Here is a 121,146-nt window from a genome sequence, read left to right as displayed (position 1 = left end):
ACCCTGCATCTCCCCTAAAGCATCCTCACGGGACCCCCTCCCCCCCCGGCCAAGTTCCTCCTCCGGCCTTTCCCCGGTGAACACCCCTCGTCAGGGCCCAAACTCGTTCACGCAGCCGTGCGAGCCCTCCTCGGCCCTCGGGCCCCACAGCGCGCACCCCTCTGTACCCCATCCGCACACCCGCGGCCCCCGCCTAGCCCCCACGCCCCTCACCCCGTCTGCCAGACTCCTCCCCACACCTCTCCCCCCACCTCCGGGCCCCTCGCATCTACGGCCAGAACCCCTCTGGATCTCCTGCACCGCCAGCACTGCACCCACTCGTCTGCCCGAGACCCCCTACACCCACCCGCACGCTTCTCCCGTCCTCCACTCACCCCTCCGTCTCATCCCACACCCCTCTCCCCGCCCCCCCCCCAGGGCCGGCGGGCAGCGCCGGAGGCGGCAGTGGAGGCCGGTCCCCGGGCCGGGACACACCCACCCGCCCGCCCTCCTTCTTTCCCTCGCTCCCTCCCTCCTTCCCGCCCGCCCTCCCGCCCTCGCTCGGCGCTCGCTCCTTCCCCCTCGGTCGCTCCCGCTTCCCGCGGCGCCCGGCCTCCCGCTCCGCCTCCCCGTGCGCGGCTCTCCCGGGCGCGGCTCCGGGGTTCATGGTGACGAGGCGGCGGCCGCTCCAGCCCAGCGGCGGCGGCGGCGGCGGCGGCGGGAGCTGGGGCGCGGGCCCGGGCCGCCTCTCCCTGAGCGCGGGGCCGGGCGGCGGGCGCGCCCAGGCGGCGGCGGCGGCGGCGGCGGCGGCGAGCGCCCCCCCCGGCCCGCGCCCCCGCGCGCCCCCCGCGCCGCGCCCCCGCGCGCCTGGCTTGCGGGGGGCCGGGCCAGCGGGTGGCCGCCGCGCCGCGCACCCATGGACGGCCCGGCCATCATCACCCAGGTGACCAACCCCAAGGAGGACGAGGGCCGCGCGCGGGGCGCCAGCGAGAAAGGTGAGCGGGGGCGCGGGCGGGCGGCCCCGGGCTGGGGGCGGGCGCACTCCCCGCGCCGCCGCCGGAGTTGGGCGCCGCGCGCCCGCACGGGCCTGGGGGAGGGTTGCGCCGGCGGCGGAGGGTGCGTGGGTGTGGGGGTGCGCCCGCTGGCTGGGCTGTGAGCGGGTGACGGTGACCCTGACGGACTGCGAGTTTGGGTTTGCGCTCCGCCGACGGAGAAGTTGTGAGTGTGTGTGTGTGTGTGTGTGTGTGTGTGTGTGTGTGTGTGTTGCTGGCAGGCTGTGAGTGTGCCCTGGTAGGTTTTGCGTGTGCAAGGGACTGAGAGGTGGTAAGGGGGTGTGGTGTGCACCTACCAGAGAGGTGCTGAGTACGCTGTGCACCTGACAGGTTATGAGTGTGTATATGTGCCTGGTGGATTCTGAGTGTGAACTTACGTGTGTGTGCACGCACCAACTGAGATTGTAAAGGTGTGTGTGCACCTCCCAGAGAGGTTGTGAGTGCAGGTTTTCCTGCCGGGCCATGAGTTTTTGTATGTACCTTATGTAGAGGTTTTGTATGTAGCTAAGAGGTTGTGGAGTAAATATGTGTGTGTCCGCATGAGCGTGAGCCTGCAGTTCTATGTGTGTTCCCTCCTGACGGAGTTTGTATGTGTGCATTGTGTGCCCACACCACCCAGCTGGCAGGTTGAGTAAATTGTGTCCATGGACAGGAAGGTATGTGTTTGGGCACTCATACACATGAAGGCTGTGTGCCTGCGTGTGTCGTAGGTGTGCAGCATTGAGGCTGTGTGTCTGGGTGTTTTAATTGGTGGTGCAAGTGCTGGAGCGAAGAGGGGATGGTCAGTGCCTAAACCATCCCCCTCTTTTTCGACTGTGCTGTCTCAGTGACACCAGCCTGTTGGGACTGCCAGCAAGGTCTGGTTCTCCCTGGGTCCTTTTAGGGTCTGCCTCTAACGGACACTCATAGGGGCCTCACGGTACCGGGTATGTCTCTTTCCTCTGTGCTGCAATGCCTGGTTTGGTTTGACTCCACCGCTGTCTTCTCTTTCCTTCTGGTTGTTCTTCTTTGTGTCTCTGTCCCTCTCTGAGACCTGGGCCCCTTTGTCATATGCCCTGCTTACTGTCCCTCTACTGAGTTGTCCTGAGGTTTTGAAGGACTGAGGAATCTGGCTTGGTCGTTCTGGTGACTAAAGCCCTGCCTCCCTCTCTTCCTGCTATGCACCCCAAAAACATCTGGATTGATATCAGGAGCAGCCTGCCAGGACACCCTCCCCTCACCCAGTCTTGTCTGACCACAGCCAACTTTGGGAAAGAATCAGATTTCTTTCCTTGTGTTAGCATCCTCTCTGTGCCCGTGGGGTGAGGTGTGCAGCCTTTCTGAGGAAGTGGGGATGGGGTGGGAGAAAACAAGCCTCTGTCTCTTTCCAAGCAAGGACCACTGGGCAAGGCCATCAGAAAATGCAAGAAACCGCCAGAGGTACCCTCAGACTGGGGATTTATCAGTGCATTTGCACTTTTGTGGGCCATAAACATTGTGTCTGCAGACTTGTTTTCTTTTATGTAGAATTAGAAATCGAACTCCCCCAGGCATTTTTCTGTGCCTTACAAATTGGCTAAAAAATTATGCAGAGAGGGTGCTTCAGGTGAATCTCTTTTGTCTCCCTCGTGCCCAGGTGGGCAACACATAGGTTCCTGCCATTGAGGGCTGTCAGCTCTTGGGGCCCTGGTGTGCATGCTCTGGGCTGGGTGTGTCCTCTTGGGGAAGGATTAGTGGGAGGCATGAAGGTGGTTTGATATCTGTGCTTCTCACCCACTCTGGATTGAGTGCTTTGTGTGATGCTTTGCCAGAGAGAAAATCCACAGCTCTTATGAGAAGAAGTGTGGCATAAAGCAGGGAAATATTTGTCAGGGCCTCAGCCCTCCTGCTGTCCCCGATCTGAGTCTTAGAGCAGGATCCTCCCCAACTTTCTCTTTTCCTCTAGCTGCGAGGCTTTTTAAAGTAGAGTCAATTGAGCCAAAATCCAACCATGTACAAATACTTAAGGATGGTGCTTGTTCTCTTCAACCTGTTTACTTTGCTTTTCATGACGATCTTTTATTATCTTTAATAGTTTATTTTGTTTGTTTTCTAGTGTCAGGTCGGCTGATTGTTAACTGGTTAGGTGAATACTTGCTGCTATGGGATGGAGTGGCTAGCTAGAGCAGGTTCTTCTTGCTGAAGCATTAAAACAGTGCTCAATTCAGCTTTTCACTTTAAAAAATGGGAAAAAATTGGTCAATTACAATGTGGCAATAAATTTAAAAGATAGACTTTGGAACAGCTTCTTCAGATTCCTAATGCACTAAACAGGTTCAGCAGTGTTTCTAGCTTAAGCACGTTGATCTATTTAGATAGGCACAATATATTTTACATAATTTTAATTTTAGGTAAACACTTAATCATTTTATTTTTATTTACAGGGCCTGGAATGTTATAAGTTTTGGGGATAGGAAAGAAACTATTGTTTTTTTTTTTTAAGATTTTATTTATTTATTTATTTGTCAGAGAGAGAGAGAGAGAGAGAACACAAGTAGGCAGAGTGGCAGGCAGAGGCAGAGAGAGAAGCAGGCTCCCCACTGAGGAAGGACCCGATGTGGGACTCTATCCCAGGACCCCGGGATCATGACCCGAGCTGAAGGCAGTGGCTTAACTGACTGAGCCACCCAGGCGTCCCAGAAACTATTAGTTTTAAAAGTTTATTTTCATCATTTATTCTGTGAAACAGGAATAAAAAATGCTGCTCTTGGATTTGATATTAGGGTTAAGTGAGATGATGTATATTAAGGACTCTGCCTCATGTGCCACTATCCCATAAACCTTTCTTTAGGTGTAGATTTGTAAAACAAACAAACAAACAAACAAAAAACCACAATAGCTAATAAATGTGGGCTATGGTGTTTTGCACAAGTTGAATTACTTCTTGACACATTGCCACGTGGTGGTGCACTGCTTGGAGACGACTGTCAGGATTGTCACTGTCTGGCCTGTCAGGGAAGATTTATTTCTTAGTTGTGTTTGATTTCGTTGATAGTATAAAGATGCAGAGACAGATCTCCCCGTGAGTTCAACTCAGCCTGCTTTGCTATCCAGAAATTTACAAATCAATAAGGAAAAGCTACACAATGCAGTAGAAAAGTAGAGAAGGGAGATATGAACAAGGAAGTCATAGAAGAGGCAATCTGTTCAATAAATATATGAAATGATGCTCATTTTCATGTGAAATAGTTGTTTACAGCTCGGTAAAAGCATTTACATGACAACAAAGTAAATAAAACTTTTGGAAATGGATAGTCTTACAGACTTTTGTTAGAGAATAAAGTAAGCACAGACTTTTTAGAGAGTATTTTAGTACTGAATTCTTTAGGAATCCATTTGGCTGCAAGTAAAAGAAAACCAGGCTCATACTATGGCTTAACCAAGAGGAGTTTATTTTTACATAACAAATAGTCTGGAGGTAAGCTCCTGCTGGTTTTGGTTAGGCTACTCACTGATAGCAGGACTGACATCACGTTGAGGCTTTCCTCAGTGTAACATGGCTGCCACCCCTCCAAACACCACAGCCACCTTCAAGGCAAGAAAAAAGGGACAGTGCCAGTCATGTCGATCCCTTTTACCTGGCTCAGCAAACTTTGGGGGATGTTTACTTAGCTAGAACTCGGCCACAGGGCCGGCCCTAGCTGCAAGCAAAGGGAATTTCTAGCTTTTTCAGCCTTTGTTATGGGAAGCAGGAGATGATTAGAAATGGGTGGGAACAGGTATTGGTTCAGGCAGTCAACAATATTGGCCATACCTTCAAAGCTTCTGTTCTACTTCTGGGTTTTTCTTCTAGAGAACTGTCCTCATAGGTGATCAAAGAAACATGTATAAGCATTTTCACTGATGGGTACATTACTTGCATGGCAAAAAAAAAATCCATTCTGAGTTTTTTTTTTATAGGATGAGAAATTCAAGTTCAGGATTTTTGTTTGTTTTGTTTTGCCTCTGGCTGTCAAATTACTTCAATCACATTTGTGGGAAAGGCTATCCTTCCTCTTTTGAATTTTTTTTGCATCTCTATCAGTTCAGCATAGTTGTGTAGGTCTCCTTCTGGGTTCTTGAGTTTGTTCCTCTGATTGCTGTGTCTGTACCACTGTCTATGCTGTGCAGTCTTGATTACCAGAGCTATGTTATTAAGTCTTGAAATAGGATAGACTGATTCCTCCAATTTTTTGCTTTTTCAAAAATTGGTTTTAGCTGTTCTAGTTCTGTTGTTTTTCTATATGCATTTTACAATTTTGTCCTTATATATATAAGAAGTCTTATTGAGATTTTGATAGGAATTATATTAGACCTATATAAAAATTTGGGGAGAACTGACATCTTTACGATGTTGAGTCTTACAGTCCACGAACACATTATGTTTCTCTATCTATTTAGATATTCTTTGATTCTTTCATCAGGGTTGTGTAGTTTTAAGCATATAAGTCCTGTTGATGTTTTGTTAGATTTACATTTAAATGTTTCTCTCTGGGCGCCTGGGTGGCTCAGTGGGTTAAGCCACTGCCTTCGGCTCAGGTCATGATCTCAGGGTCCTGGGATCGAGTCCCACATCGGGCTCTCTGCTCAGCAAGAAGCCTGCTTCCCTCTCTCTCTCTCTCTGCCTGCCTCTCCGTCTACTTGTGATCTCTCTCTGTCAAATAAATAAATAAAAAATCTTTAAAAAAAATAAATAAATGTTTCTCTCTAAGATTTTATTTATTCATTTAGGAGAGAGAGCAAGCATGGGAGAGCATGAGCCAGGGGGTGGGGTAGCCGGAGAGGGAGAAACAGACTCCCCACTGAGCGGGGAGCCCCATGCAGGACTGGATCCCAGGACCAAGGGGATCATGACCTGAGCCAAAGACAGAAGCTTAGCTGACTGAGCCACCCCAGGCTCTTCTCTCTCTCTTTTAAGTGATTGTTTGTACTTTCAATTTTGGTCCAAGTATTCAATGCTAGTATGTAGAAATATAATTGATTTTTGTATGTTTGTCTTATATACTGTGATCTTGCTGAGTTCGCATATTAGTTATAAGAAGCTTTGTAGATTTCTTGCCTTTTTTACATAGACATATCAGCAAATAAAAACATTTATATTCCTTCATTTCTGATTTGTAAACTTTTTATTTCTTTTTCTTGCTTTATTGTACTCACTAGAACTTCCAAAGTATGTTGAACAGTAGTGGAGAGATTGGACGACCTTGCCTTGTTCTCAGTGGGAAGCCATTCAGTCTTTTACCATTAAGTATAATGTCAGCTGTAGGTTTTTTTGTAGAAAATCTTTATCAGGTTGAGGAAGTTTCCCTGTATTCTTATTTTTCTGAAAGCTTTTATCGCAAATGGGTGTTATTTTGTCTTGTACTTTTTGTGCATCAACTGATATGATTGTGTGAGTTTTTGTCTTTGGTCTGCTAATGTGGTAGATTATATTGATGGAGTTTTGAATATTGAACCAGTCTTCCATCCCTACAATAAACCTCATGGCTTTATGAGGTATATAATTCTTTTTATATATTGATGAATTCTATTGAAGAATTTTTACATCTGTATTCATGAGTGATACTGTTTCTTCTTTTGTATTGTCTTTAACCTGGTTTGGTATCAGCTTCACAAAATAAATTGGGAAGTGTTCTCTCTCTCCTTTTTTTTTTTTTCCCCCTGGAAGAGATTATGCAGAATAGGTGTTAATTCTCCAGTTAAATCATCTGGGTCTGGAGATTTCTTTTGGGGGAGTTTTTAACTACAAATTCAATTTCCTTAATATTTATAGAGCTATTCAAATTATCTCTTTCATATTGGCTAAGTTATGGGTGTTTTTTTTTTCAAGATTTAATCCATTTCATACAATTTGTCAAATTCATGTGTAGAGTAGTTTATACTGTCATTCCCATATTACCTGTTTGTTTGATGCCTGCAGAGTTTGAGGTGATATACTTTGTTTCAGTCTTGATATTGGTAATTTTTGTCATTCTTGCTAGAGGTTTCTCAATTTTCTTGATCTTTCCAATGACCAAGTTAAAGAACTTAATTTTCATTAATTTTCTCTGTTGCTTTTATGCCTTCAACTTTGATGATTTCGATTATTTCCTTTATTATTTCCTTCCTTCTGCTCAATTTGAGTTTATTTTGCTCTTTTTCTCGGTTCTTGGAGGAGAGCTTAGATTATTGATTTGAGACTTTTCTTCTTTTCGAATGTATGCATTTAGTGCTACAAATTTTTCTCTTAACACTACTTTTGCAATGTTCCACAAATTCTGATGTTACATTTTCACTTTCACCCAGTTCAATGTATTTTTTAAAAAATAGACTACTTTTTAGAGAAGTTTCAGGTTCATAGTGAAATTGAGTAGAAATTAGATAGAATTCCCATCTAGTGTTGACCCCACACATGCACAGCCTCCCCCCTCTATCAGTTTCCTGCACCAGAGTGGTGCATTTACTACAGTCTGTGAACCTGCATTGACACATTGTTATCACCCAAGTCCACATTTTGCATTATTTCTCACTCTTGGTGTTTTACATTCTTTGGGTTTTGATAAATGTGCAATGGCATATATCCACCATTAGAGTATCATACAGAATAGTTTCACTGCCCTAAAAATCCTCTGTGTTCTATTTATTCATTCCTCCCTCCCCGCAACCCCTGGCAACCACTGATCTTTTTACTGTTTCCATAGTTTTGCCTTTTCCAGAATGTTACATAGTTGGAATCATACAGTATGTAGCCTTTTCAGATTGGCTTCTTTAACTTGGTAATATGCATTTAAGCTTCCTCCATGTCTTTTCATGGTTCATTTCTTCCTAGTATAAAATAATATACCATTGTATGGATGCCCGTAGTTTTTCCATTTACCTACTAAAGGACATCTCAGTTGCTTCCATGTTTAGCAGTTATGAATAAAGCTGCTGTAAACATCTGGGTGCAGGTTTTCCTGGAAACAAAAGTTTTCAGCTCCTTTGGATAAATAGCAAGGAGCACCATAGTAAGAATATTTTTAGTTTTGTAAGAAACTTGCCAAACTGTCTTGCAAAGTGGCTATACCATCTTTAGTTTTCAGAAGTTCAGTTATGTCTTGGTGTGAATTTCTGTTTTGTTTTGTTTTTAGATTTTTATTTATTTATTTGACAGAGGGAGAGAGATCACAAGTAGGCAGAGGGGCAGGCAATGAGAGAGGGGGAAGCAGAGTAGAGAACCCAAATCCGGGCTTGATCCCAGCACCCTGAGACCATGACCTGAGCTGGAGGCAGAGGCTTAATCCACTGAGCCACCCAGGCACCCCTTGGTGTGGATTTCTTTGGGTTTGTCCTGTTTGGAATTAGCTCAGTTTCTTGAGTTTGTTGTATGTGTCTCTTGCCAAATTTGAGAAGTTTTCAGCCATTATTTTCTGAAATGCTTTCTCAGCATCGTTGTTTCTCTTCTCTGGGACTCTGATGACACAAATATTAAATCGTTTGCTGTAGTCCATGGGTTGGTCAGTACTAACTATTCTTTTTTCTTTTCTATTAATTCAGAGTGGGTAATTTCTACTGTTCTATCTTCAAGTTCATCAATTTGTTCCTAGTTCCCTCCATGCTGCTATGTAGCTCCCATCCACTGAGCTTTTTATTTCAATTTTTATATCTTTTAGTTCTAAATCTTCCATTTAGTTTTTCTTTATATCTTGTATTTCTCTCCTGAGGCTTTCTATTTCTTTGCTGAGCCTTTCTATTTTCCTCATTTGCTTTAAGTGTCACTAATTGCTTTTATCATAGCTGCTTTAAAAATCTTTGTCAGATAAGTATGACATCTCTGTCATCTTGGTGTTGGCATCTATTGATTGTCCCTTTTCATTCAATTTGAGAATTTCTGGTTCTTGGTATAATAAGTGAATTACAGTTGAAACCTGGACGTTTTCATACTGTGTTATGAGACTCTGGATCTTATTTAAACGTCTGTTTTATTTGGTTTTCTCTGAACTGCTGCAGCAGAAAAGGGAGAGCATTGCCTCATTATGCCAGATAGATGTAGAAGCCCAGGGTCTCTACTTGGCCTCTTTTGACATACTGCTGGGCATGGAGGGAGTTTCAGCTCCCACACAGTCTACTGAACTACAGTGGGAGTGGTCTTATTACCACTGGTGATGGGAAAGCCCTGACTCTTCCTTTGCCTCCTCCAAAACCACTACAATGGGAGAGGAGTACTTCATTATTCTAAGTAGGGATGGAAGTTCAGGCTGGCCACATGGTCTCCACAGACACCTCTGGGAGACAGGGAGGCCATTTACCAGTTGTCAGGGATGAAAGTCCCTGCTCCCTATTTGGCCTTCTCTGACACTACCCCAGCCTCCTTACACCTTGATGAGAATGGAATTCTAGGTACCCATCAGATTTTGTTGGCATGGGTGAAATTGGAACTACACGGTATGTGTGTTCGGGGTGGGGGTGTTTGGCTACAGTAGAGTGGTTGTTGTCTGAAAGTTTTCTTTTTTGCTAGACTATCCCTTTTCTGGGCCTTTGGTTATAAAGAATAGTCTTTTTTTTAAATTTTTATTAATTTTATTTTTTATAAACATATAATATATTTTTATCCCCAGGGGTACAGGTCTGTTAATCACCAGGTTTACACACTTCACAGCACTCACCATAGCACATACCCTCCCCAGTGTCCATAATCCCACCCTCCTCCCAACCCCCCTCCCCCCATCAACCCTCAGTTTGTTTTGTGAGATTAAGAGTCACTTATGGTTTGTCTCCCAAAAGAATAGTCTTTTGAGGGAACCCTTGCTTACAGCTCTTGGGGTTCACTTCATGTAGCTTCTGCAGCTAAGTCTGGGCTGTTATAGAGAAAAAGAAACCCCAGAGATCACTGCAATGTCATTTCAAGTCTCAAAGTCCCTAGCTGGTCTATCTTCTTTCCACCTTTCAGAGTCTTCTTATGTTTACTTTATAAACAGTTTCCGGGGTTGTTAGTTATATTTAGTGGAAAGAATAAGAAGAAATATGTCTATGCCATGTACCTGGAAGCAGAAGCCCCCTGATTAGCTTTTACACTGATCCAAATTGGTATTTTAAGGAAGACTGGAGTTGGAAAGCTGTCATTTTAAAGGTTTATTTCAACATTGTGTAATGTAAAAGTCAAAGTGAGTTCGTGCTTTGAGAATCTTGACTGTCCCCTAAAAAGAGACATGATAATGAATTCAGTGTAAAATCAAGGCTAGATCAGTAGGGCTTCAGTGACAACTGTTGTTTAAATAACCTTAAAAAGATGCATTCATAAGCTTTGGTCTTAACACCAGAATTTTAAATCAGAGTTCATAACATCTTGATTTAAATATATTTTTGATCTAATATTCCATTTGATTGGCAAGCATGTTTAAACTCATATCTTCAATTTTATTGCTCAAGCAAGAAAGCATCAGTTTAAGTAAATAGAAATGTTTTCATAGGTTAAACACAAAGGAGCTTATCTCTGGATTTAGCACTTATGACCACCCTCCCCACCCCCAACATGGCTTGCTGGCCAGTAACTGGAAAAGTCTGCTTTCAGTATGGGCTGTTCTGGAAGGAGGTTTTAGGGCTTTAGAAACTGGCATAGACTGCATTTGACTATTGGAGAGTAACCCCATTTGGAATGGCAGGACTGGGTTTTCAGGAGGGACCACAGAACCTCGAGTTTAATTCTGAGGTATGTATGTATTTACTTACCTACCTATCTGTCTTCCAGTTTTATTGAGATATAACTGACATCCAGCGTTCTTTAAGCTCAAGTTATATGGCATGATGACTTACATACATACATATTGTGAAATGATTACTACAGTAAGTTTAGGTTATGGCCTTCTCCTTGTGTAATTGCAAAACAGAAAAACTTCCTTTTTTTTTTCTCATGGTAAGAACTTCTAGGATTTACTCTCTTAGCAACTCGGAAATATACCATACAACAGTGTTAACTGTAGGCATCGTTTTGTACATTATATCTCCAGTGCCTATTTATCTTGTAACTGGGAGTTTATAAGTTTGTACCTTATAATCATCTTAACCCAGTCCTCCTCCCCAATTCCCTGCCTCTGGCAGCCACAAATCTGACCGTTTTTTTCTATGAATTTTTTTTTTTTTTGGATTCCTCATATGAGTGAGATCATATAGTATTTATGTTTGTCTGACTTATTTCACTTAGCATAATGCCCCTAAAGTCCATCCATGTTGTAACAAAGGGCAGGATTTCCTCCTTCTTCAGAGCTGCATACCATTGCATTGTATAGGCATACACTACATCTTTATCCATTCCTCTATCCATGGACACTTAGATTGTTTCCATGTCTTGGCTGTTGTGAATAATGCTGTAATCAACGTGGGCAGAGGTCTCTTTGAGACAGTGATTTTGTTTCCTTTGGATATATACCCAGAAGTGAGAGGTAAATGCCTCTTTCTCTTTTAGTGATGTTGAGGGTTGAGGAAGTGGGATACATGACATTGCCAGTGGGTTCACTGGAACTAACAGAGGTCAGGGAACATTCTGGCCACCAGTGATTCTAGATTTAAATATACATATATATTTTTAATATATATTTTTTTCACTTGCTTTGTCAGTAATGTATGGTGCCAAGGTAGGGAATGTAAGGAGTCTCTTGAGTAATATTAAAGGTATGAGATATACCTTTGATTTTATTTTCCAGATCTTAAATCTTGATTTATCAGATGTTTAAGGTTTAGTATTTTTAATGACCTGCCTTTCTTTTATAAAATCTACTTTCTTTAAATAGTTTTCTTCCCTTTAATCTTTTAACATACATTTTCCTATTTTCAAAAAAGTGAGGATACATTTTGTGCTATATTTAAAATAAAATTAAGCAAATATTTGCCTTTATGGCTCTGAAATGACATCATATAATGGAGCAAAGGCTTAGGAACTTTTTGTAGCACTGGGTTGGGATGTGGACATTTTTGTATTTGGGATCAGGACTGAAAACACTAGTGGCATAGTTCTCTGAAACCGGGACATAATAAACAGTGGTCTTTATGGATGCTAAGGATTATGTAATCACCTAAGTAATAGCTCATTTTGATTCTGAGTAGCTGCTTCAAGTTAAAAGCTGAAAGGTTTCTTTGTAATTGTGATTTGTATTAAGGCTATTTGCCAAAATGTTTTAAAATCCTGGTACTTAAAGCACTTTAAAAACTGAAGAGAAGTGGCTTAACATTTGATGATGGATACTATTCTTATTTTTCATGATTAGTATTTAACCAAAGCTTTAAATGTTTCAGGGTGTCCTGAAGAGCAAACTGCACCACCTTGTCAGCAAGGCTTGAATAAAATGTAGCCTTTTAGTACCAGAGAGAAGTGAGTGTTCCGATAAGAATGTACACTGTACTTGACATTGTATAGAATATCTCTTGCATTCTGATCAAGATTCAGCTTTCATGCTTAGCATATCATTACATTTGTTCTAAGGATTTGGCTCACTTATGTTTAAGTCAGAAACCATTGACCTTAATTCCATAGACTTCAGTCAGAGCCATATTTTCTTTCCTCATTTTGAGGAAACAGCTCAACACATTCATTTTGGTTTGGGTTAGAACAAATACATTTCATAGCAGTCATCAAACAAGTGTGCAATTTGAGTAGCTTATTAACTCTGCTAGGTGTTTAAAGTTATTAGTGAGCATTAATTTTTCTACACTGCAGTATATCCTGTATCACTGCCGTAGGCCTGACTTCTTTTTTAATTTTTTTAAGTTTGCTTTTATATCCAGGTAAATTTGCATACGATAGAAATCACTCTTTTTGGTGTACCAAGGTTACAAATTTCTGTGAGTGTTGACAAAGTCAGGTAGCTGGATAACTACCTCCACAGTTAAGGCAGAGAATACTTACATCGGTCTCAAAATACTGCTGGTACCCCATTATACCTATCCTCCCTCTACACTCAGCCCCCAACAGTGATCTGTTCTCTGCCTTATTGTTTCTTTGCCTTTTCTGGAATGACATATACTAAATGGAATCAATATGTAGCCTTTTGAGTTTGGCCTCTTTCATTTAACCTGATGCTTTTGAAACTCAATCAGATGGTTGCATGTATCTCCTTTTTTTTTTTTGCGTTTTATTACTGGGTAGTATTCGCTTGTATGCCATAGTTTAAAAGTATATGTTGCACTTTATAAAAAAATTTCCAAATTATTTTCCAAAGTGGTGGTACCATTTTGCATTTCCATCAGCAGCGTATGGCAGTGCCAGTTCAGCTCTGCTTCCCTGCTGGTACTTGGCACTGTCAGTTTTTAATTTGAGTTGTTGTAGTAGGTTTCTAGTGGTAGCTTGTCATGGTTTTAATTTGTATTTCCCTAATAACCGGTAGTGCTGAGTTCTTTTTATGTGCTTGTGTGCCAGGTAAATAAATTCTTTGTTAAGTTGTCTATTCGAATTGTTGCCCAGTTTTAGAAAATGGGATTGTTTGGTTTCTTTCTTTCTTTCTTTCTTTCTTTCTTTCTTTCTTTCTTTAAAGATTTATTTATTTGAGAGACGGAGAGTGCATGTGAGGGGCAAAGGGAAAAGGAGTGAGAGAAACCTCAAGCAAACTCCCCTCTGAGTGCTGAGCTTGACACGGGGCTCCATGCAGGGCTCGATCCCAAGACCCTGAGATCATGACCAGAGTCAAAATCAAGAGTTGAACTCTCAACCTGGGCACCCCATGAATTGTTTGATTTCTTTTTATTGAGTTAGAAGGTTCTTTATATATTCTGGATACACATTCTTCATTGAATGTGTTTTACAAGTGTTTTCTCTCAGTTTTTGGTTTGTCTTTTCATTCTCTTAGCAGTATCTTTTATTTTCCAGTTTTTAACTGTAGTGAAATACGTACAACATAAAATTTACCATCTTACCATTTTTAAGTGTACAATTCAGTGGCATTAAGTACATTCACACTGTTGAGCAGCCATCACCACCATCCATCTCCAGAACTCTTTTCATCCTGCAGCACTGAAACTTTGTACCCATTAAACACTAACTTCCCCTTCCCCCCCTCTCCCTAGCTCCTGGCAACCACAATTCTACTTCCTGTCTCTGATTTTAACTCTCCTGGGTACCCCGTGTAAAAGGAATCAGGTAGTATCTGTCTTTCTATGACTGGCTTATTTCACTTACTATAATGTCGTCAAGGCTGATCTGTGTTGTAACATGCCTTACAATTCCCTTCCTTTTTAAGGCTGCGTAGTATTCCATTGTATATACAGTCAGTTGACCCTCGAATGATTTAGAAGTTAAGGGCACTGACCTCCTGATGCAGTTGAAACTCTACACATAACTCTTGACTCCATGAAAACATAAATTGCTAATAGCCTGTTATTGACAGGAAGGCTTTCTGATAGCCTGGACAAACAATTAACATATATTTTGTATGTTATATGTACTATATAATATATTTTTACAGTAAAGTAGGCTAGAGAAAATATTGAGAAAATCATAAGGAAGACAAAGTACACTTACATTACCGTACTGTAAAATTCACATGTAAGTGGACCCATACAGTTCAAACTATGTTCTTCAGGGACAACTGTATTATATATGTGTGCATATATGTTATATATACAGTACACACACACACACATATGTATATTGTACACATTATATAAATTTATGCATATATGGTATCTAAAATATACCACATTTTGCTTAATTATTCATTTGTCGGTGGACACTAGGTTGCTTCCATGTTTTAGTCATTGTGAATGGCTGTATATCCAAAAGTAGAATTGCCACATCATATGGTAATTCTGTGTTTAATTTTTTAGGGCTAGCCATTACTGTATTCACTAGCAGCTACATGATTTTACATTTCCTTCAGGTATATAAGGATTCAGAATTTTTCACATCCTTGCCAATACTTATTATTTTTAGTCTTTTTGATAGCAGCTACCATAATGGGTGTGAGATGTTGATGTCTTCTGAAGAGCAGAAATTGAAGTTTATTTGTTTGCATGTGGATGTTGCGATTGTTTCCACCTCATTTATTGAAAAGACCATCCTTTCTCTGTTGTACTGCCTTTGAACTTTTATTAAAAATCAATTGGCTGCATATATGTGGGTCTATTTCTGGATTCTGAACTCTCCTTAAATTTTAATCACCTCCTTAATGTGAAGTGGTGTTAAGCTTAATATAGTACCAGCCCTCCCTCAGAAGTAAATTTTTGGTCATGATTTAAGCAGAAGAGAAGACCAAGACATTTTACAATCTGGCAGGGAAGATTTACTCTGTATTTTGCAGTGATGGGGGCTCTTAAAGACAAGACCTATGACTTCCTCCAGTCTTTTTTTAGGACTTTTTTTTTAACCCAAACAGATTTTGTACAGTATATCTTTTTTTCAAATTTAGAATTGGGGCTGAGAATTTCTTCTAATCTTGAGTACCCTTCTGGAGAAAGCTAATGCAAAAGTGTGAGATAAAATAAATAAGGACTTGAATTTAAAATATAGCCTCCCATAATTATACTTGAGTATAAAAATAGTGACTATCTTGATGGAGTCTAAGAGAACAAAGGAGTAGAATAGCACTAGGACAGAGAAGTGTGGCGAAGCCCCTGTTCTGCGGAGAGGGCCTGGGCTCTGAAGGGTGTGAGGGATACCTTTCAGGCTGTCTACAGATGCCTGGGGTGGCAGAGGCAGGGAGAAGTGCTTACACTACCTGAAACAAAAGGGCAGAGCCAACTCATTCATTGGGTAGCTTCCTTTCTTTTGTCCCTAGGTAAGTAAACAGGCGAAACTTGTCCAGGAAAGAAATCCTCATCCAGGAGGTGTGACCCAGTTTGTAAAGAGCTCACAGTTGTGTTGGCCACTAACGTTAAGACGTCCCTTAGAAAATGACATAGAGATGAACCAGAGTCTCAGAGATGGGAAAGCTCAGGCAAAGGGCTAATATCCTTTTCTATCTTCCGACCTCCTATCTGGGCTCTTACTCCAGCTCTTCCTCTGTGGGGCTGCTGGAGGTCAATATCTAGAGCACAGCTCTGCTCATGCTACCGCCTGCTTAAATCTGTTTCTCTGTGATTCCCCACTGGCCTCAAGATAAGAACATGTTTCGTAGCCTGTAAGCCCTTCATGGACTGACCCTGGCCCACCTTCACAGTCTCCTGTCCGGGGACTCCTCTTCTACACTGTAATGAACTACTTGCTGAGCCCAAGCAGGCTGTGGTTTTTTGCTCCGTCGTGCATGTACTGATTCACCTTACTGGGCTGCCTTTTCCATTACGTTCCTGATGGAGTCTTAGTCCTCCTCTAAGATCCAGCTCAAGCATCACCTGGTCTTGACAGCTTCTCGTGCTGCCTGAGCAGGATGTGGTAAATAGAGTGTAATGTTCAAAGGCATAGCCTTGGGTTTGAATTCCAGCTCCATCATTATGAGTTGTGTGAACTTTGAAAAATTTCTTAATTTCTCTGAGCCTTGGTTTTATAGTAGCTAACACTTCATACGATTATTGTAAGGATTAAACAGTATAATATATGTGTGTGTGTGTATATATAGGGCATATCAAAGTACATAAGTGTCTGAGAAACATTTCTTCTTGTTATTATTAATATTATTTCTAATTCATTTTTCCGAAACATTTATTGAGCACTCATTATACATTGTTCACCCATCCCAGATGCCTGGGATGCACAGAGAAATGAGACCTGCCCAGGTACTTGAGGTGTTCAAGCATTGTTCTCTGAGAAGAGGGCTTGCAAAGTGCCATGGAAGCTACTATTTATTTTATGCCTGCTGTATGCCAAGTATTTGACATACATATCTCATTTCATCCTCCAGCAACCTTTAGATGTAGGTATTATAGTCCATATTTTATGTCCATGGAAACAGAGTCTCTGAGAGGTTAAGTAACTTGCTTATATGATACAGATGCAGACCTACCAAGTAGGAGAGCCAGGAGTTAAACCTAGTGTGTGTGACTCCGTTGAAAGGAAACTCAGGAAATATCTGGAGAATACCGTACGCTCAAAAGATTTACATATTGAAAGACAGCAACCATATTTTTCCAAGAGATGCTTCTTTTTGCTTCTGCCAGATGTAGCATATTTAACAGGAGAAATTCTAGGGCTCACCCAAGTTGACAGGCCACATTTTCTTACAGTTCATGCTCTGTTATTTATATAACAGATTCTGTTTCCTTGAGTCTTACTTACTGTTAACTCTTCACCTGCTTCATATTTGTTTGTGTATTGTAAACAGTTAGAAATGAGAGAAGTTAAAGTAAAAGCCAATCGTTTTTATCTCTAGGATTCTGGGAGAAGTGATAGGTTTGCCTCTTATTATTTACACACTGTTTCTAGGTGTGTCATTAAATAGAAGTGGAGTTTTGAGATGTTTTTGGAAGGAAAGAGCGCTAAGAAGGCTCTTAAAGATGCTTGAATCCCATTGTACTGGTCAGAGTTCTCAGTGGCAAACCACAGAATCCATGTGAACTGTTTTAGACGGAAAGGAGTTTATCAAAAGGTTTTAGTGACTTATAGGCCATCTGATGTGGCCAAAGAACCAGATTTGGCTGTTTTACAGCCAGAGCAAAATGCTTAAGTGCACCCTAGAGCTCTCCTAGTAGAATACACATCTGCCCCCGCTTGCTGATGATTCAACTTAGCAGCATCACCGAAGCAGTACTTGTTCTCCCTTACAAGGGGCTCATTTTCTAGAAACTACTAGAACCAAAAGAAAGCCAATTCTTCTCCTCCTCCTCCTCCTTCTTCTTCTTTTTTTAAACAAGCTCTGTGCCCAACATGGGTCTTGAACTCTCAACTCTAAGCTCAAGAGTCGCATGCTCTGCCAGCTGAGCCAGCCAGGTGCCCCAGGAAGCCCACAGTGAAATCATATAAGGCAATCAATCAAAAGGAATAAACCAGAGGCACACCTGTTAACATGACTAAAATTTTCAAATGTAACATTGAATGAAAAAGCAAGTTCCATAGTAACAGAGTATGAAGCCATACATAAATTTGAAAACATGCAAAAACAGTTCATAGAGTATGGATATATGCATATATTGTAAAACTGCAGGAACATTCTTAGGATTGATGAACAAATCCATAATAGTGCTTATTTCCCAAGAGGGAGGAAAGGGGATGGAATCAGGGAAGACTATTTAAGTACCTTTAGCTGTATACTGAATGCTTTTTTATGAACTATTTTTTTGAGACGAATACAGCAAGATTTTAAGAGGTCCTAGAGCTGAGTAGTTGGGTAGCTTAATATATAGTCATTTATTATATGTATTCCTTGCACTTCTCTTATGTTTAAATTTTTCACAATTAAAAATGTTAATTCTGGACTTTAGTATTAAGATAAATTTTGAAAATTATTGCCTCCTTTACATAGAGATAAATTCAGAATAAGTGGTAAAGAGGCAGTTATTGAATTTATTTGGTTCTTTTCCTAGTGGAAGAGTGTTCAGGAAGATATCCAAAATCTTGGTCATTGAGTGTTCCAGAGGGGGTTCAAGTGATCTCAGTGCTAACTCAGGCTGTGCCAGATACGCAGGTTGGAGCCAGGTCACACTCCAGTCCTATTATGTTTCTCTCAGGTGCCTTTCAAAGGGTGTTGTGAGTGCTTAGTCTGGATTCAGGTTGGCTTTGTGTAGAGTGCTGGTCACAAAAGTCTATGTTGGTTTAAAACAGTCTGTTTACAAACGTGTAGTCAAATAGCTTGGTTATCATCAAAGGGGTGATTTGCTTGATTTGCCAGTTCTACCCCGTTATCTTGGGAATTTCTTTCGGGAATAAAGGAATTGAAATGTTTAGTCAAGTCCTTTATATTAAGCAAAGTAAAATCATATTGGAAGGAGAACAAAGAAATGTGTGAAATGCAAAAAATCAAAAGGAGTTCTCTTAAAAGAAATCAAATGAAAAAGTGATTGAAGACCTGTGGCATCCCTTGCACAGAGGCCCCCACAAGGCTTTGAACTGATGGGATCAACATTTGGATGGGAGCTCTGGTTCCCTAGTCACCTGGGCCACCTCCAGCACTGGTTTTTCAGTGAAGGGATTTTTAACCTGGTGTCCACAGATCCCCAAGTGGCCCATGAATAGAATTCCAGGAATCTGGCAACTTGGTTAGTGAAAGATATTCTTAATTTTCATTGACCCTTAACTAAAATTTTTCTCAGTTACGAAGATAACTGGAAATAAACCACTGTAGTATTAACAGTGCCTGTAACTTTGTCATGATGTCCAAAAGAGATTGGCCTGTGGTTTTCCTTTCTTTCAACGTCCTTGTGAGGTTTTGGTATCAAGGTTATGCTGACTGCAAAAAACAAATTGGAGAATTTTATTCTCTGGAAGAATTTGTGTAAGGTTAGTGTTATTTCTTCTTTAAATATTGAGTAGTATACATTGGTGAGTCCCTTTCAGGTCCGGAGTTGCTTTGTAGAAAGGTTTTTAAATGTAGATTTAATTTACTTAATAGATATAGGACTATTCAGATATTCTATTTCTTCTCTTATAAGTTTTGGCCAGTTTATTCTTCCTAGAAAGTGCCCATTTCATCTACATTTTTTTAATGTCTATAGAATCTGTAATACTGTCCTCTTTTTCATTCTTGGTATTAGGTAAAATTTTTAAACATAGACAAAACTCGGGGTTCAGAAGGGTTTAGGGAAATGACAACTATTGTTGGGAGTTGAAATTAACAGTCTTTCTGGAAGACTGTTTTGCAGTGTATATCAAACAAAATGTGCATATTTTCTGTCCAGCAACATTTTTGAAAAGGAATTTGCCATGAATAATCTCACAAATGCAAAAATAATCAACATAGTGTTATCTTTAGCAGCAAAAAACAAACAGGCAAATGAAAAACACCTGGAAACAAATCAATAGGGGACAGAGAAGTAATTATGTTGGTTACATTCACTAGAATAACTTTTAAGGTTACCAAACTTAGGACAGGACATTGACATAGAAAAGAATTAGGGGGATACTATTAGTTGTTAAAAGCAAGGCTCAAAAGAGCACGTACAGTGTAGTCTCTTCTATGTTAATACATACTTCTATATGTGAATGTATACAAAGAAAATCATTTGGAAGTATGGTCACCAAATTTCCTTTTTTTTTTTTTTAAGGTTTATTTATTTATTTGAGAGAGAGCACACAAGTACATGAGTGGGTGGAGGGGCAGAAGGAGAGGAAGAGGGAGAGAGAATCTCAGGTAGACTCTCCACTGAGTGCAGATTCCCCACTCGGGGCTCAATCCCATTACCCTGAGATTATGACCTGAGCCAAAATCAAGAGCCGGACATTTAATGGACTGAGCCACCTAGGTGCCCTGGCCACCACATTTCTAATAGCAGTTATCTATGGGTAGTAGAGTGTTGGGTAATAGTTATTTTTCTTTTTGCTCTTCTGTATTGTTTAAAATGTTTGCATGAACATGCATCATTTCTATAAAAATAGCAAAACTTTCTTAAGAGCTTGGCAGTCACAAGATGAGAGGGTGGTTGGGGAGGGGAGTGTCAAAGCATTTTTCTTGCCTGATGGAGAACAGCCAGGAAGGAAGGAAAGCTTGAAGCTTTAAGAAAGAAGGGACAGTCAGTTGAGTAAAATCCCTTAGAAAGACAGGAGGGCCTGGATTCCGACACAGAAGTTAGCCTTAAAGGAGCAGGACGACATTCCTTCCCCAAAGGGAGGAAAAGAGGACTGGAGATAAGAAGAAGGTCAGAGCCAAAGAGAAGGAAGATGAGAATGTTCACAACTCATGGCTGCCGATTTCTTAGTGAAATCGGAGGTAAGACCATTTGCCAAGAGTGGGAAATGAAAGTGGACCTGGGGTCTTGAAGCAGGTGGTTCTCTCATAAAGTTGGCTTTCTGAGAGGGATGTGGATATGTGGGCAGCTGAGCTGACCAGAGGCTTACTGAAACTTTTGAAAGGGCGAAGTGTTTCCTCTAGCAGAATGCACAGCTGGTGTCAGGTTCTAGGGTGGAGCAGCAGGCTTCGCAGAGCTTCAGAGGATGACAAAATTCAGGATACTGATGAGGACAACTTAAATAATTGGCCTTGAAATCCAGGATGCCCGGGAGGAAAGTGAATTAGAGAGAATGCTAAGGACTGGATATTGAGTTGGAATATGGACATCCAAGAAGCCAGAGGATGAGTGTTCGTGGTCAAAGTGGGGTTTCAGACTTTGAAATGTTACAGGAGACACAGGGTTGGCTAGCTGGCCATGGAATATCAGGAATGGTTGTAGAAGTTGGGAAGGTCAGGATTGTGATGCTGGGAGTTTCAATGGTCTTCCTCATAGACAGGAGCACTTTCCAGGGTGGTGATGGGAAGTCTGGAGAACAAGGTCTTCAGGCAGGTACTGAGAGATTGGTCTCAAGGATAGAAAGAAGGCTGACTCCTCAGGGAAGGCTTGATGAAGACAGCTGGGGGAGCCCGGGTCTGGAGTCACTGCAAGAGAGAAAGGAGTTTACTGACTTGCCCTCCTAAAACCCAGAACGCTAGGATCCAGGAAGTCTGTCCTTGAGGCTGATGGGCAAAGCCAGGTTTGCAATGCAGGAGACTGGTAGGAGGAATTGTCCAGAAAAAAAGAAATGCTCCGTTGAAGCCTCTAAGCAAAGGGACAAGGGGGCAGGGACAAAGGGGTGCAGATGAGTGGGCAAACAATATGAGAAAGGGGGTTCTAAAGAGAAACAAGCTGGCGAGAGGAAGGGCTGAGCTGCAGAGGGGTGAAGCTTTGTCTGCTGGGTTCCCAGAGGAAATGCTGAACTGTATGTTTCTTTTTCTTAGCACAGAGCAGTATCAGCTCACTACAGAAAGAACAGAAACTACAGATAAGCAAAAAGCAAAAACAAGTAAACAGAAAACCATAAGAACTACTCACTCTCCCAGGGGTTTGGAGCTTTTCCCGCTGACATGTCCCTCCCCTCCTGTTCCTACTGCCATAGACCAGGTCAAGGCCACATCGTCTCTACAATAAGCCTGTCCTCTGGGTCATAAATCTGTCTTTAGCTGAGCCCCTAGGCCTGCCCCAGCTTCTTTCCCACCCTTCCCATCCTGCATAAATCAACAGCCATTTTCCCCAAATGCCACTTTCCATTGTCGCTTCTCTTGGTAGGTTCCATTGTATATTACATCCCCTCCCTTGACTTTCAAGGGCTTCTCTAACTTGGAACCATCTTATTTCCCTCCACTCATTTCCAAATAGTTCCCTTTTCTTAGACATGCTTTATTTCCCTCCCAGCTCACGTTCCCACATCCTCACATCTGGGATCTGGGTCTCTGTCCCCTCATTGTGATGCCCCTGTTAGGACAACCACCCCATTCCAAAATATCCTCCCCCCCACCCCGTGAAGGCCTGGTGCCCCACTCCAACCCATAATGGCTGATATTTGGCCTCCTAGGTACTTACCTGACCGCCCCTTTTAGGACCTCATCAGTGGCATTTCAGTAAACACTTAGGTGTGTTGAGTATACTGGAGTACACTTAAGTGGAAGCACAGGATTTAGAGCAGGGAGGAACCTACTCCCCTGATCTTACTGATGAGGAGCCTAAGATTCAGAGAGGCCAAGGGATGTCCCATGGTCAACCAGCAAGCTGTTAATAAAGCTGAAACTAGAACCCTAATTCTCAGACCTAAATGCTACATGTTGGATTGAAATTTGCTTTTAAAATAAACTTTCTGTGATACCTGGATGTGAAGCCCCAGAGACTTAAAGCAATGATTATCAATTTTTAAAGCACATTAGTATTACCTGAGGAGGGGTGCCTGAGTGGCTCAGTGGGTTAAGCACCTGCCTTTGGCTCAGGTCATGATCCCAGGGTCCTGGGATCGAGTCCCACATCAGGCTCCCTGCTGAGCCTACTTCTCCCTCTCCCTCTGCTGCTCCCCTTGCTTGTGCTCCCTCTCTCTGTTAAATAAGTAAATAAAACTTAAAAAAAAAATTACCTGGGAGATTTCTAAAATTCTAGATTTCTAAGCCCAATTAGGGGAAACTCTGTCTGATTCAGTCAGGGTGGAGTAGAACCTGAGTTTCCTCATTAAATAAACAAAACAAACAAACAAAGACAGCTCTCCACTTGACCCTGGCACAGGTGATCCTCAGATTACCCTTTGAGAAGTAGAATTTGTGTTTTTCTGTTTTGAGCTCCCTGTTATTGCCCCTGTAGACAATTTTAAGCTTTTCTGAAGCTTCCCATGTTAGGAGAGGTTTGGGTTAACCCACAACCAGATTTTCCATCCAGAATATACCAGCCACAGCTCTGTGCAGTAGCCTGCATACCTCCTCAGGTTCAGAATACCCTGGGCCCCTGCTGCTGCCCTCCCTTGACATGCTTGGCCATTTGGCCCTAGGAGCCAAATTATTTTCCAAAGTACTTTTAGGCATACCTTGGCGGAATACTGAGTGTAGAGGAATTCTTGTTGGAAACAGCCCACTTGCCGAGGTGTTTCTGAGCACCTTCTGAACTGCGGATGTCCAGCCCCTGTGGCCTGCCAACTGTCGGTGCCACAGGACACCTAAGTAAACCAAACCCAGACATGTGCTTCGAGCTCTCCAAATCCTGGCCCGTGCAGCCCTGGGCCAGTATGCCAAGGCGGAAAGGCCGTCTGTGCAGTAATTAGGGCAAGGCTCCAGGCATATTGCCTCCTGGGGTTTGTATCTCAGTTCCACCATTTCCAGCAGCATGACCTTTGACATCCTTTCGCCTCTGTTTTCTCTTCTGGAAAGTGAGAATAAAAATGATAAAAAGCAATCATGTTAGAAAAATAAAAATAATTCTTACCTCAGAGGATGGTTATGAGGATACCACATCAGTGCATGGAAAGCACTAGAAGCTGTGTTTGGCACATAAGTGTTCAGTAAGGGCCTGCAGTTACTATCACTGTTTCATGGAAACTCTGTTGAAATCTTGAGACCCTGAAGGCGCAACTTAGGGCCCAAGACAGTTATCAGTCTGAGTTATCAATTCCCTCTTTGTTGCCTGAGCGCGCATCAGAGAAATGACTAATAAGGTGGGAATAGCTCATCAAAATGCTGCCTCGACCTCTGAAGACAATGAAAATATGCCAGGTATTTCCTAGCAATAAGGTCAAGCCTTGCATAATTTAAGAAATACACAGCACTTCAGCATTTTGGTTCTTGAGAAGTGGCAGTTACATAACAGGCTGTAACCACGCAGATGAGCAGAGCCAAAGGTGGGGGAGAAGGTGCTTTGAAAAGATGTGTGAGTGCTGGAGTGAAGGGTGTGATAGATGACAGACGTGGCTGTGGTTAAGGCTCCGTAAAGTTTGGGTCCAAGAGATCTGTGCATGCCCGTTATGGCACATGTTGGCTTGACAACAGGAAAAACATCTCTCGACATTTACTCTCAGGCTAACACCAATGGGAGGTATGAAATTTTTTCTCATACGAGCCATATTGCCAGTGTTTTCTCACCCCTCGGTAATGTTTTTAGGCTCAAAGTAAGATTGCCTCAGTCTCTAACGTAATACAAAGCTGAATTAATCTCTGAAATGATATGTTTTTCAAACTTTTCTGTAAAAAAAAAAAAAAAAAAAAAAAACTCAGCTGAGAGGTTGCCAAAGCATCACCTTGCTGTAGTCGTCGTGCCAAGTTAAACTTCTCGGTGCTTCAGACGCAGCGGTGCTGTCCTCAGATGCCAAGCACAGGAGCGCCCTAGGAGGGTGCTGAAACGCAAGTTCCCCCGGTTTACTGCTTTCAGGGGGGTAGGAGATGTTAGTCCGTGAGCACCTGCCCAGTGATCTCATGTGCTACCAAAATACTTCTTGGACTGCCCTGTTTGAGTTGTGCGATATTCTCTAAAAGAGGACTGGCCGATTTAAATAGACTGTTTGGTGTTTGTCACAACCTCAGGCTCAAGCTTCTAGAGACTAGAAAACCAGTTTTGGGAACCATCTTTAGGCCAAGCATCATTCTCATCTCACAGGAGGAGCCAGACTCGTTCATTTATTGCCCATACATTCTGGAGATGATGCTCAAACCAGGGACCTTTAGATCCACGGATAGGGAGGATGCCAAAGGGGGCTGCTGTGGGCCAAGCCAGGGTGAATGCCTTGACTCTGCCTCTGCACTTGATAGGCTCCCATCGCCTTAGCAAGAAGCTGCCGTGGAATGAGTCCCTAGAATGGCCGAGGCCCAGGAAATTGTTGTTGTCTTACCTCAGGGTCTTTTAAAATAAATAATTTTTTAATATTTATAAATGAGAGCAAAATTTGAGATGAGTATGTATTTTTTTTATTGTGGCCTGTCCAGGCAGTGCGGGGAAATCAGAATGCTAGCCTGATGGCTGGGTGGCAGGCAGCAGTGAGGAGGCCTTAGCTAGCTGTCACCTTTATTTATTCACGCGATACCTCCTGTGCAAGGCATGGACCACACTGTGCTCTAGAGGAAGAACGATGACTGCACAGACTGAGCACATGTGTATAAGACATTATTTTGAATACCAGTTTGAAGTTTTTCATAATAAAGTTTTTAAAAAGTGAATTAGCATATTTGAGAACAAGAAGGAGATATTCGAAGATAAAAATGTAACTAACTTAGGGTACCTGAGTGGCTCAGTTGGTTAAGCGGCTCCCTTCAGCTCAGTTCATGATCCCATGATCCTGGGATCGAGCCCTGCATCAAGGCTCCCTACTCAGCAGGGAGTCTGCTTCTCCCTTTCCCTCTGTGTATGTTCTCTCTTGCTCCCTCTTGCTTTCACTCTCTGTCAAATAAATAAATAATATCTTTTTTTTTTTTAATGTAACTAACTTAATCACTTGTTAAGTATGACAAAGGACTGGAAAGCAAAATCAGGGTGTTTCCAAAAGGTAAAATGAAAAAATGAACAGAGAAAACCAGGGAAGAATAATATTTGAAAATTTTTATTAGCACATCCAGGAGTTTTAATGTCTGACTAATAAGAATTCCAAGGAGAAGGAACACAGAAATAGAAAGGAGGAAATTATCCAAGAAAAATACAAGAGAAATTTCAGAACTGAAGATCAAGTCAAGACACTCTAGATTAAAACATGCAATGAATGGGGGGGGGGGGGGGGTCCCTGACTGGCTCAGTCAGTGGAGCATGCAACTTTTGATCTCAGGATTATGAGTTTGAGCCCCACTTTCGGTGTAGAGATGACTTAAAAAAATAAAATCTTAAGAAGAAAAGTACAACAAATGAAAAAAATGGCTCACACCCACATGTATTGTGATCAACATTTAAAACTCTAGACTAAACAGTGAATTATAAAAGCTTTTAGAGGGGGAAAACTTGTCATAAACAAATGAATGAAAATCAGAAAGCTAGCAGAGTTTTTAACAACAGTACTGGAAGCTACAAGACAATGGAACAAAGTCAACAAAAACTTTGAGGGAAATTTTCCATTTAGAATTTTATACTCAGCTGTACTTTCAGTTGCCTGTGAAGATAGAACAAAGACATTTTCAATCTGCAAAGACTCAAAACTTTGCTTCCTGTGGATCCTTTTCTAGGAAACAACCAGACTAAATACTTCAGCAAAATGAGGAAATAAATAAAAAAGGCAAAAGAAACAGAATCCAGAAGGTAGGGAACCAACACAAGAAAATGGTACAGAGAAGCCCAGTGTGTATAAAATTGACTCAGCTGTTTTGAAATTCACAGATTATCAGACATATCTGGCCATTTGGAAAATAATATTTTTTGATAATTCAGGCAGGGTGTTCAGAAGAATTTGAATAAAAGTGCATAGAAGATTAAACAAATTAAATAAAAAGGAAAATGTTAACTACAAGGAAAAAATGGTACACAGAAAAAAAAGCAGAGTAAACTTGGCTTTTCAGTGAAGAGTTCTTTCTCATTATAATGTAAAGGAAGGGGAAATGTGGTAGATGGTGTAAAAGAGCTGAAATCTTAATTATTATAACAAAATTAATAGATGAAGGATAAATAGATAAACCAAGAAATGGCAATATTAACATATTATTTGGTTTTTAAAAAAACTAAAAGCATTGAAAGTGTTTGCCTCAGTGTTTGCCTGGTAGTTTTTTAATTCAGTATTTTTCAAAAATTTGATTTAAGGGGCAGCTGAGTGGCTCAGTCGTTAAGCGTCTGCCTTCAGCTCAGGTCATGATCCCAGGGTCCTGGGACTGAGCCCCACATCAGGCTCCCTGCTTGGTGGGAAGCCTGCTTCTTCTTCTCCCACTCCCCTGCATGTGTTTCCTCTCTCTCTGTGTGTCTCTCTGTCAAATAAATAAATAAAATCTTAAAAAAAAATTTTTATTTAAACCATGGGATTTGGGCGCCTGGGTGGCTCAGTGGGTTAAGCCACTGCCTTCGGCTCAGGTCATGATCTCAGGGTCCTGGGATCGAGGCCCGCGTCGGGCTCTCTGCTCAGCAGGGAGCCTGCTTCCCTCTCTCTCTCTCTCTGCCTGCCTCTCCATCTACTTGTGATCTCTCTCTGTCAAATAAATAAATAAAATCTTTAAAAAAAAATTAAAAAAAAAATAAACCATGGGATTTTGTCTGCTCTGATAAAAATGAAAATTATTTAAAAAATAAAATAAAAGGTCCAAAGTTTGTCCATCAGTGGGAAATTCAAGCGTGCATCATTCAATAAGCTTTTGCCGGCACAGGCATCACCTGTGTGGTAGATGACGGCACACAAAGTCTTGATTGGATCTAGGCTCTCTGTCTCCAGGTTCCTTGTCACAGGATATCCTTCTTGTCCCGTGGCAGGTGACTAGGCTGTCTCCTGCTCCAGTCACACCAGGTTTCAGGTGAGGTTATAAGACAGAGCAGGGGTGTGTGCCTCTTAACAGGAAGGGAGGGAGGGAGTGGGGAGGAAGGAAGGAAGGAAGGAAGGAGAAAATCCCCTTCATAGATGAATTTAGAAAACAATTTGGCACTTTGTTATTGAGACAGCTTCAGAGAACTTCTATCCAAAATGCATCCAGCTGGATCTGGCATCAGATGACGATTCTACTTTTTTACCCCATGAAGGCTGTTGGTGTGACTCGGGGTGTCTCAAGGCCAGCCCCAGGGAGTAGAGTTAATCGGTGGGCACACCAGGCTGTCCTGTTTTCACCACTGCCCAGGTTGGAGTTGGGAAGTGGTACTAAGGGTTCCAGGCTTGCCCAACCTGGAGATGGCCAACCTGATCCACCTAGAAAACATAGACTGGACCAGATTTCCCTCCCAGGGGTAACCTCTCCAGTATCACCCCTACTCACTGGAGGTGACTTATCATAAATCTGGGGCCTATCCCGGTCTAGACTAATCCATCAGGACTCCCCGAGTCTCTTAGAATTGGACCACCCAGACCGTGGCCGTATTTAAGCAGCCAGTCAGTTCTCTATACTCTACTCCTGATGACCAACACTCGCTGAAAGAAGTGACTGCACAGGAAAGAGCCTTTCTACTCCTACACACAGGTGTGTGCAGGGCACCAGGCCAGCCGCAAGCTAGGACACAGCTGTTTGTGTACATGGGTCTGCAGTAAAGCCCAGACTCTCCTCTCTCGCAGGCTTGGAGTACAATTTTACAGAGGAAATGGCTGTACCACACTCCTAGCTGGGGAGGACCCCTTGCACTTTCAGTTAGCCAAGGTTTAACCTGTTTATGGAACTGTTCTTTTTCGAAAAGAACACCTTTTATTTTTTAGGTAGTGAGCCATTTTTTTTTAAGATTTTTTATTTATTTATTTGATAGACAGAGATCACAAGTAGGCAGAGAGGCAGGCAGAGAGAGAGGAGGAAGCAGGCTCCCTGCTGAGCAGAGAGCCTGATGCGGGGCTCGATCCCAGGACCCTGGGATCATGACCCAAGCCGAAGGCAGAGGCTTTCACCCACTGAGCCACCCAGGCGCCCCTGTAGTGAGCCATTTTTTTAAATCTTGTTGGTTTATTACGGAAGTAATACGTGCTTCTAACAGATTGAAACAATACAAAAGTATGTTAGAAAAGGATTTCCCCATCCTAATCCCATTCATAGGAAAAAGGTATATATGTATGTATATACAACTTTATATAACATAGACATATATAGACATACATGTATACAGCATACATATACGTGCACCTATCTTTGCAAACAACCACGACTCAACATATATGGTTATTGTTCAACAAAAATGAGATCTAACCTATGCAAAGCACCTTTTTTCTGTTGACATATATTATAGACATCTTTTCATATTATATAGATTTACCTCATTCTCAGAAATATTCTTTATAAGGATGCGCCTTCATTTATCTAAGCCCCTGTTGATGGACATTTGGATTCTTCTAGACTTTTGATATTAATATTCTTGATGCAGTAACATCCTTAATTCTGAAATCAAACAGGCTTAGTTCAGGTTCCAGATAGTCCATACTTTGTGACCTGTAGCAAGTTATTTAAACTCTGTGCCTCAGTTTCCTGATATGTAATAGGGGAATAAAATTGTCCTCAGAGTGTCCCTATGAAAAAAGTTAAGTAAGATAGTATGTAATCTCTTTAGCATATTATACTAATGATAGCTAGTGTTTATTGAGAGCTTCCTATCAGCCTGTCACTGGGTGGGTCAACAAGTACCACAATTTCATGCATTAGCCTTATAACACGTTTTTTTATATCTGCAAAAGAAAGTCCTACATTATTATTATTGAAATGACATTAGCTATTCCTATGCATCTACTCCTCCAGGTAAATTTTTTAAATCAACTTTCCACCTACCTCCCATCAGTATGACAGGTTTTCTTTTTTTTTTTTAATCTAGCTGGAATTTTGAAGGGTGTTTATATTCTTGAAGGTTGCCAGAGTAGGAAGACCCTTGGAGTTGAGTTAAAGAGAACTGGATGATCTCACAGTATCCCTCCAAAGCCTCGTGACCACAGGCAGTTCATGTAAATGCTCTGAACGGCTGCAGCTTCCCTACCTAGTAACCGGGAGGGATGATCCTTATGGGAGTAGAGGGTGAGGATATTGTAAAAAGCCCTGGAAGAGTACCTGACAATGAATATTTTTTAAATGTGCTTGTTTTGGAGACACGTGTTTTCACTTTGTCTTCTGGTCCTCTGTCATCAGCACCATTTTCAGTGGCAACTCTAAGGTGATCTTCAGTGAAAAGCGTTTGTGTAAGAGCGAGAACTGCATGAGCGAGCAGGATGAAGTTGAAGGCCCCCGCTTCCTGTGCAAGGCTAGCTGAACATTTATGATCAGTGAAGATTAGCCAAAGGGGAGGAAAGGGAATTGGGACAAACATAGACTGTTCCGTTGTGCCGGCATGTGCCACCAACCATGGTGTGGACTTCCTGCTGCAGGACACAGCTGACCTTTGGAGACTCACTGTCTGGGTGAGGCTGTCCTTTAGCAGGACAGCACACAGCTGTTGTTTAGATGTCAGAGGCTGGTTAATGACTGTGTTTGGCAGTCAGCTTGGGATGTTAGCAGTTTGGAAAACAGTCTGCTTCTCGGTTTAAGGAAGACGAGTATGAAGGGAATCTTCATGTTGCTAACAGGTTGTTTGGTAATCCTGCCTTGAACAAAAATTAACACTTAGCAGCAGCTTAAAAAAGTATTAAGAGAACTCATAAAAGTCAGAGCAGATGTGCAGGAGAAGGTCACACTTCCGGAGCTCTCTTGGGAACTATTTCTGGAGTAACAAGTCCAACAAACATGTTAATTCAAGTTGAGATTTCTAATGCAAATATTGACTCAATCTCAACCTTTTGCAGTTAATTCTCCAACTTGAATGTGTCCTTTCAGGCTACCTTGGCCTGTTTTCTTTTCTTGTGCCTCATACCTTGCCCACCCTTCATTTTGAACTCTTAGTGAGTTTTTAATAGTTCTGCATTCTGTCTGTAGGTCTGAATAATGTGAAGAGACATAAATTGAACTATTCCTCCCTTTCCCAGTGGCATACTTGTGGGAAAGGAGGGAGGAGAAGAGACTGTTGAGACCAGGAAATCTTGGTGGAGTGTAAATGATTTCCAGACTTAGATCAGATTACGTAGAAATAGCTTCTTACCCACTATTTACCATTTCAGGAAAAACTCAGGACAGGTTGTTTTGTTGATCTTCCCCTGCCCACTTCACATGATTTTTTAAAAAATTACTGTTTATTTTAAAACACGTGTTTTAAAGTTTCTGTGAATTGGTGTGCAAACCGCTGCATAGCTTAAAAACTTGCAGGGTAGAATGGAAAGCTTTAACTGAAAGATATGACCAATATACTATGTATTTACTTCACTTTATTCCTGAAGAATATTTTCACTGGATACAGAATTCTGGGTTGAGTTTTGTTTTTTGTTTGTTTGTTTTACCCCAGATGCTGTTTTACCATCTCCTGGCTTCCTTGGTTTCTGATGAGAAGTCAGTGGTCACTGGATATGATAGTGGTCCCTATCATTTTTGACTTTATGGAATTTATCCTTTTTCTCTGGCTGCTTTCAAGATTTTCCTGTCTTTATCTTTGGTTTTATTTATCTTGCTTAGAGTTCATTGAGCTTCTTAAAATCTGTAAATTTAGGTTTTATACCAAATTTGGAGAATTTTCAACCATTATTTCTTCAAATATTTTTCTGCCCCATTCTTTCTCTCTTTTCCTTCTGAGGCTATGGTTATACCTATGATAGACTGACTTATTCTCTTAGTTCCAGTGTAGTTAACATACGATGTTTTATTAGTTTCAGGTATACAATATAGCAGTTCAGCAATTCTATACAACACTTGGTGCTCATCACAAGTGCACTCCTTCATCCCCATCACCTACTTCACCCATCTCCCCCCCCAACTCCCCTCCGGTAACTCTCAGTTTGTAGTTAAGAGTCTTTTTCTTGGTTTATCTCTCTCTTTCTCTTTCTTTAGCTCATTTGTTTGTTTCTTAAATTCCACATATGAGTGAAATCATATGGTATTTGTCTTTCTCTGACTGAATTATTTCACTTAACATTATATGCTCTTGTTCCATCCATACCATTGCAAAGGGCAAGATTTCGTTCTTTTTTATGGCTGAATAATACTCCATTGTATATGTGTACCACCTCTTCTATATTCATTCATCTATTGATGGACACTCGAGCTGCTTCTAAAATTTGGCTATTGTAAATAATGCTGCTATAAACATAGGGACACATGTATTCCTTTGAATTGGTGTTTTTTTAATTTCTCAGGTAGACACCCAGTAGTATGATTACTGGATTATAGGGTAATTCTATTTTTAACCTCCTGAGGTACTTCCATACTATTTTCTGTGGTGGCTGCACCACTTTACATTCCCATCAGCAATGCAAGAGTTTCCTTTTTCTTCACATCTTTGCCAATAGTTGTTTTCTGTGTTTTTGATTTTAGCCATTCTGACAGGTGTGAAGAACATCTCATTGTAGTTTTGATTTGCATTTTCCTAATGATGAGTGATGTTGAACATCTTTTCATGTTTCTTTTGGCCACTATGATAGACCTTTTGGTATTGTCATACAGGTCTGATGTTCTGTGTTTTTGTTTTTGTTTTTTAATTCATTCTTTTATTTCTCTCTGTTCTTCAGATTGGGTAATTTCCATTGGTCTGTCTTCAAGATCACTGACACTTTCCAGTATCATTTCCATTTGATTAAGTTCACCAGTGATTTTTTTTTTTTTTTGAAAATTTTGTATATAGTTTTTTTTAATTATAGAACTTCCATTTGGTTCTCTTTTATAGTCTATTTCTCTGCCAAGATTTTCTGTATATTTCATATATTCTTTTATGCCACTGAGCATAATTATAATAGCTGCTTTAAAATCCTTATCTGCTAATTGCAACATCTGGGTTATCTTGGGATTGCTGTTGATTGTCTTTTTTCTTGAGAGTGGGCTGCATTTTCCTATTTCTGTGTATGTTTAATAATTTCAGATTGTATTCTAAACATTGTACTACTACATTATGGAGACTCTGGATTCTATTATATTCTTCTGAAGAGGTTTCACAGGGTTGAGGGAGGTTATTTTTTATTTTGGTTTTTGCCTTAGCTAGTGATTACCTTGGTTGAACTAAAATCACAAACCTTGGCCACTGGGCTAAGCATCTCAGTTCTTGGCTCAGTTATTTTATCCTTAGCTAGGTTGCTGAGAATCTGCCCCATGCATGCATGTCTAGGAGATTTGGACAGAGTTTTTACACAGAATTTGAGACTTTCTCTTTCTGGCTCTATTCTTTCTGGGATTCCCTCTTCACTTTCCAGTGGCTGTGGTGGTCCCAAAATCTGTCTCTGAAAGACTGCACGCTTTCTGTTGGAGTTTTAGCCACTCAGCATGGCACTGACCACAGCCTCCGACCAGGCTAAAAGCTATAAAATTGAGAACCCCATCTATGACTTTTCCTTTCTCCCACATCTCAGCCCTCGTGCAGACTCTCCCTATTTTTTGTCTTTCTCCAGTGCTTCAGGCAATTGTTTTTATATTTTGTCTGAGTGTACAGCTTTTTCCAGGAGAATTGGTCCAGTAGGAGCTAACTTGCCCATACCAGAGGTGGAACCAAAAGCACACTTTTTAAAGAACGTTTGAAGTGCAAACTGCCTCTTCCTATAATTAGTTCAGATTAGCAAATTTGAAAAATATATCTATAAGTAGATGAAGACATGGGACTTGAAAACTTCTAGAGGAAACTGTCATTTTTAGGGTCTTAGTAAACTACTGTTAACATAATATGTTAACTACTGTTAACATAACAAATAAGCAACATAGTTCATTGTATACTTCAGCATATTAATGAGATACCAGAAGCTTCTTTGTTAAATCTTTTAGTCAAAGTTTCTTTTTCATACTAGCCAACTGAAAGTTGCCAGGCAGCAACTTACATACCAATTCACAGAATTAAAGGGAAACAAAAAATTACCGAATCAGAGTTGGAGATTTTCCCGCTGTCAGCAACTGATAGATCAGTTACACACACACACACACACACACACACACACACACACATCAGTAAAAGGCATAGATGAAGACATAAGCCAGATTGGTGTTTGTAGAATACTACATTCAGCAATAGGATGCACGTTCTTTTTAGTTGTACATAGCATGTTTACCACATCAGTCAAAATGCTGGACCATAAAATGAGTTTCAGTAAAGTTTAAAAATTTGGAATATGTAAAGAATGTAGTATATCCTCTGACTACATTGGAATTAAATTAGAAATCAATAGCAGAAATATATCTTGAGAAACCCCAAATGTTTAGAAATTCAGGAACACACTTGTAAATAATCTGTGTTTCAAAGAAGAAATCATAAGGGTATTCAAAAATAGTTCTAACTAAATGATAATGAAAATATAACATCAAAATTTATAGGATGCAGCTAAAGTGGTACTTAGAGGAAATTTTAGAGCTTTAAATGTTTGTTTTATAAAACAATTTTTATAAATTTTATAACAATTTTTTAAAAGATTTTATTTATTTTTATTTATTTATTTACTTACCAGAGAGAGAGGAGGGGCAGAGGGAGAAGGAGAAAGAAAATCCAAAGCAGGGGCGCCTGGGTGGCTCAGTGGATTGGGCCGCTGCCTTCGGCTCAGGCCATGATCTCAGGGTCCTGGGATCGAGCCTCGCATCCGGCTCTCCGCTCAGCAGGGAGCCTGGCTCCTCCTCCTCCCTCTCTCTCTCTGCCTGCCTCTCTGCCTACTTGTGATCTCTCTCTGTCAAATAAATAAATAAAATCTTTAAAAAAAAGAAAAGAAAAGAAAAGAAAATCCAAAGCAGTCTCTGCTGAGCGCTGAGCTGGCTAGAGGCTCGATCCCATGACCCTGAGATCATGACCTGAAATCTAGAGTTGGTGGTTTAACCAGGCACCTCAAAAAGAAAAATCGTAAATGCACTGTACAACAGAAATTTCTGTGGCAGTGGAAATGTTCTATATCTGTGTTGTCAAGTCTGATAGCCACTAATCATATGTGGCTTTAATTTTTAATTAATTTAAATTAATTTAAATTTAGATACCCACGTGTGGTCATTGGCTACCATATCAAAAAAGACAGGTCTAAAACTCAATGACTGAAGGTTTCTTTTTAAGAATATCTAAATCTAATATCTAAAATAAGTAGTAAGAAGGACATGAAAAAGATAAGAACAGTGGGGAGGAGCAGCAGCAGCCAGGCCACCCAGCTTCACAGAGGCTCTGCACACACCTGGCCCCACAGGCACAGGCACCAGGCACTCGCCCACTTCCCACCATGATGCCCAAGAGGAAGGTCCACTCCTGCAAGGGGGCAGCAAAAGAGGAGCCCAAGAGATCATTAAGGTTATCAGCTAAACCTGCACCTGCAAAAGTGAAAACGAAGCAAAAAAAGGCAGCAGGAGAGGATAAATCTTTAGACAAAAAGGTGCCTGCAGAGGGGGAAAGGGGAGCAAAGGGAAAAGAGGCTGAAGTACCTAACCAAGAAACGAAAGACTTACCTGCAGAAAACAGAAACTAAAAATGAGGAGAGTCCAGCCCCTGATAAAAGAAGCCATCTGATTAATATCATATACCATGTCTCACTGGTGCCCCCTGTCTCCCTTCTTGTACAATCGAGAGAAATATTTTTATCAACTGTTTCATAAATCCAATTTTTTTAGTAGTTCTAGAAACATTTTTAAGAAAGAGAATCCCACTTCATCCTATTTTTTTTTAAGATTTTATTTATTTCTTTGACACAAGAGAGAAATCACAAGTAGGCGGAGAGGCAGGCAGAGAGAGAGAGGAGGAAGCAGGCTCCCCACTGAGCAGAGAGCCCAATGCGGGGCTCAGTGCCCAGACCCTGGGATCATGCGTTGAGCCGAAGGCAGAGGTTTTAACCCACTGAGTCACCCAGGTGCCCCTCATCCTATTTTTTAAAGGTAAATGCTTTTTTATCAGAGGTGAAATCATTTGTTGGTTGTTCATTTTTTGGTACAACCAAAGAATAGTGAGATATTGAATATGGGAGGCTTTGATTGTCTTGTGTGTCAGCTCAACTTTCCATAGATGGGGTAGTTCTTATATCCTATAATACCAAGCATACTAAATGGCATTTTGGAGTCAGTCGTGAATTTAATATGTCTTGAACATTTTAAATTACTTCTATTTGCATGTTGTTTTTGGTAGAATTGTTTCCTAAAGAAAACCACTCCTTGATCTTGGCTCTCCCTGTCAGAATTCTGTGTACTCTGTAACATCTTGGTCTGGTAGTCCAATTTTTCTAGTAACTTGTTAATGTGCTGTGCAAGATTGAAAATTTGAGAATGTAGTGTATGTGATATTAAATTATAAATTCACATGACTTAACAGATGATAGTGTATTAACATTTAAAGATACTGATACTTGACATACTGTTAAGGAAAATTTGCCTTCAAATTTTAAGCTGGAAGGTCACGGGAATAACTTTTAGAAAAGAATCATAACTACATGATTTTTAAGATTTTCAGTATGTATGTTAAGAATTGTATACAGGGGCGCCTGGGTGGCTCAGTGGGTTAAGCCGCTGCCTTCGGCTCAGGTCATGATCTCAGGGTCCTGGGATCGAGTCCCGCATCAGGCTCTCTGCTCGACGGGGAGCCTGCTTCCCTCTCTCTCTCTCTCTCTCTGCCTGCCTCTCTGTCTACTTGTGATCTCTCTCTGTCAAATAAATAATAAATAAAATCTTTAAAAAAAAAAGAATTGTATACAAATTGTAATATTTCTACTGATCCAATAAAAACTCAGTTATGAAAGATAAAAGATAAGAGCATGTCAGTAAACTGGAAAATAGAAAAAAAGTAGAGAAAAACCATAAATCCAAATGTTTTGTCTTTTAAAAGATCAATAAAATTGATTAGATATATAGATAGCACGCATTACCAAGAACCAGAATGAAAGAGGTATTACCAGTCCTGCAGACATTAAAAAATTAATAAGGGAATCTTAGGAACAACTTTATGCCAAAAAAATTCAACAACTTAGATGAATTCTATAAATTCTTTGAAAAATACAACTCATCAAAACTGACACCTGGGAGCACCTGGGTGGCTCAGTTGATTAAGCGTCTGCTTTTGGCTCAGGTCATGATCCCAGGGTCCTGGGGTTAAGCCCTGCATCAGGCTCTCTGGTTAGCAGGGAGTCTGTTTCTCCCTCTCCCTCTGCCCCTCCCCATGCTTGCACAGTCTCTCTTTCCTTTTTGCAAATGAATAAGCCCATTTAAAAAACAAACAAATTGACACCTGATGAAACAGAAAATCTGAATAGCCCTATGTCTATAAAAAAATTCTAGTTCAATGTCAAATACCTTCCCACAAGCAATTTGGAGCTCTCAGTGTTGGTGGGAATGTAAAATGATATAACCAGTTTGGAAAGCTCTAGCATTTCTTTTCTTTTCTTTCTTTCTTTCTTTCTTTTTTTTTAAGTAGGCTCCATCCATGCCCAGTGTAGAGCCCAACACAGGGCTTGAACTCTGACCCTGAGATCAAGACCTGAGCTGAAATCAAGAGTTAGACACTTAACTGCCACCCAGACACCCCTCTAGCATTTCTTATAAAATTAAATATATCCTTATTTGACTCAGCAATTCTCTCACAGTTATTTACACAAGAGAAATTGAAATATATGTTGACAACACTTATAAAGCCTATGTGTCCCCATTAGTAGGAAAATGAATACAGAAACAGTAGGATACAATGGAATGCTACTTAGCAATATCAAGGAAAAAATTACTAATACATGCAACATGTATGAAACTAAGGAACTGAGTGAAAGAAGCCTTCCACAAAAAGGAGTATTTAGTATTTGATTCCATTTCTATCAAATTCTAGAATAGGCAAAACTAATCTTTGGTGGAGGGAAAAATCAAAACAGTGGTTCCTTACAGCAAAGTAGGGATTTTTTAACTCAGGTGTATATATTTATGTAAACTCAGTGTATATACATTTAAGATTTGGGCACTTCATTGGGTATAAATTTTACCTCAAGAGAAAAATAATGACTGCAGTGCAGTGAATTGAGCCTTTATTGGATCTGCCTTTATAGACAAGAAAAATGTACTATGAACACATTTGTTCTGAGTTTCTTAAGCACTGCTAATAAGCAAAGGACCATGGAATAATTAACTAATTAATTAATATGAATCAAGCATTTTCCCTGTCTTCTGGAAAGTTGCAATCTGATGAAGGGTATAAAACAAATATACCAATAATAGAGTACAGAATATGATACATTCTCGATTAGCAATAGGGACAAGCTGGTGTGGTTGTTCAGGGGAATGAGCATTTTTAGGTTGGAGGAACCATGGTGGCTGCATGAAGGAGGGAATGTATTGAATACCAATGGACAGAAGGCCTCAGCAGGGGAGATGGTATCCCAGGTGCAGAAGGGAGCCTGTGCAGGTGTTGGGAGAGTGTGGAATAAAGGTAGAAAGGTGAGACAAGGGCCCTGAAAACGAGGTTTGGATTTTATTCAATAGATAGGTGGGAGACATTGTGTCTTTGCCCAAGGCCAGGAGACAGATGCTTTAACATAAATGTTACTTAGGAGTACCTAGGAACACTGGAAGCCCAGATGGGATCCCTGACCCCCTCCTCACCGTAAGGCTTTGTTTTAGTCATGTGCTCCCTCGGAGGGGTGCCCAGGCCCCAGCTTCAATTTGAAGAAATGAGATTAGAGGATCTCCATGGCCCTTCCAGTTCGAACAGTCTGTGATCTTGTGGCCGCTTGAAAAAGTTGTTGCTCAAACAGAGTAAATATTTCCTCTTGCAATATTATTGTACTCTGTTAGCCAATTCTTTCTTCATCAAGTCTGGATTGTACTGTTAGATATATTACAAATCCTGTATTCAAGTGTCAGAGCTCTGAGCTGTTGCTGGGTGATAATGCTGCTTTTTACAGAGTTTTAACATTTCAAGCTGTTGAACTTGCACATTCTGAAAAAATCACTGATGTCGTGATGTTAAGCCAGATGAGGGTTATAGGGGAAAACTTAAAACACTTCATGGGAATCTGGGAGTTCTGCATCTGTCACGGATGAGTCTGAATAATCTGAACTTGAAATGAGACTCCTCACAGAATGCTTACAGCATTTTGGTAATTCCTGAGTGCAAGGAAATGGAATCTTAAAACTGTGTGGAACAACACAATTTCTTTGGATGAAAAGAGTATCTTTTACCACATGAGTTTTTATTGATGGTTTTATTATTATATCTGATGTCTTCTGCTCTTTGGTCCCAAAGATCAGAGTCCCCCAAATATATATTGAACCATTGGATGCATGATGAAAAATTAACTTTCCATCTCTAAGTATCCAGGTCCAGTCTGTGTCAAGTGTCAAGTGTGTCAAGTGTGAAGGAAAGATAATGGAGATACTCTTTCCTCCAGACCACTGGGTCCAAGCGTTTCATGTGGGGAAAAAAAGGATAGGCTGAGAAAGTTGTGTGGTGTGGGAACACAAACTCCTCGGGAAGAAAAAGAGAAAGAAAGGTAGGCCAGAGCACTTCCATAATAAATTTGCCATGGCTGTGGTGGTTTGCTGGCTGGCTTATTCCCAGTTCCAAAGACTCAGGCTTGATGCTTACAGAGAATGGAGCTGCAGAGACAATGTATCTCTTAGCATCCATTCACTTTTCATCTTAATAGGGAGAGAAACCAAATCCTGACCTCATCAGAACACCAGACCACCTCTCTCCAGGTGTCTCAGATATCTATGCTCTGTGAACTTGGCAGAGATGGTCTTTTACAGGGAGGGTCTTCTCTCAGGGATCCCCAGCAAGAGGGGTCTCAGATCAGAGCTGCTTCAAAGGAGTAAGGGATGTGCCTCTAGACCCAGGCCCCAATTAAGGGGGGTGATGTTTTTCTTTTGCTGGGAAATGAGGAGTGCCACATCAGAGACTCTCTTCCATTTTAAAAGTATTTCACTGAAATATCTGCTTTCTGGCTGTTAGCAAATAGCATGTTTTGAAGCCAGATATCCTGTCCAAATAGTAACAACAATATTACAACTTCAGTCACTAATTCACTTTCCCCTTTCTTCAGTTTATTTATAACAATTTTTCTTGTGGTTATAAAAGAAACTACAGAAATCATAGAAAACATACAAAATGTAGAGACAAAAAGTCATGCATAATACCACAACTTAAAGGCATTAATTGTTGCTAGCTTTTTTATTACTCTCCTTGCCTTTTGAATTTCTCTTACATATGTGCATGTATAATGTCATAAGGGGATCATGGGAAGTATAGCACATGGATAGCTTAATATGTCAGCTATTTTTCACATGAGAGTTTTTCTCAAATTATAATAACCCTTAGAGAATATCATATTTAATGACTATAGAATATTCAATCTCTTCTGTGGACATAGCATCACTTTTTAAAATAGTACCTCGCAGATACAACATGGGGGGTTTGGGGAGTGGGAAAAGAATAAATGAAACAAGATGGGATCAGGAGGGAGACAAACCATAAGAGACTCTTAATCTCACAAAACAAACTGAGGGTTGCTGGGGGGAGGGGGCTAGAGAGAGGGTGGTGGGGTTATGGACATGGGGGAAGATATGTGCTATGGTGAGTGCTGTGAAGTGTGTAAACCTGGCGATTCACAGACCTGCACTCCTGGGGCTAATGATACATTATATGTTAATAAAAAAAAGTACCTTGCTCTTAGACTTTTAGATTGTTTCCGATGTTCTGTTGTAAAAGCAATAATATCCTTGGTTGCAGGAGATACGCTTCTGTGTCTGGGGAAGGAAGAGAAATGCTTAAGTTTGCCACGGTGCCTGATACCCCTAACTGAGCCTTGTTAGGGCCTTTGTCTGGCTTTCTGTGGATGCTGGGTCCTGACTGAAGGAACAGAATGGGAGTCTTCCAATTCACTGATGATGGCAGGAGCCACTCTGTATGTGAGCTGCCCTTCCCAGGGGACAGGCAGGCTCTGAGAATGGGAGTCCATCTCAGGGGACAACCCCTGTTCCCAGTAGCCCCGGTAGGCCCAAGGACCTAACCCTTCCTCACTCTCTTTTCCTCAGAAAGAATACCTTTTAATGGGTTCCCAATTGGCTGTGGTCATAGATATTAAAACAGAGGAGCTTGAAATGGCTTGGAGCCTACTTGGCCTAATAATAATAATAACAACAACAACAACAGTAGCTAATATTTATTGGGTATCTGCTATGATGTGTCAAGTGCTTTACATACAGCATCTTATTGAATTTGCAGACCCTTTGTTCTGAGAGCAAGAAGTAGTGCTGCCCCCTGGAAAACAAGCAGGATAGGCTCTGAGAATATACAGAGTGTTTGGAGCCAGTCCCGCCATTTACCAGCAGCTCTATGACCTGGCAGATGTATCAGTCTGGAATGCATTTAGCTGCAAAACTCAGAAAACCCAACCAAGAGTGGCTTAAGTAAGTAAGTAGTGGGGCGCCTGGGTGGCTCAGTGGTTAAGCCTCTGCCTTCGGCTCAGGTCATGATCTCAGCGGGATCGAGCCCTGCATCGGGCTCTCTGCTGGGCGGGGAGCCTGCTTTCTCCTCTCTCTCTGCCTACCTCTACCTACTTATGATTTCTCTCTCTGTCAAATAAATAAATAAAATCTTCAGAAAAAAAAGAAAAAGGTAAGTAGTTATTTCTCAGACACAGTGAGAATTCTGAAAGGAGCCAGTCCAGGGCTCACACAGTGTCGTCAGGGACTCAGTCTCTTACCTTCCTACCTGTGCTGTCCCTGGCACGTGGCTTTCCTCCTCATGGCTGCTGCATCTGAAGCAGGAAGAAGAAGTAGGGCAGAAAGCAGGGCCAATCACTCCATCAGGAAGGCAGAAGCTTTTTCCTAAATGCTCGCTTATGTCTGATTGGCTAGAAGTCTGTTATGTGGCCACTTAGGTGTAAGGGGCTCTTTGGGAGAAGTTTCAGCTGCACGCACTGCCGTCCCTAAAGAGGTCAGTGTTCTGTTGGAAAGGGAGGCAGGGGGATGTTTGATGGGTGAGCTGGCATCAGTGGCTGTATCAGCAAGTCATTTAATATCTTGGAAGCTCAGTTGTTCCTGTGGTAATAATTCCTTCCTATTCTAGTCGGGCCTTTTCAACCTCTAGGAGGTGTGTCCAGTTTGTCAGCATATGGGAGCTCCTTGGGACAAGGGGGACCCTCAGGCCTGGGTCCCAGCCACATACACCCCATTCACTCAGGGCCTCTGTACTTCCCAGCAGGCCCCTTAACACCTCATCACTCAGGATGTATCAGGAACTCTAAGTACCCACTGTCAGGCCATCACTTTAGAACTGGGCTTCCAGGGCTCCTTACCCTGGGGATTCTTCCAGGCATGCAAAGCTGGGCTCTTTGCTACATTTTTCTCTTGCTTCTACTGCCATCTCTACCATCTCACCCCAGCTTCTGTCCTTGCTGCCACTGCTGTGCCTCACAGTCAAATCTCCCCCAAAGAGATGATGTCTTGGGTCAAACAGTCATCACTCATGAGGAGCATCACAGGCAGAGTCTTACACCAGGCCACTCCAGTGGTCCCCAGTCACCCTTTAGCCACAGGACACACTGTGGCTTCTTTCCTCGATAGAGACCTGTGGCTGTGGCAGGTGCTAATGGATCCCAGTCCCCCCACAGATATATTATATCAGAGTCTCAGGCACATAGCTCTGAACAACGGTAGGGACCTGGGCACCATGCACCTTGAAATGCACGGTTCTGTTCCAGGAAACTCTGTTCCCCTGAAGTTGAGTAACAGGGAGGCTCAGGCCCAGCTGGGCCTCTCTGGGCCCTGAGAGTCAAATGCCAGAGCCAGGCAAAGATGGCTGGCTTGCTTAAGACCGTGAGACAGGGGCACCTGGGTGGCTCAGTGGGATAAGCCTCTGCCTTCGGCTCGGGTCATGATCTCAGGGTCCTGGGATCGAGCCCCACATGGGGCTCTCTGCTCAGCAGGGAGCCTGCTTCCCCCACCCCACTCTGTGCCTACCTCTCTGCCCACTTGTGATCTCTGTCTGTCGAATAAGTAAAAAAAAAAAAAAAAAAAAAAAAAAATATATATATATATATATATATATATATATATATATATATATATACTTAAAAAAAAAGACTGTAAGACAGGGTAGGTTGGGGGTTGCAGGCGTGATTCCTGTGTACCTGGCCGTTGGAGTGCCATGCACCAACCTGGGCCACAGGCTTACTACGGCAGGGCAGAGAGGAGAATGTGGGTTCTCTGAAGAGAGGGAGGAAAGGTCTTGGGAAAAGGCTATTACTGGTCAGATTGCTGGCATTCCTGAGGAGGACCTTGTTTGAAAAGCAGGCTGCTGTTAGCTGCACCCTCCGTCCCAAGCCACCCAGAGGTGAGAGGCAGTTATGAGAGGCAGTTATCAGGACAAATGAGGGAATGTGTGTGCACATACTTTGAAATGGTGACTCACTCCAGAGGCCTCCTCATTGGTGTTATTACAGCTGCTGCTGCTGCCGCAAAACAGCTTTGAACCCTGAGGTGTGAGGCTGCCTAGAGGTAGGGGCAGGGAGTGGAGGGTGGGGGGACTTGCAGGGCAGCCTGAGACATGAGAGCCTGCGGTCAGTGATGGTCAGTGATCTGGGAAGGGGCCCGCAGGATGGATGAATAAGGCTCTGTCTCCTCTGTAGTGGCTGTAGGGTATTTGTGTGATTTCTGGTAGATAGAGAGCAGATCTGGGCCTGAGGGTCGAATGCCAGGGCCAGGCAAGGATGCCCTTGTTGGTGCAAGGCTGTCCAGGCGAACAGTCAGCAGAGGGTGTGGCACACCTCCACCAGATCCTGTCCCTGTGGGCCATGCAACAGCTTCATAGCAAACTGGGCACAAGCTCGGAGTCTCTTGGGACAGAAATCCCGTTGTCCCTTTTCTCTCGTTCACCCTGCATCCCTCTTGAAGCTGCGGCGGGCCAGGGCACTGCCACTGCTGGGCAGAGTTCCTGCCAAGTCCATACAGTCGTTTCCGGCTGGTGCCAGGTCTGCCAGCCAGCTTCCCACAGCCACTGCCACTGGGCGACTGGTTAGTAGAAGCAGCACACGCATAAGCTGTAACAGTGTCAGCGGAAAGTAATTGGGTGACCCTCCCTCCCTCGCCAGATCCCTACCACACGTTCGCTGGCCCCGGGACTTCTCCTTCAGCCTGTCCAGGGCAAGAGAGCTTTATAGCAAATCTCCTGAGCATGAACAGTTCTGTGGAATAAAGTTGGCTCCGTGGGCTGGCTGCCTGTCAGACGGCCAGCCAAATGGCCCTCTGCTAAAAACTCTAAACTTGATTATGTGACATTTTTGTTTGAATCAGAGAGGAAAGCTGGATTGCTGAGCAGAGCCAAGCTGGTCATGGCTCTTGTTTCAGCTGTTTAGCACTAACTCCCTTTGGGGGAGAGTCCTCACTGGGCCCTTTTTTAGACACCCAGGAGAAGAAAGAGAGGCACACGCTCTCAAGCTTTAGAGGCCACTCCAGCAGGTGGAAAATCCAGGGTACTCGTCTCACCCACACTGAGAAAAAGCTTCGTTTGTGAAGGGCTATGCTGAGGGAGAATTGGCTCACCCTAGTGCTGACCCACTGGAAGAGATGGGATTAGGGGGTGACCATCAGGGGTGAGAGGTCCCCTTCCAGTCCCTGGCCAGAGCAGAGCTCCAGACCCTGAGACAAGGCACAAGGAAGGGCACAGCTCACCCTTGTCTGGGCACTCAGCCTTCAGCAATCTGCTCAGCACCCTTTCCATGGGGAAAACACGTATGGCCATGAGTCCCTTTCGTTCCCACATTCCAGGACACATCTCCCTGCTGTGTCATGGTCCAAATTTCTGCCACTTCCTTCTCCACGTTCTCTGATCTGGGAAAGTGTTTTTTCTGCCCATCCTTGCATCTTGACTACAATAGCACAACAGTCTCCTCACGAGGCTTCCTGCCTCTGGGTCTCATCATCATCGTCATCAGCAGCATCCTGTATATATTTCTAGCATAACTTGCCAGAGCATGGTGCAGTCTAATTATTCCTCTGTTTGGAAGCTCTCATTGCCTCCTCACTGCCTGCAAGAGACAGAAGAAAATGGGAGAACCTTCCTTTGAGATTTGGTTCCCACTTGCCACTCTGAATCTTACTACATTTTGTCCGGCTCCAAACACAGACGCTCAGGAAATACTGAGAGATGTAGTGAATGAATATAAAAATTAGGAAGCCAAATAAGAGTTCTGTGGTGTTCTTAAATTTTCTATAGAGGTATCATGCTAATATATGTGTGAGATTAATCATTGATAATCTTCTCATGGTTTTCTTGAGCTATGTCTCTTATCCAAAGAATTGGGAACCCTTCTTATTTTAAAAAGACGGCGAGGTTTATAGAATATATAAGGAAATTGAAAGTCAAATAACATTTTGATCTTTAATTTTTGAATTTGTAGCTCAGACAATGCTTCCAAAAAGGATCTCAATCATTTGCTCTTTTTTTTAGCCAGTCACTTCTCTAGTCAAATTTTAAAAGGTTTGGAAGACCATGTGATTTTTAAAATATCCTGGAGGACTTTTCCACGCCTGGGCAGCTCATGGGTCAATGCACAGCTATTTTTCTGTGTAAGTAGAGTGGGAGTGTGCTCTGCCAGTTCACTGAAGGTTGGGGGCCTGGTTGTCCGAACTGGGAGGTTGGATGGAAGGACCTTTTTTCCCCTCTTGTGCCACAGCTGGGCTTCACTACAGAACTGCAGGCATGTGCTACCCTGATTGTGTTTGCATGCCTGTACCTGCTGCAAGGTATTTTCTTCTGAGCTGATCCCTTTAAATTGTGGGGAGTCTGACTCCTGTGTCAAAGGTATAGCACACAGGTGTGAACAAAGTAGTCATTTGGAGAGTAGTGCCAATATAGTGTAGACTGAACCATGTAGGAGTTAGGAGTAGCTTTGGAATACACAACTCCAAATAAGATATAGTTTCCAGCTGATTTGAAGACCTATTATTTTTCAAGGTTTGAGCCATGCTTATAGGCACCTTCTGGTCAAATGAGGGTGGAGGAGCATGGACTGGCACCCAGGGATCGAGTTCCCAGCCCAGCTCTGCAATTCATCCGTTGATTTCCCTCGGAGTTGTATAGTACCTTTCAATTTAAAGGGTTGGGTCAGTCTGTTCTTGTGCTGCAAATCCTCTCTCCCCGCTTCTCCACCCTGTCCTGTGCTCTGGAAGCTGATCAGTAGGGACTATATGAATGGGCTTCCTTGCTTCCTGGCCCCTATTGCATTCTTACCCTATAAGGAAATTATCATACAGGACATTAGGGGACAGGGAGTGGCAGAGGAGTAGGGCCGAAGTATTGATTCTCCTGGCTCCTCCTTGTATCTGTCTCCTGGCAGGCAGCCCTTTCCCCAGGGCACTCTGTCCGAAGGTTCCAGTAGCCTCTTCTCCCTCACCCCTTTGGTCCTTAGGATGTAACTGTGGCACTGTTACGGGTCCCAGAACACTGCACTGTGGTTCCCCTAGTCCCTGCCCACCCTTTATAAATGGCCCTTTTATTAAACTCTCCTCAAATTACCCAGTTTGAGAGTGCCATCTGTTTCCTGCCAGAACCCTGATGGATACAGTTCCTAAGATCTTTTCCAGCTCTGAAAAAAGATGCCTGCAAACAGGGGAGGAGCTGGCCCTTTGGGGCTCCCATTTTTCACTCACGCCTCCCTTCATGGTTCACCGGGATCAGGGGAGGGAGGGACTGTTAGAAACATGATCTCTAGAGCACAGAGTCACTAGAATAAGAATCACCCGTGCCTTGGTAGGCATAGGCTGTTAGAACCCTGATTTTCAAAGAATACACGGGCGTGCTCTTCCATTGTGGTCGGTGGACTTTCCCCACCTTTCCCCAAGGGTGGCTCACACCATCTGAGGTAGGACTGTCCCTCCTACCCCTTGCTGCCTCTGTGACTTTGAGCAAGTGACTTCCCCCTCTGAGTCTCAGCACCTTTCCTCCTAACCTGGAGTTGGTAACGCCTTCCCTGGCCTGCACATGATTGTTAAGAGGTACAAAGGAGGAAGTCTGTGGGAAACCGCTTTGATGAACATCAAGTTCAGGACCTAAAGAGGATTGTAGTCATAAACAGCTTTTATTGTGGTAGGGGTCACAGGCAGGGTACAGAGCCCAGTGGGACATTACCCCTGCTTCCGTCCTAGCCAGAAACCCGCCTTCATTCACTGTGTCCTGCTATGTGCACTTGCTGAGACATACGTGGCTCCCAGAGTGTCAATTTCAGGATCAAAGTGTGACCTCAGAGATACCAGATTACAGAATCATGTCATTAGACAGCAAGAGCAGCTTTCTGACATTCCTGGAATTCAGATCCCGGCCTTGGCAGTCTTAGGTGACCACTTATGGCCCTTCCAAAAGCAGCTGCTTCAAAATAGTTCTAAGAGAGGATAAAGGATTTGAATATATTTTATTTATACATTTTTAAATATCAAAGTTATCACAGAGACTTCTTGGCATACAAGAAAAATACCTGCTCATAGACTACATATTTCAAGTCCAATTTTTTTCTTTAAAAAATTATAAAGGGGCTTAAAGAATTATCATATTTGCTTGGTACTGTTGCTATTATGTTAGGCCATATGCATACAGCCCACATGTGTAGACAAGTGGCAGAGCTGGGGGAGGCAGGAGGAGGTAAAGAAATGACAGGCTGTGAGTCCATGGCATTCAGTGCCCTAGTGGATACACAATTCACTCTATTTATTACCCAGCAGCTCAGTACTCTGCACAGAGCAATGTGCGTGAATGGTAAGAGCATAATACTTAATGGGAAAAAAGAAGAATGAGATGCACAAACTAGTATTTCCGTAAGTTAAAAATAGGTGCATAGAAATACCCATTGCACATTTCATAAGCACTGTTGTGGACATAAGGATACACCTCAGGCACATTAGGAAATTTCTTTGTGGGGCAAGGGGGACCGAAATGGACCGTAGACATAAAAGGAAAAAAACTGCTTGTATACATAATACAGTGTTAATCAGGAACTGTTGCATATGGTAAATGCAGCCCTCTGCTCCTGAGGTATAAAACAAACCAAAAGAAAGTCCTCAGTTTTTCTTTTTCTTTTAGGTTTTAAAAGAAACCTAAAAAGGGTTTTACTGTTAGGTTTGAATGGTCTTCCCCCATAGCCCTCAGTGTAGCCCCTGAACCACAGTGTAACGTTAGTGGAACAAAAGTAATCTGTGTAGGGTCAGAGCACAGACACAGCACGAAAGCTGTGTAGAAACCACACGAAGGGAAGGATGCTGTGAGCCGCCCCTCAGGCTCACTTCTGGAAACTCAGCACCTGGTAGTGCCCCCCAAGTGGGCCAATGTCCATCACAGCAGGCAAGACTATTTCAAATATGGTTCTCTTTTGTTTAAAAAAAAAAAAAAAAATCCCTTAGGGAAAGTAGAAGATACAGCAAATGCGTGTAAACTTATCAGAAGAGCCTTCATAAAATATTTTGAGCAATACACCCTGCTTTCTCCTTTTGATGTGTTTACTTTTAATCTCTTCTGGGTAATTTTTTTTTCTGCAAAAGTGATATCCCATGTCTACATATTCCCTTTTTACATAAATTACATTTTATATCTTTATCCTAGTTATCTTCCCTTAATGTTGCATTTAACAGTATTTTTCCATTTTGCTACATGGACTGTCACCATCATTTTTAATGGCCATGTAGTATTTTATTGACTGAATATACCAACACTTATTAGAATGACATTTAAGCTGCTTTCCACTTATCCCCAACATATAAGTAATGCAGAAAACGCTGCATGTAACATCTTCATATTTTAAAGAAGTCCCTTAGGATAGATTCAGGAAATGGAATTACTAGGTGAAAGAGTATACAAAAAGCATCTGTACCCTTGGTACAAATTACTAAATTGCTTTCAAAAAGGATAGTAGCAATTTGCACTTACAACAGTAATACATTCTTTTAGCAACATGGCGTTTAAAAGTTCTTTATTGCCAATTTAATAGTTCACATGCATTGATTTTATTTTTGTGTTTCTTTGATTAATAAAGAGATTGAAATTTTTCTAAGTTTGAGATTAGTACTTTTGTTTATATTACTATTTTGGGTGGTTTTGGACTTTTCTTTTCAATTTGTACCCAACCCTTACCCAGTGTTTAGTTGTTGTCATGATTCTGCAACTGTTTTTCATTTTCCCTTTAAAATGTTTAAAAATTTTTATATAAAGTGTTTTTCTTTAAAGAATCTGATACTGATTCATTGGTGTTTTTTTGTTTTATTTTGTTAGCCAGATGAAAATCAAGATACTGTTGGTTAAATTTGAGAAAGAAATTTTACAGCAAGGCATAATGAAAAGTGCACTGAATCGAGGGCTTTATAGGCAGATAAAATGAGGGTTCAGTCCATGACTGTGATGTCCTGGCTGGGCAGATCACTCAAGCTTTCTGAGCCTCTCTGTCTTCACTTATGCCATGGAAATTATGACCCACCTTCAACCTGTGGGACTGGCTGGGCTTATGAACAAACGCTGGCATGGTGGGTTTTCCCAGTAAACAGGGATCCTCTTCCTGCTTCTTGCCCTCCAGATCCTTGGGCTGAGCAGGCTGCTAAGGGTGGCTGAGCGGCTGGTCAGGAGAAACAAGCTTCGGTGCTTACCCAGGATGGCCTGTGGCGTGCCCAACCCTGCCCTGGGGTCCCCTGTTTCCTTCCAGGCAGGAGGTCCAGGGACTCGGTTAGTTGCTGTGCCCCTCTCCAATGGCTCTGAACAAGAGGGTTGTTGTTCTGGCCTGTCAGATTACCAGCTTCCTGTTTGTCCTGGTATAGCTGTGTTCTCTCAGTCAGCAGTAGGAGGGAAAGGAATAGTCCTGGATGGGTAACCTAGGTTCTCTAATTCCTCCTGCAGTGGGAAAGCCTGGCCCTTCCCACCAGGGGTTCTGTGATCCCAATCAGGAGGCCGTGTGACCTTGAGCAGGCTTGATACCAAGTCCCATATGTGGGGAGGGAATGAAGGAAGGAACGGCAAGTCACCATTGCTTGGAATTTAGAACTGTGGTGCCCAGGAACTAATGCCAATGGATTTCAGTTGTATGCTGATTAAACATTAAACTTTAATTTCCCACAAAGTGAATGCACCACACATTCCCATTCTCTTCATATTCTGGGAAGGGTGGTTAAGTCATGAACAGGGTTCAAATCCCAGCCCCCCTTATTAGCTATGTGACTTTGAGTGAGTGACTTACCCTCTGCGTCCTTCAGTGCCCCTATCTGTAAAATGGGAGAATAATAGTAACTACTTTGTAGGGTTGCTATGAAGGTTAAATGAAGTAGTGTGAATAAAGTATTAGCACAATTCTAGGCCAGACAGAGTGACCCTACAACAGTTTGCATAAGGCCCTAAGATTTTACTTGTTGAATTCCCTTTGAATCTCTGATTCTCAGAGGCTGGACTGCATTCTTCTCTTCAGAGATCTGGAAGTTCAGTGTAGAAGTAATTTGATGAAATTTCTCAGTTATTTGAAGCAGATAATATTTGCAAAGAATGTGCATCAAGAGTATAGCAGATATATTCCTAAAAAGTTAGTCGTAGAATAGAACGAATATTTTATTTTTATTGGCTCAGTGGGTTAAGCCTCTTCCTTCTGCTCAGGTCATGATCTCGGGGTCCTGGGATCCAGCCCCACATCGGGCTCTCTGCTCAGCAGGGAGCCTACTTACCCCTCCCCCTCTGCCTGTCTCTCTGCCTATTTGTGATCTCTCTTTCTCTGTGTCAAATAAATAAATAAAATCTTTAAAAAAAATTAAAAAATAAAATTTAGGGCTGTATTCCCATGGAAAAAGTTGCTTGCTGCTGAAACCAATGTCCTTTTGTCCCTGACAAATACATAGAGGCTGAATTACGTTGTGCAGGGTGGGGGCCAGGGGCCCTGTGAGAGGTGTGAGCTGAGCACATGTGAATGTGGACTGTGATGTCTGGGGGAGATGAGATGGTGGGGTATAGCTCTTCTCAAGCTCCACTGGTTCCAAGGTCAAGGCTCCTGCCCTGTGGGCAAAGTCCCAGCCTCTGCCCTGCTTTATGACTGTCAGTAGGGCTTTGTTAGGTGGTGATTTTGTCCTGTGTCTTTCATGGGTGCTAGGACAGACGCAGAGCCTACAGCGAGCATGTAGGTAATTTAAATCACTTAATTCCCTTGCTTCTTTCAAAACAAGTTTATCATGGGCTGACTCAGTTTATTGCTGTACTTAGGAAATCGAAGCAAAGGGTGAGCCCTCGATGTGCTTATGGCCGGTGCCGCATTCACTTTTCCTCAGTGTGCTTTGCTGACATGACTGAATACTAAGTCAGAGTATAGTACCTTTTGGATTTCACAGACTTGGGGAGATCCCTTTTGGTAACAATTTTCAGTGCGTTCGGAACTTCAGAACTGAGTCAAGGCTGCAGTGATGACTTCCTTTCTGTTACTCAGCGAGAACTGGGAGAGAATTCACAGAGGGGCAGGAAGATGTAAGAGGCAGGTAGAGCTGTGCATCTGGAACGGGGCGGGCTGAGGCATGAAGGAATAACAGAGTCTTCTTGATCTGGGGTGCAGATTACCTGCTTACTTTTCCACTGAACACCCAACAAGAAAACCCTTTGGCAAATAATAAGGATTTCTTTGCAGGCAAATAGATTTTCTTTAACATTTTAGTGACCTTCCAAAACGGGTTTCAGATTCTCTTACTAGGAAGGGCTAGACGTGAGGGAGCAGCAAGAGGCAGGAAGCTCCAAACACCTGGGTGGTAGGTGTGACCCTCTCCTCAGAGGGAGGGAGGAGCAGGACCCTGATAATGCTTACAAGTCAAAAGCTGTCATTAGGAAAACCTCTTTAGTTAATTACAGTTTAGCATATTCATTTGTAACTTTGAAGCACCTTGATTTATGGTGTCTTGGGGGGGTCTAGAATGACTGTCCCAGCAGGGAAAGGTGGATAGTACTGTGGCTCCCCCTGGAGGAGGGGAGGCCAGTTCCTTCTGCAGTCAACCCCAACCACTCCTTCCTTCCATCCAGGCAGATGTTTTCAGGCCTCAAGAGTAAGTTCTGGAATAGGGCATTGTAGTACCTAGCTTCTTGTTGGTTTGGAAATACTTCTTTTATGGGTGGTTTTGTATTAGGAATCTCTGGGGTGTTAGCCAGGCTGCAAGCTACTGAGGCATCAGTTGATCACAAGAGGCAGAAGGGTTCCCATGTGTTTAGGGTGGGAAGGAGGGAAGCCAGGTATTGGGGCGGGTGGGGGAGGGGGTAGCATGGGAACCAGCCCAGGCTTCGGTAATAATGGGAGGAAATGTATTAGGAATCTGGTTATCATTTCAAAGGGAGTCTGACACTTATAAACAAGGAAACTTAACTACTTGTAGGATTTGTGAGAGCCTGTAAATGAGTAACCTTCCCATTCCACAAATATTTCATAAACATTAACTACACATTAGGCACTATGTGATAAGCCCTCACAAGTCTACTTTGTTATTTCTGTTATTCTGTCTTCATCATCACCATAGCCCTAACACCAGCCCTGGTCTATTTTCAACCATAGCTTCCACGTTTTGTTTTATTTATTTTATTGTTAATTGAAATATAATTGACATATTTGCTTCAGGAATACAACATAGTGATATGACAGCTCTGTACATCACTCCGTGCTGACCATGAAAAGTGTAATCAACACCTGTCACCACACTGTACTTACTTATTTTATAACTGGAAGTTTGTAACTCTTAACTTCCTTCACCTATTCTACCCATCCTCCCACCCTCTCCCCTCTGGCAACTTTCAGTCTGTTCTCTGTATTTATGAGTCTGTTTCTTTTGTTGTTGTGTATCTGTTCATTTCTTTTAGTTTTTAGATTCCACATAAGAGTGAAATCACAAGGTCTTTGTCTTTATCTGGCTTATTTCACTTTCGCTTCTACTTTTTAAATGCTTACTCTGGGGGTGCCTGGGTGGCTCAGTGGGTTAAACCCTCTGCCTTCGGCTCAGGTCATGATCCCAGGATCCTAGGATCAAGCCCTGCATCGGGCTCTCTGCTCAGCCGGGAGCCTGCTTCTTCCTCTCTCTCTGCCTGCTTCTCTGCCTACTTGTGATCTCCGTCTGTCAAATAAATAAATAAATAAATAAATAAATAAATAAATAAATAAAATAATCTAAAAAATAAAAAAATAAATGCTTACTCTGTGCTGACACTCTCCTAAATGCCTTACAAGCATTATTCAATTTAACCTTCACGGTAACTGTCCTTCCATGGATAAATAGTTTGAGTAGAAACTTGATAGACATGTAAATGAAAAGTAGTATTTTAAAACCAAGTTCTACTTGATTTATCCACTGCCTAGTATGCCTCCTAAATGAGCAACCAGTATAAGCCTCAGCAACCTATATCCTTTATACTCAGACTGCCTGGAATATTTAAGACTAAAATACGTAGGTGGCAGAACGGGAGACATAATCCCTGCTTTTCCTTTTTCCCGGAAAGCAGAGGGGGAATGGTTTCCTGAAGATTGTCTTGCTTTCAGGTGGAAGTGAGACACTGCAAACTGGATATGCCTATTAATCTATTTTTATTTCAAATCAGAATTTTTGTGACACAGTCAAGATTATAGGTGTTAGAGATGAAGAAACTGAAGTCCACACAGGGGATGAGCTTTACCCAGGATTATAGAGAGTAAGAACCTTGCTCCAAGAATCTAGCAACTTTGTCCTCTCTGTGTGGGAACATACATCTACCTGCAGCTGTTTCAGGGCTTCTCTTCTATAGTCCACTTATCTGTTCTTTTGCCAAAATTACATTTTCTTAGTTACTGTTGCTCTATAAGTTTCATTATCCAGTGGAGCAAGTCTGTTACTGGCTCTTTGCTTTTCCACTTATATCTTAGAATCAGTTTATCTGTTTCTGGTTTCCATAAAACAAATAAAAACTGTTATGGTTTTCTCTAAGATTGCATGGAATCTAAGGAAAAATTGACATCTTTCCAATATGGAATCTTCAAAACCATGAACATGGTATGTCCCTCCATTTTTTATGGACTTCAAAATTTCTCCAAATAACATTTAAAAATTTTCCCTGTACAGGTCTTGCATATCTTATATATAATAGTTTATTCCTAGCTATTTTCTATTTGGATGCTAGTGTAAATTATAACTTTAGATTCTTTTTCCTTTTCTAAATATCTAGAAAATGTAAATCTAAATATTTATTTAGAAACATGAGATATTTTCAGACTGACTTTGTATCTACCAAAAAATTGATTCTAGAAGTTTATCCAAAGATTCCTTTGGATTTTCTATGCACACAATCAAAAGAATCTGTGAATGAGGTTTTTTCCCTTTCTTACGCCTCCTTTTCTCCAGTATGATGTTAGATAGAGGCTGTGATTCAGCCATTCTGGTCTTGTCCTTGATCTCTGTAGGAAGCTTTCAACATTTCACCAAGTATGATGAGTGCTACAGTTATTTATAAATACAATTTATCAGATTCAGGAAGTCTTTATCTAGTCCTGGTTTGCAAGGATTTTTATCCTAAATGGATATTGAATTTCATCAAATTATTTTTCTGACTCTATGATATTTTTCTCCTTTATCCTGTTAATGTGATGAATTGCATTCCTGCATTAAACCCATTTGCCTGTGATGTATTATCATTTTTATATGTTGCTGGGTCCATTTTTGAATATTTTGTTCAGGATTTTTAACATCTTTGCTCCTGACAAGGATTGCATATCATTTTACCCTTTGGTAATATCTCTGCTGTAGTTTAGTTTGTCTCATAAAATGAACTGGTAAGTGCCATCATTTTTCTTCTCTGGAAGAATTTGTGTAAGATATGTGTTATTTCTTCCTTAAGAGTTTATTCAAAATGGGTGTTAATTGTTCTTTAAACATTTGGATATTTTCTTTTAGTACTTTGACAATATTCCAGTGCCTTTTGGCTTTCAGTATTTTCATTATGAAATCAACTGTCCATCATATTTAAGTCCCTTGATGATTCACTGTCTTTTTTCCCACTGGCTGCTTTTAGGATTTTCATTTGTCCTTGGTGCACAGCAGTTTACTGTGAAGTGCTTAGGTATAGCTTCTTTTCATTCATCCTGTGTGGGGTTTATCCATTTAAGATATTTTATCTGTGCTTGATGTCTTTTTTTCAGTTTTAAAAATTTTTGGCTCTTCTGCACGGTTCTTTTCTTCCTATCTGTGGCTGTAACTGCATATCTATGATCCCTTCTTCATTCCCTATATCTCTTACTCCCTCATCTTTATTTTCTATCATTTTGTCTCTCTGAATTTCAAACTAGGAATTTTCTTTGAATCTATCACTTAGTTCACTAATTTTCTTTTCAAGCTATGTTTGAGTTGCTCTTAAACCCATCTATTGAATTCTTTTTTTTTTAATGTCCTGTAAACTTCTTGCATTTTTTTAAAGATTTATTTATTTGTTTTAGAGAGAGAGTACAAGTGAGTGGGGGGAGGTTCAGAGGAAGAGGGAGAATCCTGAAGCAGACTCCATGCTGAGCATGGAGCCCAGTGCAGGGCTCAGTCCCAGGGCTCTGAGATTATGAGCTGAGCGAAAAACCGAGAATCGGAGGCTCAACCAACTGCATGACCCAGGGACCCCACATCTATTGAATTGTTAATGTGAGTGATTTTGTTTTTAAATTCCAGGGTTTCTCTAGATTTTTGTCTTTTATTTTGTTTCTAGTTCCCTAAAAAACTTCTCAATTTTATCTTTGAACATATTCAGCATAGTTTAAAAAAAGATCTATGTCTGATAGCACTTTTATTTTTAGTCCCTGTGAGTCTGTTTCTATTGCCTGTTGTTTTATTCAGTATCCATTCATATTGTCTTATATCCTCCTATACCTGATTACTTTTGATGGAGTGCCAAACATCAGAGATGAAAAGTTGACAGAAATAACCCGAGACCTTCAGTGATGTTATCTAACTTTCAAGAGCATTTATATCTGCTTCTGGCAGGACCCAGAGCTCCGGTGACCTATTGTCACCGCCATCCAGTTTCAGGGATTGAGAGGACCTTTGTATCTGTGAGGACCAGTCTGCTTGTGGCTCACCTTTCCTCTCAGAGTGCGGCACTTTGGGAATAGGACTCTAATTTTAGATCCCCTAGTTCCACAGGCTGTCCAGAGCACAGCCGAGCCTTTCAGACTCTCAGCCAGCTCTTCCAGGAGCAGGCATTCTTGGAGGAAGTGTCCTGAAATTCCAGGCTTGCCTCTCAAGATTACTCTCTTCTTCTGAATCTTGGCTTTGTTATTCTTCATTGCTTGATAATCCTTCATAGCTTCCAGCAGAATTTTTAAAATATTTTTCTAGCTTTCTTCATTCTCAGCAGGAGGGTTAGTCTGAATTACCTAGTCTAACATTATTTCAGTGGTTTTTAAATGTGCTGCCTTTATTCACATGGTGCATGCTGTGGATTAAATTGTGTCCTACAAAAAGACATGGGGAGATGTCCTAACCCCAGTACCTCAGAATGTGACCTTATTTGGAAATAGGGTCATTGCAGATATAATTAGTTAGGATGAGGTCATACTGTAGCAGAGTAGGCCCTTAACCCAATGGGCTTGTGTCCTTATAAGAAGCGGAGAAGATACACAGAGACAGAGGCACACAGGGAGAAGATGACCACGCGAAGACAGAGGCAGATATTGGAGTGGTACATCCACAAGCCAAGGAGAGGCGAGGGTTGCCAGCAAATATCAGATGCTAGAAGAATCAAGGGATTCTCCCTGCAAGTTAAAGAGGGCATATGGCCCTGCAGATACCTGGATTTCAGACTAGCTTTCAGAACTGTAAAGCCGTACATTTCTGTTGTTTTAAGATACTTGGCATAAATGGCTTTTGATATGGGAACCTGAAGACACAAATACATTGCTTTATAGTGTACAAAGTGCTTTCCCAGAAACCACAGTGTTTGTTCTGCACAACTATCCTGACAGGAAGGGGACGGGTGGTGCTAAATGAGATCGGTTAGGGAAACTGAGGCCCAGAGAGGCGGCATCTAGGTGCCACATTTAGGTGCACAAGTCACAGGCAGAATTTGAATTGTAGCTAGGTGTCCTGCTTCTTCCTACCCACTGAGATGCCATAATTTTCATCCAACTTCATCCCATCTCTCTAGTGTTCTAGATCAAGAGAGGTGCCCAGTGACTCTAGTGCTAATGTTCATTGCTTTGGAGTTAAAAGGAATGGAACATTTACTCGAACATTTACTGGGCAGTGCACACATTCATTTTTGTGTTCATTCATTTGTTCAGCAGACACTTACCGAGCACCGAGGTCCTATGCCTCAGTGAGGTCAGGGCATAGTACAGGGAAGGACAAATGCAGGAAGGCTAGAATAAGAACTCAGTTTCTCTCCTCAGGAGCTCACAGCTCAAAGGCAAAGAAGGTACATCTTTACAACTAAATTATTGTAGCTTTTTTTTTTTTTTAAGATTTTATTTATTCACCTGACAGACCGAGATCAGAGTAAGCAGAGAGGCAGGCAGAGAGAGAGGGGGAAGCAGGCTCCCTGCTGAGCAGAGAGCCCAACGCGGGGCTCGATCCCAGGACCTCGGGATCATGACCCGAGCCAAAGGCAGAGGCCTTAACCCACTGAGCCACCCAGGTGCCCCTATTGTAGCTTTTAAAATAGAACTTAGCAGAGTATGAATAATTTTACTCAGGCAAAATGAGTTTTCCACTCTGGTTTATATACAAATGAAATGTAAGAAAGTGTTTGTATATCCTGTTTAATATTTATGGCACATCTTTTGTCCTAAAGTGTTAGACACTCTCATTGTAATTATTTAGAAAATTATCTGTGGGTAAATTGTCCTAAATTATATCACAATATAGATGAATAAATTTAGACTTTATTAGATTGATGTCATCTACTTGAAGATGTAGCCTTACAGCAAATGCCAGACCACAGTGTACTAGATATAGTTTTACTATTAAATGTTTCTATTTAGTACACAGTGTTACTCAGTCATCAAATTTTTATTTATAACTTTCAAATGGGTGTTAAAGGAAGTGTTGGACAGTTCCTATCCTCAGCCAGAGACAAACTGTAAGTGACGAAGCCTTCGTTCTTTGATTCACTCAACCTTAATTTGAGTATCCAGGCAGTGGGAATATGGTGGCAAATAAGGCACAAAGAAGCAAAGTGTAAAATTCAGTGCTATTGTGTTTGACAGTAAAAATCTGAGAGAAGAGCTAGATGAGCCAAGTGCCCAAAAGCATAGTAGGAATTGAGGCAGAGAAATTGGAGGTTTTGGTTCATGGAACTGGGCCTTAAAAGGTGAGAAAGAGTTAGGGGCCAGCAGAAGGCCTGGCAGGTGTATGAAGTGAGGAGAGGTGGTGAGCAGAAGCAAAGGCAGGGGCAAGGAAGAACCAGAAGCATACAGAAGGGTGCTCCAGAAGGAACATGTGCTCTGTATACTCAGTTTCACATGCATACTTGCTTTCTTGAGTAAGAGAACAGACCTTGGGCCTGGTGCTCTAAGTCATAGTCTCTGCCTCTAACCAACTCTGACTTTGCTGAGGTCACTTCATTTCTCTGTACCTTTAGTAAGGAACTAAAAAATCCACCTGGTATCAGAAAATTCCTCAAAGTATAGCTTGTCAGAGCCCCTTCCACCCCTGCGCAACCTGCCCCCATTGCTTGCTTCGTCGAGCCAAGGCTTTGCCAGCTCTGGAAATCCCTGTGTCTGCTTGGGCTGGCAGGCATCCCTGTGACCCCCTGAGCCGTGTGCCTAGTCTCTTCTTGGTGTCATGCCCCTGTTCCCAGACCACCTCACTACCTTTAAGGAAGGTATGGAATAGTTCCCAAGCCTTCCTGTATTTAATGTAGCTCTTGGAGTCCCCCAGCCTATAAATGTGGTCTGCCTCTCCCGGGGAATATCATCTGGACTCCCATTTCTGGAGGATTCTAACTTCATTCTGTCCTGCCAATCACATTCTGTTTTTATATCAGCACAGTCTCTTACTAGTTCTCCATCCCATGTTCTCTTGCTTGAATATGCTCACAAACAAACAGACCAGAACGTATATTGCTTTACGGTGACACTAAGAAATTGTATTCTTCAATTATAGTAGAATTGTTTCTCATTTGTCTTTTTGCATCAGGTGGGATCTTAAATAAATGGCAGTGCCTGGAGCTTGGAAACAATTTGAATCATTCACCCAACAAACATTAAGAACTATATGTGATCAGCTGCTGTTGGCCAGTCAGAACCATGAGGAAAACACTGCTCTCTCCCTCCTGTTCCCTCTCCGGAAGGGGAAACAGGGCCTGGAGAATCATGGGAGGAGAACCCTAAGGGGCACTGTGGGAGTGGCAGAAGCACCTTTTATTGTAATAGGATTTGTGTTAGTGGGAATATATGTTTTTGAAAAGACTATGTGTAATACACAAATAGATTCGGTGTGATATCAGTGGTTTTCGGGTGGCTCGGAAATCCCCCTTGGGCTGAGAGGATCATGCCTTTCTTCCTGCCCTCCTCCCGCCCCACAGCAGCTCATTTCAGCTTGCAGTATTTTATAGTAGGGTCCTTGTATGTACCTTTTAAAAATGTCCACCCATTGATATTTTAAAGTTTGGAAACTATACTTTTCTATAAAAGACACTCAACTCTGTACCCTTGGGAAATTGCGCTTAGGGTCTCATGGTCAGAGGATCCTTGCTGTTTCCAGGAGTCTGCTTCAAGACTGTCCCCCTCACCTGAGGACATTCCAAACAGTGTCCTCAATGCGGAATTGAAAGCTTTTCCCTTCCCTGGAAAAACAGTTGTGGAATTTTGGCTCAAGTTAATAATTAACACGACATGACAGGACAGAATCTCTGAATATGTTTTCACCTCCATCTTTATTTTAAAAGTGAAGTGTGAGGTAGAGCCTGGAATAGGAAGAGGCGGGGCAGGTGTGGAGGACCGTTTTCAGAGGGATTTGATGGCAATAGGTATTTGCTAATCTAAAACCAGGTCCTGGAGAAGGTGAGGAATCGGTGGGAGGCTGCAGTTTCAGGAGCCGGAGAATTATTTAGCAGATGGGACCCTGAAGCAGAGGGAGAATCATCAGGGACCAAATGGAAGGAGGGCCAGGGCTCCCCTTCTTCAGGGTAATGGGTCCTCCATCAGCCTCTGCCTTCAAAGACCCTCCTGGGTTCCAGCAGTTATGTGTAGCCGGCCCTCAGAAGAGACAGAGAAGGAAGTTTGGTTTGTAGGGCATTCCCCTCAGTGAGTAGGCCCAGTGAGGAAACCCACAGGGTGGCTGGAGAAGGGAGCTAGCAAAATCAGGCAGGGTCCAGACAGCTCAATGAAGAGGCTGGAGAGTTAGGAAGCCTGTAGGGTGATTGCTTCTCTCAGGCTCTGCTAGAAGCTTAAGTAACACTCACATTCCCTCCTAGTTCCAGAGGTCAGAAGTCAAATCAGCTTTGCTGGCTTAGAGTCAGGTGTTGGCAGAGCTGGGTCCTTCTGGAGGCTCTAGGAGACAATCTGTTTCCTGACCTTTTCTGGTTTCAGGGGCACCGGCATTCTTCAGCTCATGACCCCTTCCTCACTTTACTCCAGCCTCCTGTTCTTTTCTCCTGTCTCCTACTTCCTACATTGACCTTCTTGGCATCCTTAGGATTCCAAACAGGGTCTGTTCCAATAATCCAGGGTCATCTCCCCATCTCTAGATCCCTAATGGAATCAAGTATACTAGTTTCCTTTGCCATAGAGGTAACATTTCACAGGTCCCAGGGGTTCCGGTGTGGCTGCCTTTGGTGGGGAGTCTTATTCAACCTCCTGTAGGACAGAAAGGATTTTGCTAAGTCCTGAGAAACAGTTTCTGGATGAAAGACAGGAATTCACATCTCGGCTTGAGGTCTTTGAGCATGTGCTGCGGCACCCTGCCTTGGGGGGCTGAACCAACCTGGTGACCAGAATTGAGCTCCTCAGACCTTCCCTCCAGCAGGCAGAAGGCTGCCTGGCCTTTGCCGGGTCTCAGTGAGACTGAGCACTGTGGGGGCAGCTCTCTCCAGAGCTGACTTGCCTGCTGCTGCAAGCCGGGGTGGGAGTTGCTGGAACTGCTCAGGAAGGAAGCAGTCTTCTCCTTTTAATTGGCAGCTTGAACTGTTCCGTAGCACTGCTCCCCCTCAGATCAGCTGTGTTTCCGCCGCCTGTGAACATCTGCCCTGGCGCTTTCACGGCGGAGTGGAGGGGAGACAGGCCCTGTTGGGCGCCCTGGCAGGGGGTGTGGGGGAGGCCCGGGCTCTTCCTCACTTGGGTCTGTGGATGGTCGAGGGCCAGGCACAGACGATGGAAACGTCCTCATAAAGAGTGGTATTTTCAACAAGTGACCTTGTGGGAGGGAAGACCAGCGACTGGTTCAAGACCGACAGTCCCTTTCACCCCTGCATTGCAGTGCTGTCAGTCACTAGGGATTTCATGTGGATGCCTTCCCCTTGCTGTATGGACACGGGCAAGTCTTTTTTTTTTTTTTTTTAAGATTTTTTTATTTATTTATTTGACAGACAGAGATCACAAGTAGACAGAGAGGCAGGCAGAGAGAAAGAGGGAAGCAGGCTCCCTGCTGAGCAGAGAGCCCGATGCGGGACTTGATCCCAGGACCCTGAGGTCATGACCTGAGCCGAAGGCAGCAGCCTAACCCACTGAGCCACCCAGGCACCCACGGGCAAGTCTTTTAAACCTAAGCTCACTTAGGTTTAAGCAGACATAATAGTTCAGCCCAGTTCTGGTCTCTTCCCTGCCCCAACCCCCATGTGCCCTGCTACCCTCTGCATTTCTTAGCCCTGTGGGCCCGGCTCCATCAGCTGTGGGTTTGCATCTGTGACCCTTGGCCTTTGTGATCTTCAGACCACCAGACCCCTCATGAAGGAACCAGAAAGAGAGGGAGCTGAGAGAGCCGTCCTCGTACTTTCTCACCCATGACTTTATCTCTTTCTCGAACCCTCTGGAGGTGGCCAGCACAGGGCCTTTATTTCCCAGCTGACAGAGTTTCCCTTTGGAGCAGCTCAGTGACTTGCCCGAGGAGGGGCTGTTGGGGATGGCTGCTATTTGGGATTCTTTGCACTGCTCACACGTGAGGAGCAACACCACCGTCCGTGCTTGGCTGACAGGGTGGCACGTGCCCCATGGCACCATCTCCTCCACAGGCAGGAGAGAGACCAGACAGTGTACGGGACCAGTGCCCATTCTGCTGGACACATTTGACCCATGCCTCAGTCCTACGTCCACGTTTAGAGGCTGTGTTATAGGCAGCTGGGTATGTGTGTGTCTCTCCCCTCCTACTCGTTAGTATGGGCCTTTCTTGAGGACAGAAACATTTTTTTAACTGATTTTAAGTTCTCAGTGCCTAGTCAGCCACTGGTACATAGCTAGTGTGAGGAAGCAGTCCCAACCCTTACCACCACACATGTGTGCACACACATACACACACACACAAACACACTATACAACTTTTAAGCTGATGTGTAACTGTTTGGACTCTCTGAGGTCCATGAGGCCTTCCCTGTGTGGTAGACAGACGTCCCTCCTTTAAGACAGTGACCGTTACAACTCCTGGTCATCCTGGGGCAGCCCATTTCTTCTCTTTGTACCCTGTCATCTCAGGCCTTGTCTCTGTGGAGTTCACATGTGCTTGAGGACTTCTTCACAAGTCGTGGGGAATGAAGACTTGGGCTTCGGGGGTAGAGAGGTAACCGGGGACACCCCCAGAGACTTCCTGTGGGGAGGAGTGCCTGGGCAGCCGAATTAGTGGTGGCTGCAGGTGATTCCCAGTCTGATTCTTGAGTGCTGTCCTCAGACCTGTGGCGCTGTGGAGCATGAAGCCCCGGGTCTGTGCCCAGACTAAGCCTGAGTGGCCTGAGGAGCAGTGCCCTGATGTACCTGAAGCAGGGGCAGCAGTGGTCAGTTGGATTCCCAAAGTGAAAGCAGATCTCAGGACAAAAACTGAGCTACGAAGTCCCAATTGCTCCATCCCATGGAGAGATTCTCCTCTGCGCCGGGTAGAGAGGATCAGGGTGTTACTTTATGAAAGGAGCTAGCAGGCATCCTTCTATCCAGCGCCAGATAAATCTCTACTCCTCGCAAAGGTAACTCTGTTGAGTTATGGGTTAAATCAGCTTTTATGGGTACCTTATCACTCTTTGTCACATGGTATTTATGGGAAAGAATATTCCAGGTCCTAAACAAGAGATTGGCAAAGTAAGGCTTGTGAGCACAGCCTGCTTGCCAGCCGGGGGCTTGCCACCTCCTGGCCTGTCTCTGCAGAAGAACTACCTTCAAGGCTGCAGACCAGCCCAGCCTCAGAGCCTGTAGGCCTGCAGGACTCTTCCAGCCTGTGGGCGTTTGATGAGCCAGGGCCGCATTTCCATCGTGGACAGTAAGGGGTGAGTTCATCTAGCATCCTTTACTCTGTTCCGTGCTGCCTTGTCTCTTGTAACATGACAGCAGCCCGGTCTGAGCCATGGGGGGCCACCGAGAGGCGGTAAGCAGCAAAGGGCCTAAGCACATCTGCATTTCAGAAAAGACTGCTCTGAAAGAGTGGGTGCAGAGAGACCTGTCATTAGTCAGACTATTGCACAGGTCCCAGGGAGGGAGGGGTGGTGGCGTGGGCCAGGATGACAGCTGAACAGATGGGAGAAGAGCCTGCGCCTGGTAGCAGCTCGATTGTGCGGAATGTGGAAGGGAGAGCTGAGGTCACCGTCCATGTTGCTGGTGTGCCTGAAGAGATATGGAAGTAGTCAGCTGGAGGAAGGAGCCCTGAGCTCTTCTTCTGGGGAACCCTAAAAATGCCGTGAAGAATTCCAGAGGACTGCATCCCAACTGATAGTTCAAATGTGTTCTTAAAATATCTGATCTTGGCAGAATGGAACTCTGTGTAGGAAGAGTCACATGCTACTTCTTATTCCATGTTCAGTCCCCCAAAGTATGGGGTTTATTTTGAAATATGTGGTTTAAGGATTTTTATCTTGAGAGGTTTCTTGGGGTCGTTTGTTAATATTTTTTCCATTTAGAAAGGTTATATCCTAGAAGATTCCTGGTTAAGGAACAAATAACTAAATAGATTTCTTACAAAGTCATGCTCTTACGGGAATTAAAAATGTACAGTTAAAACTATAGGCTGTCGATGGTGACATTTAAATGTGCATATTTCCATCTGAATTATTAAACGCTTAGCTGGTTGATACAAATAAGCCTTCTAGGTATTCCTTGCTTTTTTCTATTTCTTTTACATGAAACAACGCACTTATGAAGCAATATAAGGTTCAGACAGTATTAAAACACTTATTAGGCTGTCAGGAAAACTGTAATTGTAGCAAAGGAATGACATAAACATGTGATTTGATGAAATTTCAAAATTAATCTGAAAACCTCTGTCCATATGCATGAGAGCTGATGCCTGTTTTCCTCAAAATGTCACAAGCATAACCTCTGTTTTACCTTTCTCTTGTTAAAACGAAATAGGGAAGAGTTTCTATGTTTGAAAACTGGGAACAAGGACAACAGGTCTCTTGCATATGCTTCAAACTAGTCCAAGGTGAAATTTCCTTTGTCTTAAAATTCTTGAGGTAAGAATTCAGAGTTCATCATGATTCATACTAAACTGTTTCCATTATTTGGCCTAGAGAGAGGGAAGGAGTGCTGTGTGTCCTGTTTTTGTGATGAAAATAAATTTCTCTAGGCCAGCCATTTGCTCTTTTGTCCCTTGTGGTTGCTATCCCACGATTGTGAGGCTTGTTTATCCATGCGAAAAAGGAATTTGAAAGAGTTATGAAGTCCAAAGTTGATACTTGAGAGACTGAAAAACAGGGACAAATGACCCGGTGCCAACAGCTTTTACTTTTACTCGGAGACTCCCCAGTATTGTAGTTACCAGCTTTTCCAACAAGGGTTAGAGGGCACCGTGAGGAATTATCCTGGTGGGTAACATGGAAAACCTTCTGGGCTTATGTTGATCTTCCTGCCTCCACAATTACAAAATCATGACAAAAGTAAATATTTGGGGCCAGGTTTATTTTGGTCAGACAAGTTCCAGTCTGGTTTCTAAAATTAGGAATTCTGCGGGATGCACGTGGTTTGGGGCATCCTGCCAGAGAACTTTGTCTCAGGGATGTACAGTTCTCTTATTTGTTGTTGCTTGCTTGGAAATGTGGATCTAAACCTTCTCTCGTGTCTGTCCATCTGGACAGACCCACTCCCGATGGTAGGAAGGCTCTTCCCAGCTAATTTGGGTGGGTTCCCGCCCCCCTGCTCTCACCCCTGCTTGCCGTCTGTCCTTCATTTACTGCCAGACAATCCTTCCAAGAGCACAGCTCCCATCCTGTCCCTGTCCCTCCTCAGAGCATTCACTGACACTCACCCCCCCCCCCATACACACACACTGCCTTCAGGCTAAAGGCCCTCCCCACCATGGTCCTACTTGGTGGGACATCTTCTGCCACCATCCAGATTGGCCTTTCCATGGCCCCTCAGACACATGGGCTGCTTGCTTGCCCTTGTAACTTTCCATTGCCCCCATATAAATATCCCTCCATAGTCCCTCTGTCCATCTTTCCAGGCCCAGCTGCAGCCCCATCTCTCCTGGGAAACCGTTCTGTCCAAGGGAAGCCTCAGCCAACCACTGTGCATACTTGCCTGTATCATCTTGTTCCCTCAAGCCCAGTGCAAAGGAGGTACTCAGGAAACATTTCTGTCCGGGGTTGTCTTTGAGTGTCTGGTTCTCCCCCTCAGGAAGCTGTCCTTGCCATATAAAAGGCTGCCGTCCCTCTGCTGGTTCCTGTGCTGGTCTTTCTCCTCCTCCCAGACCTGTTCAGCTCTTTGTAGAAGGTGGTAAGGGGTGCTGTTACCCTGCACCTCTAACTGGGGCTGTGTTTGGGGTGGGAGGAAGGCCTCATTCCCCAGGCTTTGCCTTCATCTGCCTTCTTGGGTAAAATAGGAATAAGCAGGGTGAGCTTCATGGGTGTGCGTCCTGTACCCCGCAGAGGGCCCCACACTTGGTTTCATGCTCTGCTATTACTATCTTAAAATTCTTACTTTTTCACAAGAAGCCCTGAATTTCCGTTTTGGACTGGGCCCTACAAAGTATATATCTGACTCTAGGAGTAGGGCAGCTGCTGAAAGACAGGTAAGGGTAGGGAATCGTTACAGAAGGAATGCTGGGTGGGGTATGTGTGGAGGCTGATGGAAGGTGGGTAACAGAGTGGGAGAAGTGGAGGAGATACATCAGTTGTGAAGTTCCTTCCTTAAAGGGGTGATAGTTCTCCAAAGCCAGGACTGTTCCTCAGGGGTGGTGACTCCACAGGACCTGACTTTGGCCCTAAGTAGGTTTATTTAAGTTCTGTTGTAAGTTTGCCATTTTTTAAAAATATTATTTACTTATTTGACAGACAGAGATCACAAGTAGGCAGAGAGGCAGACAAAGAAAGAAGGGAAGCAGGCTCCCAGCTGAGCAGAGAGCCCAATGTGGGGTTCGATCCCAGGACCTTGGGATCATGACCTGAGTCGAAGGCATAGGTTTTAACCCACTGAGCCACCTAGGTGCCCCAAGCCTGCCATTTTTATCAGGCTGTTTCAACTTTCCCATCCTGATCAGAGGAAGAACCAAGTCCTTCCAGTGGCCTGTGGACCCTACCTGACCTAGTGCTTTACCACCAAACTCTGTTCCTACCACTGTCTACTCAGTTAGTCTCTCGCAACCACATTGGTCCCCTTGCTGTTCTTGAACATGCCAGAATGCCCCACCCACCCACCCCAGGACATTTGCACCTGCTGCACTCTGAGTCCAGAGTGCTCTTCCTCTAGAAGGCTTGCCCCTACCTCCTTCAGGCCTTGTTCAGGTGTCACTTTATCAGTGTGGTCTTCCCCCAGATACCCTATTTGAAATCACACACACACACACACACACACACCCAAAACATGTCTCTTTCACCTCCTTCCTGCTTTACTTTGATCCACAATACTTTTCACCATTTAACATACTCTATACTTTACATGTTTATTTATTGTATGTCTCCTCCCACTGGAATATAAGTAAGTTCAGTGAAGGCCGGGATGTTTGTAAGTTTTGTCCATCTAGAACACTATCTGATACAGAATAAACACTAAATAAACATGTGCTAGTGAATTCACTGCCTTCTGGGGGCTGACAGTACTGCTTTATGATGAGACTGTTTTCCACAGGGACTGCACCATTTTACATTTCCAGCACAGTGCTCAAGTGTTCCAGTTTCTCCACATCCTTGCCAACACTTCTTATTTTCTCTTGTGGGTTTTGTTTTTGTTTTTGTTTTTTTTCTAATAATGGTCATCCTTACAGGTGTAAGATAATATCTCATTGTGGTTTTGATTTGCATTTCCTTGATGATTGAGCATCCTTTCATATACATATTGGCCATTGTAGGTCTTCATTAAGAGAAATGTCTATGCAAATCTTTTGTCCATTTTTAAAATCAGATTATTTGTTTTGTTTTGCTAATGAGTGATAGGAATTCCATATGTATTTTGGATATTAACCCCTTACCAGATATAGGGTTTGCAAGTATTTTCTCCCATTTTGTAGGTTGTCTTCTCACTCTGCTGGTGGTTTCCTTTGCTGTGCAGAAGCTTTTTCTTTTGATACAGTCCCACTTACCTGTTTTTGCTTTTGTCACCTGCACTTTTGGTGCCATATCCAAGAAATCATTGCCAAGACCAATGGCTTTCCCTGTGTTTCTTAGGAGTTTTATAATTTTAGGTCTTAAGTCTAAGTCTCTACTCCATGTTGAGTTAATTTTGTGTATGGAGTAATATAAGGGTCCAATTATATTATTTTGCATGTGGATATAGAGTTTTCAGAAACACCATTTTGTTGAAGGGACTGTACTTTCCTCATTGTGTAGTCTTGACTCCATTATTGAAGATCATTTGACGATGTATGTGTGAGTTTATTTCTGGGCTCTTTTTTCCATTAGACTTTATGCCAGCACCATACTGTTCTGTAGCTTTCTAGTAGGTTTTCAAGTCTGGAAATCTGAGGCTCCCAGCTTTGTTCTTCTTTCTCAAGATTGTTTTAGCTATTGGGGTTCCGTATGAATTCTAGGATTGTTTTTTTCTATTTCTGAAAAAAAAAAAGCCATTTTGATTTTAATAGAGATTATACTGAATCTGTACATTCCTTTGGGTTGTGTGGACATCATAACAATATTAAGGCTTCCAATCCACAAACACATGCTGTCTTAGCATTTATTTGTGTCTTTTATAATTTCTTTCAGTAGTATTTTGTAATTTTGAGTGTACAAGTCTTTCATCCCCTTGGCTAAGTTTATTCCTAAGTGATTTCATTTTTCTGGATCCTATTGAAAATACAGTTGTTTTCTTAATTTCCTTTTCATTATTGGATTATTTTCTATAAGCAGATGGAAATGCTACTGATTTTTGTCATTAATTTTGTATCCAACAAGTTGCTGAATTCATTTGTTACTTTTAATAGTATTTTATGGTATCCTTAGGGTTTTGTACATATAAGATCATGTCATCTGTGAACTGAAATAATTTTGCTTCTTTTTTTAACAATTTAAATGCCTTTTATCTCTTTTCCTTGTCTAATTGCTCTAGCTAGGAATTTCACTACTATGTTGAATAAAAATGGCAAATGGGCATCCTTGCTTTCTTCCTGATCCTAGAGGAAAAGCTTTCAGTTTTTCACTTTGAATATGATGTTAACTGTGGGCTTTTCAAAGGGGGAAAGGGAGCCATTTCATAGGAGAGATATGTTTAACTGTAACATAATGACAATAACAACAACAAAACTATGGTCCACATATGTAAAAATACTTATTATATTCTTTTTATCCTCATTTTTTAATGTTTTATTATGAGATGGTGTTGAATTTTATCAAATGCCTTTTCTGTATCTGTTGAAGATCGTGTGGTCTTAATGTTTCACTCTGTCCATGTGGTGTATCACACCGATTGATTTGTGTATGTTGAACCATCCTTGCAATCCACAGAAAAATCCCACCTCATGGTATATGATCCTTCTAATGTGTTGTTAAATTTGGCTTGGTGGTATTTTGTTAAGGATTTTTACATCTGTATTCATCAGGGATATTGGTCTGTGCTTTTCTTTTCTTGTAGGTCTGGCTTTGATATCAAGATGAATCCACCCTCAAAATGAGTGACGTGTTCCTTCCTCTTTAATTTTTTGGATGGTATGAGAGGGATTGGCATTAATTCTTCTTTAAATGTTTGATAGAATTCTTCAATGAAGCCATCTGACCCTGGGCTTTTTTTTTGTTGGGAAATTTTTGATTACTGATTCAGTTTCCTTATTCATTATTGAATTGTTCAGGTTTTTTCTTTCTTCATGATTCAGTCTTGGTAGATTGTATGTTTCTAGAAATTTACCTGTTTCTTCTAGGTTATCCAGTTTGTTGGCATATAACATTTCATAATTGTCTCATAACCTTTTTTTATTTCTGTGACATCTGTTGTAATGCCTCATCTTCCATTTTTTATTTTAGTGCATTCTTCTTTTTTTATTAATTAGCCTAACTAAAGTCTTGTCAGTTTTGTTCTCTATGCCAAAAGCCATCTCTTAGTTTCATTAATTTTTTTCCAATTCTTTTTCTAGTCTTTGTTTTGTTTATTTCTGTTAAAATTTTTATTACCTCCTTCCTTCTGTTAACTTTGGGCTTGGTTTGCTCTTCTTTCCTTGAGGTATAAAGTTAGGTTGTTTATTTGATATCATTCTTCTTGTTGAATGAAGATATTTGCCATTCTCAGCTTCCCTCTTTGTACTGCTTTTTCTACATCCTCTAAGTTTTGGTATATTGTGTTTTCATTTTTATTTGTCTCAGGTATTTGTGATTTCTTCTTTGACCCATTGGTTATTCAAGTGTGTGTTGCTTAACTTCCACATATATGTGAATTTTCCAATTTTCCTTCTAGTATTGATTGCTTGTTTAATTCCATTTTGATCAGAAAAGTTACTTGGTATGATTTTAGTCTTCTTAAATCTGTTAAATCTTGTTTTGTGACCTAACATGTGATCTGTCTTGGAGAATGTTCTGTATGCACTAGAGAAGAATATGTGTTTGCTACTGTTGGATGCAATGTTTTGTATATGCCTAATAGGTCCACTTGGTCTCTCATGTTGTTCAAGTCCTCTGTTTCTTTGTCTTCTCTCTAGATGTTGTGTCCATTACTGAAATCTGCTATTATTGGGTCACTGTCTGTTTCTTCCTTCAGTTCTGTCCAGGCTTGCTACACATACTTGTGTGCTCTAGTGTTGGGTACATATACATTTATAATTGTTGTCTTTCCAATGAATTGGCCCTTTTACCATTAGATAATGTTCTTCTTTGTCTCTTGTGACAGTTTTTACTTAAAATCTCTCTTTTTCGTTTACCATTTGCGTGGAATGTCTTTTTCTGTCTTGTCACTTTCAGCCTATCTATATTCTTAAATCTAAATGGGTCTCTTATAGGCAGCATATAGCTGGATCTTATTTTTTTATCCATTCAAGCACTCTGTGTCTTTTGATTGGGGAGTTTATTAACATTTGTGCTAATTACTGATAGTACATTTTATTTTCTGTTGCAACTTTTGTCTCTCTCTTTTTTCTTTTTAGCTGTCTTGTGTGTCATTGATTTTTTTTGTGGTGACATGCTTTTTATTCCTTTCTCGTTTTCTTTTGTGTCTCTTCTGTAGGTATTTTCTTTATTGTTATCGTGGGAGTTACAGAAAATATCTTATAGTTGTAACAGTCTATTTTAAGCTGATACCCAAGGCCATTTTTAATTTTGGAACAATGTTTAGGAATAAGGTACAACAAATGGATTTTTTTTTAACTTTTTCGTTTTAACCTTTCTTTAATTACTTTAATGGAATTAGTGGATATATATTTTATGAGCCTAATGCAACCAAATCCCAATGGTATGTTTTTTTAGAACTTGATAAAATGATTCTGACATCCATCTGGAAGCATAAGGGGTTAGACTATCCAAGAAATTTTTGAAAAGAAAATAATTAAGGGGGTCTGATACTGTTAAATATAAAACAAAAACCTGCAGTAGCAAAGCTTTGTGTTAGTGGCACAAGCGGAGGAATGGAGTGAAGTAGAGTGGGATGGGAAAAAATAGAATAGAATAGAATAGAATGCCCAAATCAGTGTACGAAGGTGAATTGTTAAATCAGTAGTATTAGGATATTTAATCTTGGGGGGGGAATAGGTAGATTCATAGATCCTACTGTATACAGCATAAACTCTAAACAGATAGAATATTTATTTATTTATTTATTTATTTATTTATTTTTTTTAAAAGATTTTATTTATTTATTTGACAGAGAGAGATCACAAGTAGACGGAGAGGAAGGCAGAGAGAGAGAGAGAGAGAGGGAAGCAGGCTTCTTGCTGAGCAGAGAGCCCGATGTGGGACTCGATCCCAGGACCCTGAGATCATGACCCGAGCCGAAGGCAGCGGCTTAACCCGCTGAGCCACCCAGGCGCCCCCAGATAGAATATTTAATAGAAATTTCCTTTAAACCAAAAAAGAACGAGAAGAAAACTTAAGTGAAGAATTTATCATATTAGGGGGCACCTGGGTGGCTCAGTCGGTTAAGTGGCTGCCTTCAACTCGGGTCATGATCTCCCGGTCCTGGGATCAAGTTCCACACCGGGCTCCATGGAAGCAGCGGGCAGTCTGCTTCTCCCTCTGCCTGCAGCTCCCCCTGCTTGTGCTCTCTCGCTCTCTGTCTCTCACTCTCTCTCAAATAAATACACAAAATCTTTAAAAGAGAAAAAAAAGAGTGTATCATATTAGTGTGGGAAGGAATCAATTAAAAAATCATTAGATTTGACTCCCTAAAAACGTAAAACTTCGCATATCTACAGCCATTATAAACAAAAGCAAAAGGCCTAAAACAAACTGAGACTGTTTCAACACACAAAACCGTCCAGTACAGAACAGTCCGAGGATTACATCTCCAATATAGGATAAAGGAACTCTTAAAAATCAAAGAAAAAAATGGAAAAATAGGCAAAAAGTATATAAGCACAGTTCTCAGAAGAAATAGAAATGGCCAAAAGTTATAGGAGAGATTATAGAACTTGGATGGCAATCAAAGACATGCACATGAAAGCACAAGGGTTGCCATTTCCACCTTCCAGACTGGCAGAGGCTATTTACAGTCTCTGTGTTGGCCCAGCCTCCGTGGCATAACCCGAGGGTGGGTGCGCACATTGACACTGCCCCTCTAGGGTGGCAGATTGTCCACAGGTATCAAGAGACTTGACACTTTTTTTTTTTTTCCAAAGACTTTGGTCCTAGCAATTACATGTCTAGGAATTTCTTCTAATGGGATAATCAGACATGCACTTAAAATTATGTAGACTAATTTCATTGTAGTATTATTTTGGATATTTCTTGCTCATTATAGTACATGAGACATTACATAGGATTATTAATTTAATAAGTAATACAAAATTCAAAGGAGACTAAAACTAAATAGAGTAAAAAATAATTCTCCTTTCCTTCCAGCTGTGTCCTCCACTTCTCTGCCATGGAGCAACCAGTTACTTACAAATCCTCCCAGAGATGCTCTTTGCACATGTGAGAATAGACACATGCTTGTGCTTTTGATTTTGCTAATCTATTTAATTCTGGATTTGAAGGTTGATGGCAGCATGCTCTATGTACCATACGTACCTCGCTTTTCTCACTTAATAAGTCTCAGAATGTGCTCCATTATCAGTAGGCAACATAATTGCAGAGAAGCACAGGTGAGTGGGGTTTGAACAGACTCTACTACTTCCTAGCTATGTCATCTTAGACAAATTTTTTAACTTCTCTGGGCCTTAGTTTCCTCATCTATAAAAAGAGTACAGTAATAGTCCTTACCTCATAAGATTACTGAGACGATTCAATGAATCACTGTTTAGAAAGTGCATAAAATAGCAACAGGCACATCTTACATAAGTGTTAGCTAATATTAGTACCTGTGGAGCTGCAGCCGCCTTTTTAACAGCTGTAGAATATTCCACATCCAGGATCTGTTCTGTTTTGTCCCATATCAGTGGACAACTAGATTGTTCGTAGCATTGCTGTTGCAAACAAACTGCAGTATTTGTCACAACGCTTTAAAGGAAACAACGTAAGTGTCCAAAGTCAGTTTAGTTATGGCATGGTGTACATCCACACAGTGGAATATAATACAGTGAACCAAAGCGAGGTTGTAGAAGGGTATCAGATATGTGAAGATGTTCCCATATTTTTTTTTAAGTAGAGACAAACATTTTTAACATTCTGTTTTTTCCATTATAGATTGTAGAACTTGAGAAATGATTTTTAAAAAGTATGGAGAAAAATAACAATTAACCTAGTCCTACTGAACATACTGGTGAATTTTATCTGATCGCTCACTCTCTGAAAATTTGCACTAATTCTTCTATAGGGGTTGCGCACCTTCACTAAAAACATCTGGGAGCTAAGAGTTGGATTCCTCGGGTGGGGGCTTGGCCATAAGCGGATGGCAGAGATTAAACCAGCTTGGAGGAAGAGGCTCGCTGTGGTCAAGAGGGCTTCCCAGGAAGCAGAGCTGCTTGGGCTGACCTCTCTCTGAACAGTCGGAGGAGCTGTTTCTTTCTAATAGTATCTCAGTCATTTTCATTGTTCTGAGTTTCCTTTTATACATTCATTCATTCGGTAAACATCTGTCACGAGGGGCCTATTTGTACCAGCATGCTTCTATGTCTCAGGGACTCAGGCATGAACAAGATGAGTTCCAAGCCATAGCTCTGGAGCCTACGTTCCAGATCTTGTCCAGAAACACAGGACAGAGTTACAGACATGAGGCATGTGCAGTGTTTCTGAGATGCTTCCCCAGATGGTGACCACAGGCACGTCTCCCTGGGTCTTCCCAGTGGCATTTCTTGTGGCTGCACAGTATTCTGTCCAGCTGCTCTGCATTCGTTTTACTTAACTATTCCTACTCTGTTGGACATGCACGTGTTTTCATGAATAGTTCATGGTCTTCAACACATCACTCCTCAGCTTTTCAATGGATTGTTCCAGTTTACCAAGTTACCAGCCACATGTGAACGAAGGGGCCTGGACCATCAAAACCTCCCCACTGTGTTGGCTCTCTGTTTTTATTTCTATTGTTTCTATTCATTTAACAGGTACAAAACTGGGTTTCACTGTTTAAGTGTTCATTTATTTGATTACTGTTAAATTTTAACCTTTACTTCCTCTTAAGTGCATTTTCTATTTAAATCCTTTGTTCTGGTACTTAGTTGGGCTCTTGCTATGAAAAACGGACTCTGTACAGTGATGGCTAAGAGCTCCCTTCTAGACTCCCACAGACCTGGTTTCTGTCCAGCCCTGTTACTTAGGAGCTGTGTGGCCTTGGGCCAGGGGTCTGGGACGTGCTGAGGCGTGGAGGGCGTTCCCAGCACAGGGGCACTCCTTGGGAGCTGAGTCACAGAGTTTGGTGGCCTGGGGGACATTTAGGGCTGAGTGAAACCACCACTGTGTCTGACCTTATCTAAGAGGCCTAGCATGAGTATCCTTGGCTCACTTCAGAATTTTCAGAACTGTAGCCTTTGGAGTAATGGCACGCAATTCAAGGCCTCATATTCATTTTCTTCCTGGAAGTAAACCCCACACCCCGAAGAGGACGGGGAAGAGACGGGGAGGGCTGGTGGAAAAGCTGGGAGCCCTGCAGTCAGGCTGTTCTGGCATTGAACCCCAGCACCCTCACCACACAGTTGTGAGTACTCTGAGTCCCCGTTTCCTTACTGGGAAGCGGGATGTCATCTGGAGGGACCCTTCTTGCAGAGTGCCGGGTGAAATTGCCAGGGGAATTTTATCGCTTGCAACTAGATATAGGGACTGCCTGGATATCTCAAAAGGTAACTCAGTGACTAAGTCCTTTTTCTAGGAGAAAAGGATGTTTGGATTCTCAGCAGCCACATCTGCTTTTGAACTCTGTGCGGTCTGTGCCCTGGCCTCTCCCCACCCCAGCAGCCCGTCAACAGCCCCCCTTTTATTCAAACAGAGGAAAGTTGTGTTTGTTGACCACTCTTTTGGGGGTGGGAAAGGAATGTAATGTATGCATAGACTGCCCAGAATTTCCTGTTAGACACCCACTCCAAACCAAGGCCCTGGGATGCATTCCAGAGATTGCAGCCCAGTCCTACAAGAGAAGAAAGGGTGCATTCATTTAAACGCAGGCCACTGGGAGGAACTCCCCCTCCCCCCTTAAAAAAAAAAAAAGGGTGTTTAGCTTTCTTCTGTAGTAGCATAGTTGTGAATTCAACTGCATGGTCTTCGCAGGGCTGTAATGTGCTCTGCCGTCCCCATGTGTGAAGAAGCACCTTTTCCTTGGGAAACTCCGATGTGTGGTTTTGTAGCCTTAACAGCATTGGTGTCCACGTTGATACTTGGACATGTTTGTTTTGTTTGTTTTTTTTTTTAAGATTTTATTTATTTATTTGACAGAGAGAAATCACAAGTAGGCAGAGAGGCAGGCAGAGAGAGAGGAGGAAGCAGGCTCCCTGCTGAGCAGAAAGCCCGATATGGGGCTCGAACCCAGGACCTGGGATCATGACCTGAGCCGAAGGCAGCGGCTTAACCCACTGAGCCACCCAGGCGCCCCCTGTTTTGTTTTTAAGATTTTATTTTATTTATTTTGACAGAGAGAAAGACAGCGAGAGAGGGAACACAAGCAGGGGAGAGGGAGATGTGGAAGAGGATGTGGGAGAGGGAGAAGCAGGCCTCCTGCCGACCAGGGAACTCGATGTGGGGCTTGATCCCAGGACCCCGGGATCAGGACCAGAGCAAAAGGCAGATGCCCACCAACGGAGCCACCCAGGCCCCCCCTTGAACATGTTTTTAATGTTCTATGTGAACACATGATGATACAAATCAGCTATGGAGTACCTTTCTTGATTCTGCTCTTGTGATGAGGAAGAAGCCAGGTTTGAGGGCAGGTTTTGGCATAGACTTCTTGTGTTGAGTCCATTTTCTCCTAGAAATTCTGTTATGCTGGGTCTTTGGCCGTCTGGCCCCTGTGCCAGCATGTAGGCTGGCTTGGCACCGTGGAAATTAAAGGCAAACCTTCTTTGTTTTCTGTAGCTGCCAAGATGCAGTTTCCTCACTTGGGGAGAAACTTGAATGATTGGGGATGGATTCCCAGTGAGTAGCAAACATTTCCACCTACGTTCCAGCTTCTCCGTGCTTCATCCTGAACCACTCGTTTGATTGTAGGGATGTGTGTGGGGTGGTGGAAGTTCCAGGTCAGACCTGAGATAAGGATGGATGGGTGGGGGTGATCACAAAGGCAGCGAGTATGTGAAGCTCTGAGTCGATGTAGACCCCAGAGGTTTGCCTGAAGCTAGGGTTCAGGATGGAACCAGAGCCTCCCCACACCTGCAGTCTAAACCAGGTTGGAACAGGAGAATTGTTTAAGGGCAGTGATAGGTGGCGCTGGCGGTTATCACACTGATAAGAAACACTGTGTCGAGTCAGCATTTCAATATCTGGACGCAGAAGGGAACCAGGTAGGTCAGGAAGTCTAAGCGGATAGCGGTACCCCCTCCAGGCCAGTGCAGACCCACTCGTGGTGGATCCAGTCGCACCTTCCATCTGTTGGCATAAATACAGTTTGATACCTCTTTAGACCAGTCCTCTTGATCCCACTGAAGGACCAGACCTCGCTGTCCACCTTGGTGGACTTTCCCCTGGACGTTTCATGTTTCTAATTAACTACAGTACTTTTCTTTCTAACCTTATTTCATGTAAGAGTTCCTAGAAAAGTCCTGAGTCCTAGGGTTTATTATTAAGCTTCACACATGGATCTGCCTTTTATTTGTTTCATTTCCATCATCGTCATCATCATCGTCATCATGCAAAGAAACCTTCACTGGATAGAAAATAAAGTTTTAAGGAGCCACTTCAAGTTCTAAGTTTAGAATTCACATAACCAAAACCAAAACGGGACTGCCTCCATGTTTTCTCATAAAGCCAGCCTGTTTCTGTAAGGACTGTTGTTTGGATACACACTAACTTCTGAATGTTCACAGTGAAATTCGGTACCTAAAGTCAGTCTATTGCTGCTGTATTTTAAGGTGCTGGTCTTAAGATCTTAAGATCTTAAGATCTTCTCTCTTGAACAAATATGTGTATTTTTGCTGCATCCACACAGCAGACCTCGCTGCAAGGATAGGTATGAAGATTCCCGTATTAGTGGTGTGGCTTAGGTAGATGAAGTCACACTTGCTGACCCATGCAGGGTGAGACTTGAACCCAGAATATAACTCCAAAGCCCATTTTCTTTCCATATAACTTGCTTATTTATTTCTAGTTTTAGTTTTAGTTTTTTTTATCTCCATGTAACTTGTATTTATTTTTTATTTTTTTATAATTTTATTTTTTTTTCAGTGTTCCAAGATTCATTGTTTATGCACCACACCCAGTGCTCCATGCAATACATGCCCTCCTTAATACCCACCACCAGGCTCACCCATCCCTCCCACCCCGCTCCCTCCAGAACCCACAGTTTGTTTCTCAGAGTCCACAGTCTCTCATGGTTTGTCTCCCCCTCCGATTTCCCCCAACTCACTTCTCCTCTCCATCTCCCAGTGTCCTCCGTGTTATTCCTTATGGTCCACAAGTAAGTGAAACCATATGATCATTGACTCTCACTGCTTGACTTATTTCACTCAGCATAAACTCCTCCAGTCCCGCCCATGTTGCTACAAAAGTTGTGTATTCATCCTTTTTGATGGAGGCATAATACTCTATAGTATATATGGATCATATCTTCTTTATCCATTCATCTGTTGAAGGGCATCTTGGTTCTTTCCACAGTTTGGCAACTGCGGCCATTGCTGCTATGAACATTGGCGTACAGATGGCCCTTCTTTTCACTATGTATGTATCTTTGGCATAAATAGCCAGTAGTGCAATTGCAGGGTCATAGGGTAGCTCTAATTTTAATTTCTTAAGGAATCTCCACACTGTTTTCCAAAGTGGCTGCACCAGCTTTATTCCCACCAACAGTGTAAGAGGGTTCCCCTTTCTCCACATCCTCTCCAGCACATGTTGTTTACTGTCTTGTTAATTTTGGCTATTCTAACTCATGTAAGGTGCTTTCTCAATGTGGTTTTGATTTGAAACTCCCTGATGGCTAATGATGATGAACATTTTTTCATGTGTCTGTTAGCCATTTGTATGTCTTCTTTGGAGAAGTGTCTGTTCATGTCTTCTGCCATCTTTTGATGTGATTATCTGGTTTTTGGGTGTTGAGTTTGAGGAGTTCTTTATAGGTCTTGGATATCAGCCCTTTGTCTGTAGTGTCATTTAAGAATATCTTCTCCCATTCTGTGGGTTGCCTCTTTGTTTTGTTGACTGTTTCCTTTGCTGTGCAGAAGCTTCTAATTGTGATGAAGTCCCAAAAGTTCATTTTCACTTTTGTTTCCTTTGCCTTTGGAGACTTATCTTGAAAGAAGTTGCTGTGGCTGATGTCAAAGAGGTTACTGCCTATGTTCTTCTCTAGGATTTTGATAGATTCCTGCCTCATGTTGAGGTCTTTTATCCGTTTCGAGTTTATCTTTGTGTATGGTGTAAGAGAATGGTCGAGTTTCATTCTTCTATACATAGCTGTCCAATTTTCCCAGCACCATTTATTGAAGAGACTGTCTTTTTTCCACTGTATGTTTTTTTTCTGCTTTGTCAAAGATTAGTTGACCATAGAGTTGAGGGTCCATATCTGGGCTCTCTATTCTGTTCCACTGGTCTATGTGTCTGTTTTTGTGCCAGTACCATGCTGTCTTGGTGATCACAGCTTTGTAGTAAAGCTTGAAATCAGGCAACATGATGCCCCAGTTTTGTTTTTCTTTTTCAACATTTCCTTAGCAATTTGGGGTCTCTTCTGGTTCCATACAAATTTTAGGATTGTTTGTTCCAGCTCTTTGAAAAATGCTAGTGGAATTTTGATTGGGATGGCATTGAAAGTATAGATTTAAAGTCGACTTTAAAGTAAGAAATTTCCATTCTAGGCTCTTTACCCAAAATGGTCCATATCTCTGATTTGCAAATACGGCATTCTGGAAATCTTTGATGCAGATCAATAGCCTATATCAGTCAATTTAAAATTTAAATTCAGAGGTTCCAGTTCCAGAGGTCAAACTGTGACATTTGTAGTATGATCTGCTCATCTACTCTCCATTTCCTTAGAGGCAAATGCGAACTCATCATCTTGGTTTGCAAGGCTGTCATCAACCATGGCAACTCCTCTGATTTCTGAGATACATCATGCTGTCTCTCACATCAGGCCCTTTACACGTTGCTGTTTCCCCACTTCCCTGCCCCCTCCAGCAATGGTATGCACTGTCAGCCCAGCTCAGAAAGCATTTCTTCTAAGAGATAACTCCTACCGTACCCCAAATCTGGACTTTGGGCCCCATCAGTGCCTTGCACTGTTCAGTGTCTCTCGTGCCAGATGTGGGGCACATGAGGTAGGGATGGTACCTGTGTGGTTCACCAGTGTTTCTACACTGCCTTGCCTGGGAGCTGACGTTTTCAAGAATAATCTTTTCCATCACAAATAACATAAACCCAGAGAAACAGGTAATTTATTCTCTTATATAACTGAAAATTCCAGGAGGATCTGGTTTTAATGAAACCAAGTCCCCAGATGGTATTGTCAGAGAACCATCCCTTTCCGTATCTCAGGCTCCTTTTTCCTCAGTTCTGGCTTATGCTCGGGTAGGTGCCTCTCACTTAGTGACAAAGGAGCCACCGGGGGCTCCAGGTTTACATCCTACCCACTTGGCAAACCAGCAGAAAGAGAACATCCTTTCAAAGGGCTGTAGCATGAATCGTGGGGCACACTCTCCTTGGCCCAGGTTGGGTCAAATGCCCAATCCTAAGCCAGTCATATGGCTTAGATTGGCCAGGCCTCGGTAATGGATAGAAAGCAATTTGCAGGGGGAAGGCAGTAGGGTTATTAGACCCAACCAGCCAGCATCTTGAGCCCTTTGAGGACCAAATGAGTACCGAGGATGGGGTTGAGGGTGATGCTAGTCCTGAGCAACTCCATTCATATCCCCTGCTAGCCTGATTTTGAGAGTACCAGACCAGTCCAGGAGCGATTAGCAAAGTAGGCAACCCCTGACCTTCCAAAGCTTCCTTCAGGCCCTAGAACAAAGCTTATTTAATGGGAAGAGGCCTGGCCCCTCCCTCAGTCTTGGAAGTGAGACCACTTTGGGTTGCTTCACCTCGTGGTGCACGGAAGGGAGAGCGTAAGTAAGTGAACTGCTGCTTTCCCCTCAGGGGGTGACGGCCTTCCCAGGGACTCACTCCCAGCGCTCTATTTGTGGCTTCTACGTGGTAAGCTGTCATATGGTAGAAATTATAAGTAGCTCACTGGCTCCAGGTTCAGGACTTTTTTTAGCGTAGAAGTTCATTTTTTAATTTGTTTGTTAGTTGGTTGTGGGGAAAATGTATGTGATCTGAGGATGAAAATGAGATCTGAGGGGGTGCTTTTTACAGAGCTATTTACTGCCCAGCTCGGGCATCGGCTGCTCAGTGTCTCTGAGACATGAACAAATCTCTTGTTTACTTGCAGAGAAATGTGCTATCGGCCAAGGAAGAGGCAGGCAGTATTTTTTCTTCCTCTGACTAAATTATTTGAGTGTGGCATGAAAACTAAAGCACTCAAAGTAACAACAGAACAGTTTAATCAATCAGACATTTTTTTCAAATTAACTATTTGTTTATTTTCTAGAGGTGAGGCAACTGAGCAACTCCAGGGGGGGACGGGGTGGGGGGGAAGGGGAGAGAGAAAATCCCAAGCAGGCCCCAGGCCCGGCAGAGAGCCCAGCACCAGGCTCCATCTCACAGCCCTGAGATCATGACCTGAGTCTAAATCAAGAGTCAAAGGGACACTCAACGGACTGAGCCACCCAGGCGCCCCCCCACCCAATTCTTTATATTAAATAAGAATTTATTGTAGTGTTTTCTCTCCATTTGGCATGTTCCTTCCTTGATCTGACCTGATCTGTCTAGACTGTGTTTAGCATGGCAACAGAGAGAGCACACACTTTGGAAACAAGCCCTCTTGGGTTCAGATCCCAGCATACGAATTCCTGGTTGTATCCCCTCAGCGGTAAGACGGAGGCAGTAATGCTGATCTCCTTGGATAGCTGTGCGGGTTCCATGAAGTGAGGGTTGTAAAGTAGTAGAGTAAAGAGGGCCGGTCCTCAGTAAACAGCAGTCATTATCATGTGCCCCCCCCCCCACCACCGCTCTGCTGCTTGGGAGGCCTCTGTCCCTGGAGGTCCCTGTAGCCTGGCTTGGCCTGCCATCGGGTGCCCCAAGTGAAAAGACTGGTGCCTGTGGCATGCGCCCAGGCATTCTCAAGAAAGATAAAACGGCTAGTGTTTCCAGGGGGTTATGGTTCTGAAGCACGTAGTTAGTGAATGGGGATCTTAAACTCATACTTACTGAGCCACTTGCCCAAGCCCAGGCTGGAGGCCATCCATGCCTGTGGAGTTGCTGGCAAGAAGTTTTGCAGTCTTTTTTCATGTTGGTTTTGCTGCTGGCAGAAAAGTACCCCAAGACTATTAGCAGAAGTTTTGTGATCTCTTGAGAGAGAAGGTGCTGTACAAATGACTCAAGTACACAGAGGAACCATGCCAAAACTGCTTTTTGGGAGAGATAAACTCCAACAGTTATCATGTGGACTCAGTGATTTCCTACATTGGTAATTTCCCCTGTTAACCCCAAGCACAGGCCCTTTGTGGCCTCTGCTCAGTACTGTTGACCCACCCAGACATGGTATGTGGTGGGACAGCCCTGGCTGCATTCCCAGGCACTGCTCCTGGCCCTCCAGGTTGTCAGTCTCCTCCCCTGAGATGTGTTTTTCATTTTATACTAATTTTTGGCCTTTTAAATCTGACTTGTGGCAGCTCGTCTTGAGGCCTGAATAACAGAAGGGATAGCATCAATCCCTTGGGAGGCTGAGTCCAGGACAGGCCAGAAAATGAGTCCATGGCACAGGATTGCCCCAGCTTTCAGGAAGATGGGCTTTGCCCTGGCCAGCCCTGCTCCTGCTGGACCATGTGCTCTCTGTCCCACATCTGCTGTTTATGTTGAAGTGTCATGGAGGACTCCAGCCCTCCCATCCATTTCTTGACAAACAGCAGAATTTAAGAGGGGGCCTTCTGTATGCCCTTACACACCTTATCTCATGATGAAGTTACTCTTGATGAAGTTAGACTAGTTTCAGAGTGATTCTTTCTTGGTACCCTTCTCAGAGAAATGCTTCTCAGAGAGTGTCAAGTCTGATTTTGCCTGAAAGGATCTTTGTTTTGAAGTGGTGCTCAGTCCGGGGTCGGAAGACTGTCTGCTGGGTTCAGCAATGCAGATGGTGCCTGGCCCTGACGATGGGTCAGTTAATGAGCAAGCAGCCCCCACTGGGCTGAGGTCAGAGGAATTCTGTCCAGCCAGCAGGATTGGACTCCATCAACCAGCTGGCCCTCTAGGAATCACATGCTGAATAACAGTCCTTCATAATAACTTCTAGGGCCCCTCATCTTCTTGTGCTGAGTAGGTCTCCTGGTATCGGGGCTCCCTGGGGCGGGACAGCTGCACATTCGGGTTTTCCCATTGCATGACAACTAGGAGTATGTGCTGCCGTTGACCACAGTGTGTTGTTTCTCTTTCCAGCATCCCAGTGCAACGTCAGCTTAAAGAAGCAGAGGAGCCGTGGCATCCTCAGCTCCTTCTTCTGCTGCTTCCGTGACTACAATGTGGAGGCACCGCCCAACAGCAGCCCCAGTGTGCTTCCACCCCTGGTGGAGGAGAATGGTGGGCTTCAGAAGGTCAGTGCGGGCGCAAACTGCGCACTCAGCAGAGCCTCTGTGGCTGCGTATCTGTCCCACCCTTCATGGATATCCTGAATAAGGGTCTGTGATGGTTACATGTACAGCCATTAACTGAAAGATCTGAACTGACCAAAAAGGTCAGCTTCTTTGTCAGGATATCTCAGTCATTCCCATTTAGCAACTGAAGCACATGCTTGATGACAGTTATAAGAATCACTTCACATTTTTATAACATTCTGTCCTGGGTGGTTGGCTGCATGAAATGGAAAGCTAAAGAACCAGTAGCAGAGAAAGACACAGAAGACAAACAGAGAAACAGAGGCATCCCAAAAACTGATAATAAGTATAAAGGGATTTAACTACTTTGTCTAATATATTTGTTATATATTCTTTAAACCCCTCACATATAAAATTTTAAGTCAGATTTTCATAATATGTTAAGAAAAAAAACCCAACTAAACTCTACCCACATGCCGCCTAACAGACATACCCTAAGCAAAGTGACTCAGAGCAGCTAAAAGTAAAAGGATGAGCAAGAAGATGTCACACAAATATACAAGCAAGAAGAAAGCAGGGATTGCAACAGCCATTCAGTCAAATAGAATTTCAGGTAACAATCACTGAAAGACAAAGACGATTATTCACTGTGAAGACAGTTGAGATTGAGGACACAAAAACCATAAAACTTTATGTCCCAAATAGTGTGAGTGAAAGACCTGAGCAAGCATTTCACAAAATAAGAAATACAGTTGGTCAGTAAACAGGAAAAGTGTTCAGTATGGTTAGTAATCAAAGAAGTGCAAACTAAAACAGTGAGCTAGCCTTTTCCATCTGTCAAATTATTAAAGATACTTATAAAGATACTATTTGGTTTGGATGAGGGGTAGCCATAGAGAGGGTAGAAGATGTAAATGGGTTGTTAGTAGCCATTTAATCGGTTACACCTTTCTGGAGGGAAATTTGACAATGTAATCATAAAACCTTAGCAGTTATTTATTGACATAATTATAGATGTGCAAAGATTGAACTATAGGATACTGTCCAGCATAGGTTATAAGATTGCAAAATTGTGAGCAACCTGATGATCAACGATAGACAGTAAAACCCCACAGAATAACCACAGTCAAGTAGTTGGCAGCTGTTCCAAATGATGTCTCGTAACTATTACTGACATAGGGAAATGTTCACCTATGTCACTTAGGAGATAAAAAACTTGTAGGTGAGTGTATTTATAAGTATATTAGGGGATAAAACGTAGTAGTTGAGTATATTTATAAGTACACATGTAGTCATATACACACACACAGGCATTTATAAGACTAGAATGATATATGCCAAAACATGAAGAGATTATCTCAGGCTGATGGGATTATATATAGGATGTTCTCCCTTCTTCTGTGCTCTACTTCTTTCTCTTTTTTCTTTTGGCTATTCCTAATTTTCACAAAATAGGCTTAAATTACTTTTGGGATTAGAAAATACATTATTTCAAAAGCATATATGAATGTAAGGAAAAGGATTCTGGGAAGGACAACCTGAGCACGTGGCTCTGACGATTTAAATTCTCTCTCTCTTTTTTTTTTTTTAAAGATTTTATTTATTTATTTGACAGACAGAGATCACAAGTAGGCAGAGAGGCAGGTAGAGAGGGTGGGGGGGAAAGTAGGCTCCCTGTTGAGCAGAGAGCTGGATGTGGGGCTCGATCCCAGGACCCTGGGATCATGACCTGAGCCAAATGCAGAGGCTTTAACCCACTGAGCCATCCAGGCGCCTCTAAATTCTCTCTCTTGATAAATCCAGGTGAGCCTGCTGGTGGAACCTGGAAAGTGCGTTAAGGCCTCTAGTTTTCCCAACATCACCTGGGGAAAGAGCAGGCACAGGATTCATCCTCTCTGGTCCTCAGTGAGAAACAGGGACCTACCAACAGAGGAAAATGCTTGCTTTCCTTGGAGTCCTGGGACAGACTTGAAGCAAATAGTCCTTTGAGGCCCCCCAGCCAGCAAGAGCTGTGGATCTCTTTGGAAAGGGTCTTTACTGCCCACTTAATGTGTGTGGTCCTTGGAGGGGCTATATGGATGAGTTGAGTTGCTTTTACTTCTTGGGTCCTACAGGAGCCCATTACTACAGGGACTTTCTTCCTCTCTTGTGGTTTGTCAATTTGGGCTCTGCTGGACTGTGAAAACATTGCTTCTTGTGGGGCCTGGCATTGCTCCCTCATTTGCCACTGCTGAGAAGGTCCAAGTTGAAAAACTAGCATATGAGGCTCCCACTGAGGTAGAACTAGTGGAACAGATAGAAGAGAACTTTTTTTTTTTAAAGATTTTATTTATTTATTTGACAGAGAGAGATCACAAGTAGGCAGAGAGGCAGGCAGAGAGAGTGAGAGGGAAGCAGGCTCCCTGCTGAGCAGAGAGCCCGATGCGGGATTCGATCCCAGGACCCTGAGATCATGACCTGAGCCGAAGGCAGCGGCTTAACCCACTGAGCCACCCAGGCGCCCCTAGAAGAGAACTTTTTAAAGATTTATTTATTTGAGAGAGAGACAGAGAGAGACAGGAGGGGCAGAGGGAGAAGGGGAAACAGACTCCCCGCTAAATGTGGAGCCCAGCACGGTTTGATCCCAGGACCCAGAGATCATGACCTGAGCTAAAGTCACATGCCCAACCAACTGAGCCTCCCAGGCTTCCTAAGAGAACTTAAGTAGACAACTCAGGAAATGATATTTCAAGAAATGAATTTTGAGTACAAGAGTAACTTTTAGAATTTAAAAAAGAAATCCCATGATTTCTAAATATAAAAGTTCAGTAAACAAACTGAGAAAAAGGAGACTGAGGATGGTCACTGCTGAGAACTGAATTAATGTTCTAGAAGAACAAGTGGAAAAAATATCTTACAGTTCAGACCAGAGACACAGAGATGATTATTGTGAGCCAGGAAGAGGCATCTAGGAGACCTAACAGCAAGTAATAGGAGTTCCAGAAAGAGAAACAGTAATAGAAGAAATTTTTCTTCAGCTGGAAAAAAAAGCCTTGAATGTGTACATTATAAGGGCTAGCCAAGTCTGCAGCGGAATGGGGGGAAGCAAGTGGAGGAGCACATATATGCTGTTGAAGTTCTGAAATTTAAGTGTAAAGAGAAAATCTTGCAAGCTACCAGAACAAGATATTTTCAAAAGAAAAAGAATTATACTAGTACCAGACTTCTCATCAATAATATTGAAAGCCAGAAGACTATGAGAGAAAAATGTACAGATTCCTGGGAGAGAATTCCAGACCAAAAATTCTATATGTAGCCAAGATACCATTTATCTATCAAAGCAAAGGAAGTACATTTTCAGACATGTGATGATTCAGAGAGAGGACAAAAAAAAATCTGGGTGAGATTGATCTTCTGTTATGATATAATTATAGAAAATGTAGGAATAAATATAACTATCAGGAATAGAACTGTAACAAGCAGCACAGTTAGAAAATAGATCCTCATTAGAGCCCCATGTCAGGCTCTGTGGTGAGCGTGGAGCCTGCTTGGGATTCTCTCTCTCCCTCTCCCTCTCCCTACTTGCTCACTTGCTCTCTCTCTCTCTCTCTCTCACACACACACACACACACACACACATCTTTTTTTAAAAAGAGAGAAAGAAAGAAAACAGATCCTCAGAATGTACAAGGAGTGAGAGGAGAAACGGGCAGAAATGTAAACAAGCCATCAAAATTAAGAAGAGGAAAAAAAGAACAAACAACATAAACAGTAAACTTAACATAAAAGTAGGCATGAAACCTAGTTCAATGAACCAAATTCTCCTGACAAAGGACCAAGACTGTATCAGATTGGCTTGACAAATTCATCTGTATGCTGTTTCCAAGAATAGACCTGTATCAGATAGGAACAATTTTGGCAGCAAGTAAAAGAAAACTGACAAATAACAGCTTAAACAAATAGGGGATTATTTTTTCACATAAAAGGCCTGAGTCTAGCAGTTGCTCGGGTTAGTTTAGGGGCCTGATGATGCCATCAAAGGGACCCAGGTTCTGTTCTGTTCTTCTGTCTCTCCATTTTTCCATTCCACCATCGCTGGGGGGGTTGCTTTCATCCTCACTCTTGTTTTTATCTCAAAGTCGCAAGCTTCAGATAGCATATCCATGTTGAAGGGAAGAAGAGAGGGAAGAGTAGCACTACCCATGCCTCTCCCTCTTGTAGAAAGTAAATGCTTTCACAGAAAACCCCAGGGAACTTCCACTTAGGCTGATTGGCTAGAACTTTGTCACATGGCTACCCTGCAGCCACAGGGGAGGCCCAAAACAGGAAGGATTTAGACTGGCTTATTCTGCCCTCAACAGAGTCAGAGCTCTTCCATAGAGGAGAAGGGAGGATTGACTGCTGAGTAGATATACTAGTCAGTGTGGGTTCAGTTTTGCTGTAGTAACAACCCCCAGACCTCAGAGGCTTAAAACAATAAAAGTGTATTTTTCACTCATGCGCATGTTTAGCATCGAGTAGGTGGGCCCTCTCCTCGGTGGCACTTGTCCAGGAGATACTGAGAATGTGAGCCACATACGTTATTCACATTTTTCTAGTAGCCTCATTTTAAAACTATTTTTTTAAAAAGGTGAACTCAAGTTTAATCATATATTTTATTTAACCAGAGCTATCCAAAATTATATTTCAACCTGTAATCAATAGAAAAAAAGTATCAGTGAGATAAAATTTATATTCTTTTTATCTTACTAATTCTTCAAAATCTGATGTCTAGATATTTTATACTTATAGCGTGCCTTCCTTTGTACTAACTACCTTAGACCGGCTCAGTAACCATCAGTGACCTGTAGCTACCATCATCAGATTACCTAACCCACCTTCTCCTCATTCATGGACTACACTGGGGAAGGCCCTATCTCTTCACTTCTGTCATTGTCACAGCAGGGAAAAGGGAATGTGGTAAATCACACTAACTCTTAAAGCTTTCACTCAGAAGTAGCTTACATCTTATTGGCCAAAGCAATTGATGGAACTACCCCTAACTTCAGGGAGCAGGGAATTGCAATCCTACCAAGTACCCAGAAGGAAAACTGGAATTATTTGGATAACAGTGCTGATTGCTGTTACAGTAGGTGGCTACTAGTTTGTGACATCTAATAGTGATTTTAAGAAGGTGGGAAATAGATGGGCAAAATGTAAAAAGCGGGGCGTCTGGGTGGCTCAGTGGGTTAAAGCCTCTGCCTTTGGCTCAGGTCATGATCCCAGGGTCCTGGGATCAAGCCCCGCGTTGGGCTCCCTGCTCAGGCAGAGCCTGCTTCTCCCTCTCCTGCTCCCCCTGCTTGTGCTCGCACTCTCTCTGTCAAATAAATAAATACAAATCTTTAAAAAAAAAAACTTAAAAAAAAATACAGCAAACTACATATGAAAATCTTTGGCAGTTCCTGGCTAATGCGATATGACAAGAAAACGAGGGGCCCCTGAGGGGCTCAGTCCTTAAGTGTCTGCCTTCGGCTCAGGTCATGATCCTAGGGTCCTGGGATCAAGCCCTGCATCAGGCTCCCTGCTCAGTGGAATCAGTGGAAAGCCTGCTTCTCTCTCTTCCACTCCCCCTACTTGTATTCCCCCTCTCGTTCTCTCTCTCTCTCTTTCTGCCAAATAAATAAATAAATTTTTTTTTTAAAAAGAACGCCAAAAAAAACCTGAAACACTTGGTGTAAATATAAAAAAATTGGAAATTAGTTTTATTTGCATATGACATGATTATTTACATAGAAAACCCAAATACTTCAAAAATAGAATCATTGAAAGGTTTTGCTATGGTCCTCTTATATATGAAAAAATCTGCCATGTTTCTAGATAAGATTTAAATATATATAGAAGAATTGATATCTAAGAATAGGTGAGAAAATTTGGGGGAAAAATAATGAAAGATAAGTTGCTTTAGCAGATGAAGCCCTATTACATTGGCACAGAAAAATATATTAGTGGAATTTATATGGTGAGATTCTACTATAAACCCTCTTGCAGCCCCAGATTCTAATATGTTCCCCCAGTGTGCTTTCCTCATACTCTGTCTCCCCCAATTTGAAAATAATTTTAGAGAATCTTTAGAGCCTCACTATTAGCAAAAGGACCATGGTTGGTACCCTAGGTATGTAGAGGATAAAAGAGATGAATCACTGCTGTCATAGTAAAAGCTCTATTTAAAATTAGTATTTGCCAGGGCACCTGGCTGGCTCAGCTCAGTCAGGCTGATCTTGGGGTTGTGAGTTTGAGCCCCACGTTGGGTGTAGAGATTACTTAAAAATAAAATCTTTTAAAAAATAAATAAAAATAGTACTTGCCTCGATGAAATGCCATGAGACAATGGTGGTGCAGCCCCAACAGGTTTTCTGGAGTGGCTGGCTGTATATAGGGGAGAATAACGGCGTTTGAAGGCAGTTCCTTTGGCAGAGCTGAGCTGGACTCAGTGTTCATTCATAGACTTCCTTCACTTAATATTTATCAAAATGGCTGTTTAAAGAATAGAATTAACTCTGAGGGCACCTGGGTGGCTCAGTGGGTTAAGCCTCTGCCTTCGGCTCAGGTCATGATTCCAGGGTCCTGGGATCGAGCTCCGCATCGGGCTCTCTGCTCAGCAGGGAGCCTGCTTCCCTCTCTCTCTCTTCCTGCCTCCCTGCCTACTTGTGATCTCTGTCTGTCAAATAAATAAATAAAATCTTAAAAAAAAAAAAAAAAAGAATAGAATTAACTCTGAGTAATGCATCATTTGCACTAACACTTGACTATTCAGTCTGTAAGACCAGACCCCACAGAACGAACCAGGGTCGAAGTGGGGCAGCCCAGGCCTGGAGGAGGACCCTCTGCCCTCCCTCTCATTCAGCTTCGTCTGGAACACAGAGCCCAGGCCATAAGTTGTGGAACCAGATTCAAGGCCCGACTCTTCTGCTGGCCTCCAGCTCTCCCTGCCTCTTGGAACTCAGCAGGCCAGAGGCAGAGGGAAGGTTGTGGGTGGAATGCTATGGGTGGCCCCTAGGGTTCTGTCCACCCTACATATTCGCTTGAGCCTGGAGAAACGCTTCCGCAGCAGTGGCCGAGAGCAGCAGCTGTCGCCACCATCACACTTACAACCTGGACCTGCAGGTCAGTTGCCTAAGATAAACAGTTCCAAGGCCCTGGCCAGAGGCAAGAAGAAGTCAGCATCCAAAGGACCCCAGTGACCAGGACCATGGAGGACTTTCTCAGACAGAGGGCAGAGTAAAGGGATAGCAGGACACACTAATGTATGCATACCCCATCACACACACACACACATACATGCAAACTTCCAGGGTGATTTTCCTGCCCAAATATGTGGCCAGAGGAGCATCTTTGGTCCTAGCCCTTCAGATATTTGTTACTCTTAGCTCTCCCTTCACTGATGCACTCGTCTTGTCTGAAGATGCATCTGTGTGGAGGGGCTGTTTGCAGCCTCCACTGGTGCAACGGTTCTCACTTGGAGATGATTTCCCTCCCTAGGGCACACTTGACTATGTCTGGAGACATTTTCGATTGTCACTACTGGGCATTGTACTGGCATCCAGTGGGTAGAGGCCAGGGATGCTGTCGAGCATCCTACAACCCTCAGGATAGCACTCCCAGCAGAGTTATCAGGCCCAGAACATTGGTAGCCCTGGGGTTGAGAAACCCTCCTCTGTAGTGGGCCAGTGGGCCTGTGAGCTTCTGGTTAAAGTCTCCCCACAAAGAGCAGGTGTTGGGAGTAACATTACTTAAGAGCTTTGGAAATGAACTTCTCTGCGCAAGTCCTTAAAAACTAGGATTGGATTTGATTGTGCCTTCCTGTTGGAGAGCAGCACAGATCTGCCTTGAATAATGGCAGAAGGGGTTTAGAACCTGAAGACAAGTCCCAAGTGTCCTGAAAAAGGAAAGAGCGTCAAGGTGGCCTTGAGAGGGAACAGTAGTTGCTATCACACTGCAGAGGTGGTAACTAGGGCTACAGACAATCAGGAAGTTGGTAAATGGCGCTTAGAGTCAGAGCAGAGCTCTGAAAGGTACCAGCCAGCTGTTGACAGTCAGGTTTGACCCCTTCCCATGAGAGCCTTGTTGCCAGTGAGCCCCTCAGTAAAGATGGACATACTGTTCACAAATCCTTTGGTGTCAGAGACTGGAAACAGTGTGTCTCTCCACCAGGAACTGTGATGCTACTCTTCATTGCCTCCTGTCACACCATCTAAAAAAGAAGAAACGCAGAAACTGGAAATGCTCAGTGGAGATAACAGAGAGAATGTGTTATTTTATTAGCATTTCGTAATGTTGCTCAAATGAAATGTTTCCATCAACCAGCTTTGGAATGGCTGGCATTCGGAGGCTGAGGAATGGGTGAGGCCCCACCTTGGGGCCTGGATTTTCTTAACCCTCCCTGTGAGTACAGGTTTTGTTCCCCTTAAAGGGAACACTGTCTCCACGCCTGTGGCCTCAGGGGCAACCTCTTGAGCTTTGCCTTGTCCCCTCTGCCCAGTCCTCCTTTAGAAGAAGACCAGGAGAGGCCAGGGGCTTCTTCCTAACCTGATAAACTAGCCTTCCTTTCCCTGCGTGCTGTATTGACTTGATGCTTAGTCTTCTTAGGGAAAGACTTGCTTAAAAGAATAAGCCAGTTATTAGAGGGATTAATGGATCAAAGTAATATATGGGCTTTGTTTTTATTTTTCAATTAAGGATTAAATTCCTGGGAGTAAGGGAGGCACCATTTAAATAAACAAGATTAATGAGCCTCAGGAACCGAGCCTTGGTTTGTCAGGGGAGGGAGTATCTGGGAGGCACAGTGGAGCCCAGTGCCCTGACTGGAAAATCTGTGGGTTCCTCCTGTTCATTAAATACCACTAAGGTGAGAGAACAGGAAATCATAGGGCTGCTGTACTCAAGAGTGCTTTGAAGTTTCTTTTGAGCATATGATCTACTTATTTCTCTTCAAACCTGACAATGATTTCTTTTTTTTCTTTTTCCTTAGGGTGACCAGAGGCAGGTCATTCCCATACCAAGTGTATGTATATTTATCCAATTTTATTCAAATATTCATAGAATCTTGTAGCTTTGGGCCTACTGATATAAAAGATATTTTGTAATGTTTTTGCATATGTTGAGTTTAGCATGTGATATAAACAGCTCTGTTCTGTTAAAAAATGAAGCTGCATTTTAAACTGTGAGCAGGAGGTTCTGTACAGAGTTTCCTTTCTCAGGAACAACAGGGGAACTAGCATCTACTAACCAACTTCTCACCTTTCCTTTCTTTCAGCAAAGGGCCTCCAGGCTAATAAGCTAAGGCAGCCTGCTACACTTCCCCACCACAGCCCCTCAGCCCCAACTCCATAGCCCAAGAGAACATGCTTTTGCCCAGACATAGGCTTTTACGGCAGGCGCTCTCCCAGTGGGCTTGGTGAGCCCGTGGGCCGGCCATTTCTGACTTACTCAGCAGTGTTGGTGGCTTGGCCCTCCCTGGCTCTGAGACCAGAAAAAAAAAATTGCCCCAGTTGTATTCCCTGAACTTGCAGGACTCACCCCGACTCCTACAGGCTGGCTTTGCTCTAACTCTGTTCCAGCTGGACACTCCCTTGGACCACCACTTCTCTTTTCAGCCCTGGGATTTGGAAGAGTAGCTGCCCTAGTGTTCAGCACAGGCTGGGCCCCCACCCTGCCCCGGACAACCGCTGTCCCCACTGTTCCTGCTCTGATAGCAGAACCACTTTGCCCGGGGCCAGACAGCAAGAAACAGACCAGGGACTGACTCAGAAGAAACTTTCCTTGAGATGTCTTTGTCAAACAAGACCATTGAAACAGCCCTGTGTCCTTAGAGAACTGGGTTTTAAAAGATATCCGTAAATGGATACTTTTATCCATAAAGTGTCTCTGATTCAAATTGTTTGACTCAAATCTGTTCATCTAACTTTCCTGGACTTCTTCACATATTATCTGGGAACATCCAGACACAACTTTGAGAAAAACTGGTGCTATGGGTGTATCACAGGTAAGGGGAAAGCTGCTGTCAGAAGTAGTACATTGCCCCCCAATTTTTTGAAAATTTCATTTTTCTCAGACTTCAGCTCTGCATTAACTAGTTTTAAGGGTTTGTGAGATGGTTCTGACTTGGCCAGCACGGCTGGAGGTTGCACTTTGTCAGGAAAACTGACTTTAACCCAAAAAAATGGATCAAGCAGCAGGACCTCTTATCCAGTGTTTGAGTGGGATACCCAGTGGATTGATACCAGAGGTGTCCTTTTAACCTTTATACAGAGTAGTTTCAAACATTTTTCCTGCAAAGTTACCTATGTTAAGCAGGTGACAGCAGCTTTCCCCTTATCTGCGATACTCCCATAGCGCTGGTTTTTCTCAAAGTTCATTAAGTGCCAAACCAAGCATTTCTCAGGATAGAATTCTACTGAGGAAAATGACCCTTTCCCCACAAATTTTGACACATTCTAGAATCCCAGAATGAAATAGCCAAGGGGAAAAAGTTCCCTTGTATAATTTAGTGCAGGGTTAGATCAGTAAACTGCTGACTCCTTCCTACAAATGAGAGACTCTAGGTCAGGCCTTGTAAGTCTCTGAAATATCTTGCAGAAGAACAAAGCCTCACTAAAGTAACTTGCATCCCTGAATGATTTCCTCCAGAAGAGTAGATCTACTGATGGGCTCAGTATGATTTGCACTGCCTGCTTAGCATGCACAGCTGAACCCAAGTCCATCTGGAGGCCAGCTCAGCCTCAGAATTTGAGACTTGGGATCCCCTGCGGAATCTGTACCCACCTGTCAAGGCTGCACTTCGCATTAACAGAGTAGCCCTGCCCTTTCTGGGTCACAGGGGACTGGTCAGGGAGCCTGTGCAAGCTTGGGGTGCTATATCATGGGAAATATGAAAATCCAGGCTTGTGCTAATCCCAAACCAGAGCCTCTAGCCTCCTGAAAGCTGTTCCAGGCCCTGAAGGTGAAAGGTGCCCTCAAGCCTGTGGGTGCCCAGACTAATTCCAGCTGGAGCCCCCCCTCCATTTCTGCTTCCCCCCATACCCATCTTGTTTCATTTTCATGCTACTCTGTTTACATGTGCAGCTTTGGTCTTTTGGTTTTTTACTAAGCAATAATTGAAGCTCATAGTTTTAAAAAATAAAGAATAAAGCAGAAAGAAAAAAAAATTCCCCACGTGGTTCCACTCCCTGTAATAACAACTTTCAATATTTGTTATGGATTCTTCCAGAAATCTAAATAAACACTACTTGTTTAGATTATTAATATCAGATCTTTTTTTCTAATATAAACATTTAATGCTATAAAGTTATCTCTAAGGGGTGCTTTGGTGGCTCAGTCATTAAGTATCTGCCTTTGGCTCGGGTCATGATCCCGGGGTCCTGGGATCAAGCCCTGCATCAGGCTCCCTGCTTGGCAGGAAGCCTGCTTCTCCCTCTCCCACTCCCCTTGCTTGTGTTCCCTTTCTCTCGCGCTCTCTCGCTCTCTTAAATAAATAAATAAAATCTAAAAAAAAAAGTTATCTCTAAGACTTTATCTACATCCCCCAAATTTTATGTTGTATTTTTCAGTTTTGTTCACACAAATAAGGAATTTGCAAGATGTTTTTTGCTTTAAACAATATACCTTGAACCTCTTTCCAAATATTCGTGCATTGTGAGTGATCTACCTCCTTCTTTCACTTGTCCTTCGTGGCATTTACTTTGTTTCTTCTTCTGGACTATTGCAAATACTTGGAATATTCCTATGCACGTATGTTTATGGACCTGAGTTACAGCATCTGTTGTGATCCTTTCCTAATTGTGGAAATGCTAGATCAAAGGATATCTCTTACATTCTGGGTAGATTAAAGCCAGATTGTCCTCTGAAAGCCTAATTTATGTTCCCCCCAGGAGTGTGTGGGATTGCCCATTCCCTTACCAAAAATGATGATAATCAAATATTTAATCTTTGCTGATCTGTAAGTGAAGAATGGTATATTGATTCATAGCTCTGATTTGCATTTCTTTATGAATGAGGATGAATATTTTTTCACAAGTTTATTATTTATATGTCTTTCTTCTTCCCTGCTAATTTCTTCTGGATGTTGTTCTGTTACCTTTTTCAATTTCAAGGAAATTAGGACTTTCCCCCAAATTTATGGTATATCTTTTGGCCTTGGTTATAATCATTTTGGCCACAAAAAAGTTTAATTTTATATAGGCAAATGCGTTAATCTTATCCTTTATGACTCCAGAATTTTATGTCATGCTCTTAGAAAGATCTCCCCACTCTATCACTGTGAGCCGTATTTTCTCCTAGTACTTTAATGGTTTTATCTCTACACTGAAATCTGTGACCCATCTAGAATTCATGTTGGTGGAAGGCGTGAAGTAATGATTCAGCTTTATTTCCTTTTCCAAGTGGCAGGGCAGTTGTCTCAATACCATTTATTGATTAATCCAGCTTTTATACCCCTCTTGAAAATGACATCTTTATCTGGATTTGACAGTAAACATTCCACTCAGTAACTTTGGCCTCCTAGATGTAAGCTGGGATTTGTGGCCCTCCACACATCTTACTGGAAGCCTTCGTGGGCTGTTCAGTGAAAGCCAGATATTGAAGGGTAAGGAAAAGAAGCAGAGGGACGGGTTGAGAACCCCCTGAAGGTTGGGTGGTCATGGCTGAAGGTGAGCACCCAGATGCTTCAGCCCCAGCGAGGAATGGGGCTGTGAGCCGATTCCTCCCGTGCCCGCTCTCGCATGAATCTCACTCCACCCTGACACCCACCACACGTGGTTGCAGTGCAGCTGAGCCGTAAAAGTGCTGAAAGGGGAGAAGAGAAACGTGTTTACTAATGGTGTCTGCTGTTTACCTGAGCTTTTAGTAAACAATAGCATACTTTTTTCTACCAAACCTTATGAAGAACCCATCGGCGGAAACAACGATTGGAATGAAAGACAGCCTAGGGTTTCCTTCGCCCCCTCCCGCGGAGGCCCTGAGATCTCTGCCCTCAGCTCTGTGGCTGAGGGAGCACATCAGGTGAACTCTGAGCCTGAGGACTCTTATGGACAAAAACGCCAATCTGATGTGCCAAGAAGAGAGTGAGTAGGGTGGTACTCGAAAGAACCTTAGAGTTAACTGTTCCTGGCTGCCAGTTTACTACCAAGGATGGGAAATTCCAGACCTCTCTCCAGGAAGAGAACTGGAATGAATGCCCTTCCCAAACCTTGGGTGGCAAGCCAAGGTTCCTTCCTTCTCCCCTCCCCCACCATGTTTGCCCCCTGTCTCCACCCCATCCATCCCCCTGGCAATGTCCTCCATGTGCTTTGGAGCAAGAGAGCCAGCTCTTCTTGATAGAACTGGTGTTCCTCTGTTCTCCGGTTCTGTGATGGCCTGAGAGGAAATTTGCCTCAGGGCGTTTTTATTTACTAATTCAAGCATCACCTGAACAGATCAGTTGAAGTAACAAAGCACTATTGCGATTCTGTACGGTCCTTGCATGTACCAAGGACACAGCTGTCCAGAAGAATTCTTACCAGTGGTCTGAAGAATTTGCATTAGTCTAAAGCCAAGCTCTCAAGAAGCTGTATGTACTTAGGAAGCGGGCTGAGGATTAATGGAACCCTCCCGGCCCATTGCCCCCCAGCCCGGCCTTGCTCTCTGCAGCACAAATGCTAGATCTGTGGCTTGCTTAAGAGGACTCTCACCCTTCTCCCTCTTTTCTCTCTTTCGGTAGTACTGTGAGGCCTTTTCTGTACTGTTAGCTCAAAGAATGCTTGCAAAGTGTGGGTTAAATATGCTAAGAAAGTAATTTTTTATTCTCAGGTTTGGAAAATAACTGAGCCACTTTTGGCAGATCTTTGATGTTTTCAGATCTGCTAGGGATAGAATTTCTAGAGCCTTATTTTCCAGGCTAGCAATTACATAAAGTGAAAATGTTGTTTAGTATATAAACGCATTGAGAAAGGACTGGACAGATATACACTGAACTAAGAAGAGGGGCACCTGGGGAGAGGAATGGGGAAAAGGGAAATAGTTGTCTGTTACATGTCTGTATTCTTTACAATGAGAATGTGTTTTTATTACATAATTGTGTAATCAAAAATTAAAACAAATTTTATTCTAGTCCCAGGCATGCTTTCTGCTATGGCCCCAACAACAGAAATAACTCAGATCCTCTTTATTATGTTCGGTTACAGAGCTCATTGTGCCCTGCCTTTTTAAAACGCTTTTGCAAAACTTCTTGCAAGTTTAATTTTTCCAGCCACCTGCTTGCTTGCTGGTTTATAATGGAGGACAGAGTCCTTTCTAGGACTCCAGATCCCATGCCCTGTGTCTAAGGCACATCTCCCAGGCCACTTACAGTATTGGGTGAGATATACTGCTTGGTGAACTTTAATTAGAGCCAAGGGAGTTGGAGGCCATGAAGGCTTTTTCTTCTGGATGATGCTGGACAGGAGGAAATACCCACACTCTGGAGGAAGCCCCTGTAGAATTAGAACTACCACACGCAGCCTCACCCCACCAGCCCGGACAAGGTGGTCATCACACTTGCAGATTTACCTGCCCTGTCGACTTCCTGTGTTACATTCACTACTGAAGCAGCAAAGTCCAGAATTAACTCTGGATCCTTGACTTATATTCACTTTAACCTCCCCCCACGATCAGAAAAAGGAAATACCCATTGAAAAGGGAATAATTCTTGATTTCTTTTTTTTCTTTTGTCTTGTTTTTTTTTGTTTGGGGGGTTTTTATTTGTTTTAAAAATCGAAATTGTCTGTTCTTCAGTGGCTAGGGACACCTTTTTTGTTGTGTTTTGTTTTGCACTAAATATTGAACAGAGAGAGCTTGACCTTCCCAGGATAGAAAATTAGCTGTTTAACACTAGCTACGAACACCACAAAGTAAACTAAGAAACTTCAGTCATTTCAAGAATGAGGCAAGGCCCAAAGAAATAAATCTAAATCAAGAAGGAGGTTGGCTGAAGATACCTGGCCGTTTATTAGCTCTTTACAACCTCTTTATCATAAGATTAGATTCAGCCACTACCAAGACATAAATAGGTTTTCTGATTAGCACACAGCATGTGGATTGAAGTAGAACGTCCAGACACTGAGAATCCAATGGGTAGCAGTGTCACGCTCACTCAGTGTGAATACTACCGTGGAGCAGACCCCAGACAGAGCACTTTACCTCGACCACTTTTACTTCTGTTTCCTGTTACTGAAACTCACTTTGGTTTGCATTTTGCTGGTGGGTCTATAGGTACTCTTCAAGTTCCTGAAAGTTTTAGTCATTAAAACAAAACACACTGTGGTTCCTGTATAGCTTTAAAATATACTTCTGTAACACGGTGAATTTCAGACAGAATATGACCCCAGTAAATGGGCCTGGAAGTAGAAGAGTAGCTAGTAGGATCTAACATTTGTTTTTGCGTAGCCCATTTTAACTATTACAGTAGCCGCCATATATGTGCCAGGCAGAATGCTGGGGGCTTTACCACAGTTAGAGCCGATAACAACCTTCCATGGTAGGTGTTACTATCCCAACTCACTGCCAAGAAAGAGACAGAGTTGATACTTGGACCCTGGCTTGTCTGGTTCCAAAGCCAAGGCCTTCAAATAGCCATTCAGACAATGGCACAATATTTGTTAAAACTTCAGTGGCAAACGACCCAGTCCTATTGTTTTTAATAAAATTCCGTGATGGGGGGTGGCTCAGTTGTTAAGTGTCTGCCTTTGGCTCAGGTCATGATCCCAGGGTCCTGGGGTCAAGCTCCACATCGGGCTCCCTGCTTGGCGAGAAGCCTGCTTCTCCTTCTCCCACTCCCCCTGCTTGTGTTCTCTCTCTCACTGTGTCTCTCTCTGTCAAATAAATAAAATCTAAAAAAAAAAAAAATTCTGTGATGTGCTTAATCAGGCATATAAACGTTTGATCTCATTTAACCCTTATTGATATAATATATTATAAAGGCATTGGTTTGTCTTTTACATAAAGGTAAAAATACTGTTTTGTTTTGTTTTTTTCATTTTAGCCCCCAGCTAAATACCTCCTTCCAGAGGTGACGGTGCTTGACTATGGAAAGAAATGTGTGGTCATTGATTTAGATGAAACATTGGTGCACAGTTCATTTAAGGTAAATCAACAAAGAAAGCCATCCATGATCTTCGTGATTCCGTCACAGTTGTATTGGAAAGGGAAAATAAAAATGATGACATTTTGTGGCTGTTGGTGTAGAACTTCCCTGTGCATGAAGAAATACCAAGAACATTTGCTTATTAACTCTGGTGAACATTAACTCGAGTAGTTGACTGTTCCATAGTTAGTTTGGGGGAAAATGCTGGGCTGCCAGTGTCACTAAGACCTCATTCTTACTTATGAGAGTAGAGTTTTCCAACCCTCCAACCCATGCAGAAGTATTGTTCGGGTGGCAAAAGGCAGTCAGTACCCTGTGCCTCAGGACACTGCTGTGTATTTGTCAAGGTAGCCAGAGTGCTCTATGTTTTATTGGGCAGGGCAGGAGAGGCACTGTTAAACTGTCAAGCAACCTGCTATCTTGGGAGTTTTCCCAGACCAGTTCTTGAAAGATGTCCAACTCTGAAGAAGACTTCCAGAGTGACAGCATCTGGGATTTGAGCTTTTTCATGAGAAGAGGTTGCTGGGTGTTTTGGTTTTTGTGTGTGTGTGTGTGTGTTTTTTTTTATAAACGTCATAGTTCAATGAGTATCCATCCACAAGCACGACTTCTCTCCTGAAAGGGGCGGGGCTTTAGTGATGTCACAGGAAGCATCACACCACCGGCTTCCTTCCGTCCGTCCCTTTCCTCACTGCACTCCTTGCCAGAATGACAGCAAAAATTACAGATTCCCAGAGGGCGACCATGTGGGAACAGCTGTGGCTACACTATTAAGAAGTGACTTTGTGAACCATTTTTCCATTTTTTGAAATGAAACAAGTTGTTTACAAGAGGCAAATGATGGAAAGGTTTGGGAATAGGAGGTTCCATGGGAAGAAGTAGGATCCTGGTCCTACTTTCCCTTGGGGTATTTCTGGAGATGAAACTGCTGCACTATCACTGGCCAGTTAGACCCCATTCCTCCTTTTATCCCCAGCCCTCAACTCCCCTTGCTTTGCTGAGAGATGTGAAGGCACCACCCATGGTGGGGTATGTGTCTCACGTGAACCACAGTCATTCCCTGACTATTGTATTGGGAAGTGGAATTGACCCATCAAATTGACCCGAAGACCTTTCTGTCAGAAACACCCTCCTTGTGCCTGCTTCTCACTGAACAGAAGCCTTCCTTAACAAGACAAGGCCAGGCAGTTGTCTGTGAGTCCTTTGGGAAAGTGGAGCAGGTGCCACACTTACTCTAGCAATGGGAAATGACCTGCCTAGCCACTGCGGCCTGGAGGTGTTACTTCCTTCCCCAGCAGCTTGAGGGCCCTTCCAGGATTGGTCCTGTGGCAGTCATGACCTTGTGCCCCAGCTCAGCTCTGCGCAGCATCAGAAGCCTTTTCTTGCCTATGGGTAAGTCGCTCAGGACTTTTCAAATCCCTCAGGAGGAAAGTCCTTTGGAGCAGGGGTCATTTGCCATTTCAGCCTACATGGCTTCCTCCCAACACTGGCCAGACTGCCTGGGGTTACAGACAGTTCCTTCCTCCAAAGGCAGGCCTGCTCAGAGGGCATTATACCACAAGCTGATGGGAACAGCATCTCTTCATCTCTTTGCTCCCTGGCCTGCCTGTATTTGCAAGCAGGAAATTCTTTGTTGTGTGGGTTTTTTAATTCAAGTATACTGCACATACAGAGTTGTGTTAGTTTCAGGTACACGACATAATGATTCAGCAAAATTCTATATATTTCTCCGTGCTCATCAAGATACATGTCCTCTTAATCCCCTTTATCTGTTTCACCCATCCTCCCCTTCTCCCCTCTGGCAGCCACCTTTAGTGTATGGTTTTTAGTATTCTGGGCATTTCAGAGGCCTCTCCTTAAAAATATACAGTGGTACGACACACAGGCTCTTAAGCCCAGGGGAAGAACTGTGGCTTGGCATGGCCCACTTTACACCAGCACGTGAAAAGAGACTGAGGCTCAGGCTTGGTCCGAACTGGGGAACGGTTTTTCTCATGATATCACAATATGCTAATACCTTTTCAGAGTTTCTGCCTTCAATCTTGTGTTTTTTAGCATGATTTTGTATTTTCGTTATAGAATTATAAAATACCAAACTTATCATCCTTAGCCTTCCAACCACAGGAGTGAATAAATTGTAATCTTAAACCTCAGGTGCTCTACTGAGTCCTTAAGAACAGTTCTGCGATCTAGAATTTTCTACATTTTCAGTTTACTTATCAAAGAACAGTGTATGTGTGTTGTGATGGGCTTAAAGGCAGATCCCAGTTCAGATTCTGACCAGAGACTCGGTAATACACACCCCTGTCCACACTCCCTGCCCCCTGGCCACCACATACATGCTCTTCTCCCCATCTCTCTCCTACTTGTCCCAGGGGGTTGCGTTCTGATTCTCTGGGCCCTGTTCATCTGAGTAGTTTCCACCTCATTTATGGAATTCCATTAAGAACTGTATGTAAGCCCAGCGGTGACTTACACAGGCACTGCCAAAGTATATTTGGATTTTAAGTGTCATTAATATTGTCAAAGTGTTCTTTTAAGTATGCTGAAGTTTATGGGTGTGCTCGGCATTGTGTTACTTAGAACAGAGCAGTCTAGAGTGGGCTGGCTCTCCCCACTGCTCAGGCCAGGAGCTGGTGCTGGGCAAGGCTGAAATCACTGATGCTTGGGACCGATGGAGCCATGGGCACTCAATGGACCCATTACTATAGCTGTGGAAGAGAGGAGAAGCCGAGGTTGAGAGGGAAGGAGCCTGCCCACAGTCATGGCTTGTGGCCTCTGACTTCAGCCCCACGCCTCTGTGGCCCTGTTTTGTGTCCATGTGCTCAGCATCTCCTGCCGAGCAGCCCATCACAGGGCAGCCTGCATCTGTGGGTCCAGTGCAAATCATTCTCCCCCATGTAGCGCCATCCTTTGGGACCATCAGGCTCTCACCTTCTCCCCCTGGTGGCCAGCAGTGGTTCCGCACCATCCTGGCAGGGCTCTAGGCAAGAGTTGGGCTCTCTGAGAATCCCCATTCCCTGGCTAGGTTGCCCAATCCTTTGTTGTTTAGGCCAGGAAGATAATAGAGAGGTTGGACCAAGATGCTGAAAAGGTAAGGATACTTGGAACAGAAAAAAATGTGCTTTCCTGCTTGTGCTTAGGGAACCTGCTTGTGCTTTAAGGAACCAAAGCATACTTGAACATCCTTTGCCTGAACTGTTTTTTCCAATGATAAAAACATTGGTCCGGGCAAGCTTTATTCTTACTAAAGTTTCCAATTTTATTTTATTCTTTCAGATGTAGTAATTATCATTTCTTTTCTCTCTAGCCTATTAGTAATGCTGATTTTATTGTTCCGGTTGAAATCGATGGAACTATACATCAGGTAAGAAATCAAAGCTAAATCTGAGTTTCAATTAGCATTTTTTAGTAATTACATTTCCTGTGAACTTACACCTAAATTCCCATTTCATCAATAATTTTATGACTGAATCAAAAGGGAGCAGGCTTTGTAAAATAAATACAATGGTTTTCTGCTTTTTTTCACTCAGATGAATTTCTTTTGTACTGAGTTTATAAGGGAAACTAAAATCTGTAGATATTAGATGTGGTTGCAAGTTCAAATAGTTCTTTGATTTGATTCAGACTTTTAGAAGTGCCCATATCCCCCGCTGGCCTGGCTTGATGGTCTAATTAACTTCCTCATGTAAGTGCTCTTGGATACTCTCCTAGCAGGCAACAGGAAAATGCCACAAGTCACCCATTTATGGGCGAATCTTGGGAAAGGGTGTCCATTTCCAATGCCAGCCACTCCGGACTGATTTTTCACTCCTACATCGTGTTCTCCAGTGAATCTTTAGCAAAATCCCAACCCAGAGGATGAAGAGGAAAGGGTGTGTTTTCAGATCCGAAGGCAAATTTGAATAAAGATGCCCTAGTTAATTGGCATGCATCTTTGTTCTGGTATTTTTTCTCCTTATCTGCATGATGGTTCTCCAGGAATAGCTTCATTTATGAACATATTGGAACATTGTAGGAAAACTAGCCTTGGAGGTTGAGGAGTGGGGGAGATTTTTGTCAGGTTTTCCACAGGGATGGTCTGACCATCTTCCTTGTCAACCCCAGGGTCTTAAAGGGGCAGCCTCTGGCCGGATGTGTTTATATCCCAGGAAGGAAAATCTCTCTTGGTGCTTGAGCCATTTTAAAAGGATATCTTTCCTTAATGATGCCAGTCATCTCTTTGGCCTTTGAGGACAGGGTGTCAGAGTTGGTGATGACTTGGAAATGCTGGACCAGCCACCTCATTGTCCGGATGGGGAAACAGAGGCTCAGTCAGAGAAAGAGTTGGCTCAAGGTCATACAATGAGAAGAATTAAAATGAGACTTCTAGTCTTTTGCCTCCTGGCCCATGGCTCTTTACCTGATGCTCTAGTCCCTTCCCTCCCCTGCCAGGCAATCTTGCCAGGAAGCTGGCCCTGAGAAAGGCAGCTCCTCCCTAGTGTCTCCACATTTCATGCTTCTAAAAGCCATCAGGGAGCCAAAAGGCAGGCACTTGGGCATTTAACATTTGCAAAAGCATCAGCTGAATTAACTCAGCATCTGAGAAGCAGTTAGGGCTTCATTTATTATCTTTGCTTCTGCTACAAAGTAATGAGACAAAGGAGAGGCTGCCTACCGGCATGACAAAAATTAGGAAAGAAATTAATCCTTCTTACCTCGAGATGTGAGCGTGACTCTTGGGGCTTGACCTGCTCTGGCCAGCCCATTCTCGAAGGAGCCAGCCCAGCTCCCCCAGCCTCCCTCCAGACTGCTCTATGATTCATATGGTGGTAGATACTCCAGGGCCCCAAGGCTGGGGTGAGAAACTCTCTCTCCTGAGGGAATGAAGCCACAGGCGCCAAGAGGAGGACCAAGGCCCTGGCGAAGGCCGTGGCCTCGTTCAAGTAATCCAGGATAGGCTGTGCAGGTCCCAATGGGCCTATTCTTGGTTACTTGCACGCGGACGCGGGCCTGGACGCCGGCATCCGGGCCCAGGACCTTCCTCTCTGCCAGAGGCACCAACAACCAGAGTTCCCAAATCAGTCTCCGGCCATTTTCGTGTAGCAAAGTTTGCTTTCCAGGCTCTATTCCCAAGGAGACTGAGGACCACAGGCCATACCCACTCCCTGGCATCGAGGAGTCTCCTGGGCAAAGTGGGGGCCTGGAGCTACTATAGCCACAAGCCCTCACCCCAACCTGGCCTCCCAGCTCCTCACAGCCCTGTTGGCACTCACCCCGGGCCACCCTGCTCCTCCGGCCCCTCACTGCACCCTTGGCCACAGACTGTGCTTGCCCTACTCTTTCAGTTGGCCCAAGTTCCCACCGAACCCTGGCTCTGTGCAGAATTCCCATGCAGTGCACAGAACGCAGTCTCTGTGCGGTGCAGAGCCCCGCCTCCCTTCCGTGACTCCATGGGATAGACAGCCAGCAACATCTGCCATTCACGGCCCCACGCGTACTCCCCCGCACCTGCCTTTCACACTTGCTCTTCAGCCGCTTCTCCTATCCCCCGTCTCCTCTAAAGGGCTGGTCATGAAGGGCTCAGCTGTGCTCTGACATTGGGGTGTTTTCAGGCCGAGTCTCATGCTCATACCCTTCCCTCTGCCTGGAAGCTGACTTCTCATCCTCATCAGCCTGGTGAACTCCTGTTCATCCTTCAAGGTCCAGGCCAGATATTACCTTCTGTGATTCCTTCCCCTTGAGAGGGGAGTTAACTGCCCTTAATATATCCCTGTACTACAACTTCCATTATGCATGCCTATCCGATTTGTTTTTATTTATATCTGCTCTAGACTGTGAGCCCTTCAAGGGCAAGGCCTGTGTTTTGTTCATTTTTGTAACTTCTTCAGGCTGAGCACAGAACTGGGGCTCAGTGAATATGAGCTGAATTGAATTTTAATAAGTTTGAATTATTTTAGGGAAGTGGCTAATTTCAAATGGAATTTATTCAAGTTTTAATTAGTTCTTCTCTCCTCCCACCTTCCCTATCTTCTCTCACCAGCTCTGCCTTCCCTCCCATCTCCCTAGTCTCCTCAGATTGGTTCACGTTCCCCAGGCAGGAGCATAGAGCCCAGCAGCCACTCTAGGAAAGCCTGCTCTTTGCCCCCTGCCCTGCTTGGAGGCCCCTCCTGATGGCTGACCAGGGGCCTGGGAGTAGGCGGGTTTCACATCCCCTGACATCTGTTTCTGTACCAAGCAGAGTAACCTTTGTGGGTGTCAAGTGGACAGCTTCCCAGGAAGGCTCTTCTTACAGCTTTGCTGGGCCTGCTCTCCGACCCCAGGCCCGCCGAGCAAGGGAGGTGCTCCAGACAAGGGTAGGAGGTGGCAGCCGGAGCAAACCCAGCGCTTCCGGGCAATGGGCCGGGCCTGGACCTCCCAAAGGACAGCCCCCAGACCCTGGCCTATGTCCATGTAGGGCCTGACTCAGAACACATGCCAAGAAACACAGGTGAGAGAATGAGTCCTTTCACCCAAACGTGGCACACCCCTTCCACTCACTGGTTCGGAAAATCCCCAAGACCCGCAGTACCACGGTCAGCTTCCCTTTCTCCCTTGGGAGGAGTGTCTGCGCCAGACTCAGACCTGGAGTCCCATCCAAGGAGTGTGGCCTGAAGTGCAACCTCTGCTCATTTAGTTGGGGTCTCCGTGCCACAAATAGAGCTGGGGACAGGAAGCAGTTGCCTTTTCAGGAATTCTTCTACGTGGGTGTTGGCCCTCAGCAGCCCCCAGCAGCTGCCACGACTGACCAGCTTGCTGTCTGTTGCCGTTGCAGGTGTACGTGCTCAAGCGGCCCCACGTGGATGAGTTCCTCCAGAGGATGGGGCAGCTCTTCGAGTGTGTGCTCTTTACTGCCAGCCTGGCCAAGGTACGTCCTGCTCCCAGCTGGGCGCCTGCAGCCACTTCACCCCGACCCGCTGTCCATCAGACAGCCCTCTGGTAAGGGAGGGGAAGCGGTTTCTATGGTGACAGGTTCCCACCCCAGATGGGATGGCTGCAGGCCATGTGCACAGTACCAGCCTGAAAGGCTTCTGGGTTGCCATGGTGACAGGGAGCCCTTGGAACAAATGCCCCACGAAGCTGAGCAGGCAGCCACCTCGAGCTGGATGTCCGCAGACCAGGATATCACGAATGTGTCCAATGTCACCGTGAAGGGGCATCTGCATCTCCTCTGCTGACTGGCAGCCTCGAGCCTATGTGTCCTTCATTAGCTTACACAGGTCTGGGGAAGGACGAGTGTCCAAGATTGACCCGCATACACAGGCTGGAGGAGGCTTCTGCCTGCCCTAGTGAGCCCTGGGAGCTCGGGCAAGGGACTTCAAGTCTCTTGACTCCAGGTCTTCTAGAAATTAGGGGTAATTCCCTCTACCTCGTGGAGTGGATCAAATGAAATAATGCATATGACAGGCATAGCACAGTGCCTGACTTCTGTGCAGCAAGTCTTCATCCGAGCCCCTGCTGTGTTCGCTGTGCCCCGCCGGCCCTGCCACGTGCTAAGAGCTCCTGATGTTCTTTGCTTAGTTATCATAATTATTAATGATGACAGTTTACATGGTCTGCCCTTGTAGCTCAGCAGGAATCTTTGACCCCACATCCACACTGGCTCTAACCACATAGAGTGGTTTCTTTGCCTTCTCCTACTGTTAAAGGACACCCCCCCCCAATCTGGTTATGTCTGCCCTTTCACAGATGTGCTGAGCCAAGCGGGGAGAGGGTAGGTCCACACTCCTCGGAGGAGATCCTTGCCATGATCATCTCTCAAATCCCAAGTCTGATGGGGCCAACACCATCCATTTGTGGGGGGGCACCACCAGTGTCTCCGTGGGCAGCTCCAGGACTCTGAAGTAGCCCCAGAGATGAACTTTGCAGGGCCCAGGTTAGCCAACTGCTCATCTCCAGACCTGCTGCAAGGACTCACATGCAGTTCCCCACCACCCCCAACAACTCCTAGCTCTGGACAGCTCCCTTCTCCTCTGCATGCTGAGGACTCTGACCAGGGTCCCAGATACCCCACTTTGCCAGACTGGGCATTCCCAGTTTGGGCCATCTCTCAGTCATGGCTGAGTTGAGAGAGAACCCCACCTGTACAACATTCTGCCAGGCTCATTGCCAGGCCTTGAAGCATGAGCTGGTAGAGAAAACAAATCCAAAACCTAGGCCTTACCTTTGCACACTAAAAAGAGCATGCCCTCAGGGAAGGGCGCTCCCCATGGGCGCTCTTTCCCATGAATGGCACCAAGAGCAATAGTACTGTAGGGGAGTTGACTCTCCTAGCAGTGCTCTGGGGTGCCGAGGAGCCTGAAGTGACAGCTAAGGAAGTAACAAACAGGACAATTGCACCTGCCCAGGGGAGATGGAGAGTTGATGGGATTGGGGGCTGCTGCGTTGGGGGGAGGTTGGCAGAGTTGAAAAACTCTTGCTTGGCATTGCCCCCAGGACTCACTTAAGCATCCTTGTACAGTCTCCCTTCCTGGCCTGCTCCCACCTGTGCCTCCATCTGTCTCTGAAACCCTTCTCTCAGTGTTACTCTAGCCTGGCTCAGCTGCATCAGCTCCCAGGTGAAGGCTTCCAGCCCTTTCCTCCCCGTGGACAGGTGGGCACTCCCCAGTTCTTGGCTCTGGGCTCAGCTCCCAGCCAGCACTGCCATACTGGCCCACCTCCCAGAAGCCCACGGGAACCCTCTGCTGACTGTCAGAGCCCTCCAATGTCTGCTTCCTCATCTTGGTTTCCTTTGCGGATGGATTCACCCAGCAAATATTTACTTAGTGCCTACTGGAAGTTGGGCTCTGTCCTGGGTACTGGGGATGCAGCAGAGAACAAGAGACAAAGCCCCTGCCCTCATGAAACTTACATTCCCCACATTCATCTCCAAGGCTTAGAGCCCCTAGACTCAGACATTGCTTGAAGGATGTAAGCCACCACCAGTATCAATAATTCTGGGGAAATTAATCACCATTTCCATCTAGAGTCAGCGCCCTAGCACCCACAATGCACTTGGCTGCCCTTACCAGCTGAAAACTGCAGTGCCCACCTGGTCAGCAGGAAAATATAGCCTGCTCCCAGACTCTGCCCCTCAGGATGTCTTCAGGGAAAGGAGGACATTCCCACAGAGTTGGAGCTGCTGCCTGTAGCCCGTGGCCCTACATCCTACAGCGTGCTGGCATTGCTCTGTTCTCAGGCACTACTGTGCCTTCCACTGCTGGCCTTCCCAACACCCCAGCCTTGGGGGCTTCCTGCCTCCCCAGCAGAATTGCTGGGCCCTGGTAACACCTGGCTGTGCTGGTCTTGGTGCTGAAGCGTGGCCTCATGTAGGCCTTGGAACTGCCACTTTTTTGCCTCGAGCCCCAGCCACTCAGGGCAGCCCAGTCTTTTAAACATTTTCATTTATGAAGGTTTTTCCCCTCAAGGATGATGCCTTTATTTCTTTATCCTGTTTAGCCTGATTTGGGAAAATTCCCCCAGCCTCTGAGGGCCAAGCAGGATTAGCCCCAACTGTGAGCTGGGCTCACACTCATAAAACTCCTGGGCTCCAAGGAAAGGGAAGTGGGAGTCTGATAATGTCCTGTGACTGGCAGGGGCTGGCCTGGCCCAGCTGCCCCAAGCACCCATAGGGGGCAATGTGGCCTCATACCACATGAGCCAGATTCAAAGTCCACTTACTCATTCAGGGATGAAACTAGTATTTCCTGAGCCCCCACCATGAGGTGGGCACTGTGCAGGGTGCCAGGGACATCATGGTCAGCACGACAGACAAGGCCTGCACCCCGAGCAGGGAAAAGCAAATCCATAGTCCCCAGGGCTGGTGAGGGAGCTTGTGAAGGAGACCACTGTGAGTCAGTAGGAGCCAGGAAGGGAGGGACAGGCCGGTGCTCCAGACTGGTGGCTGGGGAAGCCAAGACTGAAAGGCAAAGAGGCAGAAGGAGAGGCTCCTGCGGAGATCTGAAGAGTGCATGTTCCGTGCGGAGGGAACATTGGTGCCGAGGCTCTGACCGTGGTCAGCCAGTGCGGCTCAGGTGACCGGCTGGAGCAGGGAGGTGGCAGAAATCACGTAGCTGCCGCTGTGTGGGGTATGGCGGGCCTCCCTCCAGGGGCCGCAGGTCAAGACGGGGGGTTGTAAGCAGGGGAATGATCTGATGGGACGTGTTTTCCAGTGGCCACTCTGACACGGGCAGGAGTAGCGGCTGCAAAGGAGATGCAGGGGGTGTGGGGGGCTCTTTGGGCGGCTCACGCCGCCGCCCCAGGCAGAGGTTACACAGGTTGGGATCAGGGCAGCGTCCGTTACACAGAGGGGCAGGTTCATTCAAGGTAGTCTTGGAGACGGAACTGCCAAGAATTTCTAATGGATTGGATATGAGAGGTGAAAGAAATGGAAGAATCCAGGGTATCCTGCACGCATGGAAAGGAGAAGAACCAGGATCCTAAAACACATCCAGTTACTGAAATCCCTTTCTAGAAAAGTAATGCAAGTAATACTTGCTCTAGTAGGTCAGGGTTTCTGGGCTCTTTCGGGTGCCTAGCCTTCACCGCAACCTGCTTTTCAGTACGCAGACCCCGTGGCTGACCTGTTGGACCGCTGGGGCGTGTTCCGGGCCCGGCTCTTCAGAGAATCATGCGTCTTCCATCGTGGGAACTACGTGAAAGACCTGAGTCGCTTGGGCCGGGAGCTGAGCAAAGTGATCATTGTGGACAATTCTCCTGCCTCGTACATCTTCCATCCCGAGAATGCAGTAAGTGGCCCCAGGGGGAGAGAACGCAGGGCCCCCTCCAGTTCCACGTTTGTGCCCTCAAGCACCTGTGCTGGCTTTCTTGGCCTTCCCTGGGGAGCCCCAGCTCTTTCACTTAGCAGGTACTTGGCACTGACTGAGTTATTTAACCTCGCCGAGCCTTAGTTACCTCGCCCATCAAATGGGGATTCTGGGGGTGCTGACCCGGAGGATGCTTGGAGGACTGAGTGTGGGAGTGAAAAGCACTTAGAACACTGTCTGCATTGGGTAAGTGCTCAGGGAGCCTGGATCTTAGCAATTTTCATACTGTTCCTGAGAAGGGCACCTCAGTAACCTCCTGGAGCTCACTTCATGACTCCTGTAGACTCAGAAGGCCTGGATGATCTCTTCAGCAAAAGTTCTTAAACAAGAATGAATAAAAACACCTCAGTCAAGGCCTTCAGACAAGCCTGCCCAGCTTTTCTGCCTCATAGTGATGCCTTAAAAGTATTCAGTGGGAACATTTCCTACATAAAACTCCCTAGAGCATGGCAGGCCTTAGTGCCCGCTCCCGGGGTGCAGCATGACTTTCCGAGCAAGAGATGCCATCCTGCTACCCAGCCCCCGCTTCCAGGGGACGAGGGGCCAGCCAGCCCTCGGGTGACAGCAAAGCCCTCCGCAGCACCGCCACGCTGCCTCTCAGCTCAGGCAGCCCACCCTGCACAGGAGGCTTCCTCCCCAGCCTGGGGTTCTCCGCCTCAACACAGGCTTCCCCAGGGTTCTTTCCTTGAAGCCAGAACTCTGTGGCTCCACTTATAGCAGAAAGCCGAGATCAAGCTAGATTTATTTAGTTAGTGCGTAACGATTACTTGAGTAAACATTCCAAATTTATTATATTTAAACATGTTCATTTTAGTGAGTTAATCAAATTCAGCATAATGCATTTTGTCATGCGTCTCTAACAGATAAGGATTACTTCTTAATATAATCACAGTTCCATTATCACATATGACAGAACTAACAGTTTCTTAATATTATCTGCTATCCAGACTGTGTTCATATTTTCCCCGTCATCTCAAAATGTTGTCCTGCATTTGGATTGTTTGACTCAGTATCAGACAAGGTCCAAGCACTGCTTTGGTTAATAATGTGTCTAGTAATTCTTGTGTAATTTAATAGTTCCCCCTCCCCTCTGCCTTTTTCTTCCATCCTGTTTACTTGTTGAAGAATTCTGGTTATTTGTCTTGTAGAAACTTCCTCTCTTCTGGCTCTGTCTAGTGGCAGCCACGTGGTGGTGTTTTACTTTGTTTTTATAACTGCCATATTCCCTTTTTTTAAAAAATTAATTTATTTATTTATTAGACAGACAGAGATCTCAAGTAGGCAGAAAGGCAGGCAGAGAGAAAGGAGGAAGCAGGCTCCCTTCTGAGCAGAGAGACCAATGTGGGGCTCAATCCCAGGACCCTGAGATCATGACCTGAGCCGAAGGCAGAGGCTTTAACCCACTGAGCCACCCAGGTGCCCCTGCCATATTTCCTTTAAACAAGTAGTTAGATCAGTACTACTTGGTTAAATGCAGGTTCAGTTTTTCAAGTTTTTCAGTATTTTCAAGAATATGTCATAGGTGATATCGTATACTTATTGTGGTAACACATCAAGAGGCATGTAAGGTCAGGCTGTCCCACTTTTAAACATTTTACTTTTATTATTATTATCAAGTAGGCTTCATGCCCTGTGTAGAGCCCAATGTGGGGCTCGAACTCACAACCCCAAGATCAAGACCTGAGCTGAGTTTTGAGATCAAGAGTTGGATGCCTAACCAACTAAGCCACCCAGGTGCCCTTTAAAGATTTTAAGTCGGTCTTTGGATTCAGATGTTAGCCTGTACCATCTGTTTGCAAATTCCCTGTTGTCCTTTCACCTAAAAATGTGAAGCCGCTGAGGATTATTGCCTCCATCAACTATTTCATTAACAACTACGAAATGGTGATTTCTAAATTTTATCATTCTTTCCACATTTATTGGCTGAAACTCTATTTCTTTTAAATGAAACTTGCCCTCATTGACTACTTGATTATCCTAAATTCAGTTTGAATGTTTGAATCAGGAAGTCAAGGTAAAGTCTTGGTTCTTTTTCTTTAATTCTTCAGTCTTCAGAGTAATGAGGTGGTGCTCTAGCAACTTCCAAAAGTAAACAGGGAATTTGTTGTAGGTATCAATATGAACTCATGGATTTTTTTTATTGTTATAATTTAATCCATGTATTCTTCTTTTGGATGCTGAAACACTCACCTTCAGATAGCAGACATCCCTTCATATAACAGTGGTCTTTGAACACTTCTGTTTTCTGGTAAAACAAGGTATTCCAGGCTCATCTTGTCCCTTTCTTGCCTCAGCCCTGGAATCACCCACTTTCCTATGGAGCCCGATTCCTGTTAGTGGAAATGGTATTTAGAGACAACAGTCTGGGTGGATTCTCATTGTTCCTGAGGTATCCTATGCTTCCAGCCCTTTATACTGGACAGACCTAAAATATACATATTTTTTAGAATTAAAATTAAATCATGAATTCATATTGGTTTTTTTATAATTCAGTGTTGAAACAGGTTTTATTTTATTTCTTTGGTTTTGTTTTTGTATTTGTATCTCTTCTCGTGCTGAAACTCTTGGTTCCTAAATATATTAACATCATTACCTAGTCTTAGTCTATAGTACTTAGACTTAGTCTATAGTACATGTTTAATAGTTTCCAAATAGCAGTTAGTCTATAGTCTATAGTACATGTTTAATAGTTTGACTTAGTCTTTAGTACATGTTTAATAGTTTCCAAATAGCAGTACTAACGTTATTACTACTACTAAGACAATTAGTACATGTAGGGTTTTTATGGAGAAAGGTACAGGCAGAACGCTATGTTTTAAATCACTTGAAGTAATTCTCTGTGTGGCTATGTCACCAGCTTTATATTAACTTTGGTTCATTTTTTTTATTGTTTTCTTTTCTTGTTTAATTTTTTTAAGATTTTATTTATTTGACAGAGAGAGACTCAGCAAGAGAGGGAACACAAGCAGAGAGCCCGATGTGGGGCTCGATTCCAGGACCCTGGGATCATGACCTGAGCCGAAGGCAGACGCTTAAAGACTGAGCCACCCAGGTGTCCCTTAATTGTTTAATTTTATTGCAATTATGTAACATATTTCCATGAGTCCAACATCAGAACTACCAACAGAGATGGGTTTAGAGAAATCTTGTGTCCATGTCTGCCCTCTCCCTCATTCCTGCCCTTCCCATAGGAGTAGTCATTATTTTTTTTGTTAATCCTTACCTTGTTTATATTTTTAAATTATACAGTGAATTGTTTTGTTTCTGAGCAGTCTTTAGATTTATAAAAGGGCCCCCAAATACTACTTTTGAACTCCTTTGATTTTCCCCAAACTTTTTTAAAATTTTTGTATTATTTATTTATCAGAGAGAGAAGAAAAGTAGGCAGAGGCAGAGCTGCAGACAGAGGGAGAGGGAGAAACAGACTCCCTACTGAGCAAGGAACCAGATGTGGGACTCAATCCCAGGACCCCAGGATCATGACCTGAGCCGAAGGCAGATGCTTAACTGACTGAGCCACCCAGGCGCCCGGCAGATTTTTTACGTCCCTTCTTTTGCACCCCTGACTACCACCCATTGCCACCCCTCCCTACCCTCTAAAACTGAGTGTAAATCCTGTCCGTTCCCGTGGCTCAGACTGTCCTGAAATGTTATATTTATGCTTTTAACTGCTCACTGCTAAGGATGGGAGGAAATTCCCCACCTCCCTTTGCCATGCAGCATGGCCCGGCAACCCCAAGTGAAAGCTTTCCTGGCCCTGTTTGGGGGCTCCCTGGTGTTAGTGGCTGACAGGCAGGTGACCTCTGGCTCCGGGTGAGGTGTAAGGAGCTGCTTGGATACAATGGAAGAGCTTTTGAAATTGACAGGTAGCAAGGCTAGCTCTCCTATATTCTGCACTCTGGCCACCTTTCCTGAGGCAGGAAATCAAAGCAAACAAATGCATGCAAACTAGCAGTTAGACTCCACTTAAAAAACAAATGCACTTAACTGTACCTTCGTCCCAAACCAGGGAGCTTTGGAACGGCCTTAGCTGGGATGGGAGAACCAGATGATGATGATGATGATGATGATGATGAATGATGATGGTGATGGTTTTTAGATACCTGTCCTCCTTACCAAGGAAAAGACTAACAGTGTGGGGGGCCCAGTCAGATTAAGAGCCGCCCCCTCCCGCACCAGGTGCCGTTCTGCTGCCCGCTCCACACACTGTCTTCCAGGTGCCCGTGCAGTCCTGGTTCGATGACATGACGGACACAGAGCTGCTGGACCTCATCCCCTTCTTTGAGGGCCTGAGCCGGGAAGACGACGTGTACAACATGCTGCACAGACTCTGCAGCAGGTAGCGCCGGCCCCCGATGCCTCCCACCCGTGCGCCCTGCAGCAGCTGGCCTCGGGGGCCCACCCGGCCGCAGCTCCCCGGGAGCGCCCAGTGGGGACACTCCGTGCTCCAGGCCACGAGGGCCATGTGGCCATACCTACCTGGTTGCTTTTTTAAGAACAGAAACAACTATTTTAAAATGAACTCTTTTAACCAATTTCATAAAGGGACATGCATTTTACTGGATTTGCTTTTCTTAAAACATACCAAAAAGGATAAAAATGGGGAGGGGGGAGAAAAAAAGCTTGAGATCTATCAGAACTTCCTTTCAACTGGCCCCACTTGGCCCCCTCCTCCAAGCAGACAACCTGTCCCTTTCTATCCCAGCTCGGAGCAGCTGACCCTACTCAGAATCTCTTTCCTCCAGGATGAAGTGCCTTTTTGAATGTTATTTTAAGCTGAGAGTTAATTTTTCTACACAACATATTTCCAGACATCTTTTAGTCTTTTATTGTCTTAAGATTCTCTAAAAAAAAAAAAAAAACGAATATGACAATTTTCTAGAACCTGGGGTGGGCGGGTGGCGAGGGATGGAGGTGAGTCCTAGAAGCCAGTCTCCCAGCAGGTGTGCGTGCTCTGACGCCCGGTGGCGGCGCTGCAGGACCGGGCTCCCGCAAGGACCCTCGATGACCGTGGCAGTGTCTCGGTTCATTACGTACCCAGTTTGGAATGTACCTGCAGTCGTGGGGCTCGACACTTTAGGAGACAATAGATACTTTTATATTATCACTGTTACTTCGGATGGTGACAGTTGTGTCCTGCGGTCACACTTTCCCCTTGAAAAGTGGCATCGTCACCTCTACTTTCAACCACTGCCATACTTCTGTACGTTTTTCGTTCTGTGGCTGTCGTTCTGGGTAGAGCAGTTCCAAGAAACTCCAAAACCCTCGGATATCTTAAAAAAAAAAAAAAGAAAGAAAGAAAGAAAGAAATCTGTTGATTGATTTTTAAATTTTTCCTTTCCAAAAGCTGGATACACACGGAGCTGTTTGGGAATTTTCTTTGCTGCTACCGCGCTGCCACCAAATGGAATTGACCAGCGGCTGTTACACTGTTCTTTGCCACTGTGCCTATGCTCAGAATCTGCTCACTGCTAAGCTGCAGACGTGGATAGGGTCAGAAACATAGGTCCCCCCCCAACCCTCCCCCCACGGCAGACTGCACCAACCATATCCCTTCCCTGGCACTGGCCATGGGAGTTCAGGAGGGAGCAAAGACGCGGGGCCAGCGCACCAGGCATGGCGTTCATTCTAAACGGCAGCCATCATCAGATACCGTGATGAGTTGACTATTCTCCTTTGAGAACCTGTGGCCTCAACCAGCCACCGCACTGATGTGGCCCAAGTCCACTCCTGGTCTTCTCTTTTGAAGCACAGCCTCTTTCTGAGCCGGGGCTGGGGAAGCCTGTCCAGATGTGGATGGAGCTCATCGCCCTGAGTCAGGGAGAGACAGGGTGCCCTCCCTGGGCTGGGGCTTCCTTTGCAGCCTTTCCCAGTGAGCTGTTCTAAGCAGTGCCATGTTCCTTGTTTGACAAGACAGTTTATAAAGTATTGCTCTTAAAAATAATTTAAAAGAACCCTGTCGTGTCGGCACCATTGCCTTAGTCCTCTGTGGGTTGGGCCTCCGCCAGAGCTCTGGTGGGAGAGACTGGCACTAACAAGTCTGGAGATGGGGGTCAAAGTAAAATTTTGCTCCTGCTTTTTTTCACAAGATAATGAAGCCAGCTGCCAGTCCCATCCTCCCAACAGCACTTTAGGCTGTGGACTGCCATGCGTTCAGAAGACAAGTGTTTGGGGTAATCAGGTGCCCCAGCATTCTGGGTATGCAGAACCCAGTAATCCCCATGCCAGTTCCGGCAGAAATAGCCCCACGCTAGGCATTACCACAGAGAACGGCGTTATGTGGCAGATCTGCACATGCCCTCAACCTTGATTTGGAAAACTAGTCATTAATGAACCCGCTGCCTTAAATGTTCTTGAATGTTGCAGTCAAGTGTCTGTCCTGTGTTGAAATCCACACAGAAATCAGTCCTGGGGACAGCCTTCAACCCTCCCCCCTGCCCTCTTCTCTGCCGGCATCACGCGGTCTTCTCTGGAATAGGGGGCAGAGAGGACGGAAATTCTAGAGTATTTCAGGGGAATTGAACTTAGGAACAGTGTCCCACTTCTGAGAGCTGGAGTGAAGACGCTGGCAAGCTTGAGCCAGACACTGCACCTAGTAGTTCCTGAAACCGCGAGCGCCATTGCACGACTGTTGGGGATGGAGCCCGGTTCCAGCCATTGCAGACACAGACTGTCTCGGGGGGTGCCAGCCCCTCCTTCCCCTCCCCCCGAGCCTTCTGGATTCTGTGCACCTTAGTTGACCACACTCCAAAATGCCATTTTTATTTTAACCCTTGATTCTGCTTTATGTACATAATCAGAATATCTTTATCTCTCTATATATTTTTAATCATCTACATGTAAATGAAGCAATAGAATTCTAACATAAGGCCAAGAAATGAGATGAATGTTTGGGGTTTATGTTTTTTAAGGTAAATACGGGTATTGTTTTTAATTATTACCTTTTATTAAATTGTGGGCTTTAAAACCTAATGAACCCTATTAGCTACTTCTCTGTGCCATATGCTTCCCATGTTACCAAAATATCCCCCCCCACACACGCACACACTCTTCAACCAAAAGAGAAACCCAGCCTCCTGAGTTTCTTGGTCCTTTGTGTACCAGGTTAAAATACAGGCTCCCGGACAAGTATTTTTTATATTAAGATCTGGGACAAGAGAGCTTGGGTCATGGACTTGGGCCCCTATGATGTAACAACATCTCTGGCCAGGCTGTGGGTGGCAGTGCCTGGGCCCATCGGAGGTAGTCACTGCCCTGTCTTCCATTGCTCTGGACCCTATGTGTTGGTCTGTGGCTTCACGCATTAGCTGTTTGTAAACGGTGTTATCTGTATCCTAAGGAGGAACGCAGCATGTCACAGCCGATGGTTGGTGGGGAAGCTCCTTTGACACTCCAGTTTTGATGAGGTGACTTTGGAGAATCGAAGAGGCCCTGATGACACTGATTTGTCATGGTTGCAGCATTTGAACTTCTGGTGTAAAAAAGAAATCTGTAAATCTATAACCTGGCAACCCTTTACAACCCTACATTTTAAAGACGGCTCTCTAATAAAATCTAGAACCACACAGCCCTCTATGGTCAAACACTCGTGACGTTTGTGCCTCTGCTTTTAAAGGTGCTGCATTGGGCAGTTGGCATGCCAGGGTTCGAGAGGGTGGGTGGCTTGAAGTGCTCACAGTTACCTGAGCAAACTCTTACCGGCTGCCTCTGTTCCTGTCTCACTGTAAAACTGATGGTGTCTGTAACTGTCCGTTCTCCAGGAAGCTTCTCTGCAGACTAACACCCCCCATCCCCCCCCCCCCACCCCGTAGTGGAGATTCTGGTGCCTGGGTAGTCGTGGATTTCTGTTGGACATTTGAATGTGACAAACAAGCCAGCATTACTTGGGAAATACTACATGTGGAATGTGCACGTTTCCAGGGGCGAGCATTGTCCGGTCGAGAGGTTTGCAATGATTTCCTTCCTGCCAAAAATAAACACGTGAAACTGCGCCCTCTTGTGGATGGACTGCTTCTCCGGCGCTAGCGCCTCTTTCCGCTCTCTCTGCGCTCTCTGTTCTCTCCACCTGCACGGCCTCCCGCCGGCCCCGCGGGTCTTGGGTCCGGGGTGGGGGGCGCTTCTGCAGAGCTGGGGTGGTTGGGAGCAGGGCCGCAGCATCCCAGGAGCCACTAACCTTGACCCCGGGGCAGGCTGGAAGACCATCCGGCTCAGTGGTAGGCCCCCTGGCTGCGTCTCCGCAGACAGAAGCCGTGTGGCTCGCTCTCCGGCCCAAGGATTCCAGCCCTACCAACGGGCTTCCGCGCAGCCTGAGAGAACCGCAGCCCACGGGAGCCACTGGCATTGTGTGTGAGGTATGGTGCCTAAACCCAGAGCCCATGGGCACGCCGGCTGAGCTGCTGTGATCACCCGCTGAAGCATGGCAAGGGCTAGAAAGAGTAAGGATCACTGAGACAGCTTTCTCACCCGGGGACATCCTCCAGGCACTGCCCTCAGCCCAGCCCCTCTGTATGTCAAAGTGAGAGGGGCAGCAAGTGCTCCTCTGCTGGAGAGTCATGGCGGAGCCTTGGGCCTGGCCACACCACTCATGACTGTTGCTTCATGGTGATCCCTAATTCAGATAACACCAGTGTCAACGGTCTCATTAGACAGGCCTTCTCCCCATTTCATGGATGAGAAACCTGAGGCCAGTGAGGCAATTCTTGGCAGTCTCTACTCTATAACAGGTTTCCACCAGCGTGTATACTTGTCCTGAACAACATAGGACACAGGATGTGGGTCCGCCCAGAAAACCTACTATTTACCCAAAAACAAAACCCCAAATCCCCCACAGCTAGTCTGTGCCATGCCCCTAGGTCGCCCTCTCCACCGTGGGGCAGCTGTCCAGCCAGAGAAATCGTGCCAGCTTTCCCCCAGGTTTTGGACTAGGCTGTGTCCCTCTCTGTGTCTCTCCTTGGTTCTGCTCCTCCCCAGCCCTCTTCTCTCCCTCCTTTTGCCTTCTCTGGCATTGCCACCATACCCACGACTGCTTCACACGTCTGCATACAACCAGACAGACAGACAGCTGAGAATTGTCGCAGGCCCTGAAGCAGAAGTGTCCCAGTGAATGTCCATAGATCCTCTGAACAGGTGGGAAGGAAACATACATCATCAAGAAGCCACTTAGTTGGGACTTGGGCATACTTGGATTTCACCTCTGGATGTTTTCTTGTTTGAGCACGTATCATCCGTGTTCCAGGACCAAAGAATGAGCAGGAAGCCAGGGAGGGGAGGGGAGGAGTGGCCGGGGAAAGCCAGCCTGGGAAGACAGTCTGTTGAGCTAATGGATGGGGGGAGTGTCGGGGGCTTGTGGCGGACTCCTCAGAGTAACTGGAAATGCTTACGTGGCAGATCTACACTGGGACTGCCCGTGGGTCAACAGGCTGCTCAAGGCCTGAGCCACAGTTGGCATGGTCAGCAGCCTGGTCTCCAAGGAGAATATACTGGACCCTCCAGCACTGAGGAGGAGGATATGGGGGTTCCGGAGTTTTCCATCCCAAACTTCCATCTCTTAGCTCAGCAATTCTCAGCTGTGAATCGATCCCATTAGAGTCACCTGATTAGATTAGTATCACCTGCCCGGGGGCGCCTGGGTGGCTCAGTGGGTTAAGCCGCTGCCTTCGGCTCAGGTCATGGTCTCAGGGTCCTGGGATCGAGCCCCGCATCGGGCTCTCTGCTCAGCGGGGAGTCTGCTTCCCTCTCTCTCTCTGCCTGCCTCTCTGCCTACTTGTGATCTCTCTCTGTCAAATAAATAAATAAAATCTTAAAAAAAAAAAAAATCACCTGCCGGCTCCTAAAAACATAGATCCCTTAAGTCCACTCCAGACCATTTGAACCCCAAACCCTGAAAGTGGGCATCACATTTCTACTCAAAGTTCCAGGAAGGGCTGAGAACCCCTGTTCTGACCAGCAATGGAGGAAAATAAATTCCCCAATTTGTTTCAGGCTTGACACCCAGGTATGGCAGAGGGGCCACGGACAGTACTTAGGGGAACTGGTTTGTATTGCTTTACCTGAAAGGCCAGCCATACAAGTTAATTGCTAAAAGGTCAGAAAACCCAGAAAATTACAAAGAAAATCCCACACGGTCACTGGGAGCCTTTCCCAAGGCAGGGGTGAGGAGAGGGACCTAATAGCCACACTCAACTGACAGTTCCTGCTTTAACATTGAGGCAGGAGCAGAGTGGATACCCCCACTTCACATGGGAGCCCTGCGTCACACTGCCCACCAAGCTAACCGAGCCTTGCACCCCCTGTCCCCTATCCTGGCCCAAGTGGTGTCTCCAGGGGGTAGACGGCACGACTGTGCAGGGTGACACATACCCAGCTGCGGGGACGCAAAGCGGGGACACCTCCTTGTTTGCAGGGACCTAGGGCTCTTTTCTAGGCTGTCCTCAGGCCCTACCAGTTCCCACCACAGCGACTTCCAAGGAGCCCCTTTTGGGCCGGGTGACCGTGTCACTGCTCCTCTGCCTGCGGCCTGCAGCCAGATGGGAGGGGGCGGGGGTACAAGTGGGCCTAAGGCTGTTCTCCTGAACGGGTGTGTGGCCAGGAAGTTTTCAGGCTGTGGGATCCAAGACCCCTGTCAGGCCTTAGCTCCCCTCCCACCCACCCCCAACGCCCTGTCCTCTCTGTGGAGGGTCGCACACCCCCTGCAGGACCTGGTCTTCACGAGGGGCGGCGTACTGCACCAGTCTGGGAGGGACTTCTGAGGAGAGCAGGACAGCCACGTGAAAACCCGAACTTAGGGAACTGTGGGGCGCGGGGGCGTGGGGGCGCGCAGGGCTTGAAGGGGCGGAGCTGGTTTCCAGGGTCTGTCCTGCCCCCTCCGGGCCACACCTACACCGTTGTCAATATTGACGCAGGGGTGCGGGGGAGCTAAGCAGGAGGAGGGGGTGGCAGAGCTCCTTTTTCCCCCCCGGGGGAGGCACCATTCTGTGTGGGGACACGGACACTAAGCCAGGACCCAAATCGGTAGGGTTATCTGCTTCTGCAAGCACGAGGAGGAGGAAGAAAGTGATGGGTGGCTGGAGAGAGCACTGCTTTAGCTAACATGGTCAGAGAAGGCCCCTCTGGGGAAGTATCACTTGGGTTGAGGCCAGAATGCAGAAAAGGAGCCATGGGAAAATTTAGGGGACAGGCCTCTGGCAGAGGTAACAGCAACTACAAAGGTCCAAATACTAGAATGAGGTCGGTGTCTTAAGAGACAATGAGAAATATGTAGCTAGAACACATGGAGGAACAGGGAGAGTGAATGAAAACCCACCCAGCGGGACAGGCAATTGGGGGCTTTATTTTTGGACTTAAAGCAGGGGAATGGGGTGATCTACTTATGGTTAAGAGATCCCTTTGGTTACTGTGAGAGGATGGACATCAGGGCCGAAGAGACCAGGAGACACAGAGGGAGGCCCAGCCACGTTCAGGAT

The 121,146-nt window shown here is 44.1% G+C and overlaps 1 protein-coding gene across 3 annotated transcripts; it reads left to right on the top strand.

Moving 5' to 3' along the window:
* The first annotated feature begins 502 nt into the window (after nt 1–502).
* CTDSPL (CTD small phosphatase like) lies at nt 503–117,674 on the top strand. 3 transcript variants are annotated; one of them, XM_047740678.1, is made up of 9 exons: nt 506–974; nt 82,596–82,750; nt 91,737–91,769; nt 98,760–98,861; nt 102,172–102,228; nt 105,655–105,747; nt 109,421–109,606; nt 113,902–114,023; nt 115,032–117,674. In XM_047740678.1, the coding sequence occupies exons 1-9, from the start codon at nt 896–898 to the stop codon at nt 115,096–115,098; spliced, it is 894 nt and encodes a 297-aa protein (XP_047596634.1). In that variant the 5' UTR covers nt 506–895; the 3' UTR covers nt 115,099–117,674. The 3 variants fall into 3 exon arrangements, with proteins under 3 accessions (XP_047596643.1, XP_047596634.1, XP_047596651.1); XM_047740687.1 differs by lacking the exon at nt 91,737–91,769 and having other exon boundaries at nt 503–974; XM_047740695.1 differs by having other exon boundaries at nt 510–974; nt 113,902–117,674.
* Nucleotides 117,675–121,146: the final 3,472 nt, after the last annotated feature.

The sequence above is a fragment of the Lutra lutra genome, chromosome 1 (genome assembly GCF_902655055.1).
Source record: "Lutra lutra chromosome 1, mLutLut1.2, whole genome shotgun sequence".
Lineage (NCBI taxonomy): Eukaryota > Metazoa > Chordata > Mammalia > Carnivora > Mustelidae > Lutra > Lutra lutra.
This window is presented reverse-complemented; position numbering and strand designations above follow the sequence as displayed.

Coding starts and splice junctions, on each gene's coding strand:
- CTDSPL (XM_047740678.1), top strand. CDS start 896: ATGGACGGCCCGGCCATCATCACCCAGGTGACCAACCCCAAGGAGGAC. Junction 109,607..113,901: donor TCTTCCATCCCGAGAATGCA/GTAAGTGGCCCC, acceptor ACTGTCTTCCAG/GTGCCCGTGCAGTCCTGGTT. Junction 114,024..115,031: donor CTGCACAGACTCTGCAGCAG/GTAGCGCCGGCC, acceptor CCTTTCCAAAAG/CTGGATACACACGGAGCTGT.